The sequence below is a fragment of the Chamaea fasciata genome, unplaced genomic scaffold (assembly GCF_029207755.1).
Source record: "Chamaea fasciata isolate MVZ Bird 193981 ecotype frontalis unplaced genomic scaffold, bChaFas1.0.hap1 SCAF_19, whole genome shotgun sequence".
NCBI classification, from domain to species: domain Eukaryota; kingdom Metazoa; phylum Chordata; class Aves; order Passeriformes; family Sylviidae; genus Chamaea; species Chamaea fasciata.
This window is the reverse complement of record NW_027094104.1, coordinates 5,163,449-5,289,944: the sequence shown is the minus strand read 5'-3', so window position 1 is coordinate 5,289,944 and position 126,496 is coordinate 5,163,449. Positions and strand designations below refer to the sequence as shown.

General features: G+C 52.2%; 3 protein-coding genes across 9 annotated transcripts in view; all 3 read left to right on the top strand.

Moving 5' to 3' along the window:
• The first annotated feature begins 4,970 nt into the window (after positions 1 to 4,970).
• On the top strand, positions 4,971 to 101,569 carry RPTOR (regulatory associated protein of MTOR complex 1). Its single transcript, XM_066200412.1, has 35 exons — positions 4,971 to 5,270; positions 15,051 to 15,153; positions 17,164 to 17,246; positions 31,469 to 31,627; positions 34,165 to 34,311; positions 36,550 to 36,725; positions 40,723 to 40,782; positions 44,247 to 44,347; positions 45,241 to 45,385; positions 51,711 to 51,786; positions 53,960 to 54,061; positions 56,971 to 57,054; positions 58,071 to 58,181; positions 59,974 to 60,048; positions 60,567 to 60,632; positions 61,215 to 61,406; positions 62,398 to 62,538; positions 63,517 to 63,634; positions 64,901 to 65,041; positions 65,468 to 65,626; positions 71,356 to 71,474; positions 75,192 to 75,295; positions 76,112 to 76,292; positions 77,110 to 77,220; positions 81,713 to 81,818; positions 84,103 to 84,217; positions 84,621 to 84,745; positions 85,915 to 86,019; positions 88,366 to 88,413; positions 93,519 to 93,625; positions 95,344 to 95,471; positions 95,551 to 95,637; positions 97,023 to 97,139; positions 97,956 to 98,085; positions 99,497 to 101,569. The coding sequence occupies exons 1-35, from the start codon at positions 5,109 to 5,111 to the stop codon at positions 99,563 to 99,565; spliced, it is 4,053 nt and encodes a 1,350-aa protein (XP_066056509.1). The 5' UTR covers positions 4,971 to 5,108; the 3' UTR covers positions 99,566 to 101,569.
• Positions 101,570 to 101,934: 365 nt separating this feature from the next.
• On the top strand, positions 101,935 to 106,022 carry CHMP6 (charged multivesicular body protein 6). Its single transcript, XM_066200709.1, has 8 exons — positions 101,935 to 102,030; positions 102,433 to 102,542; positions 103,015 to 103,102; positions 103,797 to 103,883; positions 103,973 to 104,038; positions 104,150 to 104,230; positions 104,415 to 104,469; positions 105,707 to 106,022. Exons 1-8 carry the CDS (start codon positions 101,968 to 101,970, stop codon positions 105,757 to 105,759), a joined length of 603 nt encoding a protein of 200 aa, XP_066056806.1. The 5' UTR covers positions 101,935 to 101,967; the 3' UTR covers positions 105,760 to 106,022.
• A 10,624-nt stretch (positions 106,023 to 116,646) lies between these two features.
• Positions 116,647 to 126,496, top strand: part of BAIAP2 (BAR/IMD domain containing adaptor protein 2) — a 38,943-nt gene continuing 29,093 nt past the window's right edge. For 4 of the 7 annotated variants that reach the window (XM_066200521.1, XM_066200523.1, XM_066200526.1 and 1 more), the window contains exons 1-3: positions 116,648 to 116,778; positions 123,857 to 123,932; positions 125,756 to 125,842. In XM_066200521.1, the coding sequence (XP_066056618.1) occupies positions 116,707 to 116,778; positions 123,857 to 123,932; positions 125,756 to 125,842 (235 nt within the window). In that variant the 5' untranslated portion in view covers positions 116,648 to 116,706. Of the gene's footprint in view, positions 116,779 to 123,856; positions 123,933 to 125,755; positions 125,843 to 126,496 lie in introns of all 7 variants that reach the window. The other 3 variants (XM_066200524.1, XM_066200527.1, XM_066200525.1) reach the window with 1 other exon arrangement.

Sequence of the window (126,496 nt, the reverse complement as noted above, 5' to 3'; positions counted from 1 at the left end):
AGCCAGCGGAATCCCCCGGCTGCTGCTCCCGGTGCTTTGGGGTGGTTTTGTCGCCGAGTCAGAGCTGATAGCGATCTACAACAGCGACGTGGTGTTTAAGGAAACATTTCCGCGCTTAATAATGAGCAAAGCAGAGAACGCGTGCCGAGGTGACATCGATCACGTGCTGTTAAACACACATAGCCCGATCACCTTGCAAATTGCCCGGCCTGCGAGGAGACAAAGGGAGATAATGGTAACAGATGAGCTGCGGGGCTGCCGCTCCGGAGATGGATGGCCGGGGCTCGGAGAACTCTATTAGCAGCTCCTCCAAACTCTCCAATCTATCGCATCCCCAACGTATTGAGTGCAGCCTCGCTCAGGCTTTGTGAGAAAAACAGCTCCATTAAGCAGCCAATTTTTGTCAGTGTGCGGAGGGGTCATTTGAGTCTCCCCTGCGCCGCCGGGAACACAGAAATCTTTACATTTGTGGTGAACTGAAGTCGCCTTTGGGGTCAAACGCGGCGGCTGCTTCACGGTCTAAATGACTTCTAACTTGTGTACTACCTGGAATCCGAGGATGTCAAATACACTCATTAACTAAACTCTACAGCTTCTGATTCATCCGGAAACTCGCCCTTTTATAGTTCAGTGGTTATCAGATAAAACTCCCAAATTTTCTGCTTCCAAAAGCTGCATCACCTTTCCTTTCTCCCTCTCTTTTCTTCCTTGGTGAAAACTTCCCCCTGATGCCAAAGTGTTTCTTCCACTAAAAGAGCAAGGAGAGATTTTTGACCTAGTATTTATTCTGGCCTTTTCAACACGAGAAGAGAACATGAATCCCTGTCATATTCCCAATGGGTGCTGCTGACTAAGATGCCACTTTACACCCTTTTTATGTCTCCCGTATTTTTAAGGCAGTTTGACTGTGCTCAAAAGAGCACATCCCATCACATCGGGGGCTGGGGCACTGCACAACAACCGCACAAGAGAAAATGTCCAGTTTACTCAACCTGCGCCAGGGGAGGTTCAAGTTGGATATTGGGGAAAATTTCTTACACCAAAAGGATTGTCCAGCCCTGGCACAGCTGCCCGGGGCAGTGCTGGAGTCGCCACCCCTGGGGGGATTTAAATCCCTTGTGGATGTGGCACCGGGGGACATGGTCAGTGCTGGGGAATGGTTGAGCTTGGCGCTCTCTGAGGGCTTTTGCAGCCCAGAAGGTTCTGTGATTCTCAAACTGTTTTTTGTGTGGGCAGGGAAAGCCCCAGTTTTTTGTTCCTGCCCCGGTCCCTGTGCTTGGAAAGCCGGACTTGCAGCAGGAGAGTGGGTATTGCCAGTACTCTGCCACTCTCAGCAGGAGTGAGGAATACGAGGACTCTGTCGAACTCCCCGATCCAAGAGCTGCTGCCCTGCTCCAGGGGCACCTGTTGCAGGTGGGGAGGCAGGAGCAGCACCAAACCCACCTACCAGGTTTGGGGCTCCGGGGAGGAGCCCTGTGAGGACACGATTCCTCCCCTGCAGGCGTCAGGCAGCGCCGGGAGAGCCAGGAATAACCGCGGCTGTTCCGTCTCGCAGAGGAGGTCACCGGGAGGCTGCACCACACGGGGTCTCGATTTCATGAATCATGTTTGGATGCGTATTGGGTTTGGCACAGAGCAGCACCCGCCCCCTTCTCACCTGCCTCCCGGTCCCGTCCTCCCCAGGCTCCCCCTCCCAGCCCCAGTCCCCGGCTCACATTTGCTGGGAAGCAGGGAAGGAAGTCTGCATGCTGCACATGCATAAATAATACAACTGAAATCAGACTTGGTTAAAAATAGATATTCTTCTTAATAAATATTTTACCTACTGTCTTTAGGCTGGAAAGCTCCCCCGACTGAAGTGTTAAAACAAACCTCGTTGTTGGCCTCTAAATGCCTCAAACAACCCCGGCCGTGGCTGTACAAACAGCGCTGGGCTGAGGGGCTGCCCTGCAGGACAACGTGGTCACCTGCACACAAACCCCTGCCCTTGGAGCCTCAGGAAAGGTGGCCTGGTGGCCTTTTGGCTCCGAGAGCAGAGCTTTGCATCCAACTGACTCATTTGGTGACCTGCGAGTTTGACTAATGAAATCGAAAGATAAGATCTCTCATGATATTTATGAGTAACATTCTTCTTCCCCTATCTTTATTTCTCCCTGCCCAAAAGTGGAATTAGAATTAGATGGCTGAATAAGGCAAAACAAAGGACATTGACAGAGCCTGAGATAGGAGGATTTTTCATTAAAAAGAGTGACAGGTGGGAGAATGTGTCCAAGTGTGTTTCTAGAAGATAGTCCTGCATTTTGGGTTTAGGGCATCACTCACTGTGCCTTACCTGACATGATGTTTCCACTCCTCGGATTCCCTGGGAACAAGCGGGTAATTTAATTTGTTATTCTGTCCAGAACCTGGGGCTGCAGGGTTGATTTTGTATGGAAAGGGGGCCCCTGAGGGCAGGACTGGCACAAATCTGCCCTGGCATGGAGCTTTGACAGCAGGGAATCCGGCCCAGCAGTGCCGGGAAATCAACATGAGAGGGTGGATCCCACGGGAACTGTGGAGTGGAGAGGCCAGACTGAGATCCTGTGCAAGTGCTGTCTGTGCCCATGGGAGGAGGGCAGGGCTGATGGCTCCCACCCCACTGCCAAGGCATCACTGCTGAGCCCTGCCCTGAGGCCCAGCAGCGGTGCTGGCTGGGCTGGTGGCACCGGGAGCACCCCAGAGAGGCAGGGCAGAGTCTCAGAGACACCCCAAGGCTAGTGAGACACCTCCTGATGGGCAGGATGTGGGGAGGAGATGAGGAACACACGGCTCTGCAGGCCTGGCTGGGAACGGGCAGGGGCTGGGCCAGCTGTGCTGTGCCTGCTGCCAGCTGTTCCCTGTGCGGTGCCCTGTGCTGTGCCCTGTGCTGTGCCCACTGCCAGCCCTGTCCTGTGCTCTGTGCTGTGCCCACTGCCAGCCCTGTGCTGTGCCCTGTGCTGTGCCCTGTGCTGTGCCCTGTGCTGTGCCCGCTGGCAGCCCTGTCCTGTGCTCTGTGCTGTGCCCACTGCCAGCCCTGTGCTGTGCCCACTGCCAGCCCTGTGCTGTGCCCTGTGCTGTGCCCTGTGCTGTGCCCACTGCCAGCCCTGTCCTGTGCCCTGTCCTGTGCTCTGTGCTGTGCCCTGTGCTGTGCCCTGTGCTGTGCCCACTGCCAGCCCTGTCCTGTGCTCTGTGCTGTGCCCTGTGCCGTGCCCTGTGCTGTGCCCGCTGCCAGCTGTGCCCTTCACAGGGATTTCTGGCGGCACGTTTGTGCGGGGCCAGCGCCAGACCCGGCACACGCTGCCCAAAGCTCCGGCAGCCGGGATTAGGCTCCATCTGTGCAGCCCCGTGCCCTCCAGGGACTGGGATTGTTTCTTCTGACCCTCCCCGTGGCAGGAGGTTGGAGATAAAACATCTTTAAGGTCCTTTTCAACCCAAAGCCTTCCAGAATTCTGTGATTCTCTGGTTTTGTGCAGCTGCTGTTGAGGAACTCATTAAAGGTTAGCAGAAACAGCCACGAGCATTTTCTGCAGCCTGGCAGTTCATTCTGGTAACAACCACGCAGTTCCGATCAGCCATCAGCACAAAGCACCGTGAGGAAATCAATCAGCTCCTCAGGAAAGGGAAGGAGCAAAAGCAAACCTTGGCCACCCCAAGAAACGTCACTCGCCAATCTTCCAATCTATTGTGAAGAAAGGTCTTTGCATTTGAGATATTCCATGAGTGTAAACACACTGAAAGTATTTATGAAAATAAACAGTTCTGTAAATCGAATTACATGTGTATTCTTTCATTTCTACTTTGAAATAATTTTTACACGTTCAGGTATTACAAATAAGAATGTGGTGGGGCTCAATTACTGCCAGGAGCAAACACTGAGGAACTTCCTTAGCAGCAATATTTGATATTCATTAACCTTCAGATTAGCAGCAAGGAGGATCTGTGCCTGAAATTCTTCACCTGTCTTTCCTGATATATGAACATGCATCAGACACATCTGCTGGGGGCTGTGCCCAGTTTCACCCCTCTCCTGCTCTTTTGCCCCAGAATAAATGACCACACAATGCAAAGTGAAGTCCAAGAGCAGGCATGGCTGGACTGGTACCTGTGCCTGAGTGTGTTTGGAGCACTAGGACACCCCAGTGTGAAGCTGTCACTGCTCTGAGACAGCAGCTTGGCATCAGGGGTTGATTTTCAGCTTTATTTCACGTGAATCTTTTCACCTTTATTTCAGGTGAATCTCATCAGGTCTGCAAACATAGGGCCGCTGCTCCGGGGGACGGGGACAGGGAAACGGCCGCGAGTTGTGCCACAAGGACACCAGGAGGAATTTCCCCATGGAAAGGGGGTCAGGCCTTGGCAGGGCTGCCCAGGGAGGTTCGGAATGCCCATCCCTGGAGGTGCCCAAGGACGTGGTACTCAGAGCACCAGGCTGGGGACAAGGTGGAGATGGGTCACGGGTTGGACTCGATGCTCTGGGAGGGCTTTTCCAGTCTAAGGGAATTTGGGATTCTGGGATTCCCGCGCCGTCCCCATCGCAAGGCGCTGTCCCCATGGCAACGCGCTGTCACCGCGGCGGAGCGCGCGGCGCGGACTGTCCCGCACGGCGGCCCGTACCGCGGGGTATTGTGGGCCGGGCAAGATGGCCGCCCCCGTGCCGCGGTGCTGAGCCGAACCGCGCTCGCCGGCGCCCCGGGACGCGCGTCCCGTCCGCCGCCGCCCGCCCCCGGAGCGCAGCTCGCCGAGCCGCCCTCGGCCCGACCGTGTGCGAGGGAGCCGCGATGGGCCGGGCGCGCCGCCCGCCGCAGGGAGCGCGGGGCCCGCGGGGGTAGAGGTGCGAGGGAGGCCCCGGGCCCGGGCCCCGCCGGTCCCTCGGTCCTCCCCGGGCCGCGCCACCGAGCCCGGCCGGGGCCGCCGCTTGCGCCAGGTGAAGGCGCTGCGTGCCCCGAGTCCGTCCTTACCCGCGCACCGGGGAGCGCCGCCCCCCGCCGCCCTCGGCCCGCGCTCCCCCCCTCCGGCCGGAGGGAGCCCCGGCCCCGCTGGGTGCCGGGCTGGACAGCGCTGCCCACGCCTTGCCCGGCGCTTCCCCGCCCATGGAGTCCGAGATGCTGCAGTCGCCTCTCCTGGGGCTCGGGGAGGAGGATGAGTCCGACCTGACGGACTGGAACTTGCCCCTGGCCTTCATGAAGAAAAGGCACTGCGAGAAGATCGAAGGCTCCAAGTCTTTGGCTCAGAGCTGGAGGATGAAGGACCGGGTAATGCTCCAGGGCAGGACGGGGTTTGGACAGGAGCACTCGGGGGACAGGTGGAGGAGGAGTCCGAGCTCCGAGGGCGCTGAGCTGGTGTCAGGTGTCAGGCTGCCTGTGGATCCCGTAGTTTGTGTCCCAGCTGTGCAGAATTAGGGAAGCAAACCTGCAGACGGGTCAGAAGCGCTGATTCCGTGCTCCCAGCACTGGGCTCCTGGAGCAGCTCCATCATTTGGGCTCTGTAAATGGAGCTGGGTGTGTTCTGGGCAAGGCAGTGAAGTGCCCCAGCTCAGAGGGAGCCCAGCAGGTGCCTGGGCAGCCCCGGGGCAGCGGGTGCAGGAGTTGCAGCAGTCTGGAGCTGCAGCTGCACAGGAACTCTGTGGGTTTGGAGCGTGCCAGCTGTCCCAGGTGTGTGGAGTGTGGAATGAGGGTGTCCTTGCACCTGGAGAAATGGACTGGGGGATTCTGGAGGCAGGAGATCGTTTTCACATGAAACTCCTGTGGTGGTCCAGCAGGAGCTCCTCGTGTGTTTGGGACGTGTTGTGTGTTAAACTGACAGAGAAAGGTCCCAGCTGGGAGTGTGGGATCCTCTGCTGCGCCTGTGGGCCCCCTGACATGTCTCAGTAAAGAGCAGACAAAGCACCTGAGAAATGTCCTGGACCATCATCTCCACTCCTTCTGTTCCTGGGCCCTGCTCTGGCTCCCAGCCTTTGGCTCTCACAGTTGTTGTACCCATAACTTGGTGTTTACAGGTGTTTATGGGTTTTATTGGTGACCAGATTTCCGTTGTGTTTATGATCCTCTTGTCACAGGATGGAAGAACTTACTGAAACCCTAGGCTGTAATTTCTTTGCAGAGGCCACGTGCCCAGGCTGCCCCTGAGCCTCAGTGTTCCCAGGCTGGTGGTTCCATGTCTCAGGAGTTCTGAGCCATGAGGAGAATCATGTACTGAGACTGGGACTTGGCAGATCACTGCTGGGTTTGAACTGAGCGTTTTGGGTGTGATTTAAAGGCAGCACAGGCACCACGCTGGGTGCTCTGCTCCAAAGGCTCCTGGCACAGAGGAGACTTTCTCCAGTAGACTGTGGAGGTGTGATGAGCTTGCTGGTCTATTTTAGGTGCCTCTGCCTTCCTGTTCCCTCGTTTCCTGATCTGCAGAGTTGCCTGTTTCTAATTCAGGGATGACTTTGCTTTGGTTGGGCTGATCAATAGGTTGTGCAGCAGCAGCAGCACAAGTTCAGGGCTTCTCTGTAGTTGGTGTTAAATGTTTCACGTGCTTGTTCCCATCAGTGAACATCCCAGGCCAGCTCCCCTGCCTGCTCCTGTGGGGCTGCAGCTGCCTCCTCTGGGACTCTCCCTCCGTGGTTGCTGCTGCTGCTCTCTGGGGTGAGCTCAGTGGGGCTGGGCCCTGGCTCACCCTCCAAGACACTGAATCTGGCTCTTGTGAAAGAAGAAAATAGCAGCAAATCTCGAAATTTGGGTTTAGTCCTTCAGCTGGAGGCAAAGAACGTCAATCCAGGGCCAGGGGTGCAGCTCAGGTGTCGTTTGTGTCTGGGCAGCTGGATCAGGGATCGTGTGGACAAACTTGCTGTTGTGTATAATTGCTTTTTGTTTAAGAACAGGTGCATAGGAAGATTCCAAGAGCACATAAAGACACCTGAGAGAGGAAGAGCAGCTGATTTGAGAATGCTCAACCTCGTTATTTTTACATCTCAGCAGGTCTTTTTCATTTTGTCTTGTATTTTATTCCCTTTTTTAGCTGTCACTGGCTGTCTCCTGAGTGCTTAATGTGAGGTAACAAACTCAGAACCTCAGCTGGGGAGGGGAGGGGATGAGGATGGGCTTTGGAATGCTGCAGGGGTGATGTCTGGTAAATATTTCCACCCAGTGAGCTCGAGTTGGGCTAATCCTGCAAAACAGCTCATAAAATCTAATCTGGTTTGACCCTGTGTCCGTGAGCAGCAGCTCACTCAGGCTGCTGTTTTCCCATGGCCCAGCTTTGTCCAGGGAATGGAGCACCTGGAGAAAGTCCCGGGAACCTGGGCTTTGGGAGGTTTCCTGTGGAGCAGTGCTGCTGTGAGGGCAGTGACCTGGCAGCCTGTGCCATCAGTGAAAACTGATGGGCTGTTGATTTTTCTCCTCTTTGTGCCTGAGCTGCTTTGTTTTGCTCCCTGGCATCATAAATTAATTACTTCTTGTTTTAGCTGTCATCAGGAAGTTTCTTCTCTTCCTCTTTCCTTGCCTTCCAGCACTGTCCCCCAGTGGCCTGAGTGCCCTGTGAGTGCCCACAGCCCCTGGTGTCCGTCTGCTCCTGCGGCCCAGCCCAGGCTCAGCCCCTTCCTCCCCTGCAGCCCCAGGGTGAGGCTCTGCCCCCATCCCCAATTCTCTGCAGCTTCTTCTGTCTCTTGGCTCCCTTTCCCTCAAGCCAGGGCTGATGGACTCGAGGTGTGCCCTTCTCTTTGGGCTGCTGCTGCTGCAGGAGTTTCCTGAGAGCTGGAGGGGATGTGCCTCAGGCTGTGAGCTGAGTGTGGAAAACATTCCAGTACCTTCAATTTGAGACATGGACTCCTCACAGCCCGGGCTGGGGACCATTGCCTGTCATTAAACACCCCAGCCTGTCTCTAAATGAAGAAGTGCTCAAAGGTCAGCCCGAAGGAGGCTCAGGCAGTCCCAGTGCAGGTGAAGCTGTGGCATTTTCCCCTGTGAATCATGAAAGCCCCAAGCAATGGCAGATTTTGCCTTATTCATCGAGGAGTCATGGGGAGTGATCCGAGCTCTACTACAGTTAGAGGAAGTGATTCACAGATTTGGGAGTGGAATGACTCTTCTTTTCATCCTGCTTTGTTGCTCTAAAAACCCCAGAGTTTATGTGAAGTTGAAGGTTCTTTGGAAGGCAGAGCTCTGATAAGGGGAGAATCAAATCAGCAGAGTAATGAGTGGTAAATGTAGAGAAAATAAGTGAGAATTCACTGGTGTCCCCCGCCCCTTCCTCCATGAGGGCTGCTCTGAAAACATTTAATCCTTCCTCTCTCCCTTCCATGGACTGCATATGCCATCAAAGTGACACTGCTTTGATCTATTATTTATTTAAAGAATATTTTTAACACAGGAGGGTTGGAATTATGCTTTGTGTATTGAATTAAATCTCTCAGCCTCGGTAGCAACCAAAGCATTTAACTTGATTTAAAGAAAAAGACTCCCAAGTACACCAGGTTTTACTGACAAGTTGCTCTTAAATTCAGAATATTTAAATTAAGATTTGCTGTATTTATATTGATTTCTAAGATAAGGAGAGAGCCACAAAGCTGATTGTAATAGTTTTACCTCAACATTTTTTTTTCCTGCTGCCTCATAACTTGCTGAGTGAGAATTAAATCCTGTTTTTATGAGAAGAGGAATCCACAATTAGGTTTCTCTGGAAATGCAGATTAAAGCAGGACTGCATACAAATGTGCTTAATTCATTTGAGCAGAGTTTACCTGCCTGCACAGGAAACCCGTGGAAGTGTCCAAGGCTGGGTGGGTTTTCTGGGGAGCTGGGCTGTGCTCTTCTCTCAGAGCTGGTGTTCATTGGCTCAGGGCTGTGCTGACCTTCTCCCCTGGCCTGTCCAGAGGTGACTGAGGGGTTATAGATCCCTCTGGGACTGGAGCTTTGGCTGGCTCTGCCAGATCTGATAAACCCATTAGTGCACTTGATGTTTGTCTTGTTCCTCTGCTCTTCTCTAGAGAGCACTCCGTGGTTGCCTCTTTCACTGAATTATCCAGTGAATTCAGGTTTGTGTTAATGCCATCCTTCAGTGGCAGGCCTGGTGTGGGGTGTGATGGGTGACAGGCTCAGGGATTCCTTTTTATCTCCTTGTCCCCGAGGCTCTGCCAGCAGCACCCCCACCAGTATTTTCATTTCTGTGTTTGCATTTGTTGATCCATCCTTGCTGAACTGGGACGGGGTGACCTCCAGCTCTTGTTGGGTAGGGATGGAGCGAGGGTAATGAGTGTAATTAGTGCTGTGCAGAGTGGAGAGCAGGGGCAGTGCCCAGGGGAGGAGGCTGTGGGAGCAGGTGTGGATGGAGCCCTGTGTTAGTGTTCTGCTGGGTTCCCCGGAGCCTGGCAGAGCCTGCAGCAGGAGCTGGGGCTGTGGTGAGCCTTGTGCCCTCTCCTCTCCATGGCACAGCCAGGAGGGAACTGAGAGCCCTGGGAGGGATGGAGGGGATGAGGGATGGAGGGGATGAGGGATGGAGGGGATGAGGGATGGAGGGGATGAGGGATGGAGGGGATGAGGGATGGAGGGGATGAGGGATGGAGGGGATGAGGCAGGGCCAGCCCTGTGCCTTCCCCACGGCCTGACACTGCACTGACATGATGGGCTCGTCCTGATTGTGTCTCCTGCTCTCTCCTGCACGCTGGCCAAGGTTCCTGTTGCAGGAAATCATTTGCATGTGGAGCACTTGGCTGTGGCTCAGGGATTCCTCAAACCAGGAATGATCAAACACTCCGAGTGCATCCCGAGTCACTGACTCCCCGAGGATCTCGGGGCTGTCCAGGAAAGGTTTGAAGCAACAGTCTGTAAGGAAGATCTGAAGCTGCAGCAGTCAGTGCCTGGGAAGATGGACACCTTTGAAAGGCAGTGCTAGACAGGAGTGGGAATGCCGTGGAGCCATGAGGAGAAGCTGCAGGAATGCAAAGCAGAGGCAGGAGGAAAGCCCTTGTCACACATAAATGGGGAGTGACGTCTGGAAGACGCCTCTTGTCGGTTCTTTCGCAGGTTGTGTAAGGAAAGCAAAGATCATAGGAGCAAAATGTTTGCTTTCTATTATTTTCATTATTTTAAAGAAGAGATTGACAGGGAAGGAAACCCCGTTTTGGTTCTAAGCATCCCCGAGTGGTTGGAAAGCAGAGTTTGGCTGCTGTGCTGTGTCAGACAGGATCAGCCTGCTCCAGTCTAGAGTTTTTAACCTCACACACAGGGCGTAACACGGTCACCTTGGATCTCTGAGGGCTCTGGGCCTCAGCGTCTGTGAGGATGTCACTGCTGTCACACAGAGGAGCTGGGAATGGGCTGTGGATACTTGGGGCAGTGGGTGACAGCAGGAACTCAGCCACAAGCTCCGTGTTTCAAGTGAGCAGCGAGGGCAGCAGTTCACAGTGGGCTTTGTGAGGAGCTGGAGCCGTGTGTAGGAGCTGCCTTCGCTGGGCAAATGAACATGTTGGGCACAAAAAAAGCTCTGAAGAAAATTCAGAACATCAGTGCTGAATTCAGAGGTTGGAGAAGGAAACCAAGCCCTCAGGAGGAGTGGTTCGAGGAATCTAGAGCAGGCTGGCACACCAGGAACTGACTGTGGGCTGCAGATGGCTGGAGACAACCTGCGGAGCTGTTGAATTATTAATGTTAACTTGAAGGAGTTCTTTGCGTTCTACTGCTTTTCTTACTGTGGAGAAGCACACGGAGATTTTTCTGTAGCAATTTTTATTTATCTTAAACTTTACATCAAAAAAAATCCTTGAAACTGAAAGCTCTTCTTTTAAGATGCTTTACCTTGCAAGTGGCACAGGAGCTGAAGAGGCAGCTCTGTTCCCCCGGGTGGGGGAAGGTCGTGTCCAAGTGGGATACGTTGGGAATGGTTCCTTTGTTGGTTTTGCATGCAGTTGTGTGGTGGAGTGGAAGGTCAAGGCTTTGTTTGCCTGTTCAATACCTTCCACCTTTTCCCTGGCTGATTTCAGAGCTGCCTTCCTCAGTGGAAGGTGGTGCCAGAGCCCTGGGGATGATGCAGGACAGATGTCACCACTTGTCACCTCTGGGCTGGGAGCCCAAAAGGGAAGGTTGGCAAAGAGGAACTTGTGGTGTTGCAGAGTGAAGCGAACTCAAGGGAGAACAATGTTTCCTCTGGTTAAATGTTGCTGTTCCTGCCCTCTCTGGAGACCTCCTTTGCTGGAACATTTCATGGCAGGTCTCCAAAGGAGCCCACGGTCAGGAGTTACCTGAGGAGCTCCTTGCTGATGGTAAAGAGATTCGTACTAAATCTATAAATGTGTGTAGAGAAAAATGTGGAAAAAAAAAAAAAGGCTTCAAGAAGGGAATGAATTTCCTGCACAAGCAAGAAACCCTCCTGGCCAGGGAGAGTTTTCAAATGAGACTCGTTTGAGGATTTGGAGTTTAGAAATTTGTCCCAGGATCTGTGTTTAATGCTGACAACTTCATCCTCAACTCTGTAAAATAATATAACTGCATATATTTCATGTTTAATGCTGACTTAATCTTGTGTTTGTATTAACTCCCAGAAGCAATTTGAGCTCACTGGCATAAACCCAGGCAGGTTTCTAACACTTGAGTGTTCATCTGGGCAATGTTTAAGCAGAAAGTTTTCAGCTTGCAAATTGCAGTGTAAAAATCAAATATTAATGGGGTCTAAAACATCCAGTCTGAGACGTACCACAAAATGCAGAATTCCTCATCAATGCCCTGACTTGTTCTTGATATCACTTGAACTAGAGCATAAAACAGTTGTATGGCTCTGAGTTACAAACCTGCTGTCACTCAGGCAGAAATAAATGGGTGTCTGGGTTTCAGCCTGGCCTGGAGTCACTTTCAGGGATGCTCCAGTGGAATCAGGTCGGCCCCCTGGGATCATAAAACTTCACATTTTCAATCAAACCCAGAGGATGTTTTTTTCCTAGCTGACAGTACCTGCAGGTACTGCATTGTACTCACCTGCAGATCTGTTTGGCCTCTAAATGAAGTAAGATGTGAATTGGGAATATTTTCAAAGGTCTTTAGCATAAGATGTAAATTTTAGTGTCAAATGCTTTAATAAGCAACTTCTCTTCTGAGCAGACACAGAACTCTCTTTGCTCCCTGAGTCCCATTTCCAGTGCTTTGGGATGAATTCTCTGCCATCACTTCTCAGGAAGAGCATTTTGACCGAGTGGATTTTGCCATTTAAGTATTGTAGGTTCTGACCCAGAGTTATTAAATCACTTTAGAACAGATGCAGTACAAGCTTGGGAGTTGTATCCCATTTTTTAACATACAAATGACACTCCAAAGTGCAGAGCCCACACTGGGGACTGCTGAGGTTTGATCTTGAGCCTTTGCTGACAGAGCATTTTGGATATTGGTTTTCTTACAAACTTGCTAAATGTTCTTCTGCTTCATTTTAAAATTCTAACAAAAATCCATGGAAATGTATTCTGATGGATATACTCCTGAAATGGGGAAAAGAAAATTTCCACTGTCTTAATGACAGATGAGAATGTCCTTGTACTGCTTGTATTAAGAACCTTTAAATATGCAGTGAAGCATATGGGAAATGCATTATTGGGTTTTTTGGGCTCTGGGTCTCTTTTTTTGATCAGTCACATGCATGATCCCCCCAACCCCCTCCGAGCTTGGGCTGAGCCCCAGCGTGGGCAGCAGGGGAGGGGGATTGTGCTCCTCTGCCCCCAGGTCAGACTCCACCTGCAGAGCTGCCCCAGGGCCCAGCACAGGGAGGACCGGGAGCTGCTGCAGAGAGCCCAGAGGAGGCTCCAGGATGATCCCAGGAATGGAGCAACTCTGCTGGGAGGAAAGGCTGGGAGAGCTGGGATTGTCCAGCCTGGAGTGGAGAAGCTTTGGGGTAACCTCATTCCAGTGCCTGAAGGAGCTGACAGGAAAGATGGGGAGAGTCTTTCCAAGGGATGGAGTGCCAGGACGCAGGGAATGGCTTCCCACTGCCAGAGGGAATACTGAGAAAAAAAACCCTTCCTGTGAGAAGTGGTCAGAGGGGAGAGGGATGAGCTGCAGCTCTCAGGATGTGCTCTCTGTTGGCAGGACAAATGATGTGGAGTGCAAGGCTTTACATGTTTTGGGGGAGGTGGCAGAGAGGAAATCACCCCATTTGTCTCTGGGATCAATTCCTGTTCCTCTCATGGGTTTGCTGTCAGTTTTCCATGAGAAACACTTATTTAAAACCCTGAACCTGGGAATGGAGTAGAAATATCAGCCTGTTCAGCCTAAGCCACCAATCAGATGTTACCAGCAAAATACTGAAAAATAAGTCAGTATTAGACTGCAAATGGGAAACAATAAATAAATGAGATGGAGAAGATTGCTTGGCAGGATGCTTTCTCTTGGAAGAATGATTTATGTGTTTCCATGTGTAATAAGTCACTTTGTGTGTCGTTTTCTGTTTCCCTGGGGTGATCAGTGTGTGTGTGGCAGCGTGTGATGGTTCTGGCGATGTCCTTGCCCTTCCACACCCTGCAGCTCCCTCTTTCCTGAGCAGTTGGCAGTGCCTGGGATGTTTGGGGAGGTGTCCCTGGGCAGGGCAGGGGTTGTGCAGTGCTCAGGTGGTTTGGGTTGGTGTTTTTGGGTGGTCCAGAACACTCTGAGCAGTGAAGGGTCTGCAGGGCTGGGCTGCTCCTCGCAGCTGCCCCTGGTTCTGCCAGTGGCTCTGCTTTCCCTGTGGATGTCCCTGGCTTTGCCCAAGTGCTCTAAGGCACGTGTGCTGAGTGCTGAACTGCAGCTCTGGGCTCTCCAACCCATCCATGGGCACTCCTGGGAGCCCAGATTCCTGATCTGGGAATTCCTGGTCAGGCTCCTCTTTTCATCCCTGTTCTGCAGAGTGCTGCTGAGGCTGGGGTAATTCCTGGCACAAGGAGCTCCTACAGGATTGCAGGGTTTGTTAGCAAGAACATGGTTTGGGATGGAGCCATGAACCAGAGTTTATTAGTTCTTGCTGGTTATTTATTCCATGTTTCCCATCATGGCCATGGGATGTGAGGAAATGCTGCAGGATTTCTGTCCTGGTGTAGAGCCTGTGAATGGTGGCTGGCTGCTCCAGTTTCTGTATAAATTACACATTTATGTGGCTCTGGGGTTTTCTCTAAGTGTGAAATTTGGGGATTTTTTTTCCCTCCTGCTATGGTTTGCACAGAGCACCATGGGGAGGTGGGGATGTGGGTGGCCTTGCTGCAGGCAAGCCCTGAACGCCTGGAATCAATGAGAACTTCGTCACTGCCTCTGTTTTCCTCCTCTGGTTTAGGTGTTGGCATGAGGGAGTCTAGGAAAAATCCCATAAAGATGTGAAGTGATAATTTTTTTCCAGCAGTATTTTTAGCTGGCCTAGGAGGTTTGTCATTGGTTTAATGCAAGTTTTGGGTCCCAGGTGAGGTTGGGTGGGTTTGGGTTGGGTACACTTGGGGTGCCTGGATGGGATAACCCCATGTGCTGCCTGGGCAGTGCCAGGGGGATGTGCAGCAGCAGCTGGAGCCAAGCCAGGATTTCTCCTTACAGGGCTCTCCAAGAAAACCCAGCGCGTGAAGAAAACAAAATAAAAATTGCACTAAATATCTTTGGTTTGGTGTGTGTTTGTTTGCTTAATTTTTTCATGGTTTTGTTTGTCACTTGAGAGTTTTTCCATTGCAATTCTTTTAGTTTCAATATTAGAGATCACACACTGCATTATAATATTGGTCAGGGCCCCTGAATAGCATTGCCTCATGTTTTAATAATGTGTTTCAGTTGGACAATGGCTAATTTAAGATGAGATGCAGAAGTTCACTGCTATCTATTTCTATGCTCAGAAAGAGAAGAATGGGTTTTGGAAATAATAACAAAAATAGTAACATGGAGTCTAAGTACTGTTCTAATAAAAAAAGATGAAAAATTTCATCAGTCAGTCCTTGCTTAAAATAGTCCATGTGAAAGAGCAGGTGGGAGAGGTTGGGTAAAGGCCTGCAGGAGTTCTGCGAGTGCTGAAAGGCCAGGGAAGGTGCTGTTCCTGCACTAAGGCTGTGCTGTTGCCTCTCTTTGCAGATGAAGACTGTAAGTGTTGCCTTAGTTTTGTGCCTCAACGTTGGTGTGGACCCCCCAGACGTGGTGAAAACAACTCCCTGTGCCCGCCTGGAGTGCTGGATTGGTGAGTCCAGAGCTCCCCTGAGCCTCACAGTCACAGCACAGAATTCAGCCCAGAGCTTCAAACTGGGCTGAGCAGAGGGGAATGTGGGAGCTGATTTTTCTCTGGGTTAATGAAGAGTCCAGCTCCAACTGCTGCCATGGGTCATCTCTCCTGCTGTGTTCTGAAATGAGATGCCATGGAGAAAAACAGCTGTTAATGAGCTGCTTGGCTTTCTTGTAATTATTTTAGATTTATAAATGTCTAAAGGAAATGTCTGAGCAGAGACACCTTCAGAGTGCTGGGATCTGCAAAGCTTTCAATCCCCCTCCTCTGCCTCACCCAGCAGAGCACTGAGGGTTGTGAAACACCTTGCTGTGTTTTGAGGTGGCTGCTCCAGGGCTCTTTTAATTGGAATCATTCAGAAGACCTGGAATTATTCCCAAGGATGTCTTGCCAACAGTTCCAACACCTGGGTCTGCTACTTTCCTGCAGCACTGCACTAAATTCCTAGGTTTTTTGTGAAGAAATTTAAAGTTCCCTTGGTTTTGGAGGAAAAAAAAAGTTAATTATCAAGATGAGACAATTCTGAAGTAAAATGAGAAGGAAATATCTTGTGTACAGAAGCTTTCTCAGAGAGATTTGGTTTTTATCTAGGAATTGGGAATGTTCAGCCCCCAGCACGTCCCACGCTGGGCACTGCAATCCTCAGCTCGGGGCTTCAACAGGCCCCAGGAGCAAATGAATCACTGCACAAACAGAATTTCTTTAAAAACTTGCAGCAGATTTTCTAACCTTGCCTTTTTTACCTGCTTTGTGAATCAGAGCGGCTCAGAGTTTTAACCTGGAAACGCTGCTGAGAGCCCTGAGCAGCACAAACAGGTACCTGAGAGCAGTGCAGAGAACAGCCCTGATGTCTTATTGATGCACGAGCAGAGCAGCATTGCAGAGGCATTGAAATCAAGTCATTAGTGCCTATCATTAGCAAAGAGAATTTTGAATGCAGTTTTGTAATTAAATTTTCAGTCTGTTTATGTACACAAGTGCTCCTTCCACTTCCAGCCAACTTGAAATTTCTGGAAAAGGTAATTGGGGAAGTATCTGATGTTTTCCCTGCCATCAGTCCCAGGAGCAGGGGCTGGGGGTGCAGTAATGACTGTGCCACATGTGCAGGGTCTGGGGAGCTCTCTGGGGTGCAGCTGCTGCTGCTCACACCTCAGCTGGGGTCACAGCTGGTCACCCCTGGTGACAAATACTGAGCAGAGCCACGTGCAGGTCCTGCTGCACCTTCCACGTGCTTTTATTCATTAAAGAAAAATAACTCTCAAAATCCTGCTTTCGTCCTGCTTTATTACATTTAGTTTCTAATAAAAGTATATTTACAAAGACTGGGGAAAAAATACCCCTTCATTGATCTGGTTTAGTGCTTTTAAAATAATTGATATTAAATAGGAAAATATTAGCTTGTGGTTTTTTAAGAAAACTTGTTAATTGTTTAATTATATGTCCATGGTGTTTGAATAAAGCACATGGCCTAGAATTGCATTGCTATGTATGGATTGTGGTAATTATCTAGCAATAAAATTAACTTCTTAAATATTACTAATGGCACACAGTCTCTGCAGCAGCAAGCAAAGGAAGTAAATGAAGCAGGATTTTGCATTCATCAACAGAAAATGTTTGTCATCAAATATTTAACCAATTTGAGTTCTTGTCATTATTTACAATAGAAACCTTATTTCATTATTAAAAGAAACAAATGCAATGCCTCTCCTGTCTTTCAAAACAAAATTGTGTTTAGCACCTCAGCGAGAGAAATCTTCTACATCTGACAATCTGTAACAGAACTGGATTTTTGTTGGGCTGAAGAATTTGGGGATGGTTTTTGGGTGCTGCCCCCAAGGAAATTCCACGAGGAGCAAGGTGTTCATGAGTTTGAAACTGATAATGAAAGGAACCAGCCTTGAAAATGTCCCTGAGTGACCAGAGTGGTGCAGCTGGGCTGAGAAATGCTGCTGTGTGCTCTGTTCCCAGATCCTCTGTCCATGGGGCCTCAGAAAGCTCTGGAGACCATCGGGGCCAACCTGCAGAAGCAGTACGAGAACTGGCAGCCCAGGGTGAGTGTTGGCTGTTCCTGGGGAGCCTGGGCACTCACTGCCCCAGTGCTCCTGTGGCTCCTGCTGGGCTTTTTTCTGGAGTGTTTCTAAGGGTATTTATGTCTCAGAGTGTTTATGGCAGATATTTGTGTACACTTAAGACAAGAGAATTTCCTTTTGTGTTTTTTCCTCATAGCACGTTGACAATTTTTAAATCCCAACAGCACAAGAATTTAGCAGAAAATTCAAAAAGTGCCTGCAATCAAACAGGAGAAAAAGCATCTCGGAGCAAAGGTGAAAAGAAACCCTTTCCTGTGCTCTGTATCAGTCCCTGGTTCTGGGGGAGGACAGGTCAGGAGCAGCAGGTTCCCTGCGTGGGCAATCCCAGAGCTGGGCTGATTCCCTGATTCCTGCAGGAAATCACAGCCCCTGACACATTGCAAAGCCAAACACGTCCTGGTTTATTGCACTCCACAGGGCTCTGGAGCTTTCTGCAGTAATAAAGAGAAGTTGGTGTGCCATCTGCAATAAAACAATAGGAACATTATTGAATTTCCTAGAGCTTTCATATAAATACTAATACATCCAGTTTTGTCTGTTTCTTGGGGGCTTGGAGTGCTTGAGGAGTGGATGGCAGGGAGACAGTTTGGGGAAAACCAGGCAGCTGGGGGAAAAAAAGAGCAAATCATGCCAATCTTCTGAAAGAGCCAATATTCCCAGGCTGTCAGCTCCTTCCAGCAGGAGCTGCTGCCATCAGCACCTTGTTGGGAATACACAAGTGGTGCTGATTGCTGGCAGTGCTTTGTGGCAGTGGTGACACTGTGTGACCGGTCCTGTGGCATCACTGCCAGCCACTCCTTGGCTGCTTCTGTTCAAACATCCCCCTTTTTGCTCAATACAAACAGCTTTTCTGAAAGAAAACTGTAAAAGGGGTAAAGCATGAAAATTCCTTGGTTCTGGTCCCAGGCTGCACAGCTGATGGATATTTCCTTCCAGGTCTTATTGAGCCCCTTTCTAAATAATTTATCAGCTTGCCATTGCTTGAAGTATTTGTTCTGATTAAATTTAAGACTTTGCTTTATTGTTGTGTAGCTACATAAATTTGTGTGCTGAGGGAGTAAAAACCACTTCAGCTGTTGTTTCCTCTGCAAAATCCTGCAGTTAAGCAATATTCAGTCATTTCATGCAGTTCTCAAATGAAGATTGTGCTGGGGGAGAGGGTAGGAGATGACAGAGCTGTGGGCTCGATCTGTCTTGCTAAAGAGTTCTCTGAACAAGTAAAGAGTTCCTGCAATTCAGTGCAGATATAATTGAGATGCTGGTGAAAAAGTGGAAGGAAAACCAAGGCAGCTCTGCACTGACACTGCTTTGGGCAGGGAAGGGGTTAAACCTGAGGGTAATCTGGAAAGAGGCTCAATTACAGGGATCAAAGGGGCTGCTTAAGCTGCTGAGAATGGAAGGGGAACAGGGAGTGAAAGTGAAGAGTGCCGGACCCGGTAATGCCTGGCTGGAGGGGAAAACCTTCCCTGGGACTGCTCCTGAGCCCTGGGAATCTGCGGGCAGGGGGGTGGGAATGGCTGCAGGAGCTGGGGGGAACTGGGGCTTGGATCCCCGGGGAGCACCGGGAAAGGGGAGCCTTTGGCTGAGACAGAACCACCCAGAATAAAATAATTGCAGTTTCTGTGAGAGATTCCTCGCATGCTCTGTATTTAAAATATTGGATCATGTATTTAAAATGGATCATGTTGAAATGGGATTTCTGTGCTGCTGACCCACCTCCTGTGGGAGGTGCAGCCCTGTAGCAGGTGCCCAGCCAGAGCAGGGCTTTGCTGGTAGGGAGGAGCAAATATTTCCCTGTTGTTGGGGTGTAAATTCAGTTTTCTTGGCAGCACTGCATGTTGTGCCACTGCAAAGGCAGAGACTTGCCTTAGTGCAAGAGTCAAGAGCCTTTGAAAACTCTAATGGACTGCAAACTGAGTGCTGCTGCAGTGGGATGGTTTATGGAGATGCAGGAGCTCCTGGGGATTTTTATGAGCAGGAGTTACTGCTCTGCAAGTCCCAGTTGGGCTTTGGAGCTGGGCCCTGTGCTGCAGCCCTGCAGAGCTGGCTGGGGAGGATGAGGGTGTTCTGGGCAGGATGAAGGTGGTGTGGGGAGGATGAGGGTGCTCTGGGGAGGATGAGGGTGCTCTGGGGAGGATGAGGGTGCTCTGTGGAGGATGAAGGTGCTCTGCTGTCTGGGACACTGCTCAGAGGGAGTGAGTTCTCTGCACGGCCCAGGCTGGAATTGTCAGAGCTGTGTGTGGAAGCAGCCTGTGTGCACTGCTCCCTGCACAGAACCTGTGGGGTGAGCTTGGAATGGAGTTGCTGCCTGCCTTCTTCGAGGGGAACCCTTTGTTCCCTCTGCTTCTCCTGCTGGACATCTCCTGCTGGCTCCCTGGACATCCAGTGCCCTGTGCCTCCATCCCTGTGCATGTGCAGTGGAGAAGGGGCTGTGCAGCCCAAGGCTGGGGTTGGATGAGGCACAGTTTACATAATTCAGGACCTGGTATGAAGTAGTCTGGAGCATATGCTAATTAAATTTGCATGAAATTATAGATTTTTTTTCCTCTTTGTTAGTTCTGGCTTTTGACCAGGTTCTCTCTTTAACTCTAATCTGACCAGAACAGTCACAGGAGTTTTTCCTCCTTCACTCAATCATTTTGATGCTTCTCTTGGGATTTTCGTGGTGCACAGATCCCAGTGGCACTCCTGCACCAGCTGCTTTTTGCGGTCCTGTCCTTTCTTCTCTGATGAGCTTCCCCAGTCCTGCCGGGGAGGCCAAAATCCATCGTTCATTACCATTCCTAGGAGAGGTGAGAAGGATGCAGGCACAGCTCCTCCATGGCTCCTGCTGAACTGTTCCACTGGGATCCCTTGTACAGAGACCTTGCAGTTGAAGGGCAGTTCTGTGGAATGTGGGGGTTTTTACGTCCTCTGAGAAGCAGCTGAGTGGAGTGTGAGGGGTTTGTAGCTCTATAGGATTGACCCCAGTAAGGCAGTGATTTGCCATCAGCACTCCCCTGCTGCCCTTCCCCAGCAGCAGCTCCAGGGCTCCTGCACCCTCAGCACAACCAACAGCAGTGAGGCCAAGGGACTGAAACATCATCCAAAGAGTCCTCCCCCTTACACCCACTTGCCTCCATAAAACAAAGTCAATTACAGTATTGATTTTTTAATTCAAGTGCTACAATTTTGCCTCCCTTTTTCTTCTCTCAATTTCCTCCTTTTTCCGCTAAGAGAGTCGTTAGGGCTGTTTTAATTCTCTCCTGGAATGAGTTGATTTCATTAGAGCTGAATGGATTATACCTGAATGGGCATCCCCTGGGGTGAAGGAGAACTGTGAGCCATGAAGGGGGATGGAAATCCTGGATGGGGAAAGGACTGGGGAAATCTAGAAGACAAGATTAAATAAACTTTTAGGAAGCCTTTGGGAAGGGTGGTTTGAAAGCAAGTGCTGGTGTTTGGGAGTGCCTGCAGCTGGAGCATCCCTGCTGAGGGTGGCATGGGCACTGGAACAGGGCAGTTCTGCTCCTGTTCCTTGGGCAGACTGTAAAAAGGGTTTCCCATTTCTCTTTGATCCAATCTCACCCATTGTGTGATGCCTTTTGCCTGCACCAGTGAGTGATGGTCTCTGAGGACACATCTCCTACAATATGGGATAAATTATCTCTTTTGTGGCGGGCCTTCAAGGAAACAGTGATTTTCTGATCAAACAGGCTGCTTCTCCCTGTCTTCTAGTCTGCTTCCCAACAGTTTTCTCTTAATTTCAAAGTACAGCCGAGATACTTGAAATGGATCATTGAAAGCCTCTACCTTTTAGTGCCTGTTGTCTGTTGTTGATGCTGTTGTTCCCCTCATTAGAGATCTCTGGGCTTTGATTCGGTGTCTGAGGTTTCATTCCTTCATTGCTTTTTTCTGCCTAATTAATTGGGAAGTTGCTGCTGCACATCAAAGGGGGAGCATTTCCTAAAGAGTAACTACTTAAGCATGAAAACTAATTGAACACATGACCTAATTATTGGTCTCTCAGTGAGTCATACTTTTCCTTTATTTCTGTAGGGTTTTTCTTTTAAAACAACAGCAAATACTAATTGCTCCTGCAGAAGAAATACTGTAGAATTCCAAAGGGGAACATGGAAAAACTGGTGCTTGGTCTCCAGTAGGAGATACCTGCAGATGTAGGAACATGTAAGAAAAAGAAAAAAGAATAATAAGAAAAAACAAAACAACAAAAAGACAGTATGACCTTGTTTAACAAAACCAGGTTTTCCTTAGAGGACTATGTTTGTTGGTTCTCATTTCCCAACAGCCTCTTGAATTTGGCAGCTATTTCAGGCTCTGCAAAATTCTGCTGTATCAATCCTTTGCTGTCTTGTTAAAGATCAACTGTCTTCAGCACAAACCAGCAGGTTTTTTTTTTTAGGGGAAAAAAAAAAGTCTGCCATAGAAGTGGAGTCAACAAGTCTAATTGTGAAACCCAGTTATTGCTGTTCTCCTGTGTGAAAACCTGTCATGGTCAGTGTCCCTGGCAGCCAGGGGCTGCTTCACTGAATTCCTCTCTGAAGTCACCGGGCCAGAAAAGCACAGATCTCAAATGTGGTAAAGGATGAAACCCACTCCTGAATGCCTTGGGAATATGGAGAAAATGAGGAGAAATGAGTCAGTGGTTGTTTTCCCTTCGGTGGTTCTCCAGGTGCATCCCAAGCCTGCCTCACCCAGGGGCTGGCTCAGAGCAGCCTCAAACACACCTGGCAGGGCAGCTGCTCTTTTGTGCTGAAAACCCTCACCTGGGGCACCTCTTGCCTGCTCTGGGACCAGCTGTACATGGAAGGGCTCCTGGAGCAGGAAGAACTGAGGGTTTGGGAATTGGCTGTACGAGGGGGAAGGTCCCTGCTGCAGCTCTGGGTACACCTCATGTTTTAATGCTTTTGATAGTGAGGGAAAAAAACCCTGATAAATCTTTAACACACCAGTGAAAGTGGAAACTGTGAAATTGCACCAGTAGTATACTTAATACTGATTTCTCCGAGATTCTCCTGGAAAAATGAGTCACAAAAAGGAAAAAAAATAGTTGCAGGCATGATGTGCTGTGGGGAAGCGTGTTCAGAAGCTGTGGAGAGCAGGAAGTGGCATTAGGCTGCTCTGAGAACTGAGCTGTTGGTGCACTGCAGACAGCAGGGGCTGGCATTCTGGAGCTAAGTCAACAAACTTGCAAAGTCAATTTAGTGGGAAAACCCTGAAATCCTGTGGGTCTTGGCATCTGCTGCAGGCCTGGAGTTCTGTGGGCAGGATGTGCTTGAAGGAAGGAGATCAGCCGGCATCTGAATTCCTGTTCAAAGCCCTTGCCTTCCTTTCCACACTTCTGACAAGAACTTCATTTCACATGTTTTGTTCTTCGTGTCTGCTTGGGTTTGTGCTCTGTCATCACAATGGGGCCAGGATTGGCAGGGAGCAAGATCTGTGGTTTTGAGGTATTTCCCTGTGACCATTGATGTCGGCTTGTCAGAGATGGGAAGAAAGAGCAGATAGGAAAAGGCTCTTGGAGAGAAAAGCAGCTCTGCGTGGCAAAGCTGATTAACGTGTTTCTGTAATTACCACCCAGCTCTGGGTGACCTATTTAAAAACACCTTGTCTTTGTGTTGGGTGGGGATTGGTGAATCCCTGGGTTGGGGGACAGGGAGGAGCCTCCTGCAGATCCACTGGCAGCATCCTGGTGCTCTGTGTGCAGTAAGTGGCACCTGGATCCACTGGAGAGGGGTGCAGTGCTTGGGACATGCAAAGGATGCTGCATTAGGAGCTTCTTGCTAACTGACATCACCAGTTTTGTGCAAAACTTAGAATTTAGCAGAGGAAACTATTGATATTTTTATTTCTATTCCTGCTCCTCTCTAAGGCAGAATGAGAAAATCCTGAGATGGTTTGGTTTAAACTCCTTTCCTGGGGAGATTAGAAAAGCAGAAACCTTGGAATGATTTGCTTTCCTTCTCCTGACTCGTTAAGGTGTTTGTAATCAGAAAATTGCTTCATTAAGCAATTACCTTGCAATCAGAGGAGAACTGAAATTACTGAACAGTTATTTAGTATTGAGAAGATGAAGTTCTTGCCCTGAAGGGCCTCAGCCTTGCAGCTCCCCCCTGGAGCACTTGGGCCAGGCTATAAAGACACCCAGTATGAGACTTTACCAGTTTGTACTCCTGCAGCCTAAACTGGGCTCCCAGTAAGATCCAAGTCTCTGTTTAGAAACAAGAAGATGCAGAGCCTGAAACTTTAAAGAGCTCCTAAAACTGAGGTTCCAGAGAAGGAATGGAAGTGAACTGACACTGATGCTGAGGAGTTACGTTGTTTGACTAAGCAGGTTTGAAAGATTTGACCTGGGGTGTACTTAAAATCCTGTTAGGGCCCCTTGTGATGTGACCCATCGAGCTGTCACCAGGCTGAGGGTGCAGATCTGGCATATGAAAAGCAGTTTTGAGTTCTTTCACCATTCCCTTTGTTTAAAAGTAAGCAATTATTTACACAGCCCTCTCAGAGTGGTTATTTGAGCAGAGAGGGAAGGATTTGTACCAAACACGGGAGGCTGGTGGGTGGAATTTCTGCGAACTTTGGCACAAAGCTGCAGTGTGAAGCAGCTTGTAACTGCTGAGGAACACACCTGTCTTGTGGATGTATTGTAGCAGCAACTCAAGGTTGGTTGTCCTGATTTTTGTCTTCCCTGTCAACATCAGTTCGCATGAACCAACTGCTTGGAGGCGTTTTTTTTGGAAGTGTGATTGGATCCTGAGCCTGCACAGTGAGGATTAGGTACTTTGGAATTCATTTCACATTGGACTTGAAAGCAAGGTCAGAGACTCTGCAGAGGGAAGGTAAAGTCCCCACTCTGCTGGCTGCAGGCAGAGGAGGGGATGTGCCACGCTCAGAGCTGGCTCCAGCCACCATCCTGTCCTGGCGTCAGCAGCTCCAGAGGGAATTAGCACGGGGGAGATGGAGAGGTGTTTGAAATGCACCCAAATATCTGCAGAGGACTTGCCTCAGACTGGCAAGAGTCTCCCTTTGGCTTAGTTTAATGTTTAAATTAAAGGATCTCTAAGTTATAGTTTGTCTTCACTTGTAATTAATATTTTTCAAGTTCGCAATGACTAATAATTTTATCAGTAATGTTTTCTCCTGGCCTGTGTTAACCAGGTTAAGCTGCTGCCTGTAACGTCAATTTGGGATTTCCAGCACACTCCCTTGTACTTAAATATGCAGTTTTTATTATCTTGGCCTAATCCTCATGAATTTGCATCAGGGTAATTTCATGTGCCCACAGCCTAAAATTAAAAAACCTAAAAGCAGGTGATGGGGGTTTTTTTAATATAAAATTAAGAAGCTTGGAGTCTGTGGATAAGGTTCAGAATAATTTGTATTTGCATGATGTGTCCAACCCAAGAGTTATTGTGGCCATATCAGCGTGGGCTTGAGGTGATTTAGTTTGTGATTGATGAGTAGTGGGGATGAGCTGCAATCACTTCTTACAGGGCTGAGTTATCTCTGAGCTGATCACACAACAGGCTCCGTGTGTCCCTGCTCCCTGAGCTCTGCAGCCACCTGGGCTGGGACAGCCCTGGCACTGCCCTGTCCTGGCACTGCTGTGTCCTGGGATGGGATGTTCATTGTGGAATTGTGCAAACCCAAAAGTGTTCGTGTGCAGCTCTGAATTTGTGTGTCTTTTGATGTGTCTCCGTAGTCAGTGTAAATGCAGGATCCTAAATCTTCCTTTGATGCAAGAAAAGAGCTGTGCTTTAGTCAGGATTAAAATGAAATCACGGTGAATTGCAGGGTTGGGTTATTAATCACCGTTTTGGATGAACCAGAGAACAAAGTATTTTTGTTTGTGAGTGAAGTCTGTGGTTTTTCACTAGAACAGCTTCCCCCTCAGCAGGCCTGGAAGCAGTCCAGCCTGGCATCACGTGGAGGCAGAACACCAGGAGAGGTCTGTAGTGATGGAGTTATGGAAAGGGAATTGTGAGTATAAAAGGAGTGGCAGTGAAAATCCTCTCCCAGAGCTCTGCTGAGCCCTGCCTGTGGCGGGGGTTGCCCGCAGTGCCTCTGGGTCAGGCAGAGTTCCTGCCCCCTCCCCAGCAGGAATGTTTGGATGAGTCAGGCTACAAAACAGATCCTCCTGGAGCTTCCCAGAGCCTTCCCTCCATGGACAGAGTTGGGGATTCTCCCCCACCTGCCTGTTTGATCAGCAAGTCTTTATATATGGACTTTCCTCCAGATCTGTGTTGAGATCTTGCTAAATATCCTCTGGGAATCCAAATGGGTTTATATCAAAAAGATACTTCCTCTCATCTCTGTGCTCTTTGATTTCTTTAGAAAACCCTACAAGATAAGAGCTTGATTTGAGAAGTCTGGCTTCTCATTAGAGATGCTGAATGGGCTGTTCCCCAAAGTGTTCGTGGTTCTGTTTGTTTATTATTATTCCACCAACGTGCCCAGCACAGAGCTCAGCCTGGATTTCCTCTGGATTCCTTTAGAAACTGGTGTCATTCTTCCTGCTTTCCCCTTTCCTGGTACCCAGGTGGTTTCAGAGGGATTTTACCATCTACAGGTGATGCTGAGTAATTCAATACTTGAGATAATTCAGTTTATACTTTTTGGTTCCTGTAGATGGGATGGGGATGTGGGAATGGGGAGGGGTCTCACTGTGCCACCCACAGTGGTTGGGGATGGCTGCACCAGCTCTGGGCTCCTCATCTTTCTGAAATTGTCTGATCCTATCTTGGATTTTCCTTTTTGTTTGGCCGTGTTCCTGTTTGGTGCTTAGATGCTCCAATGTGTTCCGGAGATTTCAAAAGTAAAAATATAATGGTGTTGCTTTGCTGTGTGCACCACATGTTCATCCTGGCTGTGAATTTTTGACATATATGTGCCTGTTTTATGTGTCTGAGCCCCACTTTGTTCCAGACACTCTCAGGAACACGTTGCATCAAACTGGCAGCTGCCTCATATAAAGTGGAATATGAATGAATTCCATTTTATGCTCTTCAGTTAAAACTTAATCCAGGATTTTTAGTGTTCATCTTTAATGGATCTTCAAGTGTCTGAGAAATGCCTCTGACTGGGGTGGTTTTATCCTTTGCCCGTGAGACATTTGCCTCAGTGTGGCTGAACTCCACATGGGAGCCCAGGGATGTGGATCCAGGATGGATCCCTGAGCAGCAGGGATGGCTTTGTGCACACAGCCAGGAGAGCTGGTGTGGAACCTGCCCACCCTTGCCCTGCAAGCTGCTGGTGTCATTCCTCTTGGGTTTTAGTCACTTACTTCTTTGTAAGGCTTCTTATAGTTGAGTTTTTCCAACTTGGGCATTGCTCCAAAACCCCTCTCTTGGAATAATTAGCTTGCTTTGATTCCTTTTAATTAAATCATGTGAAGTAGGCTGGCTGTGTGCATGGCAAAGTCACAGGTTTAATGTCTTCTCTGCGTTTGGAACCTGGGATGCAGATCTGCTCCAAGTGGCAGCTGCACCCTGGGCTTGGAATTTGGATGAGGAAAAAGCATTGCTGAGGGTAAGGGAAAGCAGCACCTGCTGCATCTCAGAGTTTGGGATCTGCCACAGGCTGGACAGCCCTGGATGTGGAGGTGACGGATTCTGCATTGGGATAACTGAGGTGGGACTGGTTCCTCCAGGAAATCCCACCCAGCCCTGCTCCCTGAGGTTCCACAGGGCAGGAAACATTTGGGAATTGTCCGTGTCCTGCAGATATGGAATCACGGAATTGGCTTGGAGGGGACCTTACAGACCAGCCAGTCCCAACCCTTTCCACTGAATCAGGGTACTCCAGCCTGAAGCACCATCCCTTGTGTCCCAAGTGTCCATCCCTTGGACACTCCCAGGGATGGGGCAGCCACAGCTGCTCTGGGCAGTGATGGGCACTTCTAGAGGGAACATGGAAACCTCAAACACTGCAGCTGTATTGCCTCAGTTTTATTTCTTTTACCCACCACATGCAGTGCCTTGTGTGTGCCATTTGCATTTGGGATTCTTTGTCGCCCAGAAGCTGTTTAAAAAAACCCAATCTTCAGCCAAATAAAGCTTTTATATCTCATTATAGATTCTGGGTAGGAGCATCTTTCTTCTGCAAGGAGGTGTAAAAGGCAGTTTCAGTATAAAATACTGAATGTTGGAGTAGTTTCTTCTGTGGATAAATTTGGAACACGTTCAGTAAGGTATCTTAGGGATAAAAGGGGAGTGACTTCAGGATTTGTTCTGCTGAATGAGAAGAGGATGATGTTGTGGAGAGCAGAGGCTCTGGATGCCAGCAGAGACATTTGTCATACATTTTTCATACACTTTGTGTCCGCTGCGCCGGGGGTTGGAGTTTTGGCGTGGAATCACTCACACACTGTGGTCTGAGCCTTGTGGAGTGTTCCTGGAACAAAGACTGAGGTCTTGGGCTGCAGGAGAATGAAAGAGGAAGACTTGAATTTTATAGCTTTGATGAGAAAATGGGTTCACCCTCGTATTTTCTTAAGGGGAAAAAAATCCATCTCCCTGCTGAAAGGGCCGTGGTGCTCCAGCAGTGCCTCTTGCCTGCTGGGCTGGGCAGTGCCCATGGTGATGGGAACCTGCCCTGCCCTCCAGAACTTTCCATTGCCACTGAGAGTTGAGCACCATCAGCAACTTCAATCCCCTGTTCTGTCACCTCTGGCGCTCTGCATTCCTTCCTTTTCACGGGACCTGATCCTGAGCTGAGTTTCCTGGACTCAGCAGCTGGCAGGGTGAGCAGAGCTGAGTTTGGGAGGTGATGACGAGCCAGTTCTGGTGGCTCAGGTGACAGCAAAGCCCTTTGGCACAGCCACGGAGCTGCTGCAGCCCCGGCTCCTCAGGAAAGGGGTCTCTGCAGGGGGCTCCTCCTCAGTGTCTTGGCCCCATTAAACGTGTGTCTTGGCCCCATTAAAAATTAAAGGAAGACCTGTATTTAGTGAGGTTTCCAAAGCAGAGCCATTAATTTAAGCCCAAAATCCCGAGGACTGTGGGAATTTCTGCAGCCAGTGCACGCCGACATTCCAGTGGGGTAGGAGTTGATGAATCCACTGGAGGGGTTTTTCCCCTCTGGACAGACTCGTGTTGGAGAGGTCATTGCTGTACCCTGCCAGGCAGTGAACACCTGGCTGCTTTATTTTTCCTTTGAAAGAAGTAAATCCGTTGTGAAACAAAGAGACAGTGATTTGGGAGGTCATTCCGTGGGGATGTCAGGGGACGATCAGCACCACGGCTTCGGAGTGGCACCCTCTCACTTCCCATTTCAGCATTAAACACGGGTAATGTTCACAGTAAAACCACTTGCTGCTACCCCCAAACTGGTTCCTTTTCCTGGTTTGGGTGCCCGAACTCCTTTCTGTTGAGACTCCTCCTATTTCCTGGATTTTGTCGATACAGTGTTTTATCAGTGCTGAAGTTTCAACACTGAAGGGTGAAATGTTTTAAGAATTGCCTCCCTGTCACAAGTTAACAGGGACGAGGTTGGATAAACCAGTGAGTGTTTCACAGGATTGTGGCAATAAACAAGCAGAGCTTTTAACTTCGCCTGTGTGAGCGGAATAATGAGAATCTCCTGGATCAGGCCACCACGTTATTGCTTTTGACAGGAGCTTTTCAGTGAGGCAGGAGGTGATCAGGAGCTCCCATTCCCACAGAAGAGCAGCTGCCATCCCCGTCAGGGCTCTGTGACAGCTCTGCCGCTCCAGATGCAGCGTCCAGGTGAAGGCTGGAGTGTCCTGTCTCCATCAGGGAGCACAGGCTCCTTGCCAAACGCCAGGAAATGCCTGTCAGCAGCACCTGATGGAAGGCAGGAGGGCAGCGTGGTGTTCAGGGCCAGCAGTGCTCAGGAACTGGGCAATGGCTGATAAAAACAGGGGAAAACAGCCCAAAATCTGGGGTGTGTCTGTGCTACCAACAGGAGCTGCTGAGCTTAAGCCCCACAGAGCTCTGGGGTTTTGGTTGTGCTCTGTTATCTTTTGCACTCATTAGTGCTGGAAAGATTCTGCTGGGAGCTGGAGGGGAAGGAATCAGCACCTTGACAGGGAGGGTAGAGGAATAACGATGGGAGGAAAGAAAAAGACAAAAAAGCCAAAAAAGGCACCTCCTGGGCTGGTGTGTTACTCACGTACCTGGTTCTTGTCATATCTGAAACTCCCACCTGAGTCCTGAGCTGGCAGCAGGGCTCAGACTGTGCTTACTCACAGGCTCCCTCCCCTCCTTTCCCTTCCCCTCCTGTTTCTCCAGGCCCATATGATCTGTTTGCAGTTTGGAAATCGAGATCCACAGACTTTAGTTTTAGAGTCTGAATCCACCTCCATTAACTGCGAGCTGTGTTTAATATTGATGCTCCAGGGACGTGAGGAGGGATGGAATGAGGCTGTTCCCCTGTGGAAAAAAAGCTGAAATTCCCCAGCACTCAGATTTGGGTGGCTGGTGAAGCTGCCAGCAGCCAGGCTGGGATTTAAGGGGCACATTTTTGCAAATCAGTGTCTTCATCACTACTGTGAGTGGAGAGAGGAGGAGGTGGAGGCTCCGTGGGAAGATTAATGCAACCTCTTGGTTTTCCTGAGTGCTGAGGTTCCCAGAAAGGATGAGGGTGTCACATCACTGCTTCTTGCTTCATATTTTTACTCCTTTTGCTTGCTTTTCTTAGGTGTTGCCATCATTAAATGCTTCCATTCATTGTTCCCTCTCCCCTGCTGGCTGGAGACTCTGACTGTTAATTGAGCAGCACTGTATCTGCTCTTCAGGCTTCTCAGATAAACAATTTAAGTCCTTCATCCTCTTTTACTGTGACATTTTAAGACTTTCTCATCCTTGGCTGTCACAGAGAAAAAACTAAAAAGTCCAAACTTCTGCAGCCTTGGCTTAGTTTATAAACAGGCTCCCAATGGCAGCTTTTGGAGAAGTGTGTTTGTCCTGCTCTTAAACTTGGGTCTTTATTTCACTACATCAGATTGAAGGTTTTTATTGTGATTCTGGGGTTTCAGTCTCTGCAGCTCTGGGGAAGAGAGAAAGAGCCAGGCTTTTGTCTTTCAAAGGACAGTTGAAAGACTTTCTGTTATTATTTGGCCTTCCTTCAAAAAAATGCACTTTTGAGCGTGACAAACCTGCTCCTACCTGGGTGTCTTGAGCTCAGCCAAGTTAAAAGGCGTTTGAAGCATTGGGGTTTTTGCCAGTTTGATTTTTCCTCCGTCCTTCAATGTGCTCTGTGTTTGGTGCTTGTAGGAATGGGAGTGGGGTGTCCACAGTCACAGCTGGGGGAATCCATCCCTTTTTCCCAAGGCAAAGGGCAGTTTCCAAGGGCTCTCCATCACTTTTCCCTCTTTTTACCCAACTGTGTGAATGTCAGATTCCTGGGTCTTTTGTGTCCTTTTGCCTCGAGAATGGTGTCGACCTATACAATTTTTTCTCTTCAAAAAGAGGGAATTTGTTCAGCTGGAGGTGTAGAGGGTCTGAATTGGAGGATTAAGTGAGGGGTTACTTTGGAGACTGGCTAATGTTGAAACAGATTTCACCTTCCTAAGGCTTTTTGAATATTAATAATTGAAAAGTGAGTGAGCTGGGTGGGAGTTGGGAGCTGTGCTAAACTCCCTCCAGCCTGTGCTGTCGTGTCTGAGTCCCACACAGCACCACAGACACACTTTGTTTATCCAGCCCCACTGCCAATGCTTTGTGTTTCCTGTCCCCATGATACCTTAAGTTTTAGCTTTCATATTTTCCAGATTCTGTAGTGCACTGGTACATAACTCTGAACTTCATATAAAGTGTTAGCAAGTTCTCCTCACAGTTTAGACAAAACAATCCTTTTCCAGCCCCAGAACCAAGGACACCATTGCAGCTTCAGGCCCAAAAAGTGCAAACAGCAGCGAACTGAGGAGAGCAAACCGGGAGGATGGGATCTCATAACCTGGAGCTGTAATTGGACAATTAACCCCAGTATGGAAATGGACCAAAACTTATAAAAGTGTTAAAACTCAGGACCAGGTGTCCATCTTGGGTAGAGCCTCGGCAGTGCATCCTCTGAAGGCCTTTTAATAACTCCCTACTTTGTTCCTTTAACACTGTCCAGCCTCTGTTCCAGGTAACCTCTCAGGCATCAGCCAAAGCAGGCAGCTCCTGTGCACACAGGTGTCCCAGGCTGTGTGCAGTGACCCTGTCCCTGTTGTGTCCCAGGCCAGGTACAAGCAGAGCCTGGACCCCACGGTGGATGAGGTGAAGAAGCTGTGCACGTCGCTGCGGCGCAACGCCAAGGAGGAGCGCGTGCTGTTCCACTACAACGGGCACGGCGTGCCCCGGCCCACGGTCAACGGGGAGATCTGGGTCTTCAACAAGGTGGGTGTGGGTCAGCACAGCCCTGCTAGGGCTGCAGCCTCTGCTGGCTTTGGGTCGTGGAGTCACAGCCTGCTTTGGGTTGGAGGGTCCTTACAGCCCATCCAGTGCTACCCTGGCCATGGCAGGGACACCTTCCACTGTTCCAGGCTGCTCCAAGCCCTGTCCAACCTGGCCTTGGACACTGCCAGGGATCCAGGGGCAGCCACAGCTGCTCTGGGCACCCTGTGCCAGGGCCCAACCACCCTCAATGGGGGGAATTTCTTCCCAATATGAACCCTGGTACTCTATGTATCTTTCCCTTCTCAGTCTGAACCCATTGTCTCCTCACTTTCCCAGGTTTAGGATGTGCCCACAGGTATTTAGTCCCTCTTTGCTCTCTTTGTATTCTTGAGGCTGTCCCTGCTCTGCGGGGCACGAGGGGCTTCTCTCCAGTGCACTGAAACAATAAATTATTGGCATAGAGATGACAGGGGAACATGGGAACTCGGAATTATTCCTGCTCTGACTCATTGTCCAGTGTGGACTTACCAAGAGAGCATCAAGACAGTCCCTGGAAACTGGTTCATTTGGCATTTTCTGGCCTTTTGCCACATGTTGAGGCTGCAATAACATTCTCCATGTATTTACTGTGAGTGCTGTTACATCCATAAGGAGTAATGTTCTAGTTTAGCTGATGTTTCCCGAGCAAATCTCAACGTGGCTTCGAAAGGAGAAAAATCAGCATGCCCCAACTTCAGACATGTTTATTCTGACATTACGAGGAGCTTCTCTGCAAATTTTAAATATCTCTGAGCTGTTCACTAAACAATTGGGGATGGAATCTGTTCACAAGCAGTTTCCAATTCAGCTGTTGCTGTGTCGTTCCCGGGAAGAGGCACAGAGGGCTGGTGGGAGCAGTGGTGGAGCAGGGACTTCTCCATGCCCAAGGCTGGGAACAAACCTGGCTTTGGGTGTGTCCAGCCCAGCGTGGCAGCAGCATCAAAGCTGTCCCCTGAGCAACTGTGCTGCAGAGCTCTGCTTTAGCACCCCTTCTTGCTTCAAACTGCCTCATTTACATCTAATTAGCAAATGGGATGTTTTATGTGACCCCCACAGTAGAGTTGGAACATAAAATTCCTCTGGTTGGAAATACCACAATATTAATCAGAGCTATAATCCCATCTTAGCTGGAGCAAGATGCACTGGAGATGTAAAGGTAAAACAATGCCTGCCCATAAAATGTCGTTGATGAGATGTGTCAGAGCAGGTTTTTTATGTGGAACTTCCTGGGGTTGGAATGTACTTCACGTGAGTGGTGACCTTAAGAAAGGCTGTGCTGAGGATGGACTGTTCGTGCCTCATTCCACCCTGCAGTGATTTACAGAGCACCAGCTCTCTAAAACTTCGGCTTTTATCAACAATTTTCCCTATTCATTTTAATGAAACAACCCAAACTGTTATATATGGGCAAGACTGGCTTTGGAAATGCCTCACCCCTCCCTGCCTTACGTAACACATGGTTTATGATACCTCCTGTCTTTATCGACGCTGATACGTGTCCTTGAAAATTTGATTTTTGTAAAAAGTTTACTGGTTTTATTACAGCTATTTTAAGTCTCTTGAATTTAAATGAGAGTTATGATCCCATCCATCATCCTGCTGATGTTAATAGGAACATCACAGCTTTTCCTGAGGATGTTGGGCTGAGCTGAGGGTTGGAGGAACACCAGGTTGCCCTCTGCCTGCAGCTGAGAAGGATCCTGCTGGCAGCCACTGGGTATTTGGTGATGGCTCTTTGCAGGCAGGAATCTGTGGTTTATATTTTCAGCTCACTTGGTTCAGGATTGGCTCCTCAGAGCTGGTTTTAAATGGCTGATTTTTATCCTCTTGCCTCCAGTTATTTGGGGGCGTTCGTTAAGATGGAAGACAAGGAACAAGATCCTTCTTATTTACAGAAAGGGAACTGTGGGCACTTCACTCTGTTGAAGGCAGCTTTGTTGGTTTTAATTTTAATGGATAATTTGGAAAGTTGCACAGGAGCTAAAGCTGTAATAAAATTATGAAGCATCTCGTTAGGCTCAGGCAGGGTAGCGCTGATGGGCTGCAGGGGCTTAATTATCCATCCTGATTTATTGATGGGGTTTTCAGTTTAAGATGTTTGATGTTAAATTAAAGACAGCTGGTTTGCATCCTTTATCAGTGTTGCAGAAATTTGGGATAAAATTGGACTATTAAATGCTGTTTGGAGTTGTTAGCACATATCAGAGCTCTAAATATCTAATACTGAAAACTCTTGGCAAAGTTTTGGGCTTTTTTTTTTTTTAGAGTTGGATGTTTCAAATAATTCTGCAATAAAACTTGCTTGTTGCTAGTGTTGTTTTGGGTTCACATCCTCATTTTTGGTAGATACTGACTGAGATCTGTATTCATTAATAAGTTCAATGTAGGTTTTATTTTGGGGTTTCAGAGTTTTGTGGGTGTGTTTTATGACCTTTCCCAGTTTGGGTTCTGTTGCTTCCGTGCCCCGTGGTGACTGGCGTGGTGCTTTCCTCCTGCAGAACTACACCCAGTACATCCCTCTGTCCATCTATGACCTGCAGACATGGATGGGGAGCCCTTCCATCTTTGTCTATGACTGCTCCAACGCCGGCCTGATTGTCAAGTCCTTCAAGCAATTTGCACTACAGAGAGAGCAGGAGCTGGAGGTGAGAGCTCAGGCTGCAGGCTCTGCTGGGGTTTACTGAACACAAGTGAAGTTTAAGCTTGCCTTGCTGTATACACTGAAAAATGTGTTTAAAACTGTGTTGGAAGGCAAATTAATTTGCAAATAACTTTGCCACTCTGATCTTTCTGGTTCAGTTTGCTATCCCATTAAACTTGGAATGATTTTTAATACAAGCACTAATTAAATGTTAATGTTAATAGAATCAATTTGGGTCCTAATGGTCTTCTCTGCTGAGATGAATGCTGAGGTGAACAAGACATTATTTTGGTTGCAGAACTCTGATATCTGGGGCTAGATTTCGATGCAGTTGTGGTTTTGTGCTGTTGAAGTGAATGCCAAAATATGAGACAACAAAAACCTGATCCACAAAGGGATTGTCCTGGTGGTTCCAGTTCTGCAGAGTGTAGAATGTGTTCCCAATGAAAAGCTGTCTTTGGTTGCAAATGGAATTAGTAATAAATTTACTGAAGCAAATCTGAAATGCAAAGTGGAAGGGAAGAAGCTGGAATGTTGTGTGCAGCCTCCCCCTGCTGCCGGTGGCTCACAGGGAAAGGTCCGGAAAGGTTCACTGCTCACACTTCCAGGACACTGGATTAGAAACCCCAGAACTTCGAGGAAGGAATATTAATTAATCAGGCAACTGAGTGTCACAAATACAACCTCCAAACGGATGTTAAATGTCCCTGCCTGTCAGTCCTTTCCTCTGGAATTCCAGTTTTTGGAGATGCTTTAGTGGGGGCTCCTTGGCAGGTGGAAATTCCATTGTACTGAAGGAGACAGTCTGATAACCTGGGATATGCAGATCATTTCATTATTCCTTCTCTTCCATAAAATAATTCCGTATTTTGTAACAGTAAAAAACTTCCCATAGTCTGTGGCTGAACATGAAACTGCTGAACAGGGATCAATAGAATTGGTAGTAGATGCCTTTTGAAGTCAGAGAAAGGTGGTCAGAATATCCTTCCCCAAGTTTCCCTGTCAGCCTGGAACTTCCACTGGGATATTTTTTGTGCATTTCTCCTTTGTTTATACAATGCTCTCTTCAGCATTTTGGTTTTGGTTTCTCATTCTGTTCCCAAGCAGTTTGAAGAGGTTTGATTTCACCTTCCCTTTCCCTGCTTTATTCACCAATTTCCTTTTCCCCTTGGCTCATGCTGAGCTCCAAAAGGACTTGGAGGCTGCTGTGGGAGGGAGCAGCCCCAGGGGACCTCTGCTGTTAGGCAGATCCACTGCTCAGGTGGAATTTGTGCAGGGAAACCTCTGCAAGTCCGGCCAAGGGAGAAGGATGAGCACAAGTGATAAAGTCTTTATTTCAACAAACATTCAATTCCATCTTCTCTGGGATTTTGCATCTCGTGGAATATGTGAGGTTACATAGGACAGCTGCTTTAGTATTGCTGCTCTTGCAGCACGGGTTAACACTACCAGTTAATTTGGTTATGGAAATACTTGCAGGGTTATGTGTCAGCTTTTCATTCTGTCCTTAGATTTCATTAACTCCTGGTGCCTGACTGAGGTTCCTGCTCGTGGGGAATTGAAAAAAAAGCAGAGCCTTGCTCACAGAGAGAGCAGAGTGCGCACGGCGTCATGAGAGCGTGGAGGGGAATTCATTTGGAAAATTATAAATTATCCATTTGTTCAAATTCATGAAAAGTGAAGCAAGGCTGCAACTGGTGCTCCAGAGGGGCTGCCAGTGTGATCAGGATAATTGTTCCCCATTTCCCTGCAAGGAGATCAGAGGAGTTTGCTTTTCCCTTAATCTGCCAGAGGAATTCTCACCTTCTGATTCCATATCTTGCCCTAATGAAAAAAATGCAAAATGTTGGAAAGAAACTTTCGTGGCTGAATTTTACTTTGTTTATCAGGTTCAGAAAGATGCTGGGAGGATTATTTATGTTCTCACTCCCTGAATTATTAGTCTCAAAGGTCATATTCTTAGTCAAAATCTTAAATAGCAGAATCCCTGTGCTTTTGGAAAATGGGAATGTTGGTCTTTAGGGCAGTTTTACTTTATGGACTGAGGTTTGATCTACAGAGTATTTCTAGACTGACTCTGGACTTACCAGTTGAGTGCTGTTCATTAGATGTGGGTTAAAGCTGCGGCTGGTGCTGCTGTAGTCACCAAGAGCTCCAAGCCCAGAGCTCCAGACTGCACTGGCAGCTCTCCCTGGGTTATTCCCTGACCTTCCCCCCGGGGGAATTCCCTTGTTCTCTGCAGGTGGCTGCCATCAACCCCAACCACCCCCTTGCCCAGATGCCTCTGCCCCCCTCCATGAAGAACTGCATCCAGCTGGCAGCCTGTGAGGCCAACGAGCTGCTGCCCATGATCCCAGACCTGCCTGCCGACCTCTTCACCTCCTGCCTCACCACCCCCATCAAGATCGCTCTGCGCTGGTGAGTGAGGCCCCCCTGCCCCCCTGCCTGGGGCACAGCCCAGGTTTGGGATCCCAAATGCTGCTCCTGACCTACAGCTGCCCTGCAATATTGAATAGCAGGGCTTGAACTGGGCACTGGGGACAGCAGCTTATTAATGAGAGCTAGAAAGGTGAAAATATTGTTATCTTCTGCTTATTGCGTTTTAGTTTCCAGCTCAGTATCTAGGTTTGCTCAGATTAAGGGATTTACTGTTCTGGGAATTAAATATCTGCTTCCTCAGAGAGCAGGAGTGGTACATAGTGCAATACAACTTTCTGTAAACTGTCCTTTGCACAAATCACATTCCAAATATTGCGGTTGCTGTAAATAATGCAGTAGCTTTAAACAGTGTTGGAGTGATAAACCAGGGAAAGATGTTCTGGAATGACAGCCCAAGTTAATTAGGCAGAAAGTTAGAAAAGGCTGCTCCAGAGAGCAGGAGCTGTTCAGGAGCAGTGTTTTACCCAACACCAGGGACCTGGAACCCCCAGAGCTCAGAGGTCCATTCCCAGAGGCTCTTCCAGCTGCTCTCAAGTTCGTGCCTGGTCCAGAATGGAAGAACTTCAGGACATTTTCTGGGCAGGGTTTGAACAGGCAGAAGCCCATGGGCACTGCAGGTGGTGGTGATAAATTGTCACCACAGCTCCAGGAGTTACTCACTGCCCTTTGGAGATACTTGTAATGAATTACAATTCTTTAAACTCTTTCTGTTTCACATTAGCAGCAAACTGAGCAAGGTCCTGTGGCCAGGCTCTGGTTTGGGTATGTGAAGTTCTGTAGGAGAGGTTTTTTAGGTGGGTTTTGTTTGTTAGATATGCTAAGAAAGGTTTTTTTCGGGTACTGTGATCTGTTGAGGAATTTTCTCTTCCTCATCTCCATGGGAACGTGGCTGAGGGGGTGAGCAGGGCAGGTTCTCCACAGGCTACACCTGCATGAGCATGAGAGATTCTCTGACATGTGTCTCAGGGTGTTTGACAGGAAAGGTGTTTGTAAAACTGCCTAGGGGAAGGGTTTAAACACCTCAGCCTCAGCTGGCTAATGCTGGAAGGTGCCATGGGAGCTCCTGGAGAGTGAAGAATTTCCTCCCACTTCCAATCCAATGATTGTGTGGTGTTCAATGCACTCTAAGGAATTTCATTCTCTGATGAAGGTTATGCTCCTTTTGTGTTCCCAGTTGATTGGCATTGTTGCAGGTGTGGTTTTATCCATCTAATCCTGTAAATAATAACTGCTGCTGTGGATCATTGGTTTTTACTGATGTTAAACGCAACAAATGCAAAACCAGACCCTCTGCTGCATTCTAAGAGCTTCATCCAGTCTGCATTGATGTCATAAATCTCTTAACGAAAAACAGAGTTAAACACAGAGACCTTTGCCATTAAAACTTCCGTTTTCCTTCACCTCGGCCCTTTTCCTAAAGCTGACCCAGAACCCCATGAAACTGCTTTTGAAATACAACATTTGTGCAGTTCCAGACTGGCACTCTGATGAGGTTTCATATATGGAATTTATGGGCAAATGAAAGTTTGAATAAATGTTTATCCATCCCATTTTGTTCTCTGTAGGGAAGTCACTGAAGGACAAAAGCCCTCATCAGTTGGGGCTGCAGCTGCAGCCACTTCTGTCTAATTTCAGGGGAAGTGAAATTGATGCCGGGAGGAGAAGCCCAGGCCAGCCAAGCCCTTGGGGTGTGGGGCATGGAACTCCTGGTGCCAGCCTGCAGTTCCAGGACCCTGGAGTGTGACTTGGCTGTGTGGCTGCTGATTGTCCTTGTGTGTGGTGGCTGCTGGGAGCTGACGTGTCCAAATAGATGCTGTAACTATATAAAGCTGCATGTGAGGCAGACTGGAAGCTAAGATGCAGGGATTGTTAATCCTGACGGATCGCGCTGTCGGGAGGCAGGCGTGGACCTTGAGGAGCTGTGAGTGTTTGGAGCCCTGCTTTACGCACATCCCGGTGCCCAAAGCACAGGCAGCTCCCTGGGAAGCTGCTCAGGGCTGACTCATGTGCCTGCCTTCCCATCACTCCTGGAAGGCACAAACCAGCTGCAACCACACACCCGGAGTTTGCCTCAGCTGACTTCAGGGCCCTGTGGCATAGAGCTGTGATGTGGCATAGAGCTACCCCATAAAGAGGGGTAGGGATCCTGAAAAGGGCTGGAAAACCCCCAAACAGGAGGGAACAGAGTGCTGGGGAGCTGCTGAGCCTGGGGAGTTAGAGATGTGCAGGTTGTCCTCCAGAAAGCACAGCCAGCACGGGAAGCAGGAAGCAAAAGGACTGGAGCTGTCCTGCTGATGTTCTGTTTGAAGTGTCTTGTGAGGTTTTCCCTAATGTATTTATTTTGCATTTCTGCCTGAGGTTTTGGGGTTAACTCAGCCAATCCTCTGTCCCACATTGGTTTAGACCACATTGAGTTTCAAAATATTCCCACAGTGCTGAGTACCATTTTCTGCCTTCCTGGGTTTGGGTTGGGAGGGACCTGAAAGCCCATCCATTGCCACCCCCTGCCATGGGCAGGGACGCCTCCCACCGTCCCAGGGTGCCCCAGGTCCTGTCCAACCTGGTCGTTGAGGTCTTCCATTTATGTTCTCTAATCTGGGAATATTAGCACCTTCCACGATCCCAGGTTGCTCCGAGCTGGCCTGGGACACTTGCAGGGACAGAGGCAGCAGATGTCACTGTGCAGAGCTGTGCTGCTCCCAGGCACCATCAGAAGGAGTTAAACTCTGCAGCCTCATCCCAGGGACCTGGCTCTGCCAGGCTGAGTCTGCCTGGGGCTGTTTAGGGGGGAATTTCCCTGCGTGGTTCTGTAATGCACTGTCGTAAGAATTTTATATTTCAGCAGATTGCACAGGGATCCCACTGCAGGTTCCTGGGTTCTTTATGGCTTCTCGTTCTGCTGGATGACGCAGGCATCAGGAAAGCAGCCTGGGGACTGTGAGCTTTCCAGAGTCTGTCCCACTCCTGGGCTCCAATGGATGCTCTTCAGGCAGGGGATGCCACAGGAAAACTGGAGTGCTCCTCAAGATCTCACAAATGAGCTCTTCATGTCTTGTCTTTAATAAGTCATTGTTGTCCCCTTTTATCTGGGGAAAAACCTTCTGGACGTGGATAATGTGGACATCCCAGGAGAGATGTGGGATTGCTGGGCAGCTGAGCCCGTGGTGTCCCCAGGACTCTGTGCAGTGTTGGGGCAAATGCCAGCTGAGATTGCACTGAGGGCTGAATTCCTCCTTAAACAGCAGAGTGGGTTCCTGAGGGACTGGGGCAGTGGGCTGGGAATGCAGCACTGTCAGAGCAAGTCGTTCCAAGCTGGATTTGCTGGGTTTCCACCCTGGAGCTGTGTTCCCACTGCTGCCCTGTACTCCCGGGGAGGCAGCGTCCCCCCTTCCCACACACTCCTGCTTTAGCAGCTTTGGGGATTTTCCAGGCACTGCTGACAGGACTCGGCGTTTTCCAGGGCTGCTGTTCCTGGAGTAGTGGGATTTGTAAGGCTGAGGAAATGGAGTCAGCAGTTTTTTTAATTAAACAACGGAGGTGTCTGAACCTGACGCATTCCTCCCGTCCCCTCCCTCCTGCCTTCCCTGCCTGCAGTGCCAGATTTCCCAGGGAAGCCCAGCCAAGGCTGATCATTATTCCAGCAGCATAATCCTCCCTGCTCTGTGGTGCTGATCCCGAGAGGCTGTGCTGGATGCTGGGAGCCCTTTTCCCCCGTGCTGTGTTGGAACACTTGTCACCCTGACAGTTACAATGGCCCAGTTTTGACACCTGACGATGGAAATCGCCCCAGAATTGCCAGAGTGACAAATGCTGAGGGCCTCGTTTGGCTCTGATCATGCCGTGCTGAAGTTTCCTACCCAAACACCATTTTAAAAGCGGAAACAGTGCAATAAAGAGCCCTCCTTCTGCATCCTCTCCACTGAGCCTCATCATTAAACACTCAATTAGTGTGTTCTATTTTACTGTCTCTCCCCAGGTTCTGCATGCAGAAGAGTGTCAGGCTGGTGCCAGGAGTCACGCTGGATTTAATAGAGAAGTAAGTCAAATTTTATATGTACTGGTGTGTCCTGAAAGGGGTTAGGAGAACAGAAGTCTGCATAGAAGAAGTGTAAATTCTTAACAGGAAAGTGTTCCCTGGTGTTCAGTGAGGCGTGCATGATGTGGAGAAGTGGAGCTGCCAATGGCACCTTATCAGTCATGGGGTGAGATCACATCAGCTCCAATTTCCTGTGCCATTTTTGCATGTTTTCAATCAGCTGAGGTTCAAAAAGCCTCTCTGTGCTGACAGCCCTTCCACACAGATGTGTTGGGCTAGCCAGATTCATCAGCAGTGTTAAGGTTTTTAATTGGGCTCATTTTATGGGGGAAAAATTGATTCTCTCCTCTCAGCTGAGGAGAGTGAGTGACAATTTGTATAAAACTGTATTTCAGACATACTCATTGGACCAAAATAAAACTACAGGTTACAACTGACAGAGCAGAGACAAACCGTGTCTCTCAGAGGTGTCAGAGTGGTTTTCAGGGAAAGGATTCACCACTGGGTGTTGCTTCCTCTGAAAGCTCTGGGGAAAACGTGCTGGGGTTTGGGTTTCTTGTGGCCTCTAGGAGATGGGAAGCAGGAAGGAAACCTCCCTGGGGCTGAGCTGTGCCTGAGTGCCAGAGGTGTGCACAGGTTTGGGGGCGAGGAGGAGCTGAGGCCACCTCAGGGCACTGCATAAAGAATGGCTGAGCTATGTTAATTAATTAACAATTGCTACAAGAGTGTCTCTAATCAAAGACATGGTGAGGTCGCTGAAGGTCTGAGCTGGGCAGCTCTTACTCAGCCTCACAGAGAACTTGGATGTTAAATCCTCTTTGAAAAAAGGTTTCTTGGCAGAAACAGGTTTTGGTTCAGGCTCTTGGTCTGTGCTGTGCCACAGCACACGTGTGTGTGTTGCAGGCTTCTCCAGGGGAAGGGTGCCAGCAACAGCTTCCTATGGATATCAAATATTTAAACCGCATCATCTTCATCTGCTCCTCAGATCAATTATAGAAAACACAGATTTTTATTACAGTCTGGAGACAGACCTGGAATAATTCCTGGATTGCCTGTGTGTATATTGTAATTTATAATTCAGTTGTCTTTAAAATTGGGGAAGGAGTTTATATTGCAATTAAGCCGCAGACTTTGAGGCTAAATGAAGCTGCACCTTCTCCGAAGGGCTCAGATTTCCAATTATGCCGGCTCAGCCCATGTCCTGATGAGGGAACGTGTGGTGGATCCTGATGTGCATTTACATCACAGAATTTCTGAGATGAGGCCAAAACAATCCCTTAGCTTAGAAGTAGAGATCTTTGCTGGAGCCGGACAGCAAAATATAAAGGAATTTTGGTGGAGTGTTGGGAATTTGGGAACTTCTGGCTGCCACCTCATGAAGTCTTTTGTTGGCAGCATCTCTGTCCATGTTCCTCCTGCCTTGAGGGGACTTTTCTGTTTGATCCCACGACTTCAAATCATCTGTGCTGGAGGTGTGGCTGCTGAGTGACATGAGCTGGGCTTTGTTCTGCTTCTCAAAAAGTTTGGGAAAAAAACCCTAAGGAATGGTTTATGGGAATAAATCCATGGTAATGGGTATCGAAAACTGGGTACCAGGAATTGGGCATGTACAAGGGTGCTTTAATCTCTGTTGCTGCATTGGGCTCCCTCTCCCAAAATCCCAGTCTCAGGGGACCAGGAGTGGTATATGGCATTCCTGGGATTTTCAGCTTGGGTCCATGGTGCAGAAGCAGGGAATTCTAAACAAAAATCCCCTGAGAAGGGGAAAACAAACTAAAAAGCCTCAAGAGCTGTTCCTGCTGTGGCAGTCTGAGGAAATGGCTGTGTCTGGGCCCCCAGCTCAGTGTCGCTGTCCCTGGAGAGGAGCCAGGTCCCTCTGGTGCCTTGTATTGGGTCTGGTGACAAAGGGCCCCTCTGAGTGTCACCAGGAAGGTCCTGGCGTGGCTGCTCCAGAGCAGGGCCCACTCCAGGCTGTCGTGCACCAGCACCACATCCATAAAAGTCACCAGAAATAACAAATGTGAGACTAAAATTGATGTTTGTTTCCACTTGAAGCATTATCAAATGTCAGGGGCTGGAAATTGCTCATGTTTTAATGTCTGTTTATTATTTATAGTGAAAGATGAAAATTCATGGTTTGCCTTTGCACCTGGGTTTGGCAGCTTTCAGCCCCTTGATTTTCTTGTAGAAAAGTCAGTAGAAGATGTCAGAGGTGATTTCTGTGTCTCAGTGGGTGCTCCTGACCCTGGTGTCAAGGACTGCTGTGGCTCAAAGCCTTGGGGACCTCCCCCTGCCCTGCTGGAGCTGCAGGAGCACTGGGCTCAGCGGGATGTCACAGTCAGGAATTTCCCTCCTGCCCTCACTCAGGTTTGCTGTGCTGGAGTGGCTCCTTTGTCACCGCTGTCAGGGGGGCTCAGGCAGTGCAGGCACAGCCTGTTGTGAATGCAGAGTGAGGCTCCTGCTCCCAGGGATGGTTTTCATGGCAACGCTGTGCTCACATCCTCGTTCTGGAGAGGCTCTGCAGCTCCAGCCCAGAGCCTCCAACCTTTGTCTTCCTCAGAGTTTGCCCAGGTTTGCCAGCCTGGGCATGGCACAGCTGGGTCAGCCCTGGGATTTGGTGATGGGCACATCTCTGAGCACAGGAGCCCTGTGGGTCCTGGATGAGCAGCTCTTGCCAGGCCAGGAGGTTTCACCCAGAACCTTTGAGGCTGGAAGAGACCTCTGAGATCACAGAGTGCCAGCTGTGCCTGATCCCCACCTTGGCCCCAGCCCAGAGCTCTGAGTGCCACCTCCAGGCCTTGCCTGGACACCTCCAGGGATGTGGACCCCAAACCTCCTTGGGCAGCCCCTGCCAATGCCTGGCCACCCTTTCCATGGAGAAACCTCTGCTGTTGACTAAAACCTGCTGTGACAGTTGCCACCACACGGTGTAAGCTGTGGCTGCCTGGCTGGGGAAGCTCAGCAAGGATCCCCTCAGTTCCCAAGGAAGCCCCTCTGGCTTGGGGAGCTGCAGAGGGTGTTCTGCAATGCAAATATTGACAGAGAATCCTCAGCAGAGCCTCTGTGGCCTCGTGTTCCCTGCGCTCGCTCCGGGGGATCCATTAGCAAACACTGCTTCAGAGATGTGTATTTTTCCTCTGATACCAAGACAGACAGGAATTTTTCATAAGATGTTAATTTCTAGCTGGTTTAGAACTGGATTTATACACAGGAATGATGCTGCTGCATGTGGCAGAGGAGTGAGTGGCCGTAGAAAGGCTTCCTGTGTTGGTCCTGATACTTTTGTTTTTTAAAATCTTGTCACAGAAAGGAAATTGGGTTAAATTAGGATTAAATCCACAGGATGTCTTAGCAGGTTGCTGCCTGTTTCTGAAACTTCCTCATCCTATTGCTGATACTTTCTCATGAGGAGAAAGGCAAAATATCAGGGGTCTTATGAAGGGTTTTATTTCCCCCACTTGTAGGATTCCTGGGAGGCTGAACGACAGGAGAACTCCCCTGGGAGAGCTGAACTGGATCTTCACAGCCATCACAGACACCATTGCCTGGAACGTCCTGCCCAGAGGTGAGGCCAGGCAGGGGAGGGGCATGAGAGGTCAGATCAATGAGACACTGAAAGGAGGAAAAAATTAAACCCTGAAACTGGAAGAGCAGATCAGGATGGAGCTGAAAGCTAGTTTGGTTTTTATTTGTTTTCTTTTTTACCAGAGCATTGCAGATCATTAGAACCCAGAAAGGGTTTGCGTGTGCTAACACAATTGTCGTAGCTTGAATAATTCTCTTTCTTACTGTATTTGTACAGAGCAATCTGTTTTCTTCCAGCTTTGGGTAGTAGCATGAATAAAGGCTTTTTTCTTCTCTTTGCTGGTAAGGCAGTTTTGTTTCCCATGAGTAACTTCATCCCTCATTTCTCTACCCCTGTTGTGCTCTGAATTGGTACTTCTGGAGCACAAGCAGCCAAATTTGTAAACAGTTCTCCAACCCTGCTCTTCCTAATGCTCACATGGCATCAGTTCTTCTCTGCCCTGTAGAAGAGAGCACATTTGCTATCTTTTAGGATTCATTTTGGCTTCTCATCAAACTGCCAGTTAACAGATGGATAGTTCTTGATTAAATAGTACACAGAGGTCCTGTTCCCCCTCAGTAATTTTCCAAAAACTTAGTCAGGATGAGCTGAAATGAAACACCAAAAGGGGGTTTTGATCCAGAAAAGGCAAAAAAGAACCCGAGGTAGAAAGTGTTTGATTTTGTTAATGTAGAATGGAGCAGCCATGGTGCTCTGAGGGAGCTCTGAAGGAGAATTTCCCTTTGCTGGTTGTCATCACATCCCTGCAGAACTGCTGCACATTCCTCGTTACTGGAACAAAATGTTAACACGGTTTTACATCTTAAACCCTTTTGGCTTGTTACCTGAGGTGCTGAAACGTGCTTGTAGTGACTGCTGCACTCTCCTGGCAGATCTTTTCCAGAAGCTCTTCCGGCAGGACCTGCTGGTGGCCAGTCTGTTCCGGAACTTCCTGCTGGCAGAGAGGATCATGAGGTCCTACAACTGCACCCCCGTGAGCAGCCCCCGCCTGCCCCCCACCTACATGCACGCCATGTGGTGAGTGCTGCAGCCCCTGCTCTGCTGGGATATGGGGCAGGAATTCCCCCTGGGAGGGTGGGCAGGCCCTGGCACAGGTTATTCCATGGCTGTCCTGGGAATGTCCCCAGGGGCTTGGAGCAGCCTGGGATGGTGGCATGTGTCCCGGGTGACTCCAACCCCAACCATTTTCCCCAGAGCTGTCAGAGGAAGCAACACCCAGTGGTGAATCCTTTCCCTGAAAACCACTCTGACGCCTCTTGAGAGATGGGGTTTGTCTCTGCTCTGTCAGTTGTAACCTGTAGTTTTATTTTGGTCCAATGAGTATGTCTGAAATACAGCTTTATACAAATTGTCACTCATTCTCCTCAGCTGAGAGGAGATAATCAATTTTCCCCTATAAAATTAGCCCAATTAAAAACCTTAACACCGCTGATGATTCCACTTGAATCTCTGCAGTGCTTCCCTGGTTCAGCCAGTGGATCAGGAGTGGAACAGCTTGTGGCAGCCTAATACCCATCTCCAAAGCTGCTTCTGCTCTGGGCATTCATAATTATCCTGTAATTCTGTGGTGCAGGAGCTTCAGTCCAGCCCTGTCATCTTTCCCTCCAAATACCAAAGAAATGGGTCACCTGCTGCCTTTGTTTTCCCAAGGTAAAGCTGGTCCCCAGGGCTGGGAAGAGCAGAGGGCCTGAGGGAAAGATCCTTAATTTGTGCTGCTGAAGTAGAAGAAATTCCTGCTGTCGAGTTCCTCTACTTTTACTGTTGCTTTTAAGATGATTAATGGAAATGGAGGTGGCACAGTTATCAAAAAGCTCTTAAATGTAGTTCTGCCTATCAAACCAATGTCCCACGAACAATTATAGTAAAAATAATAATAATAACAGTAATAACAAAATTTCCGGCTTTTATTTTCTTACTCACTGTGATGAATAGAGCAGCACCAAATTGGGCCAAGTACAAAGGGGGGCAGTGACACTGAGGGGGCTCCTGGGGGTCAGAACAGAGCCTTGCTAAAGGCTGAGGGAGTGACAGGTAAAGGCAGCTGAGGGGGCTCAACCTGCCTGCATTTCCAGAAGCTTTTTAATGGGTTTCCTCCATAAAAATGTGGAGGAAGGTGAACGTAGAGGGTGTTGATGAATGAGTGCAGCACTGGCAGCAGCACTGAGGAGCTCAGGTTCCCAGAGCAGCCTGGGACAGTAGGAGGTGGCCCTGCCCTGCAGGGGTGGGATGAGCTGAACTTTAGGTCCCTTCCAACCCAAACATTCCATGATTCCATGGTGTGGTTTCTGCAGGGAATGGAGCCAGGCTGGCATCAGGGAGCCCCAGGAGCCTTTGCAGGTGCAGGCAAACACTGAGGAGGCATTTGCTGGTACCACAAAGCTGCTTTAATTATTGAATATCCTGGAGGAAACTGGGGAGCCTTTAGCTGGAGCTGCACTTGGGCAACTGAACATTCTGAGTGCTGGGACGTGGCAAACAATGGCCCAGAGTGCTTTGGAGCAGCAGCTTCTGAGGAAAACTGCTTCAGACTGTTGTGAGTGGGGTGAGCTGGTTTGTCAGTGTCACAGGGGCTGGGACACCTGGGAGGGCAGAACAGGAAAAGTCCCTGTGGTGACTCTGAGCTGCTGCTGGACAGAGCTGTGGCAGAGCTCCAGCCATCAGCTGCACTTTGCAAGTGCAGGAGGGTAGGACACGGTATTGCAGGAGTTTCAAAATTAAACCAGTAAATTTCTGGAGTTATTTATAGCTTGCTTTTTTTGCCAGCATATTAAAAATCTATATTTTCTGTTCCTTATAGGGACATAATTCCTTCTTATTGCCAGCCTATTAAAAGCCTGTGTTTCTGGTTTCCTATGGGAACATGACTTGACTTGGAGTTGGTGTTGCCATCCATGGGTTGAGCCACAGGAATGAAAACTGGGAACTCCTGGATCCCATTTTTTATCTCTCTCAGACTCACATGGCAGCACAATGGGGTCTAGAAGCACATTTTCTTTGCTCATGTTGTGCTTCTGTAGCACAGTGGTGCTGGAAATTCCTTTGGGAATTTACGGACACCTCTGTGAAGCCCCTCAGAGCACAGCACCCCATTGCTGCTGCTTTTTAAGGTTTACCAGAAGAAATTCCTTAGGAACAGGCACACAAAGAGCTCTTTTCCACGTGAATCCTAAACACTGGTGAGGTAGAGAGCAAGGGAGCAGGGAATTGACACACTTTATTCAGTGCCCTCCAAAAAACGTGCAGTTTGCAGCAAATCCTGCAAAGGGGAAAATTCCACTTTTGTCCGGGGGGGCTCAGTGTGTTATTAGGAACTTTCAGTAAGGACAGATTTAGAAACTAATTTAGGGCTCGTTTAAATATTTTCTAAAAATAATGACTTGTCTATCACCTTTCACTCAGGAATTTCTAATGGATCCCTGATCTGAAACCTGCAGACCCATTTTACAGTTTGGATGAGCTGGGTGATGAGATGAGGACAGGGAAGTTGGCCACAGGGTGCTGGGAAGGATGAAACTCCAGCCAGGGGGCTGTGGGGCTTTGTGGAACCAAGGTCTGTGGCTCTGGCTGATCCAGCAGAGTTATCTGATGGGTGTTTGATCCTGACTTTTCCCAGGTTTTTGATCCCCAGACAGTGTTTTGGGGAGCAAGTCTGGCTGCCGTTACAAGATCTGCACATGGTGGGAGCAGCCCTGCAAATAGTCCCTTACACTTGAGCATCAATTTTTACCTCCTGGATGATTCCCACTGGAATTTTATCCATTTTATCCCATTTTATCCCCAGAAAGGGCATAAAATCAACCTCTGCTCTCTGTGATCTCTGCTCACCCACATCTCTGCCTGTGGAGAGTCCCCCAAGTCACTCTGGGGTGGCTCCTGAGCTGGAGATGTGGCCGAGGTGTCACACAAGTGCTGAGACTGCTGGAGGTAGGAGCTGCTCTGCCTTTTTAAAAAGTTAACCTTTCAAGTTGATGTCCAGGCCAATTCATCTGGGAGATCAGAGTATCCTTTTTAGCTGGAACTTGAGGAAGAGTGAGAATTTCCATTTTTTTGAGGGGATATTTGACCCACGAGCTGTCAGTCTCCTCCCTTCACCAAGAGGAACAATGTGTTTCGGAGTCAGGAGAGCTGATCTCTGTGGCTGTTCCCTCTTGGACAGAATATGACACATTACCTCTGGTTTTCCCACTTTTATTGGCTTCCTGAGTTTTGCCTGCTCAGCCCCTTGCCCTGGGGCAGGGGCTGGCTGTGTTTGTGTGGTGCTGCAAGCAGTGCTCTAATACAGGATTAATATTAACATTAATATTAATATCCATTGATTGGCTGTGCTGTTCAGCTGCGAGTGGCTCTGTCTATTGTGCATGAGCACTGAGCTCTGTCAGCACCTTGATCTCTGCTGTGATGGATTAGGGTTTGTGCATTACTGCTGGTGCCAGCTGCTTTTATTCATGGCCTTTGAAAAGACCTAATAATGTGTTTGGAAATATTTCCTAACACAGGTCATATATTAAACCCCAAGTGCCTTAATTATGCTTTGGAAGAGCTACAACCCATCCCTAATAGAAACACCGTGGTGTGTTTGCAGGCCATGAAATTTGGGTTGAAAGGAGTCATAATGTACTGCAAATACAATGAGCTGGAGATTGGGACTGGAAACAAAACCATAATGCAGCAAGCCAATTACAGGTGGGAGGGTGCAGGATGGATCAGGGCTGCTCAGCCATCCCTCAGGGAAATGAGGCTGCACCCGAACACTCCATGGCTCTGCAAGAAGCAAGTGATTGTTTGAAGAGGTATTTGGAGCTGTTTGACGTTTGAAGGATTAGATTAGTTCAGATTACACTGTAACCAGATATTTTTTTGTGTCTATGTGTTAGTCTTTACATCTCCAAGTCCCATTATCGGACTACGGAGACTTTGATGGGGGACAGAAATAGCAAAGCCTGTGCTCTAAGTTGTGGCTGGAGCAGGGGCATGTGCTGGGAGAAGAAAAGGATTTCGGACTCATGCCAAATATTCATAGCAATAACTAGTTTTTAAAAATAGCTGTGTCTGAGCAGCTCCCCAGCTGTGCCCTAAAGCAGCTTAGGGAGGTGACAGGGTCGCTGCCACACAGGTGAACTGGGACTGGGGATGTTGTCACACAGGGCATGGCTGGCACTGGAGTGGCAGAACAAATGTGGGATGTCTCATCCAACAGTCTCCATGAGCTCAGAAATATTTAATGGGTTCAGAAGGAGGAGCTGCCCCAGGACTGCACGAGGCTTCAGCCTCCAGGCAGGAACTCTCCTGTTCCTTGGTACCTGTGTGGTGCCAGGTAATACCCACCATTCCCAGAGGAAAAGAGAATGTTAAAAACGTTAAAAGACGTCAAGAATACATTATTAAAAAAAAAAAAAAAGGACAGAGTTAAAAGCATTAGACATTGAGTCAGTCCCGAAAATTTGAGTGTAAGAACATCAGCCTCCACGAGCTGCCAGCTAATGGGTACCCGTGGGTGCAGACAGACACAGGCTCTAACTGGGCTGAGTTTCTGCTCTCTGAGTGTTTCAGGGGGTTTCCATTGCCTGGCAGTTTGTGGGTTTGGGCAATAAACCAGTCCCTGAGCGGGGCTGGGACTCTGCATTCTGTTCTTCACTTGAAGTCCAAACTTTGCAGCACCTCTGGGAATCAAAGAGGCAGCTGATGAGTTCATGTTAAATTATTAAACATTTGAACAGTCCCAGTGTAGTGAAAGGCTATTGGACTGAGGTGGGGTTCCCTCCACAGACCATTCCTGTTGTGCTGCTGCCTTGGCTTTGGGATAAGCAAAATCACTTTTTTTCAACTGAGTCAATCTTTCTGCTAAGGAAAGCTTTTAACTTTGTGCAATTAGTTCAGGGTAGTATAAAAAAAATAAAAATCCTCTTTAACACTTTCTTTCATAGCATAACTCCATTGGAGCACTGGGGTGTTTCACAGGGTTGTTTCACTGTGTCACCCTGTCAGGCTGGAGGGCCTGGAGTTATTGGAGGAGACCAGTGAGGAGGGAGGAAGGAAAGATGCTGAGCCCTTTGTGTCCCAAATGCAGTGAAAACAAATCTTGCAGAGCACTTTGCAGACAGCAATCTCTGCTGAGGGGGTGCACTGATCTCTGGCTTTCATAAATCACTGGTGGGATGCAGCACCTCCCATCCTGGTTCCCTGCTGCTCCCAAATTTATCTCTTGTTTGTGTGCTGGGAGTTCAGGCAGCACATCCACGGTGTGCCCACCTTTCCCGTTCCCTTTGGGATATTAAAGCTGTCAATCACTGCTCCTCCTCCTCCCAGCCATCACTGTCACCAGCACTGTGACAGTGTTTTCCCTTCTCCTCCTCTCCCCACCCTCCAGGGTTTAATCCTCTCCCATTCATTTGTGGCTTGGTTTGAATCTTGTAATTATTGTAATGCGTGTTTAATGCCATTGTCTGTTCAGCCAGCACAGTGAGTAACCTGTGTGTAACCTGGGTGTAGCCCTGAGGCTCTGAGGAGGGAGCAGCTGTTCCAGTGGTTGGAAGTAGAGTTGTTTTACTTTGTTTGCTGGTGTCCCATTGGCTGGGAGGATTTGTGTTTTCCACAGACAGAGCAGAAGCAGCATTTTGGGTGGTTTGGAAGGGCTGGAGAATCATTTCAGGGCAGGTTTGGAATGGTTGAAGAAGCATTTGACTTGAGCAGAGTCTCTTCCCCATCCATCAACAGGCCCTGGTTGTGGAGAGCAGGAAGGTTGAGGTTTCAAGCTGGTGATTTTGTTTTGGAGGGTTGAGAAGGTTGGCAGAGGTTTGAATGGTTTGGGTAACGTGGCTCCAGTGGTTTCCAACAGCCTGTTTTCAGAAGCGTCAGAAAAGAGATTTCATTTTAATCTACTCAAATCTCTTTTTAAATTTTTTGTTTGTTCTTTCTGATAACACTTAAACCCTTTGAGATCTGACCTCACAGGGCTGCTTTGGCCATTTTTGTAGCAGTATTAGTGCTGCTTACCTAAAATTACTGTGAAGAGCTCAGCGTCTTCTCCGTGTGCTGCTTGCAGTGAGTGACCCGCAGAATCCTTTTGTGGGCAGCCAAAATCAGAGCAATTGTCTCTGATCTTTAAACCATTCTTCTGCATGGTAAAACATACCTCAAAGGCCCTGTGGGCTGACATTCTCCAGTGCTGCAGAAAATTTCTTTAGGTGTTTTTACCATTTCTCCCTAAAAACAGGGAATATTGAGCGCTTCTAAGCCAGTCAGACATCACTGTCCACATTGGATGGTCAGAATTTCAATTTCCCTTGCTATTCCTTATGGATAACTTGTAATGCCTTCTCTTCCCTCTCTGCCCTTCCTCCAGGCAAGCCTGGGACCTTGCTGTTGACATTTGCCTTTCCCAGTTACCCACCATTATCGAGGAAGGAACTGCCTTCAGGGTAAGTTGGGGACTGTCCCGAAACGTGGGTCCAGTTTCATCCATCCTCTGACCCCTCAGCTCAGCTCATCACTTCTGCTGGTGCACTTTATGGGTTTATGTTTGTGGAAAATTGTAAATGTCTGACACAGGTTGACCAGGGAAGCTGTGGCTGCCCCTGGATCCCTGGAAGTTGGACAGGGCTTGGAGCAACCTGGGACAGTGGGAGGTGTCCTGCCCATGGCAGGGGTGGCACCGGAGGGGCTTTAAGGTCCCTTCCAACCCAAACCGTTCTGGAATTCTGTGATTGTCCCTTAGAGGAACAGACAAAAATCAAGTTTAAACTCTTCCCTGCTGCACGATCCAGCCCCAATGTGGGGGTGAGCAGGAAGCTCCTGCCAGTAAAAGCAGTGTCTGAGACCTGACTCAGAACATTCCACAGCACTGAAACTTCACCAGGTGTTGTTACCCAAAAGGTCCCAACATGCAGCACACTTTTTGAAATTAAAGGCCTACATGTGAAAATTATCTCCTATTAGAGTTCTTTTCAAATATAAATTAGAGTTTGAGGGTATGTCCAGAGAGTTCTCTTAAGTTCAGTGTTGTTAACAGGAGTCACTGGGGGGGAGTTTCTGCTTTATTTAATCTCAGAGAGCAGAAAAGTAAAATTTTTAATATTATATTTAGCTTAAATTCTTTTATTCAGAATGGATTTTTCTTGATATTCCTTCGATATTTCATGAAGTGAAACTTTTAAATAATAAATACTGTACAAGCTCAGGTTCCTGTTCCACCCTGATGTCTCTCTAATTTTCAGTAACATTCTTGCAGTTTATTTATAATACCAAACTTCCAAAGGTTTTCTGGCTGTAATTGCAGGTTGTCTCCAAAGCCCTGAGTGCAGGAGGAGAACTGTGGGCTCCTGCCAGGCTGGGGGTTGATCAGGATGCCCTGAGGTCTTTATCCTCCCACCCCTTGCCTTCCTCACTCTGTGCTCTGCTTTAGAACGTAAAAAATACTATTTCTCTTCTCCTGGCTTACGTTCATTTTTACTTTCAGTCTCTAACAATGTCACTGGAGGCTTTTTTATTAGTGTTAACCCTCAGCTGGGCATTCTCTGTCAAGTGAGCTGAAATTCAGGAGATTTCTGAGTGTTTTGGGGTGGGAAGAGGCACAGGCTTGCTGGGGATCAGACACGAGGTCAGCGAAGAAGAGTGGCCACTCTCAGCTGGAGATCGATTCAGGGTAGGCTGGGAACAATTTACAGGCTGGTTTTCAAGCCTGACAAATGTGATTTCTTGTGTATTTTGGCTGGATTGGAGGCAGGTTGAGCTGTCAGTGTGCAGCTGGGGCTGGGAGCTGGTGTGGAGCCACATTCCAGGAGGTTGGCTGGTGCTGGCCAGGGAGCAGGGAAGGGGACAGTCCCTGTGGCCACTGTCAGCCTGTTCCCGCCTGCCTGGGTGAGGCACAGGGACCTGCTGTGGACTGGCAGTGCAGCCTGCCCTGGGCACAGCCTCGGGGCTGGGCTGTCTCAGCAGCACATCACCAATTACTCCTGGGTATTCCCAGGGTGTTCTTGCCCGCTCAGTCTTGGAAAATACAATAACCTGGTGGAGAAGGGCCTGTGGGGGCTCCTGTTGCTCCTACAGGTTGAGGTTTGGGCTGGTTTTCCCTCCCTCTTCCACCTCTTTCTGATTCCTGGTTCTCTGTGGATTCCTATCTGGAAGCTGCTGCGTGCTTTGGTCAGTGCATCCTCACCCCAAGCTGGGTCCACATCCTCAGAGGGATGGATGACACGAGGAATTTCTTTTCCTTGCTCTTGGGTTGTGTCTGTGGACTGGGTAGAGGCAGCTCCGAGTGCTGCTGTAGCAGTGAAATGGCCTCTGCAGAGCAGAAAAATCCACTGCTGCTCCATCTGCTGCTCCTAGGCAGAGAGCAGCCACACTTCCCTAAGACCTTTAGTGGTCCCTTCTCCTATTTCTCTACTCTTTCCTTCTTTTTTCCCCAACACACTTAAAGGGACATGTGTCTGCTCAGTCTTTGGGAAGTTTTTTGTGCATTTAGAAAACCCCAGGCAAACCCGTATGAGTTACAAATCACAGCCTTAGGAAACAGTGAAGTCCACAGGTGTCAGAGCCCTTGCCTTCACTCGTTGGTGTTTAACCCATGGCTGCCTTCCCCCTTTGCTCCCCCAGCACAGCCCCTTCTTCGCCGAGCAGCTCACGGCCTTCCAGGTGTGGCTGACCATGGGCGTGGAGAACCGCAACCCCCCGGAGCAGCTGCCCATCGTCCTGCAGGTCAGTGCTGGGCTGGGCTGGGTCCCTGCCAGTCCAGTGTGTCCCTGCCTCTCCCTGCCTGTGCCAGGGGTGTCCCTGTCTGTACTAGTGGTGTCCCTGTCCATGCCAGGGGTGTCCTTGTCTCTCCCTGCCCATGCCTTATGTCCATGTTTTCCTGCCCCCTCAGCCTCGAGCTGCCCACCCTTTGGCCTTTGGGAATATAAATCCCAGGGGCCTCTCCAGGATAAATGAGAGCTGCTTGTGTGTTCACCAGACCCACGTGGATGAGCCCAAAGTGCTTTTCCTGCCCCATCCCGTGGCTCTGGTTGAGCCAAGCCCCTGCTCTGGTCCATGTTGGGCTCTGCTGCCTCTTTTAGAGCAGCACATCTTCATTGTCCCTCCTCTGGCATCTCCTCTGTGTCCCAGCTCTGTCAGACAGAGACTTTTATCTTCCCCCTTTTCAGAAAGTGGAAGTTACTGCAGCGTAAATCATTTGGAAATGTCTTTTATCCGTCTGGTACAGCCTGGGAAGTGTTCCTTTAACGTTCCCTTTACCGTGGGGCTGAAGTGCTGCTGCAGGAGCACACAGCCAGGTCTCTGCAGCCCTGGAGGACAAGGGGTCCTGTAGGCACTGTTTAGATGAGACAGAGGTCTCGTGTTTCCAGGAGAGCAAATCCAGGGGAAGCTTCAGCCGGTATTTTCTGGCAGGGCCAGGATTGCAGCTGTCATCTCTCAGCCTGCTCTGGCCTCCCCTCCCCAGGAATTTGACAGAAATACAAACCCCTGCCCAGGTACCTGTGGGCTCTGCTGTGCCATCAGCACAATTTAAAGCCTTTCTTTTAAAGGAATGTGGTCCCAGTCCCTTGTACAGGGATCTCTGAGGAGACTCCCCTTCCCCGTTGGCTGGGTCTGTGACCGACAGCACCATCCATCTCTGCAAGAACAGATTTTAATTTCCTGAGCCTCCCAAGCCTTGAGAGATGAGGTGGACAAGCAGATGTGTGGTTTGTCTCTGTCACTGCAATGGAAGCAGGCAGGACTTTGCTCCAGCTCCAACTTTGCTGCTTTCCGATGGATTGTTTGGCACCAGCAGGCTCTGCAGGAGCGTGACTGCAGTGGAACTGAGAGGTCACCTGGCAAAGGAACCTGTGTTCCTGCCTGGAGCAGAACTGAGCTGGGACAGCGTAATTGTTGTTGTAATTATAGCATATTAATTGTACAGCGGAATAAGATCGGTTGGTAACAGGTCTGAGCATACTAAGACTGATCCAGGGCAGGAAGGGAGGGAGTTTCAGAGCCTTTTTGGTCTGTTTTCAGACCCCAGGGAGAGAAGCCATCAGGGAGCGGGCAGCACACACAGCCTGGGCAGCCTTGATCCCTGTGGGATCTCCTGTGCACAGAGGGCTTGTGGAGATCACTGCAGGCCCTGACTTCATCGTGCCCTTGTGAGGAGCTGCCTGCTAAAATACAGACTGTGACATGTAAATGATCCCCCTGGGTCCTGGTTCATCCCTAATTTGCATGTGTGGATGTAATTAACCCCCCGTGTTCTGGCTGGCAGTCATGACAGGCGATGCCAGGGCTGTGTGTGTGGGGTGGCCCAGCAGCACTTGGCACTGTTCCATCAGAACATCATGGACTGTGCACTGGCCCCCCATCCTCACACCAGACTCTGATTGTGTCAGCCTGGGCTCAGGTTATTGTGCAGATCCACTGGGGAGGTGGGAATGGGAGATCCTGTGAGGGCTTCGTTTGGGTAGGACAATGGCAAATGGAGCTTTTCCAGTCAGACACAGATTGCGCTGGGGGAATGTCCTCAGGGAGGGCAGCAGGGCACAGCTGGGGTTGCATCTTCAACCTGACAGCCTTTTCAATTAGTTCCCTTTCCTGACAGAGTTTGGAGTTCCTTGGTTTCTCTGCAGGCTGGAGGGTGCCAGCTGTGCCATGTCTGTGCCTCCTGCCCCTGCCAGCTCCTGCTGCTGTCCCAGTCCTGCTGCAGCCTCACCTGCCCTGCTCTCTGCTCCTGCTTTAATCCCAAACAGCTGCCCCTGGTATTCCTGGGCTGGTTAATGGAATAGGCTGGTGCCAACTAGGGCAGGATGACCAAAATCCTTTCCCTTATGACCTGTCCTGAGATGTGAGCTCTGATATTCCGAGTGAAACCACAGCAGTAGTTATCACATCCCCCTGCTGACTTCTGGACTTTTCCTGCAGCACCACGGTATCCAGTACCAGTCATCCAGTGTGTGAGATGTGAGCCAAGTAATTCAGTTATTCTTCAATATTAAACATGAAAAATAATCTAATTTCAATATGCAGCGTGCAAACACACTGAGAAGGGGATGGAATTGGGGAGGTAAATCAAGGAGTCTCTTTCCCTGAGATCCCTGCTGAAGGATGTTCCTCAATTTAAACTGAGGATTAAACGTTGCATTCCAATATCTTACATCTGTTAAGGAGATTAAGAACTGCAAGTCTATCTGTTAATATTTCACACCAGGGTAGGTATAAGTCAGTAAAACACCACCTCATTAGTGATGTCAGACTCCATTTTAATGAGATTTTTATTAACGACCAACATGACCTTTTGCTCCCTCTTAAGTCTCTGATATTGATTTGCCAAGGAAAGCAAAGCTTGTCCTTGTGCTCCTGAGCTGTTGGGAGCTGGGCTGGCACTGCCCTTTGGGTCTTTCTGCAGGGACCATCAGGAGCTGGGCTGGGAAAGGCAGCTGGAATCCTTAGGGATTGCTTCCCTGGTGTCTGCAGCGGCTCCACAAAGGAGCATTCTGGAGTGCCAGGGTTTGTCAGTGTCCCTTCCCTGTGCCCTGCAGCCCAGGCTGTATTTTCCCTGGACAACAGCCTCATCCCTGTTACCTGCAGGCCCAGGCTGTGTTTTCCCAGGACAATAACCCCATCCCTCTGCCCTGCAGGTGCTGCTGAGCCAGGTGCACCGGCTGCGAGCTCTGGATCTGCTGGGGAGGTTCCTGGACCTGGGCCCCTGGGCTGTCAGTCTGGTGCGTGGGAGCTGCACGTGGGCTCCAACACTCCCCCTGGTCTCAGCAGGGGTGATAAATGCAGCTGGTGATTTAGGGGAGGGAGGTGGGGAGGATAAGCCCCACATCTGACAGGTGAGCGTGTCTATGTGCTGGTGTGTGGGAAATGTGAGTGTCCCTCCAGGAACACAGGTTTGTGTTCATCACATTCATTCCCATGCTCGTTTCCAGTACAGCAAAGGGGAGTTCCTTGGGAATAGCTAAGTGTAAAATAATGTAAGGGACAAACCAGGAGGAAATATCTGGGACAGGAAAGAAGGTTTGTCATGTAAAATAAATAGCCGAAAAAAGCATATGCATTTGTTATGTGTTCTTTCAGTTTACTGGCTGCATCATTTTCTTCTCTTCCTTTATCTGTTTGGTGTCTGGATTTTACAAGCTCTTCTGAGCAGGCAGCAGCTGCATTCTGCAGTTTGGGAAGTGGCAGCACAGTGTAGAGCATAAATAAGAATTAAACAGAGGAGCAGTTTAAAGCACTCCCGTAAATGGGGCTGTTTGTTGATAAAAGTGATGAAGATGAAGCACCAGCTGGTCGTGGAGCAGCTCAGTGATGGGACTTTTCAGTGGTTTGCTTTACCTCCTCCTAGAGAGACCTGTTGATTTCCAGGGGGTAGGCTGGAATTCCTGGACTTCGTGATGTGTTTAACTGGGAGAGCCAGCGGCCCCAGCTGAGGGAAGTGAGGATAAGGAGCATAAACCAGCCCAGGCTGTGAGGAGAGAAAGCTGGTGCTGGATTAACTCAGTCTCCATGGACCAAATGAGTCTGGAAATACCTGGTGACATTCAAGATTAAAATGAGCAATAGACAAACATGCAGGGATCCCCTCTTTACTGGAAACGTGTGGAATTATTTTCTACCAGATTTCTCAGCTGTGTTTGTAAAGATGCTGCATCCTGGGCCCTGCTGGGAGGCTGAGTTGCCCAGGGGGGTTTGCTCCCAGGGTTTTACTGACAGGGATTTGTTCTCTCCCTCCCAGGCCCTCTCCGTTGGCATTTTCCCCTATGTGCTGAAGCTCCTCCAGAGCTCAGCCCGTGAGCTGAGACCTCTCCTTGTGTTCATCTGGGCCAAGATCCTGGCAGTGGACAGTGTGAGTATTCCCGCCCCTGCCTGGCCTGTGGGCCTCAGCAGTGCCCTGCCTCAGCCAGAGCTCTGCTTGCTGGGGTTGCAAATAAATAATGAAGCTGGTAAGTAATTGCAGATAAATTTGTAGAGTCGTATCTCTGACTCAGTGGTTTGTGGGTGCAATTAGTTGAGCGCTATAAAATTATTAGGAGAGGTGCACACATTAATTCAGTCTCAATTGCAAGTCCATGTAGAATGTCTGTACTGCTGTAGATGTTGGATCTTTCCTCTTTGGGGATTTTTTTTGTATCTCTCCTCCATTTCAGTATGGAGCATAGCACTGAATTTGTGAAGGTTTTCCTGCTGTTGATCCAGCATTGTCAGGTTTAGTTTTATAACAATATTTTTGTTAACATCCTAAGAGGATTTGGGAAAGCAAAGAAAATGAAAACTATTCATCTTGGAGCTCTTCTGGAGGAGCTCATTTGTGGTGCACCCGAGGCTGGTGCCTCAGCCCCAGGTGTGTGCCAGGGGTTCAGGTGTGATTCCCATGTAGTGTTGTGCTCTCCCCCCTGCCCCTCACACCTTCCCTCCCATGTTCTGCCATTGCCTCACTTGTTTGCAGGCTGAGCTTTACAGCAAAACACACAAAAAAAAAAGCTCTTCAGTGGTGGGTTTGGGTTTCTTTGTGCTGTTTCACTCGTTCCACCAGCACATGGTGGGAGTGGGAAGGGAGGAGGGGGCAGCTTCCCCAGGAAAGTGCCAGGGACACTGCTGAGGGAGGGGACAGGCAGCAGCTCCTTGCAAACAGAACGTTTTCTGATAGTTCTGAACTTGCACACCAAGCCTGCAGCCTGGTTTGGTCATGCTGTGTTATTACTCACAGTGGAGCTGTTTATTCCGTGAGGAGGAGGAGGTGTCAGTGATGCTGGGTTCCCGTGTCATTCCCAGGAGCTCAGACTGCCTTTGTGGCCATCCCTGAGCCCCAGGAGCTGAGTGTGGAGCTGTGCAGCCTCCCCTTGCTGCTGTCCATGTGCCTGCAGCAGAGGCAGGGGCTGTTCTGTGTGACGAACAGAAAGTGCTGACCCTGGGAAGGCAGAGGGCAGAGGGAGCCTGGAGCGTGCAGAGTTGGGGAAGCCCCTCGTAGCTGCAGCCTGGCAGCAGTCCAGGCCCTCTGCTCCTGCCTCTGCCAAAACCAGCAGCTTCACTCTCTTCAGCACTAAAACATTCTCTTGCATCTCTGCCTTGCCATCCCCTCCCCTTTCAGCAGTGAGTTCCCTCCTTCACCTTCTCCTCCTGATAGAAAATGCATGATCCTGTCTCTGACTGTGCCACAGGGAGCTGATGCCAAGTCAGGGTTTCCTCCCTTCCATTTTCACTTTCTCCATGTGGATCCTCTCGGGGTGACCCCACAACATCAGCCTGGAGCCTGAGCTGGTGTGTCAGCAAAGGCCTGAGCTCCCCCTGAGCCCAGCCCAGGAACATGCCCTGTGCTCCCCAGGCTGCTCTGCAGGCTGGGCTGGCTGTAGTAGGAGATAGAAATGTTCTGGGGAGGTTTAATGAGGCACAGAGATGGCTCCTTTGACTCTTGCCCACAGTAGGAGCTCACATTTCCTGCTATTTGTGGCAAGGCTTCCCTGCCCTGTCCCTGTGGCTGTCTGGTTGCAGCCCCCAGGAAGAGCTTGAGCTTTATTTGGCTTCTCAAATGAAAACAAGGTTGGAGGAAAATGGTTTAGAAATGAAAGGTTTATACATCATTGGAGGAACAAAAGTGTGTGTTGTGGTTCTCACTGTGGTTTTCTTGGTCTCTTTTTCAGTCGTGCCAGGCTGACCTGGTGAAGGACAATGGACACAAGTATTTCCTCTCAGTCCTGGCAGATCCTTACATGCCAGTAAGGACAAGTCCCATTTATTCAGACTGTTTAGCACTTGCTTGCCTTGTTTTAGCTGATGTGCTGCTGTTCTGGTGCCATGTGGGGCAGCCTCCCCCTGCAGTGGCACCCAGAGCTGTTCTGGGCAGTCACTGCTGAGCTGTGAAAGAGGCAGCCACACCAATCAGGGCTTTACAAACTCATTTGGAGTTCTGGAAGCAGAGTCTGTGAGGGTGGGAGCTGGGGCTCCAGGGTGGCTGCAGGAGCAGGGAATTGCCCCATAGCTTTGGCAATTCCCTCTGCAGCAGCTGGGTTCCCATAAGGGGTGTTTGGGGCTCTCCCCACCGCAGGGCCAGGCTGGTTGGGAGGATGCTGGGGATGTGTCTGGGGTGTAACAGGGCTGATACCAAGAAAGGGGAAAGAAAGCTGGAATTTCCTCATTCTTTTAACTGCTCTTGGGATAATGCCATGTTTCAGGGGGAGCTGTGGCTGCTCCCTGCCCTGCTCTCCAGGTAACCCTCAGTCTGTGTTGTTTTCAGGCTGAGCACAGGACGATGACAGCCTTCATCCTGGCTGTGATTGTCAACAACTACAACACTGGGCAGGTGAGTCCCAGCAGCCTTTTCCCTTCATCCTCTCCCACCTCTCTCTGCCTCATGCCTTTGCTTTGTTGAAAGTGTCCGGGCTTGCATTAAAGCCCAAACTCGAACTTGGAAAGAGAACGAGGACGCTGGGTTTTGTTATTTCTGTGTGGATTAAGAGCAGAATTGGTCTGGAGATGTGACAGACATTCTGTACCCAGCACCTGGCAGTAGGGGACAAGGACAGGAGTTCCTTCACAGCCACTGGCACAGAAAGAGTCCCATGTCCTGTCCAGTGGGAACCTGATGGCTGGGAATGGTCTGTGGATTGAGCCATAAACCCTGGGGCTCTGACAGGTGCAGGGAATGTTTCCAAAGAGGAAAAACCAAGCTTTATGCATTACAGAAAGCATTTTAATGCTCTACTATTTAATCAACTCTGGCTGCCTTTCTCTTCACGCTGCTGGTATTCTGTAACAAAATCAGCCTGGAACCACTAAATGATTATTTTCTCTTGGCTTCCTGACTCCTTCAGAAATAGTCTCCTTCTGTGGGGATGAGGTGGGAAGCTGTCATCCCAAACAAAAGGCTTGGTTTGTGTTGCAGGAAGCCTGCCTGCAAGGGAACCTGATAGCGATCTGCCTGGAGCAGCTGAGCGATCCCCACCCGCTCCTCAGGCAGTGGGTGGCCATTTGTCTGGGGAGGATCTGGCAGAACTTCGACTCAGCCAGGTGGTGTGGAGTGAGAGACAGCGCCCATGAGAAGCTCTACAGCCTCCTCTCAGATCCAATCCCAGAGGTAAAAATCCAGCTCTCCTGCTAAACTGGCAGAAGGACAGAAGTTCCTGCAAAGCAGGGCCTTCTAGAGCTTTGTGTTTGTGTCTGGTTCAGAGAAAGATCTTGCTGCTGTTGCTTCAAGGTGATGCAAATCAAACAAACCCTGCAAGAGGAGTTTCCAAAGAAATGCAGAGGGAGTTCATAGAGCCCTAAACCCCTGGGACCTGGGCACTGCAGTTAGGAAATGCCACGGTTTCTGCTTCCTTAAAAATGTGGTCCCAAAACTCACTGTGTTTTGCAAAAAAACCCTCTAGTCTTTTTGTCCACGTGTGAAAACTCTTCTCCCCCTGCTCATTGTGAAAATGCATCTTTAATTGGCTGTGTTTTACCTTCATGACACTCCCAGGAGAGGAGGGATTGTGCTGGGCCTGGCAGTGACTGACAGAGCCCATCAGACCCAGCACACACACTGGGAGAAGGGAGCTGAGATAAACAGCTCTGATAACGTGCAGAGATTAGAGATGAGATTCCCTTCCACATCCAGTCTCTGTCCTGCATCCTCCTCCTCCTCTTGCCCCTGGCCCCATCCTCACCACTTTTTGAGCCGTGTTTCTGCAAAGGTGGGGTGGCTTTCCAAACTTTTCCCTGATTTTTCTCCTTTTTTTCCATCATTTACCTTCCCATAAGCCCGTACCTGAAGACTGTAGTCAGCACTCCTATAAAAGACCCCCATCCAAACAGGAGCTTTGTGTACTTCACTCCTGTTAATTAATATTCAAGCCAGCACCAACTGGAAGAGTCACCCATGGGAAGGTCACTGAATATTCTGGGAAATTAAACATATCCTGCATCCGTGAATGCTCAAAACTTGCTTTGCTGTGGCTGCTGGGGTTGCTGCTCCCCACGGGTTCCCTGCTCACCTGACACAGGAGTTCAGGTGTGCAGTGCTTTGTGGGGATAAACGACACCCCAGTGGCAGCAGAGGGGACAGCCAGGGCTGTTTGTGTCCCCAGGTTCGCTGTGCTGCAGTCTTTGCTCTGGGGACCTTCGTGGGCAACTCAGCGGAGCGCACGGACCACTCGACCACCATCGACCACAACGTGGCCATGATGCTGGCCCAGCTCATCAACGACGGCAGCCCCATGGTCCGCAAGGTACCCCCAGCTCTGCTCCGGGCCCCCACGGCTGCCCTGAGCCTGCCCAGGGAGTCTGTGCAGAGAATGTGACACCTCTGCTCACTGGAAAGGTCTCCCTGCCTTTAGAGCCCTAGGGATGGAGCACAGGCTGCCCCAGAGCAGGTTTGGGAGAGTTACAGTTTCTGATGCACCATCGTACATCAATAGTACATTGGATGGTTTTTGACGTTCTGGATTGTTTTTGAGGGCTGTTCTGAAGTGTCCTGATGTTTGTGTTTACTTGAGTGGAACATCAACACCCTGGCAGTTGTCACCAGCATGGCAAAGATTCATTTCTGTTGTCTCGTTCCAACATTTAATCAGTTTAATTCAAGAGAGAGCTGCGTGTCACACTGAATGCTCTGTGAGATTCATAAATCTCTCCTTGGGAGCTCAGTCCCTGAGCAGAGACAGCAGCCAAAGCCGGCTCTGTCTGCTGTTCCCAGGGACCAGGCAGGAGGTGCCTCTGGAGGGGCTAGGCAGTGCCAGGAGGGTCCAGCTGTGCTGTGGGGGGCTGAGAACCCCCAGCCCTGGCACAGCCCCTGGCTCTGAGGGAGCCACACACATCCTAAGGGCTGGGCCAGGGCAGGGCTGCCTGTGACATTGCATCAGTCTGACAAACTTGGGCAGAACCAGCCACAGCACCCCAGGATGGTTTGGGTTGGAAGGGACCTTAAAGCTCATCTCATTCCAAGCCCTGCCATCCATGGGCAGGGTCACCTCCCACCACAGCAGCCTACTTCAAAAGGAGCAAGGCTGTCCAGGCAGAAAAGGCTTGTGAGGAGTTAAGTGTGAGACAGAGTCCTCTGACTTTATGCAGTTCAGGCCTTGAATTAAAGCAGAATTATCACACTGGATGGCCACCCAGTAGTACCAACAAGATTGGTCAGTGTTTGCCTTCAGTCCCTTGTTTCTCAGCTGTGTAACCATGAGATGTTTCTTGTGCTCTGTCCCCAGGAGCTGGTGGTGGCCCTGAGTCACCTGGTGGTTCAGTATGAGAGCAATTTCTGCACCGTGGCCTTGCAGTTCATCGAAGAGGAGAAGAATTACCCTCTCCCTTCTCCAGCTGCTCCAGGTGGGGCTTGGCTTTGGCTGGGCAGGAGATGTAGGGCCTGAAAGGACCTGGGAATTATTTGAGGAGTTTTCCCAACAGCTTCTTGCTGGTGGGGATTTATTTAAGGGCCCTGTTGTGACATGCTGAGTGACAAGGAGGGGAGATCTGGTGTCTGTTCAGCCTTGTGAGATGTTACCCTGGAGAAATTCATTCTCCAGTGAGTCTCCACCTAAACCTTGGCTGTAGCTCACCAGGAACCTCCTGCCCTCAGAGAGGTTCCTTTCAGCTCAAGGCTAAGGGATATTTGTCAAGGCAGCACACAGGCTCATTTCCTTTTTCCCCTCTGGGATCACACATGAACGTTCAGTGTCACGACCTGGTGAGAGCTCCAGCACACCATGAACCAGCCCTGCTGCTGTGAGGGCCACACAATGAAGGGAAGAAGTCTGTGCTGTGAGCCTGTGACCTCATCCCTTTTGTTGTGTCTGTGGATTTATGTGAGGAATGAAATGTCCTGGTGAAGTTGTCTCTAACCTCACCTTTTCTTTAGATGTAAACTGGAGTGGAAATCTTGAAGTATAACAGGAGAATCTTTGAGACAAGACTGTGTGCTGTCTCTGCACAGAGTGGTTTAGTCTCCCTGTCCTCTGAATAACTGAATCATATTGGAAAATGAGCTCCTCCCCATTTGCTGCAGGAAATAAACACTGCATGCAGTTTATACAGTGCTTTTCCTGATCCAAAAGAATCCTGAAGTGGGACGCTCTGGAAGCATTGGTCCCCCCACCACAGTGCAGCCACTCTGCAGGGAAACAGAGCAGCTCTTCTGAGGCTGTGGGACTGTGTGTGCTTATGGTGAAATATGACTTGAAATCAGGCCTGAAATTTGGTCAGGAGATCAGAATTTTCATCACTCCTGAGGATGAGAAAGTCCAGGGGGGGTTCAATGAGCAGCAGCAGAGAGGAGGTGGCCTATGCTGCCCCAGACCTGGCATAGGGGCTGGGCAGTGGCCCAACACCACCTGGGTGCAGAGAAGAGTCACCAGGGCCCCTGGGAGGCACTGGGCTCACCTGGCCTTGCTGGATGTCCCAAACTCCCAGCCTGGACAGCAAAGACACAGGATCTGTGACAGATCCGCTGCTGTACCTTGTTCCCTTTGATCCTGACAGAATTACAGATCCTGTTCGTGTCAGTGGTGTTTTATTTACTGATGTGCTGGGAAATCACTCCAGTGCTGTGGCAGGATTTGGTTCCAGGCATAACTTTTGCCTCCTCTTGCCTTGCAGAGGGCGGGAGCCTGACCCCGGTGCGGGACGGGCCCTGCACGCCGCGGCTGCGCTCCGTCAGCTCCTACGGCAACATCCGTGCCGTCACCACGGCCAGGAACCTCAACAAGTCCCTGCAGAACCTCAGCCTCAATGAGGAGTGTAAGGCACACTTCTTCCCAGTTCTCCCACTTTTCATGCCCTTCGTGCCAGCCAGGAAACGCCACGGGCAGGACAACACCGGCTGGGACTGGCGCTTCAGCCCAAATCGTCCAGCTCCAAGGGCTTGGATGAGGAGCCCCCTCATAATTAGTTGCAATTTTCTGGTCTTTAGCATTGATTTTCCTGAGTGTTTGGGGACTAAAAATGTGCCTTCCAGCTTCCAAGCATAAGTGGATTTTTAACTCAATCTTTCACTTATTCTGTGTTTAATCATTCAATATTAAAAAGGGGAATTGTGGCTTTGCCCCCTGGGTGAGGGGTTTCCTTCGCTGACTGTGGCAGGATTTAGAAAGGGGCTGTTATGTCTGGGTGAAAATTGTTCTCTCGCCAGTCCTGCTTCCAGCATCTGCTGTTCTGTCCTGGCAGCTGGAAGCTCTGTGGCATTTTCCCCTGGGAACCTGAGCACGAGCAGCAGTGCCAGCAGCACGCTGGGCAGCCCTGAGAACGAGGAGTACATCCTGTCCTTCGAGACCATCGACAAGATGAGACGAGTCAGCTCCTACTCCTCCCTCAACTCCCTCATAGGTGAGCACAGCCCCTCCTGCCCTTCCCTCTCTGGAAGGTTGGCATCCTGGCCCCAACAAAATTTCTCCCCCTTGTGTGTGGCTGGGTCACTCCAGTGGAGGGATGGGAGTGGGAGCTGTTGGCTCCAGTTCTGAGCTTTGCTGCAATCCTGTCAGGAATTCAGGCACGAAATTGTGGGGGCCACAACAGCTTTGCTTTAAGCTACCTGTAGCTTTTCAAACAGTCTGAGCCATTTTGGCACCACATCACAGGCACCATGCAGAAGGACCTGGCTTTTGGAATGGCCTCCTTCCAGGGAAAGCAGCATGCACAGGGAAATGCTGGGGGAAGTCTCTATATTTCTTCTGTAATCAGTAAATGGGTCCATATTTTCACAAATCAGTGCAGGGAGAGTAACTCAGGGAGAAATCACCTGGGTGATAGAACTGCCCTGACCAAAGAAACATTTTCTCTACTCTGTTTTCTAGGAGAATTAATAGTGATTTGGCTTTCCCGAGTTGAAAGATTCAGGGATTATAATTACTGAGCCCCTGTGGCAGTTTAAAATCATGAGTTCATTAGGAACTTGATCAGTTAATTTGCTTTTGATTATCAGAAATGACATTGGATCTTCTGAAGCATGGCAGGAATGTTAGGAAATTTCTCTCCATCTTGAGCTAGGAGTTGAGTTTTCCCATTCCCACTGGTGTCTGCTTGATGGCTGGTCTGTGTCTCTCAAGAAAAGGAAAAGGCTCTGGAGAGGAGCTGGAGGTGCTGAGGGGAACCTTGGAAAGAGAGAGCAGCTCTCCAAGGCCTCCCTCACTCCTGTTTCATCAAAGAGCTCAGACCCAGCTGGAAACGCAGAGCTTAGGGAAGTGTTTAAAATTCATGACTCGCACAGAATCCCATTACCTCCCCATTTGCCTGCTGCAAGCCAGGCTTTTCTCATTCCTTCTGAAGCATCACCATCCTCCAGCCCTGTCTCCTGCTCCCCAAGGAGAGATGCCACAGCCCCAGCCACCCCCACAGCTCTGCAGCCCAGGCTAACCCCATTCCTCATGTCCTGACGTGCCTTTAGCTGCTGCTGCAGGGAGCTGGGGGAGCCCAGTGGGGCAGAGACTTGGGACTGAAGGAATGCTGTGCTCTGCTCTGTGTCTTCTGAAAGAGCAAATGGGGCTCTGGCTCTGCAGTAATGCCTTTGCCAAGCATCTGAGACAGCCAGAGCAATGAAAAAGATGTTTGGGGCCTGTGAGGAGGCTCCAAGTGAAACAGAAATCTGGTCTGTAAGAGGGGAAGGAGAGATTTTCAGCCACGGTTTGTGTTCTGTGCTCTGCGTTCCCTGAGCTGATCCATTGATCACAGAATCCCAGGATGGATTGAGTTGGGAGGGACCCTAAAGCTCATCCAGTGCCACCTCCTGCCATGGCAGGGACACCTCCCACTGTCCCAGGCTGCTCCAAGCCCTGTCCAAGCTGGCCTTGGACTCTTCCAGGGGTCCAGGAGCAGCCACAACCTGCGGATGCTCAGGTCTTTGTTCCTCTCTGGCAGTTTTAGGAACTTGACGTGGGAGGGATTGTTCTGGATCAGTCTCTGCACTGGCACTGAGGCATCATACAACGTGCTTCTTCCCAAAAACTTGAGGAGAACCTCTCCATTCCTCCTGGTCCCATTTTACAAACAGTTCCTTAGCGAGCTGTGGGCCAAATGTCCCCATTATGGCTCCCCAAACGCAGCAACACACACTCTGAGGTGAGCTCTGTGTTCTCTGGCAGCTGCTCCTTGGCCAGACAGGCCAGTACCAGGAGAGACATTTATTTCTGGCCCAGTTTTCCAGCTGGCAAGAGGCAGTTTGTGGTTAGTCAACAAAGACATCATTTTGGAAGGGAAGCTGAGCCTTGCTGCTTTTCCATACAGCCACTCATTAATCTTGGTGTCCTGGAAATGTTCAGTTTTAAGATAGGAAAAGGGATGGAATTAAGATGGTGGTTTGCATACCTCGAGGCAGATTATTCATATCCAAACTGCACGATGAAAGCCTTTGTCCTACAGAGAGCTTCTCTGGAAAGATTATCTTAAGGAGTGATCAAAGAAGGAGGAAAATAAATCTTGGAGCAATGAAATGCTGGGGAATTGTTGTCTTTTGCAGCAGGAGAGGCTGGGGGTGGAGAACTTGTTTGCCATTTCCCAGGATCTGCCTCAGTGTGCCAGTGAGGGCGGAGGTTGCTGCAGTGAGGGTGAGGAGAGCAGAGGTGGAGGTGGACACTGAGGTGCAGGAAACAGAGACTGCTGGGGCAGGGGAGCCTCCTACTCCCTCTGTGTTAATGCCCTGAGATAATGAGGAGCTGGTGAGCCAGCAGTGTTTTTAACTGGGAACAGGCACAGCAGCAAAATCCAGGGATTTGGAAATGGGAACTTGCTGCAGGGGCTGCTCAGTCTCCCTGGTGGTGACACCAGCTCCGGCCAGGGGTACCTGCTCTGAGGAACCTCCCTCTAATTTAGCTGCTTGTGGCTTGTGTGGAAGCATGGGAAGCTCCAGCTGGAATTGCCCAGGGGTGGGAGTGAGCCCCTGCAGGGCCGGTGAGGGCTCAGGTGTGCAGGGGCTGAGCTGTGCCTGCAGGGGCTGAGCTGTGCCTGCAGGGACCAGGCCGTTTCCCTGGGCAGAGCTTAGGGAGCTGGGGGGATTTTGGGTGTCCCCTTCCCCCAGGGTCCCTCCTGGCTAGAGGAGGGGTTTGTGGCATGCACATTGCTGTGCTTGGCACTGACGGGAAACAGCTCCCCGAGTCCTCTGGGTTGAAATATTTCGGCTGCATTTTCCTGCACCAGAAGGCTCCATTCCCTGTCCCTGTGTGCCTGTCTGAAGGTTTAATTCCCTGTCCCTCCGTGCCCATCCAAGGTTTCAGTGCCTCCCCAGGAGCTGACTCGGGGCCAGCTGAGCAGGGAGCAGGCATTGGTCTGTTTTTGCTGCGGTGCCGGTGGGAAGTGGAACTGCCCCATCTGCGGAGGTCGGGCCTTGAAATCACTGCAGTGATTTTCACAGGGGATTGGAAAGAAACCCTGTCCCAGCCTGGCAAATCAAAGGGAATAAATAAAGCCATCAGCAGTCGGGTTTGCATCCACTGTGGCTCTCCCTGGAGCTGCTGGAGCCTGGCCCATCCTCGGGGCTCACAGGTGAACTGAACCCCACGTGTGCAGGGAAAATCAAACTTGGGGGAAAGGCAGGCAATTTATTTTTGACGTTCTTAGCATTCTTTGCAGAGAGGGATCATTTTGTAAACATGAGTCCACACTGCAAGGTGCACTGAACTGGCTGGGAGTCAGTGTGACTAATTACAGAGCTGTCTGCTTCCATTAATGCCCTGCTCGGCTCCTGCTTTGCATCTCAGGGACAGTTCAGGCACCGGAGCTCTAAACATGAAAGGGAGCTGCTGTTCCTGCTGCCACCTCTGCTGCTCCCCTCATCCCAGGGACTGGAGCTCAGGCTCTGACAGGAGCTGGGTGAGATGTGTCACTCCTGCACTGACAGTGGGGTGGTGGCAGCAGGAAGGAGCAGCCTTGGGAGCACCAGCCCTGAGCCCAGGTGCCTTTGTAGAAACTCCCTGTGTTCTCCTCAAAGGCTGCCACAGGAGAGGTGAGCTGCTTCTCTTTGTGAGGTTCTCTCACAAAGGCTGTGAAGGGGGAATTGCACCGGCACAGTTCTGCTTAAAATTTGGTTTTTCCTTGACACTTAGATGTATAAAAAATGTCACTGGGTTTCTTTCTCTGTGGACGAGGTGGTTATCAGAGCCCCTGGGAAATCATCTGGGTGCTCCCTTCACTCTTCCTCCTCTCCCTTTCCTTTTACTCTCTTTCAAGGGCTTTAAAGAGTTGAAGGCATCCAGATTTCCCAGCGGCCCTTATGTAACAGGCTGGAGTGTGGGAGGCAGAGCTCTGGGCACAGCTCTGGGCACACCTCAGACATTACCTGGTTGCTGCTTCACCAGCTGAGCCTTTTTTTCCTCCCACACCTTGTAGCACTTTGCCTCTCTCCCTTCTTCTTTATCCTTCCCCCTCCAGTTTTTCTTTCCTTGGTAATAGAAGCTTCCAGGATTTAACATTGTTATCTATTTACAGCCTTTGCAGTTTTACAGTATTATATAAATATTATACATTATTACATAAATATATGTTTACAGCCTTTACAATTTACAGCCTTATAACAATTTACATTGTTAGAGGTTTTACTGCCTTTTCAGTGCCTAAAGGGGCTCCAAGAGAACTGGAGAGGGGATTTACACAGGGGCCTGGAGTGCCAGGACACAGGGAATGGCTTCCCACTGCCAGAGGGCAGGGTTTCATGGGATACTGGGGAGAAATTCTTCCCTGGGAGGGTGGGCAGGGCCTGCCACAGGGTGCCCAGAGAAACTGTGGCTGCCCCTGGATCCCTGGAAGCATCCCAGGCCAGGTTGGAATAACCTGGGATAGTGGAAGGATCTACCTGGGTCACACCCAGGCACACCAACAGCACGCTCCAGGTGGTCCCTCCATAAACACTTATGAGATTTTCAGGTGCAGATTTAAGCAGATGTCACTTGGAACATCCTTTGGATGCCAGGTGAGAGGGAGACCCTCCACAGGTGGGGTGAGAGGGAGGAGTTGGGCTGTGGGGGCTGCCTTGGCCCTTTGCAGAGTGATTTGTCACAACCTGGGCACTTGGGGCACAGGAAGGTTCCCCTTTCAGAGTAGAACCCCAAGGGCAGCCTGTGGGCTCCTGGAGCCCTCAGCCAGTGCTCAGAACTGCTCTGTGCCAGCCTGCTCTGCTGTGCAGGGATCAGGTTTAGCTCTGCCAGGTGAGGAGCTGCCTGGTGACCAAGGGACCCTTTCCTCCCAACTTTATATTTAGATGCCTCCAGAAACACGGGAGGAGAAGCAGTAACAGCTTGATCTGTCATTTAGCACTGATTGTGACTCATCTGAAATCTCTATTTTAGCTCTTTTTTGTTGTTAGTGCAACCACTTTAACATTGTCCAAATGGCTCCACTCCCAGCCGGGGCGTTGCACGATCAGACACCGGCAGGGCTCCGAGGCTGAATAACAAATTCTCGCCCAAAAGCAGCAAAATAAAATGTTCACAGAATTCTGTCACTTGTTGCAAATGCTTATTAATTTGATTTGTACTTTGAATCTGTCAGTCCCTTCTGCTGAAATACCGAACAGCTGATCTGCTCATTAAATAACAAATTGGAGGAATTGATACAAATGTCAATAGGAAAGACTGAGTTGGACTCGCTGCTTCCTGAGGGCTCAACTCCTAAAGCTTTGCTTTAAACATTTAGTAAACTTGTAGAGTGTACAGCCCCCTGAACAAGTCAATAAAAATCACCACAACAGTATCAGGCAGTAGCTGTGGGTTTGTACCATTAAGTATTTCAGCTCAGGAAACCCAGACATTATCCACTTGGCCTTTCCAGGTGATTTGCTTCAGGAGCCTGCAAAAGCAGGAGTTTGACTGGAGACGATTTAGGGAGTCTTTAATTTATTTTGCTTCCTCCCACTTTGATTTCACAAGCCCTTGCAGAGTTCACAGACAGGCAAAGGGAGACAAAATGCCCATGTGGGATGTTTTTGAGCTCCTCTCTTGATGTTCCCTGAGATGTCATCAGGTTGTTTGGAGTTCTAATGAATTTTCTCACATCAGATCAAAGAATTTGGAGTTGATGGATTGTCATGTGCTGCAGGGCTTTGGGGTTTGTTGTGTTTTTTATTATTCTAGGTGTGAGTTTCAACAGTGTTTATACCCAAATTTGGAGAGTGCTCCTTCACCTGGCTGCTGACCCCTATCCTGACGTGTCCGACCTGGCCATGAAGGTTCTCAACAGCATTGCCTACAAGGTATGTGCCTGTCCCTGCTCACCTGTGCCTGCCAGGTGTTTGGATGTGGATTTTCTCATGCTTAGGCAAGGCTTAGGCAGACTGACCTGGACGGGTCTGTTGGAGTGCTCTGCCTTTTGCAGAAGGAGCTTTTAATGCTTCACGATGATAAACTCTGCTCTGAACCCTTGATCAGGTAAAATGAATAAACGGGGGAGGGCCTGGGGTTGTTTTAGGGTATAAATTAGGTGCAGACCTCGGACAGTAGGTCTGGTTTAGAAGTCTACTTGTCTAGATCAGTCCCTGGGATAAACCTTAAGTATCCTTCATTAAATTATCCGTTTGCAAACTGATTTAGATAATGCAAGTGGGACTGGCCTGCAGACTGAAGCCACAACGGCTCTCCAACCCAGGTGAACTAGTACATGTGAGTCAGCATGCAGACCCCTGCCACTCCTCACCCCAGCCCAGGCTGGGTGCCTAAACCTCCATCCTCATCCCATCTCATCCTGGGGGTGACAAGATGTCCCTGGAGGTGCCACCCTGGGGCAGCACCTTCCGCCAGCCCAGGCCACCCCAGGACATCTTCTCAGCCCGTACGTCCCCTGGCTGGGCACAGAAAGCTCTGTGTGAACCTTTCTGGCCACTCAAGCATCCAGACCATGAGCCATTGCAATGGGAACTCTCTTACTGGGCCTTTCCAGGGAAGAATCCCAGATCCTCAGCCTGGGGCTGCGGAGCTGGAGCTGCAGTAAGAGATGCCAGCATTGTGCACTGCCATCTTAATGCCTCAGAGATCTCTGCTTGGAAATCACATTTTCTCTTGAGACAGTAGTTACTGACTTGAACTCTGATCTGTTTGAAGTGCACGTGCCAGTGAGTGGTAAGGGCTGGGTTTGGGACAGAGAATTCTCTTGGTAGTGGGGGCAGCAAGCTCAGCACTTCCCCGGTGAGACAGGGGTACAACAAATGACAGGCTGGAGATGCCAAATGAGGGGAAGAAGGAAAGGAAAAGGTGGAAGATTTCCCTCTCTCTGCTCTAGATGCATGAAACTATTTCAGTTCTGTGTTTGGAAGGCTCTTTGCAAAGTGCTCCTGCTATTAAAAGGGATATAAGGAGGAACCAGATCTGCTTCTCCTGACCAAAATGTGTTTTCAGGAGTTGCTCCCTGGCCAGTGGATTCATCTGGTATCAATCCTGATCTCGATGCTGCTGTGCCAGCAGGAGCTGTGATCATTCCCTTGTCATATCCCTAGGGAATGCTGGGACTGATGGGGGGAGTTCTGTATTCACTCTAACAAGTTTGGGCCTGGCTGTGCTGGTGCTGACCCGAGTCCCAAAGCTCAAGTGATGGGTCTCATGCATCTCACACTGCACGGCTGGGCCAGCTGCTCCGCCCCTGCTTCCTAAGGCAACAGCTCTTCCAACAGGCTTGGAAAACAGGAAGCATTCCCATGTACAAGGGTTTTTATCCAGGGATGCTTCAGTGAACAAAACTGATTTGTTCGTCTTTGCCTTAGCCCTGAGATCCGTAGGGGGTGCGTTCAGTCCCGGGTTCTGCTGCGCATGTCAGGGGCTTTGCTTTGGCCAGGAGCACCTGCCTTGGGTGGCTTCTAATGAGGCTTTCCAATGCAAACCAAACCCCCAAAACACAAAGCACCCCAGCTGTGAGCTGCCCACCACAGTGGGGGTTAAGGCTCAGGTGCTGCCCTGGCCTTTGTTGGTCCCGTTCTGGCCGTGCTGTGAGTGGTGCTGCAGCACCACGGCCGAGCTCCAGGCTCTGCTGGGAGCTCAGGCACGAGCTGCCCGGTGCCCAATGCAAATCAGTGACAATTAAAGCTTTGCTAACTGCGTCCTGAGACCTTTTCTTTGTGCTGGTGGAGCTTGTTGGATGTAGAAGGCAGCGCTGGACGTGGGCACTGCTCCTCCCCAGTGTGTGCAAGCGCTGCCCACTCGGGGGTTGAATTTTACCAGTGAATGCAAACAAAAATTGTTTTGCTTAAACAAAAATACTGCCTCAGGTGGTGTAAAACACTTGAATGTTCCAGAGGTTTAATATTTTGGTTTAATTACTGTAAAATATAGGGAAGGAGAGGGTTCACTTTGGAGCTGGGCCAACTGAGGTTTTTTTTTCCATTGGCACAGTTGAGCAGAAGGTCTGGGGGCTCTGGCTGGGGCTGGGGGCTTCAGTGGGAACAGCTGGGAAAACTATCCATGGGCTTCCACAGCTGCAGAGTGGTGGGGGACTAAATACTGCAGAACCATGGAATGGGTTGGGTGGGGAGGGACCTTAAAGCTCATCCCATTCCAGCCCTGCCATGCTGTCCCAGGCTGCTCCAAGCCCCGTCCAAGCTGGCCTTGGACACTTCCAGGGATCCAGGGGCAGCCACAGCTGCTCTGGGCACCCTGTGCCAGGGCTTCACCACCCTCACAGGGACGAAATTTCTTCTCGATGTCCCATCCAACCCAGCCTCTCTGGCGACATTCCCAAGCCCCTGGACACGTTCCTGTGTCACTTGCTCCAGGTGGCCCTGCCTTGGCAGGGGGATTGACCTGGGTGATCTCCAGAGGTCCCTTCCACCCCCACTGTCCTGTGACTGTGGTTGTTGTTATGAAATGAGACCTGAGTGTCCTGCTGGGATTTTTTACTGGAACCAGGCTGTGGATCTGTTTCTCCAGAAGGGCTCTGGGGCTGTGCTGGGTGTGAGCAGCCGGTGTGTGGGCTGCCCAGGCGTGCAGCCTTCCTGCAGGAATCTGCTGCTGTGCTGTTGCCTGGGCTCATTAGGCACTGCTGGGCCTCACCCAGGCTGCGGCTGCCTTGGGATTTATGTCGATGATGCAGATGGGAATGGTGCAGTTCTCCTTCCCGGCCTGAGCCTTGGAAAATGCCCAGACCTGCTTTTTGTGAGCACCAAAACAAACAACAGGGACCCAGGGTTCAGCGTTGGCCTCTAGAGACTTTCTGAAATCAAAAATCTTAAGAGGAAAGTTTGCTTCAGCCCAGGTTGCTTTGTCCAGGTGTTTTTAACAGAAGGCTTGAGACTGAATCACAGAATCATTTAGGCTGGGAAAGCCCTCTGAGCCCATCCAGTCCAGCACTGCCAAGGCCACCACTGCCCCATGTTCCCATGTGCCGCATCCACAGGGCTGTTAAATCCCTCCAGGGCTGGGGACACCAGCCCTGCCCTGGGCAGCTGTGCCAGGGCTGGACAGCCCTTTCAGGGAAGGAATTTTTCCTAATACCCAACCTAAACCTGACCTGGCACAACTTGAGGCCATTTCCTCTTGTCCTGTTGTCCCCTGGGAGCAGAGCCTGACCCCCCTGGCTGTCCCCTGCTGTCAGGGAGTTGTGTAGAGTCACAAGGTTGCTCCTGAGCCTCCTTTCCTCCAGGCTCAGAACTGCTTTATGATTTATGGTCATGGTGGGAGCTGCAGCACTCAGTCACGAGCTGAGAGGGAAAGGCAGGTGGCTGTGGGGAGAAGCTGAGGGGACCCCAGCCTGTCTATGGGCTGCTGGGGCAGGTCCTGCCTGCAGCTGGCTCTGCTGGTTGCTCAGAGCCATTTCCCTGCAGGCAGCAAAGGCACCCTGGGGTAAGTGTTCCTGCCTAAGGCAGCAGTGAAACCACCTGGTGTTGGAGGCAGCTCAGGGGCTTTGCTTTCCCCCCCCAGCCCATGGGGAGCTCCCTGCCTGCCCCGGGCTGGCTGTGCCGGCTGCTCAGGCTCCCTGTTCTCCCCAGGCCACGGTCAATGCTCGCCCCCAGCGCATCCTGGACACCTCCTCGCTGACCCAGTCGGCCCCTGCCAGCCCCACCAACAAGGGCATGCACATCCACCAAGTGGGGTAAGTCCAACCCGGCCTTCCAGCACCTTCTGTGGGAGGGGTGGGTGCTCCCTGCCCTGCCCCATCCCGGGGAACTGCCCCAGGGGCAGGGAATATGGCTCCTGCTGTCAGCAGGGGTGAGGTGTCTGGGAAGGGAAGCTCTGGGAAAAGGTCGGGAGTTTCTTGCTGTTTTCCTTTAGGGCAAAGAGTAACAAGCCCCTCTGGGTATCTCATAGTGAACTGAAAGGAAGAGCTGGCTCTGGCTGCCTTTACCTTTCCTGAGCTGTGGTGCCCAAATTCCCACTGACGTCTGAGCTGTGCCTGCTGCACTTAGATCTGATAAAAGCCAGGGTTAACTGATGGACATCACACCCTGCCTAAACTGCAAGGAAATAGAGAGGACTGTGGGCAAAGCTGGGGGCTGAAAATGGGTTTACTGCCCAAAACTCCTCTCTAAGAGAAAACACCACGTGTTAGCTCTGCTGGTCCCATAACCAGTGTGCACCAGTAAGATTCCAGGCTGGAGCAGAGGGCCCAGTTTAAATTCAAATGGTTTGAAGCTTCAGTTCCCCCGTGGAAGTGCAGTCCCTGGTCAGGGTGATGTAGGTCAGGCATCACAGATTCCCAGAACACTGAGGTTCATCCCCTCAGTCTGGAGTTGGCTGTCAGAGTTCACTCTTGGTTTGGCCTTTGGAGGGGGCGTGGGAATTGTGATGTTTCTGCAGAGGAGGTGCCACAAATCTTGTGAGAAAGAAACAAAGTGAAAATAACACACTGCACACACGAATCTTGTGTCCAGTGACCCCCCAAAGCCTGTCCCTCTGTTCTGTCCCTCAGAGGGTCACCTCCAACCACCAGCACCAGCAGCTCCAGCCTGACTAACGAGGTGCCCAAGCAGCCGGTGAGCCGGGACCTGGCGTCCGTGCGCCCCAACGTCACCAACGTGGGGGTCCAGTACACCCCTCACTCCCACCAGTTCCCCAGGACAAGGAAAATGTTTGACAAAGGCCCAGAACAGGTAAGGAGACTTCCCTGCCAGCTCTGACAGCTTCTGCCCACTGGGGTTTGTCCCACTTTCTGTTGGTTGTGGTTTATTTCTGTGCATCCCTCGTTTGCTTCCAGCTGCTGCTAATCCACATTGGCTGCCTCTAACCAGCCAAATAAAAATTGATTAATTTATTTTCTTCAGGATAAATTGTGTTTTACAGCTTTTGAAAGGGCATTATTCACTTCTGCCACTAAGCAATGTGTCTAATCAGAATCCATGGCTTACTCTTCTGTAAACACTTGTGTGCCTGAGTGCCAGCCCAGAATCAGATCCCTGACCCTGGGGGCTGCTCTCCAGCCCTGGCAGAGCAGGGACAAGGGACAGCTGTGATCACAAGGAGAAAGTGCTGCAGCCCCAGCAGCAGCAACACCTCCCCTTCTCTGGGGTTTGGCAGCAGCAGCCTGGATGGCATTTTTGAAAGCCTGGCTGAAACCTGAGGGAATGGAGCAGCTTTTCCCTTCTCCCTTGGGGTGTCCTGTGCTGTGTGACAGACACTCAGCCACATCCCCCTTGGCACAAGCTGGATCCTGAGTCATCCTCGCTGCTCCCCACACCACATCCTTGGGAGCCTGTGGCAGAACTCCTCCTGGGACCTCCCTGAGGTGCCATGGGGCTGCTGCAGCCCAGAGGGATGTGCACCTTTCCAAGGAGCGACCTGATCCCAAAGCTGGGAGCGCGGAGTTCCCTGTCCTGTGTTTGAGGCTTTTGCTGCCTGGCTGGGGAACTGGGGGTGTCCCTGGGGGTGTCCCTGGCCCTGCAGGGGGTGACCCCTGTCCCCTCCCCACAGACAGCCGATGATGCTGATGATGCTGTGGGACACAAGAGCTTCATCTCGGCCGCGGTGCAGACGGGCTTCTGCGACTGGAGCGCCAAGTACTTCGCCCAGCCCGTCATGAAGGTAACCCTGGTGGGCTGTGCTGGCCCCTGGGCTCGGCCCTGCCAGCCCTGCCCTTTGTCCCTTCTCTTTCCTGCATCCTGGGGAGGCAAAGAGATGGATTTCCTTACCTTGTGCTGCCCTAGGGAGTGTGGGACTGAGAAGTGACCAGAGGGAGCAGAAGGGTCAGTGAGGGTGGGACAGACACAGCCCAGGCGAAAAGCTCAACTCCCCATGGAGCACAATCCACAAAAAATGCAGCAATGAGGAGAGGTTCTGTATCCAGATTCCCCAGTTTTGCCTGGTTGCACTGCAGAGTTGTTCTGTCTGAAATATTGTGTTTCTCTGCATATAGAAAATTGCATTATCGCTAAAATGAATTGTTTTTTAAAATAAATAAATACATGGAATAAGGGAGGCCCTTTTTCCCAGAAAGGGCAGTGACAGGCTGGAGAGAGAGAGATGCTGTTTTCTTTCTGACATTCCAGCTGAATCTCCTGGCTGTGGTAAAAGAGGCAGAGAAGGGATGGAGGGAGGCTGCCCTGGGGGAGGCCACGGTGGCAGCAGGACACACCCTCTGCCCCACTGTCCTCAGGTGGGACTGGGAGCTGCTCTGCTTCCAGCATAGACACCTTCAACTTCCAGAGGAGAAAGTGAGAATGGCTGGATGCCCACAAGTGCCTGGGGGAAGCTTGGGGAGCATTATCGTTAGGTTTTAAAGTTTAAAAAAACGAAGTCGTGTTGTCGTGAAGAATAAGGGTGGTAATTACAAATTTGCATCCAGATCTCTTCAGAGGTGACTTGTTTGAGTAACTAAGTTGTCTCTGTGTGAAGTGAGAGAGAAACTGAAACCTTGTTCCAGGAAAAACGCAAACCAGAGCTCTTAAAAGATGGACAAAGATATCAGTGACTGGAAAGAGAAGCTATTAAATTCCCAGAACGTTTTAGCTGTTAAATTCCCAGAATGTTTTAGGCAAAGCTCAGGTTTCAGGTTTCAGTATGAAACAGGACAAGCAGTAAATCTCCCTCATTAGAGGCAACTTCCAGGCGCTCTGGGAGTCTCAGGGAGCCCAAAGGTGTCAGGACTTTGAGCTGCATCTCTTGGAGGGATTGCCATGGCCGGCAGGAACAATGCCCAGGGTCCATTAATGCCTCTCCACAACGGATGTTTGTGTCCAAGCACTGCTGCTGAGATCGTGATAATGAGGAAATTGTGTGGTTTTAGTGCTGCCTCATCTGGGAGATGGGGCTGAACCATCATCCTCACACTCCTGGAATGTTCAGGTGCTGGGCTGAGGTAATTGCCCAAGTTTAAGGATATCAGAACAGGGCAGGCTCTTGATTTCCAGAGGGAATCACCAGTGAAGGGATTGCCTGACACTTCCTCAGCTGCTGTGAAATTCCCTTTCTGCTGCAACCCCCCAGTAATTCCTGTGGGCACGTCTGGGATGTGGGGCTGGGCTGCCTGACCAAGCTTCCACCAGGGCTTCTTCTCCTCAAGATGAGCTCCAGTGCCTTGATTCAAATCCAGACCAGAGCACAAGAGGAGGAAGATGATGTTTGAACTCTTAGTTCTTATTAAAATCATTTTTCTGCTCCCTAAGAAAACCTCTTCCCAGGGAAGAGGGGGGTCTTTATTAATAAAATAAATCAGAGTAGGCAGCCAGGCACGGGCAGGGGCAGTGGGGACATGGGGAGCTCTGTGGGGGAGTGGCTCTACTACTACTTCCTGCATATAAAATAGACTAAATTGCTGTGGGGGAGGCAATAAAAAACGTGGAGCCTTCCTGTATTTCTGTAATTCACAGGAGCCAGGGAGGGGAGGCGTGGAAAGGGGGTTTCTGCAGTCCCAGGGAGCAGGAGCAGGGCACAGCCCTGGCTGTGGCAGGAACTCCCTGAGCCTCTGGGGCTGGGAATTGCTCCTGCCTGGGACTGAGCTGCTGACCACGAGCTGTCCTCACCAGCCGTGGGTGAAGCTTGGACAGAACCAAATCTGTGTTTTCTAATCACACCAGGGAGAGAATTGATTTCCCTGTTACTTCTGCAAAGCAGCTTTGAAAGGCCAAGGAGAGGGAGTTTTCTGCAGGTGTTATCCTGTCCTGACAGGGAATTACAGGTGACTTTGGGATTGGACTGGCTGCTGTATGTGCAAGGGACAGGGAGAAATCCCTCTGTGAGAACTTTCTCTGAGCTTTCTTGGCTGGCAGTCAGGACTGACAGCTCGGGTGCTGCCTGAGTTTCCATGGAGTCCCTGTTCCTGCAGTCCCTGTTCCTGCAGCATCAGGGAACAGTCCTGGCTGGTGGCTGCTGCCTTTTGGGAACTTCAGCCTCATGAAAAAGGCAAAGAGTGAAGTGTACCAAGTACTGATGGAAAAAGTGACATTGATGCTTAATTCCAGCCGTTCTTTTGGAGCTGCTGCCTGCCTTCATAAACAGGGAAAGACAAAGCAACTGTTCCTGTAATGAATAAACATAAAATGATTGTGAGTGCATCTCAGTCATATTTAATTTATGGATTTAGTTTTGCTTCATAGACCTTGCCCTGAGAATGCTTTCACTGGAAAGACTGAGGGATTAATTTCCAGTGTAAATCAGGGGCTGCGTTCCAAGCCATCATTCCAGGTTTGATTTATTGATTATCTAATCAAATCACCGGAGAAAGGAAACGCTGCACTGTAAATGCTCCATGTGCCAGGAAAAGCAGGTCCCTACCCCAGCTCTGGTCTCTGCAGAAGCTTTTCCTCTTCCTGCAATCCCTGGTTGCTCAGGGCTGTTCTGGGAGCCACAGGGAGCAGGAAAGCCTCGGTGCCAGCTGTCAGGAAGTCCTGAGTCAAGGAGAGCGGGAGCCAGCATCTGTTATTTCCAGGGCTGGCAGAACATGCAGGCAGGAGCTGGGAAGGATCCTGGAAGGTGAGAATTACATAAGCAGCCCTTCCTGATAAATCCCTGCTGGAGCTGCTTGGCCCTGGGTTGAAGTCCTGGGAAAGGAGTGAGATCCTGCCACTGCTGCAGGAATGGTGACCAGGGAGAGCTGGATTTACCTCTGGAACCTTGTGCCAAGTGCTCCCTGCTGCCCTCCTGGCACCCACTGCCACGGGGAGAGGTAGAGACCCAGGTCAGGGAAGGAAAACTGTGCTGGGAAGGTTCAGGTGCTCCCTGGTCGCTGTCTGGGGGCATCTGGAGCCCTGGGGAAGGACCCATCCCCATCCTGCAGCTGGGATGCTTCCCATGTCCAGGGAAGGGAGCAGAGTGGGCTTCATGTTTCCATGGATCCTCCTTCCCTCCTGGCAGCATGATCCCCTCAGCCACCCAGCTGGGGGCCAGGACAGCCTTTACCTGCATGCTCTGACTCTGCCCTGGTGGTCCCTGGGCTTTCTTTAATTTATTCCCAGAGAAGCTGGATTTTCATTAAGGTGTAGGTGTCATCTCTTCCCTCTCAAATTCCTTTGATGTATTTTAGCTCAGGTTTGTTTATTGCTTTTCATTAGGGGTTGTTTGTCATTGCCTGTCTAATAGGTGTTGTGCTGAAATAAAGTGCTTTTTTCTTTGCCAGGAGGAAAGGTGAAGGGTGGGCTTCTTATTTTTTATTTATTTTACAGAAACAGAAGTCCAACTCAATAACAGCTGTTTTCCAAAGGATAACATGGTTTGAAGGCAGTGTTTGTAATGGTGACAGATGATTTAAGGACTTTCTTATTCAGGGACAACAGGGTTTGTTTGTGGGGAATTTGTCTCCCTTCTCCAAGAGTTAGTCCTTAGGAACAACCAGCATCAAAGGAAGCTGGATCAGAACCCTGTAGCTCAGCTCCTTAACTGATCCAAGGGTGGTTCTGGAGCAGGGGAGTCTTGGATAATTTTTTAAGTATGAAGAACACCTCATATATAGCTCCTGCCATGATTTGGGGTGAGTTTATTCCTTTTGATCCTGTGTTCTGAATAAGGGTGGGAATGCCCATGGTGGGAGCAGCACTGGGGCTGACCTGGCCTCATACCTGGAGCACAGCTTTTGCAGGGGAGCCATGGAGTGCTGAAACCTGGAGCTGTGGGGTGTGAATAAATACCATCAAATGGCTCAGAGTGGCTGTGACTGCAGGGCCACTCTCCAGTTTTGGGGGGAATTCTGTGTATAATCAAAGACAGGTGACACAGGGGCATCCTTTTCCAGAACAGGGGACCAAAACAGGGCTGTTCCTGGTAAATGCTGGTAGAAACCTGGACATCCTGGGGGATTTGGGAATGTCGCCATGCCCTGCTCGGCCAGCAGCCCTTGATTAGCAGGAACAGAAAGATTTCAGTGTGTTCTGAGCTGGCTGTGGCAGGGCTCTGCTCCCTCTTTGATCCTGGGGCTGCTACGTGATGCTTCTCAGCTGAGGAGAGTTAAGAGAGAAATCAGTGTTGTACCTGATCACACCTGCAATGTTCAGAGGGGCCGGAGGCACTGTGGCATCACTGAGCTCACTGCTGCAGTTCTGGGGGTCACTGGTTGTGCGTTGTGTGTGTGTTCCTGTCCTGGCAGATCCCTGAGGAGCACGACCTGGAGAGCCAGATCCGCAAGGAGCGGGAGTGGCGCTTCCTGCGCAACGCCCGCGTCAGGAAACAGGCCCAGAAGATCATCCAGAAGGGTGAGTGCTTTCCCTGAGCTGGAAAACGCCAATTAGCAATGATCCCAATTAGTGATGGCCCCGTGCAGCCCCTCACGCTGGTGCCTGTTCCCTCCCAGTGCTGCTGCTGCTGCTGCAGGGGTTTCCCTGCTGCTGCCCCACTCTCTGCTCTCAGCTTTGAATCAGCTCAGGTTCCGCTTTGGAGGGGATGAAGGGGAAATGCTGCAGGGTTAAATCCAGAGCTGCAGGCTCAGGGTTTGGTGTGGGACAGACCATGGAGCTGCTGGACCTGTCCCCCAGCTCGGGAGTCACCTCAGGGATGTCTCTCACGTTCCCTGCCCTGCTGAGCTCTGTAAGTGATGTTTACTCCTTGTATCCCACTTTATTTGGGGTATTTGTGCCCGTGCTTTGTGTGTGCTGCTCCCAAGGTGCCTCAGGTCTGTGGGAGCTCCCCAGGAACCTGGGCTTAAATCTTCAGGGCTCTCTGAGGCAGCTTTGGGCTGGAATTCTCTCAGCACAGGAATTTATTTGAATAAAGTGGAACCTAATGAAGCTTCCTGAGGAATTTGCATTCCTCAGTTTTTCCTTGCTCATGTGCCCTGAGCAGCAGAGGCTGGGGAGCCACAATTCCAGGAGCTCCTGGTGTCCTCCCCGTGGCAGGCCTGGGGTGGGTGGGGGCTGCTCCTCCGCAGGGATGCTTTTGGAGGCACACAGGGCTGGAATTCCCAGTGTACTGAAGGAAAAGTGCTCAGGGCTCAGCCCTGTAGCTGGGAGACTGCTCCTGTGAGTGCAGTGTGGAGCTCCATGCCAGGAAACTGCAGAATATCATCAGCCGGAGAAATACAGAAATGATCCTGGAGCCCAGGAGATGGCCTGGGAGATCTGATGGAATACAAACAAGGGGATTTTTCATGCTTGCCTGGAGAAGTTAAATCTCTTTTTAGACAGTGTTCATATTTGGTTGCTTGACCTGAGTGTCTGGAATGCCACTATTCATTATAAAAAATAATGAAAACGTGAAATATTAAAAAGAATTAAAATAGACTTACAAGCTTTTAATGAAAATTAGATTCAATGGATGCATTCTAAAAGAAACTCGGGCTGAATGGATGTCTCCTGGGTTTGGGGTTTGTGTGATGAATTCAGAGAGTGCCAGAACCCAGCAGTGTCAGGGGTCCCAACACTGTTTGTGAATAGCAAACTGCTCTGAAGACAGGATGGGAGACGTCTTTACCCATCATTTTAAGGTCTCCGTGGAAAATACATTTTTCATTTGCAAATTAACCTAAAATTTAAGGGAACTGAAATGGAAGGTTAAATAAATAATCCACAAGCTACAGTGAAATGCTGTATTTTAAATTGAAAAAAAAAAAAAAAAAGGCATTTTCATATTTTATATTTTGAAGAAATGCTGTTGGTTTTTCCCTCAACACAACCTGGCATTTCCCTGAGTTTAGCTGAGCTTTTTCTCTTTGCTTGCCAGTGTGAAGGGTGAAGGATTTGTCAGCACAGTTCTTGGTTTACACCTCAAGACCTGAGACAGCTGGGGGGGGGGGGTCTGAGAATCTTAAAATTGGAAGAAATTTGAATCAGCAGGAAGTGAGACTTCGAATACAGTTTTATCTTCCCTTGCAAATGAATTATCTTTGATTACCTGTCAAAATACTTGTGAAAGCAATATGACCTACTTTGATTTAAAAAAGGAATTTAGCTGCATTTTTCATTCGACAAGGAAATAAATAAGTTTTAATATAAATTACCAACAAAACAGATTTTTTTTTCTTCTGACACTCAGGTGGGTTTCTGTGGTTTTACTGCAAGAAGATTGTGATAGTTACTGCTGCATACATGCAGAAAGATGAACAGGCTGCCTTGCAGTGAGAGAGTGATGGTTGATTAGTAGCATTTTAATCAAAAAGTCTTCCAAATGAGTCAGGCACCAGCTCACCACGAGGATCCTGAGGAGCTGGAGGTGTGCTGAGCACCTGTAGGCACAGATTATTAGATTGGACTGGGAAAGCTGAGGAAGAAGATAAAAGTCATCACTTTACACGAGCCTGTGTGCACGGCTTGCTATATTTAATATTGATCACTCAGCCAAGATGCCGTTGAAATTAGAAAATTTTAAGAGTTTTAAGATTCTTAAAACTCCTGGAAGGAGGGAAGGGCTGGAGATGTTCTTGGTGAGAACTGGGGCAGGGGTGACTTGTGGCCCTGGGAAGCTGGGGCTGGCCCTGGGGACATGCCCAGGTGTGAGCTGAGCCGGGGCTGAGCCCAGGTGTGACTGGTCCTGCTGTCCCCGCAGGAATTTCCCGGCTGGACGATCAGATCTTCCTCAACAGGAACCCGGGCGTGCCCTCCGTGGTGAAGTTCCACCCCTTCACCCCCTGCATCGCCGTGGCTGACAAGGACAGCATCTGGTGAGAGCTGGGGACCCCAGGGCACAGCAGGGACAGCTGGCCCCTGGTCCTGGCTGTCTCTCAGCAGAGGGAGGTGTTGAAATCCTGCCCTGTGAGAGTGGGCAGGCCCTGGCACAGGATGCTCAGAGAAGCTGTGGCTGCACCTGGATCCCTGGCAGTGTTCAAGGCCAGGCTGGACAGGGCTTGGAGCAGCCTGGGACAGTGGAGGTGTCCCTGCCATGGCTGGGGTGGCACTGGAGGGGCTTTGAGGTTGTTCCAATCCCAGCCATTCCACAGTTCCATCATATGTTATCAAATGATGCCAAACTCCAAAGGAGAAAAATCCCAGATCTGGTAACGAGTGCATCTCTTTACAGCCTGCACAGAGAGCTGAAAACTCACATGCTGTTTCTTCCTCCCACAGTTTCTGGGACTGGGAGAAAGGGGAGAAGCTGGACTATTTCCACAATGGGAACCCTCGGTACACACGGATCACGGCCATGGAGTACCTGAACGGGCAGGACTGCTCCCTGCTGCTCACTGCCACAGGTGAGGGACACACTGACCCACCACTGGGGCCTTGGGATGATTCCAGTCCAGCTGAGCTGTTCTGTACCTCCTTCTCTCCCCTCCATGGGTTGATCCCAGCCTGGCTCTTCACTTACCTGCCTGCACTCAGCTCAGGCCATCTCCAGGATCAAATTTGCAAGTTCTTCCTGGCAGCAGTGAAATCTCTCAAGTAGGTGCTGCAAAGACTTTGCAAGGACTGACCAGTCTAACAGTTGCTGAAGCCATTCCCATCTGAGTCTTTGCTTGTCACTGCAAGGCTGTGCTCAGCCCCTCCTGTGGCACACCTGGGGAAAGGTGATTTTAGTTGGTTAAAGCTGCTATGCAGAACTGAAATTGGGCAGCAACCAAAGTGGAGGAACTGCAGTTCTGTTCCTTTTGCTGTCCTCATATGGAGCAGGCAGGGCTCAGCCTCAGCACCAAACCTCTCTGAGTTTCTCTCCAATCCATATCTCACCTGAGCTGCCCTCCAGCTCATCGAGGGGGTTGCATGAGAAGACCTTGCCCAGTCTCTGGTCTGTAAAGCTGTGAGTCAGTTCTGCTTCTCTCCCAAGGAACCATTCCAAACCTGGCACTCAGAGTGTTTTCAACAGCTTCTGCAGCTTCCTGCTCAACTGTACAGGTTGGGTGTAATTAAGGGAGGGGGAAGGGGAGCTGAGAGAGCCTTTAGGACATATTTCTTTCAATTTATTGATTCTTAGCACAAAAATTTCACAGATGGGGAGCAAATTGAAAAAAAATACACAATGTTCTTGAAAGATTTGCTGCTGATGGGCTGGGCTTTGATGCTGCTGCTTCTGTGGGGCTGTTTTGTGTTGAGTGGGTACTTGTGTGACCCTCGGCACCAATCCAGAGATGAATCCTGAAGAAAATGAATGTCAAGGAAATGGAGAGACATTGAATGTCAGGTGTTGTTCAAGGGAAGAGAAAAGCTCTTCCAGAACAGCTCCAGTAGAACAAAGCTTTAGGTTTCTTGGATGTAAATTAGAGAGGGAAAACAACTCCCAATGAAAAGTGTTCAAGTGACACTCAGAGATTTGGGGTCTGCGTGACTTCAGTTCTGCTTCTCCTCTTCTTCCTTGTGCACAAGGAGCTGCGGCAGCTGCACCAACAGTGACTTTGCTTTGTGTTCTTTCTCTGTGCTCCCCAAGATGATGGTGCCATCAGAGTGTGGAAGAACTTTGCAGACCTGGAGAAGAACCCTGAGATGGTGACAGCCTGGCAGGGGCTATCAGACATGCTGCCAAGCACACGAGGTGGGTCCTGCTGAGGTTCCTGGGGGGAAGGTGAGGATCAGCCTTTGTGCAGCTTTCCATGTCCTCCTTTAGCCCCAGCTCCAATTATGGCACTTGTCCTTCCCTGTTTATTGTGGGTCGGGAGGTGGCAGAGGAATGTGTGGTCTAAATCTGGCACGTGCAGAAGGGCAGCACAGTGAGACATCAACCTGCTTGGAATGTTAGGAGGGCTGGGCAGAAAAGGGTGTAAAAAGGAGCATTGGCATCCGGCCAAACCTGGGATGGAGCCAGAAAACCAGTTTGTGTAACCCTGAAATCTGTTTTAGGACATTACGGGAGGTTTTAGGATATTAGAGGAGGTTTTAGGATGTTGAAGGAAGTTTTAGGATATAAAAGGAGGTTTTAGGATATTAAAGGGGGTTTTAGGATGTTAAAGGAGGTTTTACAGCATTCCAGGAGGTGGATGTTCTGTCCTTCCCAGCCCCCATCAGGTGCTAATGCTCTAAGGGCAATTCTCTGTCACTTGAATATTTCTAACCAAGGCTGCAGGTTTTTCTGTGTGTGCTGTGGTTCAATCAGCACTTTGTGGGATTGATGGAGGAAGTGCTGGATGGGGCTGCCTGGCCCGTGCTGTGCAGGAGGTCACATGAGATGACCATCATCATTCATCCTGACCTTAAAAGCTGACAGTTCTCATTTCTGAGCTGATGTGCTTCATCCCAGGAGCCTGACACAGCTCTTTCAGCTATTCATTGGATTTTCCTGGGGCTGCCTCGTGTATGTTGTTTTTCCCCTCACCACCTCCCCGTCTGTCCCAGGGAACAGGAGCCGTGTTTGAGGCACTGCAGGCTCTGCCTCGCTGGGGGCAGTGCCCAGAACTGATGAGGAACTGCTGGAAGTTCAGAGCCTGCTGTGCAAATGGCAGAACGTGCCCTTTCCAAGGTGGCAGCCAGGAGCAGGAGGGGCTGCTGTGAGCAAGCAGGGCCTGGCTCTGCTCAGGCACAACGAGCCCAGGAGTTGTGACAAATTGCCCTTTGTGGTGTCACTGTGTAGTTCTGTGCCAGCAAACACCAGCTTTCCTGGCTGCTGGTTGATGTTTCCCACCCCTGGATTCAGGATCTGGTTTCTTGGTGCTGGGAATGCCCCGGGGCTGGTCCTGGACAGGGAGGATGCTGAAATTCCCTCAGCCCTGCCTTTCTTCCACATGCACTGTGACAGGGCAGAGCCTGTGCTGGTTGTGCCTCACTCTGGACAGGATTTAACACCCAGAAAGGATTTTCAGTGTCTGACAAACAGACTCAAAACTGGGAGAACTCCGAGAGCTTGGTGGTTCTATTTGCCAAAACAGGACTGGGGAAACTTTTAAATATTTTCTCTTTAGGATTGGGGTTTTTTTTTCCCCTTGGCGTTTTCTTTCCCTTGTGGACTGAAGCAGTCTGGGGCCTTGTTTTCTTTGCCTTCCACCTTTCCAGCAGATTGGGCAGAAGAGAAGGACAGATCTGTTTGTGGAGGGAGAAATAAATGTAGCCACTTCAAAAGAGCTAAGTGGAACAAGTCCCTGTGGAGATGAGAGTCTTCAGAGTCATCTGCTGCCAAGACCACAGCTGTGGTCCAAGCACTGGCTCAGAAAACTGAGGATGCATCTTTGAAGCTGCAGAGCTCAGGAGTTTTACTGGAGTTTGTTTGCTCCCACTATTGATTTCCTTCCCTCCTCTCCCTGTGTCATAATGTCACACTCACCCCTGAACTGCTCTTGAAAACAGCCAGAACATGACTTTCAGGGCTATTTTCCCATTTACAAAAGGAGAGAGGAATATGTAATGCCTAAATATGTCCTAAAAGCAGCCCTGGGTTGTCCAAGTGGTGGGAGATGGACAGTGACACACTCCGGGACTGCCTGAGAGGAGCAGCAGCCCTGGTCAGGCACAGAACTTGCTCATTTCCCCTGGGAGGTCAGAGCTGAGCTGGCACAGCTGGGCTGGGGGTGCTGGTTCCCTGTGTGCCCTCCCAGGTGTGAGCACAGAAACCCTGAGCCGTGGTGGGAGCCCCGTGCTCCCAGGGATGTGTGCAGATCCCAGGAGTTCCTGGCATTTCTGTCTGCCTCTCCTTGCTGTTCTGGAGAGCAGGGCCCCGCTGAGGCAGAGGGCTCCTTGTCCCTGCAGAGCCTTCAGCTGTGTGCTGCTCTCAGGCAGCCAGGGCCTGCTCCACACAGGCTGCTGCCTCCCCAGAAATGCTGGGAGGGAGGGAGGGAGGGAGGGAGGCACGTGCTTCTCTTTCGTGTTCTTCAGTTTGAGTTGCTGTTTGTAACCCCTGTTTTAAGCTGGTTTTTGCTCTGGAGCACCACCCCTGACCCCTGTCTCCTCATAGGTCTGGCTCGAAGGGTGTCCATCTACCTGGACAGAAGCAAGCAGGGAGGTGAGTGCTGTTCCTGTGCTCAGGGGGTGGGCAGGAGCTCCTCGGGGTGCTTGGTTGGGGTTTTGGTGTGGTTTGAGGGATTTCTGGCTCCCTGTGGCTCCTGGGAAGTTTTGCTTGCGCCTCTGCCATCCCCTGCCCTGTGTCTGTGTCCGGGACAGCTGTGAGGGATGCAGGGAGGGATCTGTGCTCCCTGGGCAGGCACAGGCCCTGCTGGGATGAGGGAATGTCCATGTCAGCCTCTCTGAGCTCCCTCAGCCACAGGAAGTGGGGGGGGATATGGGAGTCTCCCTTTTCCAGGGTGGTTTTGAAGCATCCCTGGACAGAAGGGTTTGAGTGGGAGGTTCCAGATGGAGCCAGCATAAAGCTGATGTGGGTTTGGCTGGGCTTTGTGACACACCCGGGCTGTAAAGGTCCTGTGGAAAGGAGATGCTGGGGAGCCTTTCCCAGCAGCCTCAGAATCGTGGACACTTGGCAGAGATAAGGCAAAGAGGAAAGAGGGGAAATTTAGGTTGGATCTATGGGAGAACTTCTTCCCTGTGAGGGTGGGCAGGCCCTGGCACAGGGTGCCCAGAGCAGCTGTGGCTGCCCCTGGATCCCTGGAGATCTCCAGGGCCAGGTTGGACACTGGGGCTTGGAGCAGCCTGGGACAGTGGAAGGTGTCCCTGCCCATGGCAGGGGTGGCACTGGAGGGGCTGTGCCCAACCTAAATCATTCTGGGACTCTAATAAATGTCACAAATTCCACTCTGCCCCGTGGAGGGGAGGTGAAGGAAGCCCCCAGCCTTCCCCCAGAGAAGCTGTGCAGGGTCCGTGTGGCTCTGGATCCCCTTTCCCACCAGAAGGGGAGCAGATGGTTGATGTGTCAGGGATCCCGGGGCCCATCCGGGGCTGCTCTGACGTCGTCACCTCAGGATGTTCATCAATTATTAATATTTGCTGAGTGATCAGGGCTGGCTGTGTCTGTACTGATTAATCACCATGGCAGGGGCTGATTCACAGCTCGTTAGTGGAGTTCAGCAAATCTCTGTGGCTGTGGGAGCTGGGGCAGGAGTGAGCAGAGCTGATGTGTGGCTGCTGCTGCTGCCTGGCTCTGAAATCCCCCAGCAAAGGCTAAAATTAGCAGGACTTGGCTGCAGGGAATCCCCACTCAGCGAGGCAGGCACGGAGCAGTTTCAGGGAATTCCGGAGCGGGATCGATGCCGCTGCTGCCGGCCCATGGCAGCCCACGGGCAGGGCAGGTCAATAGAAGCCTCCTCCAGCTGCCTCTGCTCTCCTGCTGACAAAGGCAGCGCCAGCATTCCCCCATTCCTCTGGAGAACTGGAAAAAATGTGTGGAATTAGTGCTCTCCTGGCAGCAAAGTACAGCAGCAGTGTTTGGATACTGCCCCACCCCTGGAGGTGTCCCAGGCCTGGCTGGATGGGGCTTGGAGCGGGGGGACAGCTCCAGCCTGCACCAGGAGCTGGTCAAGAGACCAGACTCGGGCTCATCCTGGAGACCAGGGCACAGGGAATGGCAGGGAGGCTTCCCACATCTCCCAGGATTCCACAGCAGGAGTGAGGGCTTCAGGAGCAGCAACACAGTTCTGGTCAGATTGTTTGGTGGCAATAAAACCATTGGAGAAATCGCAGCTCCAGGGGTTTGTGTTCTTTTAATTGAATTCCCAACATCCCAGCTCCTGCTGTCCCTCACTGCAGAGTCCTTGGCAGGAGGAGGGTGACACTTTTTGAGAGGATGTTGTAGAAATTAATGATGAGTGAGGTCATCCAACGCTCCCACTGCTTCCTGGAAATGAAAGCAGGGATGTGCTTCACTGCTCAACCAGGAGGGCCCGTGATTAAAAAATGATCAGTCAGAATCCAGGATGCTTTTATATTGTGTTCCATGAAGGTATTCCTGATTCCACTGAAATGCCAAGGACAGCCTGGCCACTTTCAGGCCGTGTTGGGAATGCAGCTGCTTTCACCACATTACCACTGGAATTTATCCATGGAATTGTCCCATCCAGGCAAATATCTCTGGCTCAGGGGCAGTCCTGAGGGAACAGCCATGGGAAGTTCTACCTTCAGGAACAGCTGTTGGTGTGGATAAACTCAGCCATGCAGAACTGCCGGTGCTGGCTTTAAAAGGCTCAAAAACAAACAAACAAAAACCCCCAAACTCCAAACCAAAAAACAACAGCACCTCCACCACAGACATTTAAAAATTCCTTTCCCTGAGCTGTGGAAGATTTGTTGCTCATTATCTAAGAACGTAATATCCCTTAGGGGAAATTTGTGCTCTTAGCTCCTGATGCATTGCAGCAGTGCAGGGCTGGTTCCTGCAGCTCATGGATTGTGGGAGCACCAGGATCCCACCACTGGCTTGTGCCAGGGGCTGTGCCAGCTCTGTTCCTGTGTGCTCCTGTGAGGGGGACAGCTCAGGCAGTGCCAGCTCTGGGGCTGTGCAGGTGCTCAGAGCAGCACCTGTGGGCAGGAGGGGCTGAGGAGCAGCTCAGGTGCCAAGCCCAGGAGCCAAAGCCCCGTGGGTGGGCTGCAGGCTCAGTTGTAACATCCTGGAGTAGGACCTCTGTTAATTAAAAAGGAAATTATCATTAGTATTCAATCCCACGTTTGCCCCTCATCCCGAAATACTATGAATTGAGCGTGGAAGCACGAGCCAATCCTGTATCATCTCTGCCATGCAAACCTTTGCTTGTACATAGAAATAGTTCAGCTATTTCTGTCTCATTCCATACTGTGAGTGCCAGCTCTGGATGGAACATTTCGCAGTCAGAGGAAGCTTTCCTTCCCCTCACACACTTCCAAGAGACTGACATTTCTGTGCAAGGGCTTTTCTGCTCTGCACACAGGTTGGAATTTTGGTTCAGCATCCCCTTTTTGGGCAGGGTACAACTGGGGTGCAGCCGGGGCAGAACCCCCAGCCCAGGGCTTAGCACAGGCACCTTTACAGCCAGGACCCCTCCAGGTAGATCCTTGCTTTGGGATGATCCAAATCCTACTCTTCCCTCTTCCAGGGAGCAGCAGTTATCCCTGAGCTGAACTACTGAAGTTTTAATAAGAAAGGCAGGGTCTGCAAGGTCTCAAGCCACACCATACCCAGCATCATCCCTGGCAGTGTCCGTGGCCAGGTTGGACAGGGTTTGGAGCAGCCTGGGCTAGTGGAAAGTGGAATGAGCAGGTTGTTAAGGTCCCTTCCAACCCAAAACATTCCAGCATTCCATGATCATCTCCCTCCTTTTTCTCCAACCTACTTGGGAGTGAACCCTTGTCCCTTCCATCTGCTTGTCTCCCGTGGGAATCTTTGTGTAATCCTCTGGAGCCTCTTCCCTCAGTGAGACTTTCCCTTCTCGATGTCTTTGCTGAATATCCTCAGTGACAAGCTCCTGACAGGCACACCAAGAGGGGCAGCAAAGATGCCAACTCTGCCCCCAGACCTACCTTCCCTGTCCTCCCCCTGGAACTGCAGCTGGATGGGACTTGGTGCTGATCAGAAAGAACCCTTTCCTTCAAGCTGGGGAATGTTCCTGGGAAACTGGGAGCTTTGGAACTGCCTGGGAGCTCTTTGCCTGCTGAACTCCACAGGGACGGTAATGGCCAGATCCATCTCAGCTGCCAGGTTTATGCTGTCACATGGGCTGTAAACAGATGACAAATGCAAACACTTCAGTGGTGTTTATCATCTTCATCACTGCCTGCTTGTTTGCCTCGGCTCTCCAGCCCTGCGAGCTGCCAGGCAATCTGAAGGAACAATCCATTTGACTACAGACAAAGATCCAGGCTCCCAGGTCAGCCCAGAGTCCCAAATTTCCTGCAGGGAGGTGAGGGACTGTCAGTAAACATCAGTGACCTCCTCCATGGACGTGGCAAGATGAGGAATCAGCTCGGATGTGGTGCTTAGGAAGGGGAGAGGGGCAGAAGGTTTTCTCTGAAGCTGTACAAAACAAGGTCACTCCATCATGCTGGAGGAGAACTCGGTGTTCATAGGCTCTGTCTCTGTTTCCTTTGTGCTCTGTAACGGTGGATGTTCTGTACAAGGCACTTGTGGCACTTTGGTGACAAAAGAGCACACTGGGGCAGGCTTAGATTTCCTGCTGGGGATGATTCCTGGCAGTAAATCCAGACAAATGCACGTTTTTACCTTGTGCACAAGCACGGTGTGGAGTGGAGACAGAGGCATGGTGCTGAAGGCGCTGGGAGTGCTCGGGGCAGGAGCTGCAGTCCTGATGCATTGCAGAGGGTTCTGACTCCAGTTCTGTGTGGTTATGAAACACTGCTCAGCACCAGAGACTCGGTCTGGCACGGAGGACAGGGTGGACAACTGATCGGAGAGGCAGGAATTCTGCCTGGAGAGGCAGGGATGCTGCTCTGAGGCAGGAATTCCTGCTGCTGTCCCTGTCCCTGCCCTCACGTGGAGCTGGAAACAGACACCACGCCTGGAATTCTCTGGTTCCCTCCTGTGGTGCTCCCGGGGTTTCTGTTTGTGTTTTTAACGAAGTGTGGATGGGATGTTGTGCTGAACTTCACCTGGAGATTGATTTGTGCCCTCGGAATGAGGAGCAGAAGCTCCTGTAAGGGTGTTTGAGCTGTTGCCACTGCAGGGTGTTCCCCTCCTCACCAGTCAGTTCAGCAAACTGGTTTGTGCTCCCACTAGCTGTTAAATTCACTCTGTTGCAGCCCTGGCTTGGCTGTTCCTTGTCCAGGATCATCTCCCACATCCCTGTGATAGAATGAGGAGTCAGTCCAGGAGCTCTCGGGTCTTGCTGCGTGAGGTGGCACCAGCTGGGTCTCCTCAATCAGCATTTCATGTTCTCATGCAGTGCTGGGCACTGCAGTTCCTGGAAGTTGTGCTCCCTTCCCACAGGGAACAGCCGTGCTCAGCTTCTCTCAGCACTCAGACCAGGGGGGAAAAGCAGTGTTTGAGCTCAAATCCAGGAGCAGCTGATTCAATCCCACCTGAAGGATGTGTGGGGTGTCTGTGTGTGTAATTTTACATTTCCTCTGGTGGTGACAGTGTCTGCAACACGAGGTCAGGTGAGCTGATGCTCCAGGGGGTGCAGCTGTGCCCGTGCTGGCACTGATTTGCACCCCTGCCTTGCTATGTCTCAGGAGCGGGGATGGTGGTGGACTGGGAACAAGAGACTGGGCTCCTGATGACCTCGGGAGACGTGAGGATAATCCGGATCTGGGACACGGATCGGGAGATGAAAGTACAGGTAACACCTGTGTGCTTGTCCCCAGCACCTTTTCCCTCCTGGAGCCCATCCCATGCCCCAAAGCACCTGGGACTGCTCTGTGAGGAGCTGCCAGCTCCTGGAGCTCCTGCTTCCCTTCTTCCCTGGTGCCCTGCTTCCCTGCTTCCCATCTTCTTCCCTGCTTCCCTGCCCCAGGGTCACGTTCCAAGGTCAATAAAATCACTCAGATACTCAGGGAGCGTGTCAGGGCTCTCCTGGAAGCTGCTGTGCTGCTCTGGGTGGGCAGCAATGTTTGGGGAAGCTGAGGCTGTGGGATGCAGAGGCGGGCTCTGGGATGCAGGGGAAAGCACTGGGATGCAGAGACAGGAATTGGGATGCAGCTGGATTTCACATTAACGGGTAACTGGAATAGTTAATAGTGTCAGTCAGTGGAAGCACACACAATCCCTGGGCTGTGTAATGGGGGAAGGCCCTGCCACGGTTCATGTCAGCCACAATCACGTGGAAGTTTCTCAGAAATTCCAAGGAGAAGCAGGTGGTCGGTGAGAATGGAGGCACCATGCTGGAATAAAAAGGAAGTGGAGTTTTCAAAGCTTCTCGAAATTAATTACCCTTGGATGAACATTAATTGCGACACTTTGACCCTGTGATGCAGGATAATTAAGCCTCTGTTCATCTTAATTACTTTCACATATTATTTTTTTCTATGCAAATTAAGGAGCGGCAAAATTCAGGAGGCGAAAATCTTTTAAATGATGATGATTAATGATTGCACCGAAAGTATCTAAAAACATGTTGTTTCTTTTTTTAATTGCAAAGATTGGGTGTTGAAATTCAAGTGATTGGAACTTCCTGACTCAGTAACTGGGAAAGTGAGAATCAGCACAAAGAGCAGGAATAATCGAGGCGGATAAAGGTGCTTCCCTCTTTGAACTACAGAAACCCACACCTCTGGAAGCACTCGGGCTGGAGCTGGAGGAACAAGTGCTTCATTTGCACTTCTGCTGAGTGTTGCTGCTTCAAAGAAGGAGCTGGGGGTGGGCAGAGGCTGCAGCAGCCCCAGGCCTGGTGCCTCTCCCCGCTCAGCCCAGGCTGGAACAGCGGCTCCAGGGGTGAATCTGCACAGAGGCAAAAACAGGACTGAGATGTGAAATGAGCTCCTGCAGCTCCTGCACAGGGGCCTGGAGCAGCCTGGGCTACGAAAGGTGTTGGAATGGAATGGGCTTTAAACTTTCTCCCAACCCAAACCTTTCCATGATTGTCATTCCTGCTTTTGCAGTGCTGCTCAGCGTTTTTTACTGGCTTTAACTGAAAGTGGTTTTTCCTCCCAACAGGCACAGGGATTATTCTGAGCAGTTCTTTTGCCTCCAGAAGTGAAAGGGGGGAAGTGGCAGCATGTGTGCCCAGCGTGTTCCCAGAACAGCTGTCCCTGCAGCTCCAGCTGCCTTTTTCCATGTCCCTTTCCCAGAACACGTCTCTAATGAGATGTGCTGGGTGTCCCTGGCACCTGTGCCACAGCAGGGACAGGAGGAGACACAGCCCTGCCTGCCTTGGTCTGGGGCTGTGCCAGGGCTCTGGGGGTGCCAGGGGCAAAAGTGTCCCTGGTGGGGCTCTGGGACACCGGAGCTGCCTCAGCCTGCTGGGTGTGAGGATGGGGCTGGGGAAGAGGATCCTTGATTCAGGGCCCTGAGTGAGGTGCCCTGAAGCCAGGCCATGGTGTGTGTGTGCTCTCTCGGCAGGACATTCCCACGGGAGCTGACAGCTGTGTCACCAGCCTGTCCTGCGACTCCCACCGCTCCCTGATCGTGGCGGGGCTGGGGGACGGCTCCATCCGCGTGTTCGACAGGAGGATGGCCCTCAGTGAATGGTAATTTCCACCCTCCCTGGGCTCAGGGGCCCTCCTGTCCTCCTCAGCTCACACCTCACTCTTGTCCCTTTGTCCCCAGCCGCGTCATGACGTACCGGGAGCACACGGCCTGGGTGGTGAAGGCTTACCTGCAGAAACACCCCGAGGGCAACATCATGAGTGTCAGGTACACGGGGTCACACTCCTGGAGCTGCCTGCCCTTACTCACAATTTGTTTTTCCCTTTAAATTCTGTCCCTGCTCTTCCAGCAGCTGGGAGGGTAAAGCTCTTGAGTTTGACATTTGCTTCAGTAATGAACTCCTGCTCCAAATTCGGTGGAGAGGAGGCAAAAGGGATATGGAGCTTTCCTTTCAAGGCTGTTGGTGTGGTTGGGGAGTAAACAAGGTGCTGGCATCACAAGGTGTGTGAGGAGGAAGGGAGGGGAGCGGGAGCTGGGTATGGAATAGCTTCTGGTGGAGGGGCTTTACTGCCAACATCTCCGTGGGGTCATCTGGGAGAGAACAAGAGGAGGAAGGTGGATGGTGCATCTGTCAGGCACGTTCCTGGGCAGGATTCCTGTGCAATTCCCTAAATCCATTCCTGCTGCCTGGTAAATACTGCGGCCAGAGCAGCAGGTACTGATTTGGCCATTAAGGAACAGCAGAACAGAATTTATTGTCACAAAGCCACCGTTTGCACACAAAGAGCCTCTTTTTCTTGATTAGAAAATGGAAACAAAACATAATTTTCGGGGATTCAGAACATTCCTGAGGCGGGGGATGGGCCAGCAAAAATGTATTAAGATTTTCAGACAGGGGATTATGTGATGCAGCTGCCAGATTTGTCAAGCTCCCATACTGGAGTTTTTAATCTTCCTCTCTGTAAGCTCCTCCAGCAGCTCCAGGGGTCAGGTCCCTGTGCCCAGGGCTGAGGCTGGTAGTCCCCTCTCCTCAGGGCCTTTCCAGCCTAGGAGCTGCTCCTGGGGCTGCTGAGCTGTGAGGGAATGTTGGGCTTCAAAAGGCAGGTCTGAGCTCTTCCCAGAGGAGCTCAGGTTGTGGAGCTGAGCCACCTCCCTTCCACTTCCTCCCAGCTCCCTCTGCTTCAGCTGACAGCAAAATCCAAGGAAAACAAATGATAGGACATAGTGAGATCCATAGTGATATAGTGATCCATAGTGAGATCCTGGTGTCCAGACACTTGGAGGAGAGGATGGCACCATCCCCTCTGCTTGAAGGTTTCCAAGGCAATCTCCTCCTGTGCAAAGCAGCAGGAATTCGGGGCTGGGTGTATTGGGTGCCGCAGAACAAGGAGGGCACACTCAGCAATGGGCTGGGAGCGAGAGGGGCAGTGAGGGATCAGCAGTGAGGGATCAGCAATTTGGGATCGCTCCCAAGCTGTTCCTTCCGCACAGAACGTGCTGTGGGTGGGATCACATCACAGCACCAGTGGGAACTTGTGTGTGTTCCCAATGCCCCATGGAGGTGGTTGACTCATGGGCAGCCCTGCAGCTGCATGTTCTGGGCTTTGGGATGGGGCTGGGCACAGCCTGAGCCCGTGGCTCTGTGTTGGCAGCGTCAACGGCGACGTGCGGTTCTTCGACCCCCGCATGCCCGAGTCCATGAAGGTGCTGCAGATCGTCAAGGGGCTCACGGCCCTGGACATCCACCCCCAGGCCAACCTCTTTGCATGGTGAGTGCTGCTGCCACTCTTGCAGCCCCAGCACAGGGGGCTCTGCAGTGAGTCCAGAGGGGGAACCAGGGTGATCAGAGGGATGGAGCGGGGCCTGGAGTGCCAGGACACAGGGAATGGCTTCCCACTGGCAGAGGGCAGGGTTACATGGGGTACTGGGGAGAAATTCTTCCCTGGAAGGGTGGGGAGGCTCTGCCACAGGGTGCCCAGAAAAGCTGTGGCTGCCTCTGGATCGCTGGAAGCGTCCCAGGCCAGCTGGACAGAGCTTGGAACAGCCTGGGACAGTGGAAGGTGTCCCTGTCCATGGCAGAGGGTGGAACAAGGTGGGCTTTAAGGTCTCTCTCAACCCCAACTATTCCATGATTCCATGATCCCTGGAGGGGATGATTTGTCTCCACAGACATCATTCATGGGGTGGTGTTGACTTTACTGTTTTTAACCCTACCACAGCAGTGCAGCTTCTTTCTGTGTTTGCTGCTCAGGGGCTTTCTCCTTTTTTTGTGTATCAGTGAAGCCCTGGACACTGGGCTCCTGTTCAGTGTCTGTATTTCTGCATTCTGAGTGGAGACCAGCAGCTTCTCCACAACCACATGGCCTGGAGCCTGTTTGGGATGCACTGGTGTGTTTGGGCATCAGCTCTCCATGTTTTCCTGTCCCAGGTGACCACAGGTCACTGTGGTTCTGGCCACCAGTTAATGATGTCCCACTCAGGGAAGTGGCTGCACTCTGGCCTGGCACACAGCTCAGACAGGGGTTGCAGCAGCAATTTTGTCCCCTCCCAGTATTCCCAGTAACTCCATGTTCCTTCCCTTCCAGTGGCTCCATGAACCAGTTCACTGCCATCTACAACGGCAACGGGGAGCTGATCAACAACATCAAATACTACGATGGCTTCATGGGGCAGAGAGTGGGAGCCATCAGCTGCCTGGCCTTCCATCCTCACTGGGTCTGTACCCTGCTGCCATTTGGGGTTGGCATGTCCTGGTGTCCCTGTGGGAAGAGGGGATGGCATAGAGCCCTAGTGCCAGCCTGGGGCTCTGAGCTGACTCCCAGCCCAGCTCCAGACAACTGCACTGCACCAGTGCTGCTGGTCCGTGCAGGCTCCACAGACTTCCAGCTCCTGAGCCCTTCCAGCTGAGCTGCAGTTCCCATCCCAGCCCTGCAGCCTGGCTCAGCTGGGGCTCCTCCTTGGCCACAGGAGCTGTCCGAGGTGACAGGAGCAAATTCCCAAATCCCAGCTGCTTATTCACTCCCTGCCTGGGCTCTGCAGCCGTGTCTCGCTGGGGCTGCTCTCACGTCAGGCTGGTGCTGTGCAGACAAAAACTGCACTTCAGGAAAACAGGAGAGCTGCAAAAATTAAAGGCACGAGCTGATGAAGAAGAAAGAGGCAGAACAAAAGGAGATTCTGGAGTCTGTCACAGCTGAGGGGCTCTGCAGTTGTTACAGAGGGAATCTGGTTGCTGCTCAGGGAGGGGTGAGGTCCCATCTGTGTAGTGGACTTTGCTGACCTAGGGAGGAGAATGAATGGAGGAGTTGGAAAACCTGAGGAAACAATGAATGGATGGGAAAACAAGAGGGAGTTACGAGTTATTTTTGAAACGTGCAGATCAGCTCACAGATATTTAATATGTAATGGGAAGAGCAGTTTGCTCTTTAAACAAGCAAAGCAAAGCCCTGTCCTGCCGGGCCAGGTCCCCTCACTGCAGGAAATGCTCATTTTCAGCCCAGGCATCGGCTCCTACCGAGCAGATTTGCAGTCATTTAGAGAAATTATGTTGGCTGTTGGCAGCTAATAGTGCCCATAATTTTTCCCTGTGGCTGAAATGGGTCTGTAACTCCTGCAGAGCTGTGGAGCATCTGGGTGTCCCTGCTGAATGTCACTGTCACCTGTGCCTGTCACTGCTCCACATCTGGACCTTGGAGTCGGTCACAGGAGCAGCGGCTGATGGAGCTGGGGAAGGGACTGGAACACCAGGGGCAGCTGAGGGAGCTGGGAAAGGGGCTTAGCCTAGAGAAAAGGAGGATCCAGAGGGATTTTTTTCCCTCTCTGGAATTCCCTGACAGGAGGGGACAGCCAGGGGCGTTGGGCTCTGCTCCCAGGGAACAGGGACAGGAGGAGAGGGAACGGCCTCAGGCTGGGCCAGGTTGGACATCAGGGGGAATTTCCCCATGGAAAGGGTGGTCAGGCTTTGGAACTGCCCGGGGAGGTTTGGAGTGCCCATCCCTGGAGGTATCCAGGGAACAGCTGCACTGCCAAGGTGGGGATGGGTCACAGGTTGTTCTCGGTGATCTCAGAGGGCTGTTCCAGCCTGGGTGCCGGTGTGACTGTGCCTGATTGTCGCTGTGCTCTCCCGCAGCCCCACCTGGCCGTCGGCAGCAATGACTTCTACATCTCGGTGTACTCGGTGGAGAAGAGGATCAGATGACGGCGCCCGGGGCGGCTCCGGGGCAGGGCTCCTGTACATAGAGAAATCATCGACTTGAATGTTTTGTGTTGGCTGCTGCTGCACCCCATAACTTGAACATTTGTTCTTCTGACTTGGCTACTGATGGATTTGACAAGGGGAAGAGACAATCTCCTGGTTTTGTTTTGTTTTGTTTTCCAGCTATATCCTCTAAAAGCTACAGAAAAGGAACATTTATTTTTGTTTCCAGTGGTTGGCTTCTCTGTCAGAAACACGGGTCCTGAGCTTCGAAGGACTTGGATGAGGCAACGCCCTTGAGAAGGGCCTTGTTTTAGTCTTTGTTCCTTGTTTTGCTGGAGTGTGGGTTCTTCAAGGACAGTCAGGACTCGCCTACAGCTCCACGGGACCCTCCAGCTGCTGCCAACCCTGTGCCAAACCCAATTCCTGGGACAGGGCAGCGCCACCTGAGCATGGGACGTACCTGCCAGGGAGGCAGGGCAGCTCCTCTGCATGAACCTCTTCCTCCCTCCCTGCAGCATCCTCCCCACTGGAAGCAAGGACAGACAGGGACCTGGTGGCCTGGGCAGGCAGGGATTCTGCGGGAAGGGGCTCAGGGAGATGACAAGAACAGGGCAGGATGTCCCACACCATAAAGCTGCATGCAAGGAAGATGGGGGAAGAAAGGGAACGAAGATCTCCAACATCCCAACGAGCTTGGAGCAAGTCACTGGTGTCACCACGTTCCACCCAAGCCCACGGGGAGCTGGGGGCACCTCAGGCACTGCCCCTCCTGCTGCCACTGTCCTTGTGCCACAGGGAGCTCCACACCCACACCTGGGCCCATCCTGGGCTCTGTGTGCTCCCCATGGCTGCTGTGCACCCAGCTGAGGTCAGGATTTGGGCTGCACACCCCAGCTGGGGCTCACCTGCCCCTTTGGAACCAGGCATGGAAGCACCTGGGCACGGCGAACCACTGAGGAGGAGGAGGAGGAGGAAGGCAGCCAGTCACTGCTCTGAGCAAAGCACCCTCGTCCCAGCTGTCCAGGCAAGGCCTGCTCCGTCTTCCGCACCTTCCCCCTCTGAATAATGAATGTTTTGTCCCTTGGGATCCGGGCTGGGGCTGGGACTGGGTGTGGGAAGGGAGAGCACAGCCGAGGAACGGGTTTCCTTCCAGAGGTGCAGAACTGGCCAGGAATTCCCAGTGTTGAGGGGGATGCAGTGAGGGAAGGGCTCAGAACTCCTCTGTCCCTGTGCTGATGGTGGCTGCGCCCTGGCCCTGCTGCTGCTGCTGCCCTTGGCACCGTGTCCGTGTGTGCTGAGGCCCCCTGGCCACCCCGAGGTGCCACAGGCCCGTGGGGACACTGGCTTTTGGGGAGAAGTCCCCAAGCCGCGGCGGTGGAGCTCATGTCGGGTGCCCCCGAGCACCGTCCCCGTCCCCCTGTCAGGGAGGCCGAGGGCCACATCCCAGGATAATGAATCAAAGGCTTTAAACTTTAAAAACTACCTAAAAATCCACTTCTAAGTTATCCAAAATTAATGATGGTCTAACAGAGCTGTGCCTCTTCCCGACCCGCTCCCGGGCCGTCCGCGGGGGTGGAGCCAGAGTTTGGGATCTCACGTAACCCGTTAACATTCACAGCTTCAAAAACAATAGATTTTTAACTCGTATCAGTGTATTTGTGAAAGGAACAGGACATTCCTGGCGTGGTGGGAGCCACTGCTCCTGCCCAGCTGCTCCTGCCAGGCTCCGGTGCAGCCGGATTTAAGGAATTTTAAGGAATTCGGGCTGTTGGGCTTTTACCTGAGCATGTGTGGGCTGTGCTTCCACAGGTCTGATGCAGAGATTCAATCATGGGATCACAGAGTTTAACCAAGGATCTGAAGAGCGTCCTACCTTAAAAGTTCACTTATCTCTATTTATTTTACAAAAATAAAGTTTAAAAAAATATATAAAAAACCCCACACGATTGTAATGTGAGAGTAAAATGATTACAGACAAATAAATGGTTAATAAAAAATAAATGCAGAAACACTTCCTGGTGTGAGGATCCTTCTCTGGGGCTGGGGGAATGGCTGGGCACGTTGGGGTCAGAGGGCTTTTCCACCCTGAACAATTCCACGGCTCTATGAACCAATCACTGTTGTCCCTGTAGCTCCCAACCCCTACAGCCTCCCTCCCATACCTCCCATTCCCTATATCCTACTCCCTATATTGTCCCCATTCCCTATATTATTATTCCCATTCCCGATATTATTATCCTCATTCCCTAATTTTTTCCCATGCCTGATATTCCCGTCCCCAGCGCGCCCCCCAGCGGCGCGCTCCCGCGGCTGCCGCATTCGCCGCGCGTTGTGCGGGGCAGGGCCCCTCGCGGCCGCCGTCGGGGGCGGGCCGGGCCGGGCCGGGCCGGGCAGGAGCGGCCATGGGGAACCTGTTCGGGCGGAAACGACGGAGCCGCGTCACGGAGCAGGACCGGGCCGTGCTGGTGAGCGGGGGGGATGGACCGGGCCGTGCTGGGGAGCGGGAGGATGGACCGGGCCGTGCTGGGGAGCGAGCGGGGGGAGAGCGGGCAGGACCGGGCCGTGCCGGTGAACGGGGCGAGAGTGGGATGGACCGGGCCGGGCCGTGCCGGTGAGCGGAGGGATGGACCGGCCCGGCTCCCGGCTGCCCGTGGGGTTTGCCGGGTCCCCGCGGCAAAGGAGGAGCTGGGCTGGGGCTGAGCGGCCCCGGTGCTGTCGGTGACACGGCGGGGAGAGAGCGGGCGGGGGAGCGGCGCTGCTTGAGGGGGCGCGGAAACTGTCAGGGCTGAGTTGTGACCCTTGTCCGTCCCTTTGTCCCTCCCTCTGTCCGCCCGTCCCGCATGCCCTCCGTGACCTCTCTCCCGCAGCAACTGAAGCAGCAGCGGGACAAGCTCCGGCAGTACCAGAAGCGGCTGAGCCTGGGGCTGGAGCGGGAGCGGGCGCTGGCCCGGCAGCTGCTCCGGGACGGCAAGAAAGAGTGAGGGGAAGGGCTCACCCGGGGCGGGGGGCGGCACTGCCACCTCCAGGGTGTCACCGGCACGGAAACACCGCTGGATCGTAGGAGTCACAATCCTGGAATGGTTTGGGTTGGGAGGGACCTTAAAGTTTATCCCATTCCACGCCTACCATGGCAGGGACACCTTCCACTGTACCAGGCTGCTCCAAGCCCTGCCCAGCCTGGCCTGGGACACTGCCAGGGATCCAGGGGCAGCCACAGCTTCTCTGGGCACCCTGTGCCAGGGCCTCCCCACCCTCATAGGGCAGGATTTATTCCCAGTATCCAATTTGCTCATCCTTGCTCCTCACAGGGGTGGGTCTGGGTTGCCAGTTCAGCTGCACCCAAATTGTCCCCTTTTAGCAAAGCACAGAACAAGCGTGGCTTTGATGGGGTTCCTTTAGGCTTCAGCTGCTTCATCCCTGCTGTGTTTCCCTCCCTCTGTGTCCCTCAGGAAGGCCATGCTCCTGCTGAAGAAGAAACGGTACCAGGAGCAGCTTCTGGATAAAACAGAGAACCAGATCAGCAACCTGGAGCGGATGGTGAGCAGGGCCTTGGGGTGTTCCAGGGTGGGGCTCCCCTTGGATCCCCTGGAATTCCATCCCAGCTGGCAGGTCCTGGCAGATGTTCAGCTCTCTGTCCAAGGGCAAATGTCTCCAAAATTGTACGTGTGCCACGATTTTCCCTAGAGACACAGAGTGATGTGTTTGGAATCTGCAGGTTCCCTGTTAAATATGTGGTTTGGAAATTGCTGAAGCATTACTCACAGGGGGGATGGCTGCACTGGGGCCTTCCTGGACTTGGCCCAGCCCTGTTGTTTCAGAACTGGTTGTGTTTGGGTTTGGGGAGGTCTCAGCTGGGACTGGCAGCTGGCAAATCCAGTGAAATCACTTCAAGGGCTGTCGGACCTGCTGGTGCAGCCACCTGTGCCCAGCTTTTTGTGTGGATGTTTCCTGCTGCTGGTGCCACTGACAGGACAGAAAGGCCTCCACTGATTCCTCCTTGCAGCTTCTCTGGTGGTCCTGGCAGCCTGTGTCTGCCTGATAATGGCAACCATGGAATTACTGAGGTGGGAAGAGCCCTCTGAGCCCAGTCACTCCCCAGCACTGCCAGGGCCACCAGTGTCCCCAGCTGCCACATCCCCATATCTGTTAAATCTTTAAGATTCACTGGGCAGCCTGTGCCAATGCCTGGCCAAAGTGTGACAGGCTCTTCCCTTTCTCCTTCCCACTCCAGGTCCAGGACATTGAATTCACCCAGATTGAAATGAAGGTCATCGAGGGCCTGAAAATAGGCAACGAGTGTCTGAACAAAATGCACCAGGTACTTGTGGCTGGGGAGCTCAGAGGGGCCTGCCTGGAGCTCCCTCCCTGCAGGCCCTCCCACACCTGGATTTTGGCTCTGCCCTTCAGGTGATGTCCATAGAGGAAGTGGAAAGGATAATAGGAGAAACCCAGGATGCTGTGGAGTACCAGAGGGTGCGTACCTGAGGAGCTGGGAGCAGCCTCTGCTCTGCACAGAGCAGGGATGGGCACTGTATCCAGGAGCCACCAGGCGTGGAATTTAATGTCCTGCCCTCTCTCCCACAGCAAATAGATGAGCTCCTGGCTGGCAGCCTGACTGAGGAGGATGAAGATGCCATTCTAGAAGAATTAAATGCTATCACTCAGGTGCGTTTTGTTTTTCTGATTAAAATCCACATTTGTAGGAAGCTGTTTTTAATAGCAGTTAAAATACCTTTTTCCTTCTCTCAGAGCTCAGTCTTGGGGGAAATCTGGGACATTGCCACCCCAGTGTTTGCCCACGGTTGTGGTCTGTGACACATGTGACACGGTGTCTTTAATGTCCTTGCAGGAACAGTTGGAGCTTCCAGAAGTTCCTTCAGAGCCGCTCCCGGAGAAGATCCCAGGTATGTTCTCCTTGCACAGCTCTGGCTTCTCATGCTCCTGTCCCATCAGTGGTCTGAGACCCTCTCCCAGTGTGAGTGTCTTGGAAAATGGGAAGGAGCAGCAGCTCCTGGAGTGGGGCAGGCCCAGCTGACCCTCGCTCCAGGAGGACCCGAGGCTTCGCTCTGTTCTGTCGGCATCAGGTCATTCCCTTGGGGAGCAGATGTGACCTCTGCTGTCCTTGTCACATCCTGTACCTGCTCTGAAGCAGCCTCCTGCCCTGAAACACCTCATTCCATGGGGAGGCTCCATAAGGAATTCCTTCCTTAGCTGAGCAAGGCAAGGCTTCCTGCCACAGCCCCGGGCTGGTCCTGCTGTCACAGCGCAGGGACGGGTATTTTGTGGATGTTGGATTCACCCTGCACAGCACTGGATTTCCCTGAGGCTTGGGATGATGTGGAGCTCTTCCCACCTCGCTTCCCAGTGATTTGGAACCAGCTGGATGAGGTTCACTGGAGTCCCACAGTTCCAGGATTGTCAGAGCACAAGCTCCACCCAGCTGATGGTCCCTGAGTGATCTGAAGCCTCAGTGGATGGATTTGTATGAGAACGAAGCTGGGAAGTGGGAAAGCTCACTAAGAAAGTGACCAAACAGGCCCTGGTGGCCCTGCCTGGCAAGGAAGGAGCCCACTGCGGTTCATCACGTTTCTGTGCTGAGGAGCTGAAAACTCAAACTGGTGAAGACTCTTCTCCTGGGACAGCAGAGCCCTGAGCTGTCGCCCACAGGAGCTGGACCTCCCTGCTTGTGCAAAGAGGAGCTGGAAGAAGCCATTTCCCTGTGTGGAATCTGCCCAGGAGCAATCTGGGGTGTGGGGAGTTGGGCTGGTTTCCTTGGAGCTTGTTTACTCCTAAACAGGGCTCAGATGTCAGCACTGAGGCCAAACAAAACACGGCCCAGGGGTGTTGGGTCCAAGGGCTCAGGGCAGAGCTGACCCTGCTCCTGCCCAGGATCTGTCCCTGGGCTGGTGGCTTTGCCGGGCTGAACATGTTCTGCAGGTCTGTAATTCTCCAGTGCTGTGAAAAAGGGCCATTTCCATATGGGAATGTGGGATTATTTATAACCAGTTTCTCTTAGTTCGGGTGCTGTGGAAGCATTTGCTGCCCTGCAGAGTGGATGCTGAGCCCTGGATCCTCCTCAGGAGATGGCTGCAGGATATTTACATTCCCTGATTCTGTAACAAGTTTCTTTTCCTTCCACAGAAGCGTCACCCATCAAGAACAGGCCAAAGCCAGAGCTGGTGGCAGCATCTTAACTCCCAGTGCTGGGGATTCCCCCACGAAACTTTCACCCTGGACAGTTTGCCCTCCCAGTGTGTGCTGGGAACAGGCAATGCCTTGGCAGCATCCCAGCTGTGCTGGGTGGATTGTGGAGCAGGATTCCCTGCGCAGGGTGGGGAACCTCAGCTGATTATCGCTCTTGTATCAAGATTATTTTCTAGTGCTTTCTTTTTTTGTAACTTAAATTCCAAACTCACTCAGCTGCGCTGTCTCGGGATTAAACAGCAACTCTAAATCATCCAAAGCCAAATTTTTCTCTGTAGGTTTGATTCTGGTGGTCAGCCTGCCTTTGCTCTGGCCAAATCCCAGGAGATCCCATGCTCAGAGTGACAGTGGCTGTGCTGGGCGTGGGCTGGGTGAGCACGAGACCTGTGCAGCACTTTGGTGTCTGTGTCCCTCTGTCCCTTCTCTCTCCTGGTTCCATCTGTGGAGGGGCAGCTGTGTTCTTGTCCTGCTGCACATTGGGCAGTGCAGGAGCCCTGAGCTCCCACATGTTGAGCTCTGGGCTGGGCTCAGCCCTGGCTTGTGCAGAACCAGCCCCAGGGGGTTTGATTTGGGCCAGGCTCAGCCTGGCTGCTCAACCCTGCTCCTGCTCTGGCCGGGCACAGCCTGATGTGCTGTGAGCTGAGGAGTCAGCCCCGGGCATGGCTCTGGAGCCCTGTGAGCTGAGCAGCCCTGGGCTGGCAGAAATCACCTGCAGTGCCAGCAAGGAGCTCCTGCCCATGTTAGGAGCCAGGATTCCTCCTCATGGGCTCTGCTCCAGCGTCAGAGTTCACCTTTGGCAGGATGGACTGATGGATCACAGGACTGCTGCAGCTGCTCCTGCCGGACATTTCCTCGGAGGCTCGGACACTGCACCGGACACGGGGCCTGGAGCTCCAGAAATCACCACTCCAAAGTGCTCTGGGAGCAGCTCGAGGGAGCCCCAGCCCCTCTGAGGACTCACCAGATGCTGAAGGGTCTGGAACGCTGCCTGGGCAGCCAGGTGGTGACAGATTCGGCTGCTCTTGGAACGAGGTCACCTGCCAGCTTGCAGATGCTCTTCAGGACACTGCAGATCTTCATTTATTATGTTCTTGAAGCCACAACCCTTATTCTGCATTTCTGTGACAGCAGAAGGACCAGAGGGTCCTTGGACACACTGTGGGGCTGTCGTTGGGGTTGTGGGATCTGGTGCTAGACAAAAAGCGATCCCAAGGACTGAGATGCTCGCCCATGGTGCTGGACCAACAGCAGCTCTGGGTGGAGTCGTGCTCTCTGTGTCCTCCCTGTTGTGTTCCAAAGACTGGCCAGGGCATCCTTGTCCTCCGTGTGTGTCCCCAAGGCAGTGAGTGCCTTGGAGCCTCCCCATTTCCACTCCCACTGCTGTCTCCTAATGTTCCACACTAAGCCCACAGTCCCTGGCCCTGGGTTTGACACCAGCACAGTGCTGGCAATGCAGCTGCTGCCTCTGGAGCTGGCTGGGACATTGGTGATCCCAGGACTGTGTCTGGTCACCTCAGCTGCTGTTGGGACAGCCAGCTCCTGCTCCCAGCCCTCCCAGGGACAGGGTTCTCCTCTGCTCCCGGTGGTCTATTCTCTCTGCTCAGTCCTGGCTCTGCTGCAACGCAGCCCGTTCCCACCAGAGAGAGCCTTGGATTCACCAGTGCCGCGCTGGCTGGAGCATTTCTGGGCAGTGCTTTTCCTTCAGGGCTCCTCCAGCCCGGTGCCGGCTGTTTAACGTGCCCCTGCTTCATCTGCGTTCACGGGAGGGGCGCGGGGCACTTCCAGCAAGGTCTGGAAGGCATCTGTCCTGGGAGCTCAGCTTCCACTGCTGCTGCTTTGGGAAAACCCTGTTCCCTGGGATTGGCGTCGCCCCGGGAGACGGATGAGGAGGGTGTGCTGCCGTCCCTCTGCTCCGCTTTTCTTCCTGCTGAACGTCCTGGCAGCAGGAGAGACGAGCCAGCCCCTCCCCAGGGCCGCTGTGCCGAGGCCGGGCCGGGTCCTGGTGCTGAAGGGGTTAATGCAGCTCCTTCCATTCGTTGCCACAGTGGAGAGGCCATTTACTGATCCAACAGGAAAGTTCAGAGCAGATTGGCCGCAGCTTCCTCTGCTAATCCCTGCCCCAACAGCTTGTGCCGGGTCTCCTTGGGAGGAAGGGCTGGGAGTGGGCTGTGACCTCTGTGCTGTGCTGTGACAATAATGACAATAAACGGGCTCCAGTGGCTCCACCACTCGTCTTCCAGCCTCGTGTTTGCTCAGGGAGTGTTTTGGATGAGCAGGAGTTGCCTTCCTCCTCCCTGCCCTCCTTGCTCCTGGGAGAGATGTGGGCAGGAAATTTCAGAGCAGGCTCCGTGTGTGACACAAACACTCCTGTTTGGTCCTGTTTGCCTGGATGGCCCAAGGAGGTGACAGTGCTGGGACAGTCCTGGCACGGCCCTGAACCAGGTATAGCTGAGATTTCTGAGAGCCTCTGCCACTGCCCTCCCCTCCTTGGGTCTACAGCGAGGCCAAATGAGGGGATTTGTAAGAATTGCTCTGGAATTGTCAGACCGATCCAGGGCCAGTCTGTGCCCAGGCTCAGGGCTGGCATGGACGTGTGGCCCGCTCCTGAGGGCCCACCCTGTCCTGTCCCATTTTGCCTCCCTCTGTAGGACTTTGTGCTTCCATCCCCACAGCCTTGTCCAACCACCTGCCCCAGCCAACACCAAGCCCTGTGTGTGACTGTCCCCAGTCTGGAACGGGCACAGGGGCTGTGGACACCCCACACTCAGCCCCGGTGCAGGGTGAGGCCCCACCTGGGATGTTCCTGAGCCTCTGGCTGTGCTTGAACAGCAGCTGCTCCCTTGTTACTCTGGCTTTACGTCTCTCCTGCTGTTGGGAGCAGTGGGATGCCCCCAGATCCTCCCTGCCTGCCCCAGCCCGACCCTCAGCGGCGGCTCAGCCCCCCCGGGCCGTCCTGCCGGGCCCTGGGAAAGCAGCTGTGCCGAGTTTGGAGTGTTTAATTAGCACTCGCCGTGCCCCTCAGCTGTGGCAGCGGGGTGGGAGCCAGCTCCCGCCGGGAGGGCTGCGCACGGAGCTCTTCCAGCTGTGTTTGAGTTGGCCAGATGTTGAGTGAGAGGAGTGTGGAGGCAGCGCTGCTCGTCGTTAATTAAACCCTGGAGAACAGGAACAAACCTCACGCTCCTGCCTGGGCTGCCCCCGCAGAGCCTGGAGCCCTCCCCGGAGCCCTGTCCTGGCACGGCCCTGGCCCCTCTCCTGAGGTTCTGGAGAGGTTCTGGCCACCAATGCCCACAGTGCAGGCACGGCACGTGTGACAGGGACAGGAATTCAGCATTCCCAGGAGCAGTCACTGCTCCAGGATCTCTGTGCTATTGCCAGCACTCGGCTCAGTGCCGGGTCCAGCTCCGTGGCCTTTAACATGGTTTGTGTGGCAATGTGGGGATCCCAGCCCCATGCAGGGGAAAAGGGGGAATGAGGAGCTCTGCTGGGAGATGCTGCTGCCCATTCCCTACTCCTCCCACAGGGACAATCCCTGTTCCATGGGGACACTGCCCCATCCCATGGGATCTCAGAGCCTTCATCCAACACCCTGCACCCTCGGGAGGGAGGTGTGAGCCTGGGGGGAGCAGGGATTCCAGCCAGCGTTATGCAAGCAGCAGTGCCTTTAAATAGACTCTATTCCCTGGCATCCAGGAGGCAGCTGGGCCCTCTCAGGCCCCCCACCCCAGCTGACAGGAGCTGCTTTGGGGCAAAGGCCGGGAGCTGCCTTCCCTCCTCAGCAGCCTCAGCCCTGGGCTCGGAGGGAATTGTGTAACGGGAGGTGGTGGCAGAGCCCTGGCAGTTTCTATGCCAACACAGCTGGATGGCAGTGCTGCCGGGGAGGGGGGCTGCCAGCCCACCCCCAGAACAGCTGCACAGCCCCCAAACAGCTGCACCCCAACAGGGCTGCACCCCCCGACACGTTGTCATGCTCCACTGCCTCCGATGTTACCTGGAACACCCGTGGAAAAACAAAACAGACCAGAGAACCTCGAAGGTGTGGGATCTGTGGGCCTCTCTTCCGGGTCCTGCTGCTTTTTGGCACGAGGGGCTCAGAGGCCCCAGAGGCTCTCCCTGTCCCCCTCAGCTCCCATCCCAGGGGAATGAACTCACAGTGTCCCTTGTCCCCCACCCTCCCTGGCAAATCCTGACTCAGGACCAGGCACAGTTTGGTGAGGATCTTTCATCTTCCTCCTCCTCCTCCTCCTCCTCTTCATTATCCACACCCTGAGCTTGTCCTGCCCTATGTGGGGATCCCAGTGGTTCCCACACTTGTGGACACCACTGGGGTGCCACATTCTGCACCCAAACCCCGCAGTGCCAACCCCCCCATCCCAGCTGCCCGCTGGGACACACTGGGAACCAACCCCTGGCTCCCTCCCTCTCCCTCTTCCATATTTTCAGTGCCCTGGTGTCACGCTGAGTCACCAGCAGAGCAATAGAAGAGGCTTTGGCAGGGAACAAGCCCAAGTTTTGATAGTTCGACTGTGGGAAAAAAAAAATCAGCGCAATTTCCTAATTAGAGCAGGGCTGGGAACAAAGCAGGTCTGTCGGAGCGCGGCCGGGAATGTGACCTTTGCTGGCTCGTGGTGCCAGACGGGAGCTGCCGGTGGACGGTGGTGCTTGGCAGGGCTGAGATGCCTCAGCAGGGCCTGCTCTGACGTAGGAGCCAGAATTCCTCCTCTGGGGGACACGGGACCCAAGGCAGATGGGTGGAAGGAGCGCTGGGAGGTGGCAGTTGTCCCCGTGTCACCACTTTTGCTGCCCCAAACGGCCCTGGCTGCCTTGCCCTGCTGTGGAATGTGGCTCCTCAAGTCGTGGGTGAAGCCGTGGCAACGCCGGGTGTCCCCGAGGGCCAGCGCTGCCGCGTGATGGGTGTCCCCAGCCTGTGTCCCCTGCCCGTGGCTGCCACTCAGGCAGCACAGCAGAACGATGCCAGGCTGCTGCGGGGCTGGGGCAGCCACAGCCCAACGCTCCGTGATTAATTAACGAGAGAGGAAACGAGTGGGGACCGGTCCCAGGGCTGTGCTGTGCTTTGAACAGGAGGAGCCACGTCCCTGCGGAGAGGCTGGAGATGCCGTGCAGGGAGCGGGGTGGCCTTGGGGCTGGAACAGGAGCAGGGGGAATTTGGCACCGCGTCCTTCAGGCCCGAGAATCCAGAGTTTTGCTGCTTCCCGGGAGCTGGGATGGGCAGCCACAGCCAGCAGAGGTGGCCATGGGACAGGCAAATGGGACTGTGGGGCTGCCACCAGCCCAGTGCCAGCTTGAGGGACAGAAGCGGGGACACAGGCAGGGGGTGGTAGCGGGACCTGATCCTGTTCCTTCTGCCACCTCTCTGTGACAGGCTGCTCCTTCCCAGGATGGGCTGGGCAGGGGGGAGGCAGCCCCCCAGAGCCCTCCAAGGTGCCCAGAGCCCCCAGCTGCACCTCAGCTCTGCCCCGGACGCTTCCTGGAGCTCAGCAACGTGATGCAAAATCCCATCATGCCAATTATGCAAATCGCATAAACTATTCCTGTTATTCCGAAGGATCCCCAGAGAGCTCCTTAGCGCTGTAATTCAGCATTACTCACTCGTGAAACAGGCGCTGGGGCAGGTGAGGAGGGACAGGGGCTCGGGCTGTGCCCCAGCCTGGCAGTGAGGAGGACCCAGCACGTTTTGGGGCTCTCCAGAACAGAGAGTTCCGCTCCCACAGCCCCCAGCGGGGCATGGCAGAGGTTGGGTTTGCTGTGGAGCCCTCCCAAGCCTGCCCAGTCCCCAGGGATGGTAGCACCGACTGTTCCACGGCCGGTGCCAGCCCCGCTGCCCCTTCCCCTGCTCCAGCAGCCAGAGCCTCCCTGCATCCCTCATTCCCAGTCGGTGTCTCCATCTTCCCAGGCCCCACCACAGCTCTGCATCCGCAGCGCTTTGTTCTCCCACCCACTCCTTGTTTCCTCCGTCATTCCGGCTCCTCCCTGTGCCTGCGCTCCCCGGGAGTCTCCCGGGAGAGCCGAGGCTCCTCCTGAGCCTGGCCCCTGGCAGGGCACGGGGGACACGCTGGGGACACGTGGTAGGGCTGTCCCCCCGGCCGGGACAGAGGAGCCAGAGCTCCAGGAGCGCTGCTGGCACCGGGAGTGTCCCGGACACCGAGCAGCCCCGCCCGGCCGCCTGCCCCCCACGGCCACGGACGCGGGACTGGGAGCAGAGGGGTCCGGGGTCCCTCCGGGGATTGCCATCAGTGCCCCCAGGGACGAGACCCAGTGCCAGGCTCTGCAGCCCTCGCCAAGGGCAGGGCCAGGTGCTCCGAGGCAGAGTGACACTTGTGTCACATCAGGAAGCAGAACTGTCCCCAGTCCCTGGACACAGCAGCTTGCACTGCTGGGAGTCTTGCCCAGGAGCTGCTTCCAATGGAATTAGGGAAATCCTGGGATGGTGAGAGGCCAGGTACTTTGTTGTGCCTCAGTTTCTCCCTTGGTGGAATCATCTCACCCCACTTTGTGAGTCCCACTGGCCCAAGTGTGCGGTGAGAGCTGGGAATCTGGATCCAGCACTGCAGCTTCCACCCTGCAGAACAGGGGCCTGAATTGTTCATCCTTGGCTAATCCCCAATAAATGGCTTTGCTGGGTTTGCCGGTGGCGCTGGGCGGGATTTAACTGCTGGGAGCTGCTGGCACACGGGGGACATCTCCAACCCAGGGACAGCTGCTGAGCCCTGACCCTCTGAAGATTCAGGGACCGGCTCCCACCAGCACCAACAGTGAAAGAATCATGGAATGGGCTGGGTTGGAAGGGACTTTAAAACTCATGGGACACTGCGCTAGACCAGGCTGCTCCAAGACCTGTCCAGCCTGGCCTGGAACACTTCCAGGGATCCAGGGGCAGCCACAGCTTCTCTGGGTCATCCATGCCAGGGCCTCCCCACCCTCACAGTGAGGAATTTATTCCCAATATTTAACCTAAACCTACTCACTGTCAGTTTGAGGCACCTGCTGGAATCCTGGTGAGCGATGGCTGCACTGCAAAGGGGAGGCTGAGGTGGAGTTTGGGGGGATGCTTCAAGACCTGGGTGCTGGTGTGGGGTTTGCTGGCACAGCTCCTTAATGAGGTGCTCAAAAGGAAGTGGGGGGGAGGCAACCTGGGGTTGAGGAGGGCAGGAGGCAGAACTGAGTGCGGTGTTCAAGGAAAACACATCCTGGACTCGTGAGGGGTTGGTTTGGCTCAAACCCACCTGGCTGATTCCCCAGTGACCCCCAGATGTCAGAAAAATCACGTTTAGATTATTTTAGAAACAAAAACTTCCTGACACAGCACAGGGAGGGATCGCAGTGATGTCAGGGCTCCGATGGAGAAGCCATCTGCCCGGGACCACAGGACAGGCAGTTCCTGGGAATCTCATTAACACCGTGACACTGGGGCACACACCTGCCCCGCCCGGGCTGGGCAGGACACCCAGGGGTGGGTGGGCTCGGCCTTCCCCTTCACAGACACTGAAAAGGAGGAACACAGAGCCAAGGGCTGCCAGAGAGCCAGTGGGACTGAGTGGGCAAACGGGAGATGGAGATGGTAATGGAGATGGTGGAGATGGAGATGATGGAGATGGAGATGATGGAGATGGAGATAGATGGAGATGGAGATAGATGGAGATGGAGATGGAGATGATGGAGGCAGCTTCTTAGCCTGGTCCAGTTCCCTGCCTGGTCTCCTGCTCTGGCAGTGCCAGGAGAACCCAGCGTCCACCTGGAGCAGCTGGGCTTGGATCTTCCTCAGGAAACTCAAAGCATTTTCTCAGGGACTGTGAGAAGAAATAGCACTGGTGCCATGATGGTCCCTCTGCTTCCTCCTCTCTGTGCTGGCCAGTGACACATCCCACTCAAATGCACCAGGGATTCCAGCTCTCCTTTATTTCTCCTCTCTCCATGTCACCGGAGGCTTCCCGAGTCGCTGAGGATGTGGCAGCTCTGGGTGACCCCGCAGCGCCACGTTCCCCTCCCTGGGCAGTTATGCTGCCCTGCACCACCTCCCTCCCGTGTCCCTCCCTGGCAGCCGCCACACCCAGCGGGGTGGCATTTCGGGAGCAGGGACAGTGTCCCCAAGCTGGGGACACAGAGGGGCAGCTGGGCAGAGCTGTCCCTCGGTGCAGGTGCTGTCACTGCCCTCGGACATCACTGCTCCAGCCACTGCTGCCCTGGCCGTCACTGCTCGTGGCTGTCACTGCCCTCGGCTGTCACTGCCCGCGGTTGTCACTGTCCCGGCCATCGCTGCCCCGTCCCCACCCTCCGTCCCTGTGCCGGGCGCGTGACCCGGCCGGGAGCGCTGGCGTGATGCCACGCTGGTAATTAAGAAGGAACCTAATGAAACTTCGAAAATAGCACAATTTCCTCCCCACACCTGCAGCCGAGCGGGGTGGATTACATAAGTTTTTTGTTGCCACAGCAACTTCGCTCCACCCGGGGCTGGAGGTGGCCGGTGCCGCGTGTGCCGTCACCCCGGGGAGGGCTGGCTCGGGGATGGGGCCGCTGCCTGCTCATCCCACCGCTGTTCCCAGTCTGGCGTGGTGGTTCCCCACGCTGCACTCGCACCCCCGCGGTGGATGGTCCCGCCTTCCAAAGGGCACATGGAGAAGGCGCCGCGGGGATTCAGGTAACCCACGGGGACTCTGGCACCATGGTTACCCTGGGCACGCTCCAGCTGCCGCCGAGCCCCGGGGAGTGAATCACCCCGACAAAAAGGCAGCGAGCAGCAACCAGGAGGGGGGGGAAAAAAAAATAAAAAAAGGCAATCAAAGCAAATGCTACGGCACGAGGCAGCGGCAGGTTTTTCCTGCTGAGAATTCCCAGGATGCTGCGGGAGGCTGCGGGGCGGCAGCGCTGCCTCGGGCTCGGGCACCGCTCCCGGTCCGGGGGCAGCACGGGCAGCCCCGGCCGCCGCCGCCAGCCCGGAGCTACGGACACGGCAGGAGCCAGGGACAAGGATAATTTGCTCCATGTGGCTCTGACTGTAGGGAAATGAACTCCCTGGCTGCTTCCAGCCATGGATCAGGGAGATTGGAGGGAGAAAGGCTTTCAGCACTCAAATTCCAGGGGATAAGGAGAAGCAGAGCATGGGAAGAAAGTGGAGCGGCTGTCTGCAAGCAGGCCTAGATGGAAGAGATTCTCTCAGGGCTGTCCCAAAAGGCCTCTTTTATTATCAGAAATTACAAATCCTTTTATCTTGCTCACCAGAGGAACAGCTTGTTTGAATTGCTGGGCTGTCACACTGGAATTAGATGCAAGAACCCCCCACATCCATGACGTAGCGAAGAACTTACATAACGTAACTAAAAATAAGGTGATGGAGATGCAGAGAGAGGCACTCTACTCCTGGGTGCTTGATCCTGAATCCCTCCCCAGCGCTGGAGAGCCAGCGAGGTGCTGGTGCCTGGCTGAGGGAGTGGCGTCCCCAGAGCCAGCTGTGGCCTGGCCACGTGGGATGGAGAGGGAAAGTGGCACCGTGGTGTCCCAGCAGCGCTGCAGGCAGCCAGGCTTTCCCCTGGGAACATCTCCCAGGGCAGTGCTGTTCCCACTCCTCCTGGGCCCACAGCTGCTCCCTTTCCTCAGCCCTAGGGGGAAAGGGTTAACTGGTCACTCCAGAAACACAAGAAAAATCCTTCTTGGAGGCTGTAAATCCTTTGCTGTGCCCTGGAGTGTGGAACCTCTGAGGCAGAAGCCAAAATGGGACTCAAATGCAGCCAGAGGGAGCAGCTGCTGTTGGTGCCCTCCTGGTCCTTGCCAGGGCTGGGAGGGAGAGCGGGAAGGGGAACAGCACCGGGAGGTTTGGGACCGAGGTATCGACCTGGGCTCCTTGTTCTCGGAATTGATGGATGTGGTGGAAAATAACACAGCTGCTTAACTGTTTCACTGCTTCTCACAGCAGAGAGGAGGGAGAGGAAGGCTTGACCCACGGGCATGGCCTGCCTGTGAAGCTCCGTTTAACCCTCATCCGCGGCCATCCTGGCAGGGAGGACAGAGGGACAGGGGACAGGGCTGGGGACACTGGCTCTGATGCATGGGCCTGCTCCTCGTGCCCCTCGGGACTCGGGCGAGAGTCGCTGCCGTTGGCCCAAGGGATGGGAAGGATGGGGATGCCTGGCTGGGATGTCCCACAGGGACCTGACAGCCGGGAGCTCTGGCAGGAGCCTCCCATGGAAATCCTGGTTCTCCAGGTGGCACAGCCTGGGGACAGCCAAGTGGCAGGCAGGGGCTGGTGTCCCTTGGGCTGAGCATCCCAAGCCGTATATTGTGTTAATGCTCATCCCACCTCCACTCTCCCGGCCTCCCTGGATGATGTGCAGCCTCCTTCCCAACACCCCACAAACCACGGGCTGTTCTTCCTTTTCCAACTGCTCCTCACCCATCTGCTCCCCTCTGCCCATCTGGGGATGGAGCACTGCCCCAGAGTGGGGGGCACAGCAAGGGTGGGGGTACAGCAAGGGCTGGAGTGTGGGACAGCTCAGAGGTGTGGGGCACAGCCAGAGCTGGGGCTGGGGTAAAGTAGGGGGATAGTGTGGGGCCGTGGGCTATGGGGTGAAGCATGGCAGGAGTGTAGGGTGGGGAATGGGGTGGAGGAGGGGCATGGAACGTGAACGGGCCGTGGAATGGGGTACGGCGTGGGGATAGGGATGGGGAATGGGCATGGGATGGGGCACGGTGGGCACAGCGCGGTACATCCCTCCGTCCCGTCACTGCCGGCTCCGCGGAGCACGGCCCGGCCCGGCCCGGCTCGGCTCCTCCTCACGGGGCGGTGCGGGGCTGGCCGGGGCGGTGCGGGGCGGTTCGGGGCGGGCACGGCCTCCGGGAGCTGATAAAAGGCTCGGCGGCCGCCGCTCCGCGCTTTCCCCGCGCCCGCGCCCGGCTCCGCCCGCAGCCCGCACCCCGCGCCGCCGCCCATGGTGCTGCCCGGCCCGCCCGGCATGGCCCGCTCCGAGGAGGTGCACCGCCTCACCGAGAATGTCTACAAGGTGAGTCCGCAACAGGTGCCCGGCGCCGCGTCTCGCCCTTTTCCTGTTCTTTGAGTTATTTGAATTGTTGAGTTTCCCTTCCCCGGGACGCGCGGGGGCAGAGCGGGCTCGGGCGGAGGCGCCGGCCGGGCCGTCCCTGGGATGTGCCCGGAGCCGGCCGGGGCGGCAGGGACAGCCGGGGCCCCGCCGGCACGGGGCAGGGGGCGAGGGGCACCCCCGAGCCTTCCCCGGGCAGCCCCAGCCTTGCCGGGGCCACCCGCGGGCACCGGGACCCTCGGGGGGATGCCCGGTCCCGGGGTGGGCAGCGCTGTCCCCGCATCACCCCGGAGCGGGGCAGCCCCGCGCCGCCGTCACTCTCTGCTCTGCCACAAGCCACAGCCATCAGAGCCTTCCCCATCCCCTGGAGTTCGGGAATCTCTACATTTTTCCTTTTCTGCTTCTCTCCCTGTGTCCTCAGAAAATGCAACGATTTATGTGGTTTAATTTCCCCCCGAAGGAAGCGGTTTCTGCTCTGCTGGGTCTTGAGACCAAGACTAATAAAACTGCTGTAGCCTAACGTGTAACGCAGGATGTCGTTTGTTAAACTGGGAAGCTTGCACGATTTCCTGTCCTTTAAGGGCTTGGATTGAGTTACCTGAGAGCACAGAGAGAAAAAAAAAATACAAGAATGTAGTACAAAAAGTACCGGGGCAGTGAAGTTCTGAAGTCTTGGTTTTGGAGATTCTGGTGTGTCACAGCTGCTCAGGCAGAGCTGTGGCACCAGAAATCTTGGCTACTCTGAATCCTGGTGACATTTTGCTGTGGTCTCTGGGGCTCCCTCCCACCCTGCCAGGCAGCTCCTGTACCCGGACCTGCCACCGTGCAGGCTGCCCTTGGTCTGGGGCAGGGCTGGCTCCGAGGGTGTTCCCGGTGTTTGTGCATTGGCACTGCCGGGCCCGCAGCTGCTCGGGCAAACAGGGCGAGAGCTGCTGGGGACAGGGGCTGGCAGCAGCCTCAGCCGTGACTCAGTTGTTGTTTGCGGTGCGTAGTCCTCGAAGCACGGGGCTAATGACAGGTTTGGGGAGCAGGTCACCTTCTCCCCGGGCACAGCCCTTGAGGAGAGGAGCGTGCAGGGCAGTTCGTGCCGGCCCAACACGTGGAGCCCATCCCCCCAAGAGACCAGGGCTGGGGTGCTCGGCCCCAGAGCAGGCTCCATCAGCACATGGCTGACCCAAGGGTGCACGGGGTGCCTTGGCCCCCAACAGCCAGACGTGGCTTGGGAGGAGTCCCCAGGTGTCCATCAGTTAGTGAACACCTCAGTTCCTTGGGATGCCAGTAGAAGCAGCCAGAGGCAGGGAATGAGAAGATGGAACTGGTGAGGATCTCATGGGCTCACCCAAAATCAGTGTGTCGGTGCTGGGAGCTGGAGGAGGATGGTCCTGGCTTGGTTGTGTTCCCTGTGGTGAGCAGAGGCTTCTCTGAAGCCAGCAATACTTTTCCTGGCCTCTGGAGATGTGTGGCATGTGGTGCCTGCAAGAACCTGGCATGTCCCTGTTCCATTGAGGACTTCAGCCGCCCCTGAGCCCAGCGGGACAGCTGGGGGCTGGGGTCTTCTGGATCTCCTTAAGCTTTGGAGTCTCTGAATCCAAAACCAGTCTCAGTGCTTCAATCCCCGTTACCTGGGTGTTTTTTTTTGGCCTGTGCAGGAGCTGCCATGGGCAGGAGGAGACAACCCCCAGGAAGGGGACAATGTCACTGCGCCCCGGACCAGGGTGAGTGGCTGAGCCTGGCTTTGCCTCCTGCCGTGGCCGCCGTCTCGGCGGGTTTGGCAGCCGCTGGAGCGGGAGCAGAGCTCCCCATGCCAGGCACCCGCTCCCGCGCAGGCTTTCCCGAGGCGCTCGGCTCGGGAAGCCCATTGTCATGGTTTTCCAGAAGCAGCGCTCACCCTCGGAGTGACTGTGCTAATGAGCTGGTGGAGGAGCTGTCAGCCGCCCCCGAGCCGATGCTGCCACTACAGGCAGCTGCCTACACGCGGGGAGTAATTACAGAGGGAGACGGAGGCTGCTGGCACCTTCCGCCAACGTAATCCCACCTTTCCCGGTGCTGATTCACTCCCAGGACCCCGGCGTAGCGGCACAGCTGCCGGGCCGGGCTCTGCCGTGAGCCCCAGGGCTGGGCTGTGAGGTTGGGCAGCTCCCTTCCCCGCTCAGCCCTTGCTCCGGATTGTCTTTTTGCAGAGAGCAGGGACTGGCAATTCTTCCTTCCCCCGAAGACAGATCTGTCTCCTCCTGCCAGATGAGATTATTGCCGTTTACAGCCCAACCTCCATTTCATTTTAAAGGCATTTTTTCATGCGGGAGATGGGTTTGCAGTGGTGTGCGAGTAGCTCCGCGTTTGAAGAGGTGTTTGCCTAACAACACCCCGAACTCGGAGCTGAATTGTCGTGCAGAAACGTGGACAGAATTCCTGAGGGTCGTTTGCGCCCCATCAGCTGTGATCGATGTTACTGTGGTAGCACAGCCTCTCCTCCTTCTGTCCAGAGGGATGGGAGCAATTCCTCCTCCAGTGGTTCAGCAGGGGAAGCTGTGGCTGGTTTGGTGTGTTTGGCACCGGAGGGATGATGTGTGTGGCAGAGGAGGAAGGAGCCAGCCTGCGGCACCCCAAATTCCATGCCTTGTGCTCGCTGCTGTCTCTGCTCCCTGCCTTGAGGAGGGAGATCCTCCCTGGGAGATCTGTGGGCTGCCCCCCGGGGGCTCTGAGCACGCCAGGCATCCGTGGCACTGCTTCCACCCGTGGTACCAAGGCTCCATGAAGGGCTCGGCCCTGGCACTGCCTGGAAATGCTGCTCCATCCCCTGTCAGGGTGGGAGAGCATTCCTGGCCTCCCTGGAGAGGGGACAGCTGCAGACACGTGTGTTCCCAGGTGTTGGGGAGCAGTAGCTGCTGTCTCAGTGGAGTGTCGTGCCCTGCACCCCGGGCTGCAGGCTCTGCCCTCACTGCTCTGTTGTGCTGAGCCTGCTCCTGGTTAAGGTTTCAGTGGTGCTGCTCGTGTTGCAGGGCACGGGGCTGCTCCCAGCTCCTCTGGCTGCAGCCTGGGGCTCAGCCCCTCGGTGTCACATCTGTGGGGAGGGGACTGGGGGACCCTTGTGGCTCCTCAGCGGAGATCCCAACACCAAGAACCTGAGGATGGCCCTGCCTTGCAGGGGTGGCCACTGGTTGGTGTCTGATGAGTGCTCCGAGGGTGCTGGGGTGCTCTGTGTCCCATGTGGAATCCTCATCCCAGTTCTCTTCAATCCCAGACCCTCACACAAAGATGTTCAGAGGTCTTGCCCTGAGACTTGGGTCCCCTCGTCCTCTGGCATGACAGCCAGGAGAAACCAAATGCCTTTAGATGGGGACTGGATTTTTCCATGATTTTACCAGCTGGGCTCCTTCCTGACAGAAACTTGGCTCTTGAAACCCCCAGGGCTGCTCCTGATGGCGCTGGGCAGGACAAGCTGTGATGGAGGAGGCAGCACTGGGCTTTGCTGGGCATTAAATATTGATAGCAGAGTGATGAAGGTGCTCCTGGAGCAGGGCTGACCCATTTAGACACAAAACTTCCTTAGAGCTGAGCTGCTTCTGCAGTGTGACAGTGGCAGTGGAGAGTCCCCTGGTGCTGCCCCTCCGTCCTGCTTGTCATGGTCACCCAGGGAAGCCGTGGCTGGCCCAGGTCCCTGTGCACTGTCAGTCCTGCAGGGAGCCACAAAATCCTTAGGAAGGTTGGAAAAGCCCTCTGAGACCATCAGATCCAACCATTCCCTCAGCACTGCCGAGGCCACTTAGCCACGTCCCCAGGTGCCACATCCATGTGGGTTTTGAGCCCTTCCAGGGATGTTGCCCTTCAGCTGTTGTGCAGGATTTGCCTGAGCAGGAGAAGTCTGAGCCACATCCACTTCCAGCTTGAGTAGGACTTAAATTTAGGATTTAGAAGCTGGATTTCATGATCCTTGCAGGTTCCTTCCAGCTGGGGATATTTTATTCTTTTCCATGATTCTAAAGTCTTCCTTATGGGTTAATTTATGGGCTTGGAGCATCCTGGCTGTACCTGGAGTGTGCTCAGAGGAGAGAAAAGGGACCTTGTTTCTGTTGCCTCTTCCCCCACCAAAGGGAGCAGGGCCGTGTCCTGGAGACCTTGTGCTTTGCATTAGTTTGATTTTTGGCAGCTGAATAAAGCCGTGCCAATCCCGGAGAGCTGAGTGGTATTACCCAGGGAATTCAGCGCAGTGGAACAAAGCAAAGCCCTTTCAACCCTTGGCTGCCAGGTTTTGTGTCTGTGTTTTTCTGAACCCTGCCCAGGCAGCCCATGGAAGGCAAACAACTTGTGGGTGCTGCTGAGGGGGCAAAATCTGGGGAGAATGAGATTTGCTTTCATTGCCACAGTGTTACTGAATATTTGCTTTGCTGTTGGTGTCCTGCAAACCTGGATTCACCTCTCCTGTGGGGGACAGCCCTGCCAGAGCCCCTGATCCCCCCGTGGAGGAGGATGAACCCTCTGTTGCCTGGGGAGCAGCTCCAGCGCATCCCTGGCTGTGAGGGGCGATGCTGCTGAGCCATTCCATGGCACAAAGCTGTTAATTTCCCACCATTTCTCCTTGGCAGGTTTGGGGCTCTCACCTAGAGGGGGGTGCAAAGGCTCTGGAGTCACCTTCCCTTCCCACCCTGGGAGTGAGAGGAAGGCTTGGAAAAGGCTATTTTTATCTCTGGGGTGAGGAGCCCTTTTCACCGCTCTCATCCTGCCAGGCTGTTTTTGTTGGAGGCTCCAGACAATGTTTTAAAAACATTCACTTTCAGCAAACTTCCTCCTGGGGGGTTGCTGAATTTTATTTGGCCAGCACAGAGTCACCTTCCCGCTCCTTCAGCCGCTCCATGGGACCCTTTGGGGGCTTTTATCTCTTTATTTGTTGCTTTAAAATGTTGCTTGTGGATCAGTGGGGAGCAGGACCTGCCCTGAGCAGTGCCAGGGCTGGGTTGTGCTTTGATTCCCTCTGGTTTGGACAAGATGGGCTGAATTTTGGAGGATGCTTTGTCTGGGGATCCTGTTCCATCATTAATTCCCTCGGTTTCATGCTCAGGACGATGTGTTTACACGGGCACTGCTGAGAAAATCACATTATTTACATATCCCAGTGCACCTCCACGTACACAAACATTGCTCTGAACCTGCAAACCGCCGAAAAATCTCCTCCCTGCAGAAATCCTGCCAACATTTCTGCTGCTTAAATATTGTTCAGCCTCAGAGTGCTCAGGCTGAGTTTGAGCGTGGTCGAGGCTGTGGCTGGGGTTCTGCCAGAAGTGGGGATGTGCCAGTCCCTGCTGTGGGCCGGGGGAATTGTCCCTGTCCCTGCCCTGGGCAGTGATCCCACACCTCTGGCTGCTCTGTGGGATGACCCAGGTAGATTTTGGACTGGAGTTCAACGTGATGTGGGCAGGATGGAGCAATCCTCTCCAGTGGTAATTAACTCCTGTGCAATTCTCTCCTACACGTTGGAGAACACCTGGCTTGTTGCTACAGGTTCATTTTCTCCTCTCACGCTGAGCACATCCACCGAACTGCTCTGAGCTGCCCCAAAACAGCTTCCAGGGGCCCTGTGTTGTTGGCCTGCAGCCTTAATTAGCAGGGCAGCTCCTCATTAGCCTCGTCAATCATCTTCTGCCCTTTGCAGTTGTGGCTGGTGCTGTGAGGACCTGGGAGCTGTTGGGGACAGGCTTTGGGGGACACTGCAGCCATCCTCAGCCTGATGCTCCCAGCAGCCTGGAGGGATTAACAGGATTTCTCCTGAAATACCAGCACTGGGGCGATGCCACCCCTCTGACAGGTGCCCCACACAGAATCCTGCCCAGAGGAACCCAGAAAGGGCAGTCTGGAGCCAAGAAGGCTCTGGCTGAGCCCTGCACACGTGTGGAGAAAATTCAGCTGTCAGACTCAAGGGCCGGGCAGCAGGAACTGGGATAAAAATGCCTCAGGCAGAAAATAAGCTTTATAGTGTTCGGGCAGCCTCATTTGAGGTGACAGATGCTTAATCAGCTTATTCCCCGTAAGTGTCTGCCTGTCTTCCCTCCCCTGCCCGGGGTGGGACTCTGCCAGCAGCCTGGGGGTGCAGAGCCCTGTTCCCAGCAGGAATGCCCATGGTGCATCCCTCCTCAGGGCCAGTCAGGCTCTGAGCTCCATTTTCTGGTGGCACCGTGGTGGGAGAGTGTCCCCAAGGCGGGGCAGGGGATCGGGACCAGCTCTGGGGCTGGGACTGGGCTCCATCCAGAGGATCCCCAGCAGGGAGTGGAGGCTGTGCCTCTCCCCGGGCTGGGCTGGGATCGGTGTCGGGGTGAGGGCCTGGCAGGGAGGGCTGTGGCTGCGGGGCCAAGCACACAAAGAGCCCTTCTTCTCCCTGATCCGATTATTCCTTCCCCCATCTTAACCTTGGAGTGCGGCAGGGAAAGCTCAGGCAGTGCTGCCTGTGTTCACCCCACCCTTTGGGCAGGTGGGCAGTGCCCAGGTGAGGCACCCTGGTGTGATTCCTGGCACAGCTCAGGGGGTGCTGCAGGCTCTGCTCTGCCTCACTCCTGGCTGCACGTTTGGAATTCTCCTCTTCATTCTGCTTGTCCGTGGTGGGCTGGGCTGGTGCTGCTCTCCGTGGCCAGCCCAGGAGTGGGACATCACCTGCCACTGTCCCCCAGGGCTTGGGTCACCTCCCTGGCTCGTCTGAGGGTCACTGCTGCCCCAAACAGCCTCTTACAGTTATGCATAATGGAGTATTATGGTTCTTTTTGCCATATCTGATAATTTTCTGGTTGGGACATTCACTTTCCTCTCCTGGGGGGAAGCATCTCGTGCTGGGGCACAGCAGAGCCCCCTTGTTCTTGGTCCTCGTGGTGCTCAAGCCCAGCTTGGTCTTCCTCAGTGAAGCTGTGGGATGAGGGGGGATCCTGGGGCATCTTCCAGGGAGCTGGGAGGGGTTTTTTTTGCTCTCTTTTTGTGTTTATCAGGACAGAGTTGAGCATGGAGCTGTTCACTCCACTGCCCATCATCCCAGCTAATCCCAGCAATGTTCTGTTCCCTTTAGACGATCATGGAGCAGTTCAACCCCAGCCTCAGGAATTTCATTTCTATGGGGAAGACCTATGAAAAAGCCTTAGCAAGTAAGTGACATTGGGGCTGCCAGGCTGGGGAGGGGGCAAAGCTGGGAAACCATTGGTTTTTGTTGAAAATCTTTGGGGTTTTGTTGAAAAGTTCCTTGTTCCCATGGGGAAGGAACTGGCAGGATGGTTCTTGGACCAGGTTGGGATGTGCAAGGCCATGGATGTGGGAGGGATTCCAGGGGGAGAATGTTGGGAGGCAGCAGGATAACAAAGCACATCTTCAAACAGTTCATCTTTAAGTGTTTGTTTAAAATATTGAGAATTGAGATTTGAAGCTTTGTTTAAAGAGGTGTTATTGAAATGTTTAAATTTCCCAGAAGAATGAAGAGAAGGGAAAAGCCTAAAAGTCTTGACGGCAGCTCTTGATTGGGAATGCAAGACCCTTTTGGGAGCCATTAGGGAGGTGTAGATTTAAGTGATCAAAAGGAACCTAGGAACTGATTAAACCCCAAAATGGACTATTTTGACTTAAACTGGCTTTGTGCGCTGCCTGGGCCCTCCTCAGCTGGGTTTTAAGGAGGTTTAAGCTTTGCTCAACCCAGAGCTGTGTTTTTCCAGGGAGGAGCCTCTTCAAAGCTGCACGTGTCCCCTGGATTTTATTTTTGAATAATCCCAGTGAAAATGCCCGTGGGGGAAGAGTCTGTCATCCTCTTCAGCCAGTGGGAGAAAAACACTTTGGTGTCTCCTGTTCTGGAGTGCCGGGGGTTGTGTCCCGACCTTTGGGAAGGATCGCTGCTCCTGCTCCTGTGCCTGCAGCACATTTCCTTTCCCACAAGTCAAGTGAGGCTCTCGGCTGTTTCCATGAGGAATTTAAAGCCCTCCCCCTGTTCCCAGGTGCCCCGGACGCAGCGTCCTGCCAGCGCTGGGCACTGGTTTGAACTGGGATTTAATGGCTCACCCAGCCGTGACGGGGCAGTGCCCGTCCAGCCTGCTCCACTGCACTGGGGCTGTGGACTCTGATCCCCAGGGAGGGGGCACAGGGCACCCTCAGGAGCAGCAGCTTTCACAGAAAATTCCTGGGGATACCAGCTCATGGTTTGGAGGTGGTTTTCCCTGCCGGTGCCCTGCTGGCAGCAGGGAAGGGAGCAGAGGCAGGGTGTGACAGGGGGAAGAGCTGCCTATCTTTGGGATTGTGGTTTTTTTATTTGTTCTTCTGAAATATTCACCTGATAACTCAGCTTTAATGACCTGGGAGGTGGATCTGTTTATCCTGGGCTGTCCTGTGCCACCAACCATGGCACTTGGGATAACCAGTGTGATCACTGGGTTTGTGCTGTTCCCACATCCCTGCTGTGAAAATGCTGTGCAGCCAAGGATCTTCCTGTAATTTTTACCTTGGCTTGGGTCATCCTTCCGAGCTGGGGGGCAGCTGAAGGAAGTGCAGGGCCCAGGAGGCAGAGCCAAGGCAGCGTTGGAAGGCTGGAGCTGGGGCTGTACAGCATGTTCTGTGATTAGAGGAAACCCCCTGCTTATCTGATTAGAGTCAAGTGTGTAGCTGGAATGTCAACAAACAAGGCTGAACTATAATGAAAGTCTGTGATATTCAATTATTCCGCAGTGATTTCTCTGAGCAGCATTAGCAGCCTGATGCTTGCACTGCAATGAAAACCACCACAGTCCTGCACGTACCTTTTCTAATCCTAAATTACCCTGTAATCTCACTGCTCCAGCCTTCTTTCCTCTGTTTGTTGTGTGGTCCCTCCCCGTGGGGTTCAGCCCTTTGAGGTAATACCTATTTTAGTGTCTAGCATCTCCTCAGTGCCCCAGAAGTTCCAACAGCCATTAAGGAGAACATAACCTCTGGTTTTTTTGGTGCTTTTTAGGCATGACATACGCAGCAAAAGGGTACTTTGATGCTCTGGTGAAGATGGGAGAGCTGGCCAGTGAAAGCCAAGGATCAAAAGAATTGGGTAAGTCCCCAGTTTTTTGCTGCTAAATGGAGTTGCGGATTCCCAGCCCAGGAATGAGACAGATCCTCGGTGCTGCTGGGGAGAGCGAGCTCAGTTGAAGGGCTGATCCTGCCTTGTCTCAGTGCTAGCAGTGTTTCTGTATTTACTGTTAATGCAGTTTGGAAAACCCCCTGATGCTCTCAGTGTCGGGGCTTTGGCTCGGGGTGTTTCTGGAGAGCAGCTTTGTGGTGGTTTTTTCTCACTTGGCAAAGGAGAATTAGCAGATTTTGGCCGGGGAGCTGAGCTGCCCATCAGGGGGCTCTGGAGGGGACGGGGAGAGGGAGGGATGTGGGAAGGGGCAGGGTGGAGGTCACCCTGTGCTGGTGGGGCTGGGATTGTGCTCTGGGTGCAGCAGCTCTGCCCTGCTGGAGCCTCCCTGTGCCACTGCCAGGGACTGGTGTTTGCCCAATCGATGGCAGTTGTCACGGGCTGTGACGCTTGCTGCCTCCGTCCCCTTTCTCACACTTATTTCCCCAGCAAATCCTTTGGGAGCTGCTTTTTCCAGTCCCCCTATTGCCCAGGCATCCTCCTGCATTCTCCCTCCTCACAGCTGTGGCTTGAGGTGACAATCCCAGCTCCCCACCATGGTCCAAGGTGACTCCCAGTTCCTCTCAT

Excerpts from the sequence above, each read along its gene's own strand:
- RPTOR (XM_066200412.1), top strand. The coding sequence starts at position 5,109 with ATGGAGTCCGAGATGCTGCAGTCGCCTCTCCTGGGGCTCGGGGAGGAG. Across the intron at positions 34,312-36,549 it reads AGAGAGAGCAGGAGCTGGAG|GTGGCTGCCATCAACCCCAA; the intron begins GTGAGAGCTCAG and ends TGTTCTCTGCAG. Across the intron at positions 71,475-75,191 it reads TCAACAGCATTGCCTACAAG|GCCACGGTCAATGCTCGCCC; the intron begins GTATGTGCCTGT and ends TGTTCTCCCCAG.
- CHMP6 (XM_066200709.1), top strand. The coding sequence starts at position 101,968 with ATGGGGAACCTGTTCGGGCGGAAACGACGGAGCCGCGTCACGGAGCAG. Across the intron at positions 102,031-102,432 it reads AGCAGGACCGGGCCGTGCTG|CAACTGAAGCAGCAGCGGGA; the intron begins GTGAGCGGGGGG and ends TCTCTCCCGCAG. Across the intron at positions 104,231-104,414 it reads AATTAAATGCTATCACTCAG|GAACAGTTGGAGCTTCCAGA; the intron begins GTGCGTTTTGTT and ends ATGTCCTTGCAG.